Source organism: Physcomitrium patens, chromosome 9 (assembly GCF_059467195.1).
Source record: "Physcomitrium patens ecotype Gransden chromosome 9, ASM5946719v1, whole genome shotgun sequence".
Taxonomy (NCBI): domain Eukaryota; kingdom Viridiplantae; phylum Streptophyta; class Bryopsida; order Funariales; family Funariaceae; genus Physcomitrium; species Physcomitrium patens.
The window spans coordinates 17,671,866-17,789,926 of NC_143418.1; the positions used below are offsets into that span (position 1 = coordinate 17,671,866).

Genomic DNA, 118,061 nt, shown 5'->3' on the forward strand with positions numbered 1-118,061 from the left:
AGTAACCGCTGAAACTGGGGGATATACTTCTTGCACCCCAAAAAATAGGTCGTTTGTATTATCATCCAACGGTCCATCAGTCAATTTGCTAGAATGAACGGGGGATGGTTTTCCTGCCTGAAAACATTTGAGGACATTCAAATATCAGCAAATATCAAAACTTGCATCAAAACACGCGATGTGAACAGCATACAAAGAACTTACTGCTACGCATTAGCTTATTTAAACATTTACACAATTCTTGCAACTCTGTGGCAAGCGTCAAATAAACACTGGAAGTCGTGCGAATAAGTAAATGTCGTGATCACCTCAACCGATATAGTACCAGGTCAACCTAATTGTTAGAAGTACTGATCCCTCTTATGCAAGTAAGAGGCCATCTTCCAGCTTACTACTCCCACCATAAAAGAGATCTCAACAAAACAAAGGGGTAGAGATAAGATAACAAGACCTGTAAGGATAAATGATTTCCATTTGCTTCGACTTTCATTCCATGATTATCGGTTTTCTTACTATTAAACTCTGTTCCCAATAAGGAACCAATCCCTTCCACATCCTCTTGACCTGGAAGAATATGAGTAAACTTCCCTGAGGTACTCCGCATCCCACTTACTTCGAATTTCACATGTTCTTCAGTGTCACTGGGTGTTCTTTGAAGCACTACATTATGTACGGTCGGCTCTGAGGAATCCAAAACCCGTACACCTGCAGGAGGTCTAGTTAATGGGGTAGTTACCGTAGGAGGCAACCTTTTAGCAGTGCTGGGCATGTTCATTTCAATTAAGTCTTGATCATGACTCCCTGGTAATCGAGGAAAGTGCGCAATACCATGGCTTGGAATGCGAAGAGGAGCACGTGGACCAATGCTGTTGCTTTGACCACTGCTCGCCTCAGGACTCGCTGTTAGAGAATGGCCGTTTCCCTCATCCTAGTAATAATGACACGAGTTGCATTCTTAATGATAAACAACCACAATGAGAGGATTTCTTATCTGCATATTAATCAATGCTACAGGATACCCCCTAGGACTACTACCCCAGAAAAAGAGACAAATCAAGAACAAAACATACAAGTTCGTTGGCTAGAACATAAGAAAAGTCTGCATACTTACTGAGCCAGTCTCAAAAGAATCCCTGGTTGTGGGTCTAGCACTGGATACTGGTCCCGCATTTTGCTGTCTACTCTCCTCACTAGTGGCATCTTCTGTGGATGGAGTTTCTCGAGGAACAGTACTGCGTGGATCACCACCTTAGCTTCAGTGCAATATCACATGGTATGAAGAGACTTCATTATCCAGCCTTGCAAAAATATTATGGCTCGCCTTCCATAATTCATCAAATTGAAAAGAATTTCAATCTTATCAAGAAGCACTACAAAGATTGGAAGTGTACCTGATAATTTCATTTCGTTTCTCGCGCCTAGACTTTCGAATCCAAGCATGACTCAACAAAGTCTGTGCATCTGGTCGTCGTTTTGCATCCTAAACAAAAACATTCAGTGCATATAAATTGGGAGTTAAGTACTAAAATATTCCTCATCATTCAATTTGCGAGGCTATATTTTCTATTTTAAGCTGACATGCATTTTGTGCAAATGAGATGAATCATCCACATTCAAAGAGAGTGCGGCCATACCTTTTGAAAACACTGGCGAAGAAAATCGGTGATGACTTCAGATATATGTTCTGGTAAGGGCGGATGATCGTCCTACGAACACACAAGCACCTTTAGTACATCATTACACATATATAGAAAAAAGAGTCTGACAAAGCTAATAATAATAATCATATTAACCTTAAAATAGCCATTAATACCAAAATACCAAAAAACCAAACAACACTTACAGAATACACAGACCATGCTGGCTTCTCAACACTACATACAACGACATTTGCCTTCAATAATACCTGTACAATGCGAAAGAGAGCTGGCATGGGTTGCAATTCGTAGTATGGTGGGACGCATGTCAGCAGCTCAATCACTGTGCAGCCCACACTCCAGATATCCGACGCAGCACTGACTCCCGACATCTCAATGACCTGTCAGATAAACTATTCCGTTAATGATTCCCTGGGACACTTCTAGAATAAATTTGATGATAGAAGAATTACGACACTGGAATGAAAGTCCTTCCGTAAAGAGAAAACCAAAGCTGTTCAGAACACCACTGACCTCAGGAGCCATCCAATAAGGTGTACCAACAACAGAATGAGTGTTGATGTCAGCCTCGGTTAATTTGGTGGCAACTCCAAAATCTGCGAGTTTTACCTCTCCCTATTTGGACAATAACCAGCATTGAATTAGGTCTGAAGTTTCCCATATGGAAAACCCCTCAACATGTAAGTAGAGCTAGAGGACTAGTAACTCAGCTGGATAATTAAAAGAACGGAAACTTAGACAGCACAGCTCAGACCGTGAATAACCCACCTCCTTCGTGGTCAGTATGTTGGCACCCTTGATATCACGGTGAATGACACCCTGCTCGTGCAAGTAAACAAGACCTTCCAACACCTATAAATACGAGTCAAACGAATCACAACAATTAAAACGTAAATCCATGCTCCTGTTCGATCACCTCAACCAAGAACATAAGGATCTAAATAACAACAACCAATAGAATGTCAATGAATCTTGATGAAAAATCTACAATTTCCAAATCAACGACGTCAGTTATGTGTTCAAACCCAATTTGAGAGCGGCTTGGAGAGGAAAAGTTTAGAATAGAGATTGTATCCCCATTACCAAGATTATTAGCACCCATCATGAAGGAACAAAATAATTTTTCTGTCAAGAATATCCACCATCCTGTAACCTACATAACTAATTTTAAAACATTTATAGGAGACAGTCCAGTTAAACACTTACAATAAGTAGGCACGTCATATTTACAATGTCTGACATATCATTTCCGAACACGTTAAAAGTGTGTCTCTAGAACACTACATCACCAAGGTGAACCGAATAAATGTTATCGTGACACACCTGAGCAATGTAGCGTCCCACAACGTTTTCAGGAAGAGCCCCGAATTTGTTGGGCTTAATATTGTTAGCCAGAGAACCATTCTCAACAAATCTGGGTCACAATGCCAAAAATAAAATGCAAGATTTAGCCTTCGGAACCCTTGAAATGCAACAAAAGACTCCTATGATGAAGTGCAACAATAATTGTGTTTATAATGTTTTGTGCTGTTCAATAGAATTTCAACTAAAAAATTTAGAAACCGAACACACGCAATGCTGAAAAGCCACAGCTCTTTCAAATACAGATCGCCATTCATTTTGATGCGTGGTTCTATGAGGACAGCACAGAGAAGAACTAGACTTAAAGAAATCCGTAAGAAAGCTGTCACAACATACATTCTACACATAACACAACCATGACATAGCCACCAAAAAATCTGACTAAGAACTGCAACCCACTCAAGTATGATGTAAAGATGCGTTTTAGTCTTGAAAGAGCCTTGATACTTCACTATGTTTCTGTGGTTGAGATTCTGCAAACACAATCATAACAAACAACTATGAAAACTCATGAAACTGCAGCAATAGTCGTCCATAAACTTGAAGGCAACTGCACAATTATCATGATAAAACCTTGTGAGAATTCTTATAACTTTAACTGCCAAACTACAGTTCTGAACAGTACCTTTAAAAGGTCGATCTCCGACTGCATATTCAATCAACGCATGTCCAAGAAACCCCCATCAGAACACATACTTTAAAGAAGTGGCGCAAGTGACGCTTATTTTATTAGAACTGCCAGTTTTTCTATGAAACAACTAAGTAATCCAGTTTCAGACTTTATATAAGTATGTAAAGCGATGCCCTCAGCTAAGGCAACAACCATTAAGGAGGATAAAAAGAGAACAGCGAACATCTACAAATTGCTCAACGCTCGAGCGACACCACATCAACTTTGCCTACTTATAAGACATTGAGATAAAACTTGGGGAACTGGACAAACTAGTCCATTTGGAAAACCACCAAGCTTTTCAAAACAGTCACCAGCTTTTCAAAACGCCAATATATAAAGCCAACACAACAGCTTCCTGAATCTTGACTGCAAGATCCAAGGATAGACAATGGGTGCAGAGATTGCACAATGGACTGGAGGACGTTGAAGCACAAAAATTGTGCATGAATGTGCAGTAGAACCTGAACTGATCATGATAGTCCAAGTGTTTACCATAATGCTAGCGAGATCCTCTGGTGGAATATTCTCCAATGAGACCTGTTTAATGGCCACAAAGTCGCCATTCTCCAAGTCCAGCCCTTTGTACACTCGCCCATATGCACCTTTTCCAATTTCGTCACCAAGCATCTGCCAAATACAATTGGTCAAAGTCAAGACACTAGCAGAAAAGCTAAATTCTGACACATTGAGCCAAAGAATCTCAAAAACAAGCAGGAGAACATATCCCACATTGTAATTCTACTCATCAGCTTACATTTCTGCACAAGTGTTAGTTTTGCAACCGTCTCTAATTCAAAGTGGGACTCAACTGAAGAAAATCGATACTATGACAGTGGTCTTCCTACATGAAAGCCAACACTGATGTGCTACCAATCAAACCTCCGTGGTTCTGGTTAACAACTAAAATGAGTCTAAACTGTGTGCACAATTTTTGTGCAAAACCTTTAAAACTTCTTAAAACAGGAATGTTCTTCTGCTTGCACACTTGAATGAACATCACTGAGAAGAAGTATCGGTGCAATGAAAAAGGGATTCGTACGTATTTGTCATTGAGGGTTTTCGACTTGTGGAACGCCGAGCCCGAAGTATGGCGCGACATTGCATCCACCACTTGGATTTCTCCCAACGACAACTTCTCTCATTGTCACCTCAAAGAATACTGACGCCCAACTGGAAACTTGAACCGTAAGGTTGTGTCTCGATCATCTTCTGTTAGCTCAGCCATCTTGAGGCCACTGCCAGGTTGTGGCTTCTCCTTGAAATGCTTCCGGCTCGGATCCTTACAAACCACTTCACTCTTACTCGTCACGCACACAAGGCGGAAGAGCAAACTGTCTCTTAATTAAATAGCCACTCGTATCCTAAACTCCAAAACTCCGTCCCGACCCCAAGCATTGCGAATAGTCAAACAGAAGACATGAAATCCTAAGACCTGCACCAGAGCCCGTCACCCCAACTACCATTCAGAGGGTACGGAAGCACGAAATAAAATTTGAAAAAAGCCCTCTACTTCCAATCCTTGTGACTTGATCCAATTCCCAAGAATGACAGGGAAAGGTAGCTCCTCAGTACATGATCCTCAGCAACGCCACAAGCTGCTGGTTGAGCAACAAAGTCTGTTAAGGGACCACCACCAGTGTCTTCTGAATAACAGTCCCTTTTCCCATAAGCCAATGGCATCCTGGTTATAAACTATCCAGTAAAAAAGTGATGCAAGCAGTCGTGCGGTTAGAGAAACCAGAATCACTGTGATCACAGCTGATGATGAATAGGCAATGCATGAGAAAAGCCTCGGCCGTAACCCAATAGTCCCAGGGGCAAATGTGCAAACTACTGCAGCTAAAGAAAATCCCTTATTAATTGTTCGAACTTATTAGTCAACCATTGCGCGCCGCTTGCAGAGACTTGATGCCAGAGAGACCAAACACCATGTTCTCGTGAACTCGATTCCATTCCACTAAACTGCAATCCTCTTCTGCTCTTCTGAGCTTTCCATACTGCAACTTTGAACATTTGAACGTGTCATATAGTTCCAAATTTCGATTGTGGTCCTTCAAAATCTGCAGACCCGCGCAAACAAATCGAGACAGAGCTTCGTGCCCATTTTTCCTCCTTACTCGCAGCAATTCTGCGCTGCTCCACTGCAATACAGATTGATAAACTGAATCGCCCTGCCTCCTGCCGTGTGAACTCAAATCCTACAATCGATCCAATTCTTGAGTACAAACATAGGACTGAACTACTCAACCTACCTTCAACCTGGATAACCTCTTACAATACTCACAATCAATAATCTCTCTCTGCCACACACAGAGCTCATTCACCTAAAACCTACATTGTAAGTCCGCCACAAAGCAAACGATTTCTGTCGTTTCTGTAATCCATGCATTCTGATCTCTCATAATCTCTACCGCAACTTATATACGCCCACAAAAAAGAAATACCCACTTCAGCATCAACCCCGCCAAAAGAATCAAAAAAATAAAAATAAAAATAAATCACGCTAAACTTAACTTAACTAAACAAAAACAAAAATTCTTCACGTTGACAAACCCGTGCAAAACCCTCACCACCCGTCCTCTCAATCCTTTCTATCAAGCTTCTCAAAACCTCGACGCTTCAGAAACCCTCCTAACACGGCAAGCTAACCAACCCTACCCTCACACATCCCACCATGCGCAATGACGCCTGTAATCTCCAAAACAAGGCTCTCTCATCGCCTGAGAATGCAATCACTACACTCCGGTACACCGCCAAGCAACGTGGACACAGATCCAAACACTGAAGCCAAAGAAAGGCACAGAGAACGAACCACTGCGAAGAACTGACTCAAAACCCTCCTGCGTCAATGGGGCAGAAGCAGCAGCAGCAGCTGTGCAGATGTTGACGATGGAGGAAGAGTCGAGGCGAGCATCAGAACACGCACAAGTAGCAGGGAGAGTCGCCTGGGTGATTATGCACGACGAGATGCCTGTGATGGCATTGAAACACTTCCCCGCACGCTCTTCCACAGACGAACGAACGGACGAACGGGCGGACGGACGGACGAACAGAGGGGTGGGGGACAAACTGGTGGCCTGACTGACGGGCTCCAATGACCCTGTTTACTTGACGCCGCCAACGGCCGGCGTGTTCGCTTTTGGCACGAGCTGTCCCCGGCGACGACCGTCGACAATTGTAGTTGTGCAGCATGGGATCCTGTGCGCTGGGATAAGGAATGAATGTTCCCTTAGCGTTCCCATGCGAGTGGGTCGGTCGTTGCTCCTTCTGACCAGCTGGCTAGATGTCATTGGACGCAGCGTGAGCCTTGCACCGCGGTGTTGGGGGACCAATGAAAGGTAGTTTGTGCAGGGAATCCTACTGTGGATGGCATTCATCCATTCCTAAAGGGCGGGCAGCCTACCCCCGCTGCCCGACCGTTCATCTTGCGGGAAATATTTAATACTAGGTATTCTTCATGCTTTAAAAAGTATAGATATTTTTCATGTTTATATAGAATTTAGTTATATATTAAAAAAAATATGTTAACGTGGAAATCATCCAAGCAAGTAGATTTTTCAAAATGAGCACATATTGAATTACTATATTAGTTACAAAATTAATTATAAATTCCTTTTTCAAGAAAGAAAACAATGATGATTTAAGGAATAGAAATTACTCTTGTTGTTTAATTTTATTTTGAATGATTCTTTTCTCGTCAAGATATTTTTGTAAAAAATAGTACAAGATATTATGCCAAATAAAATGAGTGATGGAGAGATAGATACTTTAATATACATAGATGATATTTATTTATTCACAATAATTTTATAATAATAATAAATTAATTAATAATGAATTAATTCTAAATATAATATTTAATTTTTCATTAGATAAATTTACTACTACAAAATCTTTATAGGTATATATTTGTATTAAAGTATTAATAATCATATATATATATATATATATATATATATATTTTTCTAGGATGAGCCAAAAATCAGAAAAAAATATAATAATCTAATTTTCACTTAGTTTTTTTCGATATATATGATATTGTACCTAATCAACCAAGCATTATTATAGATTTAAGTTAATAGTACAAACCACTAACAAGGACAAAATAATTGTATTCAATTTTTTTTAATAGAAACTATTCTTCAAATCATGCTTGATCTTCTATTAACCTATTTAATAATTTTTTTAATAGAAAATATAATATTAGATATTATTATTACTAATATATTTACAACAAAGAAACATTAGTATTTTTTGTAGTTTAAAATAAATATAGCAAAATATCTAGAGATTTTACTTATAACTTATAATATCATAGAAATTAAAGCCACATAAATTTCTAATAAATGAATGTTTAAAAAATAATTTTACTTATACTATTACCATATTTATATATAAAAATATTTTATTAGAATATTGTGATACTATTGTACCATTCATTTTGATACTTACTCTGATAAACTTGGTTCTATTGCCTACTATAATTTTTATCTTAAAAAAACTTTAAAGCAAGTGAAAAATGAATTTTTATCAAAATGCTGATTTATAGAGGTGCTTATTAGGATTGAAAGGCATAGTGAAATAAATAGGATTTTATTGCCATAGTGTATCATATGGCTTAAAAGCACAACTTAGGCACCACCACAAAGTTGTTGTACATACATGGTAGTAGTAGCAAGAAAAATAAAATTAATATAAGGTCATTTAGAGCTTTTTTATGTTTTTTTAGGTTTTTAAATAAGATTATGGCAATTTCATCCTACACAAATTGTGTGTAAGACAAGAGCAATATCAAAAAAATAACTTTGACAAAAAAAAACAAGACACCTTAAACATAATTCTAATCTTATCTCTTAATTTATTAAATGAAATATAATATGTTGCATCACATGATTTATTCAAGCAACAAGGTCACTTCTATCCAAGTAAGTTAGTTCCTAAAAAATCCCTCTTAGTTTTTTTTTATTTTATTTTATTTTATAGCTACAAATATTTACTTCTCCAAACTTGGTAGCAAAAACTCTTAGTCGATTCTAAACTTATGATTTAGTAAATTAACAAACTTTGGTGCTTCCCTATTATTGCACATTTTAAGTATAGCAAACTAATACAATATGAAATCATTGGCTAGAAAGAAGATATCAAGAATATTAAAAAAATAACAAGTTTATTATAAAAAATAATAATTGGATGCAACTATTTATATTTAATAATTTCAATAGAAGAAGTCTTTTAATATGTTTTAATTTCTTTGCCTTCAAAAATATCTCTTAGCCTTTATATATTCTAGTTATAGAATCTATTATTTGATTCATATACAATATGAAATCCAAAAGACACATTATTTTCGGGCTTATTAAAGATTCTAACTTAAATTATAATAAAAAGTATTTTGGAAGAATATTGGATTGTGACATCTCAAAGCAAAAGTGGTCTTAACAAGATCCTCAAAGAAGGCTCTAATAAAAATCAAAATCAAAGAAGAATGCCTTACAAAATATGATTTTTATTCAATCCAATAATATTGTATAGAAATTTGATCTAAATGGTTTCATATTAGTAAAGCATTACCAAAGAAAGAAAGAAAAATAACATTTAAAGTAGTATGAAAAATATAGAAACAAACAAAAATTTCCAATCTTATTCCATATATACTGCTAATTACACAAATAAAGACTTTGAACTTGTCAATTCATACATTAACTTGTTTTCTTGATCTTAATAAGTTTCTACAAAATAATATAAGATAATTAAAAGAAGTTAAAATAAAAAAAATAAGCACATCTGAGTACTTCAATTAGAAGGAAAATATGATAATGTGATAAAAAATCATAATTATATCAAATTTTGATAAGTAGCCTTACAACAAAGAAGAATCAATCCAACCAATTTATTTATACCATATTTTGATCCATCAAATCTAAATTCATTTGCATCTTTTTAATATATTTAAAAGCTTGTATCTTTGATATTGCAATCTTATGCAACTAATATTTTGCTATCTAATGTTCAAGTTAGTCTAATAGTATTAATTAACCTCCATCATTATTTTATCATCCAATCTAATATTTCCAAATAGTCAATCTAAATTTTTGTGGACAATACCTTGGAATGCAAAAATATTTATATAATAGATAGATAGATAGATAGATAGATAGATATTTGAAGAATTAAACCTTAGAATAATATGCCAAATCTTCAAGAATTGTCTTTGATAACAAACGGCTATATAAAAATAATATGTCTCTAAAAAATTTGGTTATAAATTTAATGGATATTGGTACAAGGTTACTACCTTATGACTTAAGATTCTTTAAAGATAATATAACTCTTCTAAATAATATAATACTAAAAATTTGTTTTGACTATTGTGGCAAACTGTCACGAACATATGCATATAAGCCAATAATTACTTATATAAATAGGTAGAAATAAATAGAAGTAGGTAAAAGAAAGTTAATTCTATAATATCTTCTATGGAAGCTTCATAAATGTTGCTTTGACTTTATAGATTTCTCTAATTGACTTTTGGATTAGAAACATGGTCAACAAGTTGGCCATGTGCCAAACATGTTATTAGCTTGAAGACTAAGCTAACTATATGGCCCACACATAGAAAAATTTGCCTTGTAAGTCAAGGCATGTGTCCTACAAAATCAACACATGTAGGAGGTCCTATAGAATATTGCCACATAGCCCCTAGTTAGATAATATATATAGAAACAAGATTGAAGCCCTCTTCACTCTTGTCAACTCCTTTCTTGCTTCTAGTCTAGTTTCAAGAGTCTCAAGTTTTCTTGTCTTTTGGTAATAAGCCTTTTTAATTTCTTTTAATATTCGTACTTCCTTATTTCTATTTTGTCACTCTTTCTTTGACCCGGATTTCATTGGTTTATGTATCATCTTTTAGTTCATGTCCTTGACACACACACAATTGAATAAAATCAAGTGATATGGAGGTACAAGATTTTTTATTGGTCGTAAGACATGACTTCAATATTATCCTTAGACATTATAGTATTAATGAGATAAGATTATGATGTGATTGTGCACTATTTGACCACCTCTTCATTCAATTTCATTTATAATTTTTAAATCTAAATCATCAAATTTTAAAAACTTATTTTTTATTTATATGATCTTTGAATTTTTTAATGGATTAATAAAATTTAATCTCAATAAAATAATAGAATATTTTTTATCCACTATATGAGATTTTATTTTTTTATGACTCTTTTTGTAAAGAACTAGTATTCTTACATACAAGAAATTATATTTATTAAGTATAGTTTAATCTTTAAGAAAATCTTCAAGACATTAGTCCTTTAACTTGTTTTAATTCATGTTCTAATCTTTTAAAAAAGTTCAAGGATCTAAGGAGTTTAAAAAATCCACAACTATCATACTTAATAATAGTCTATCCAAGATCATTAAAAATATGAATAAGGACTTATCTAAGATATTTTATAAATATGAAATTAAAGAAGTTATTAAAGACAGGACTAAAAGCATAGTATCTAATTTCAAGAGACTTTAAAAAAAAAAAAAAAAAAAAAAAACTTTGAAAAATTTGGCTATGACAATTATTTTTTTCATATGACCAAAATTATTCTTTATAGCAAAAGCACAATAGTATATGTTGATAAGGTCTTTATAAAATTCTTCTAAATAGATAGAGGTGTAAGATAAGAATATCCTCTAACATCTTATTTCTTCATCTTGATTGTTGAACTTTTTAATATTATTAGTCAATATGTTTTTATATAATACTATTTACAAGGCGTTTTTATTCTCTTAAGTTCAAACCAAAAAGTTGTTAGTCAATATATTAATGATTCTATCATTTTTTTTAAAGGGAAAAAAATGTATTTGGTGAATATTATTGAGTAATTTAACTTAGTTCCAAGTTTGGAAATTAATTGGTCCAAATTTATAATGTATTGGTTATTTAAAAAATTAAATATGTTAGCTTAGATTAATAAATTTGGATGGACATAAATATCTACTACAAATATTAATAAATCCCTTAGATTCTCCTTCGATATATCTTTAAATACATCAAATTTTAATCAATATATTATCTATTGTATGGCATTAAAATTAGACTATTGATATTCTATCAAAATCAATGTATTAAGTAGAGCCATTATTATAAATAAAATTCTATTCTCCTTATTATATTTCTTCTTAGCTATATAGATTGGATGTATAAAAGGTATTTGAAATATTAAATCTATAGTTAAAATTTTTAATCGAAAAGTATAATTGCCTTAATATGGTCCAAAGTGGTATAGAATATTTAGAAGAATCATAAAGAAGAAGATATTGGCATCATTGATCCAAAAAAATCACCAAAGCCCTCTTGTCCAAATAGATGTTGGTGGAACTTCAATTAAGTCAAGAAAATATTCAATAATTAATTTAATTTAATTTAATAAATATTAAATCTATTATATATATGGCATAGATACTATATCTAGTTTAATCAATAATTTCAAAGCATAAATAGTGCATTGGGCCTAAAACATAGAATAGAATTGGAATAATTTAGATATATGTGGCTAGTTCTTTTGGCCCAATTCTCCTACTTCTTTCCATAATTTGTGCAAATATTTTTTATCTTAGAATCTTTAAATTCTTCTAATTTTTATTCTCTATAATTTCATAGAGCTACCATTTTATATTCAAATGGACTTGATTGTATCAAAAATATCTTTAAAGGGATATTGATTATTTTCACTATAAAAAAATTATATTATATTATATTATATTTATAGTTATATTTAGAATTTTTCATATTTTATTCTTTAAATTTTAGAAGAAAATTTTTTACTATAATAATATTCTTTTAAAATCTTAAGATTTTATTGGATAATATTTTAAAAATTATATTATTTTCTATAAGTAGTATTCTTTTTTTCTTTGAAATATATTGATATTGAAGAAAGCAAATGATTTGTCTTACATCTTTCAATAAAAATATATATATATATATATATATATATATATATATGGTCTTTTATTATATAATTTTTTGTTATGATAAAAATTTGATACTTAAACAAGTAATAGAAGATATTGAAAATCAAGTATCATGTTTTTATATATATATATAAATAGAATAGTTGTAAAAAATAAACCAAAAAGAAAATGATATTTTGGAGCTTATTTCTTCGATAGAAAATTCAAAAAATTGGTCTTTGACCTTATAACATATTCATGAATTATAAAAAAAAAAAAAAAAAAAAAAAAAAAAAAAAAAAAAAAACTCATGACATACACTACCAAACTTGGAAAAATAAATTTAAGGTAGTGGCTTAACTACTAATTTAGTAGCACATAATAGAGTTTTCTCTTTAGTGAAGACTATTATTTTAATTACAAAGATATTTGGTCTAATTTACATACTTTTAAAGAAGCTATGTTCATTTGGCTTATATAGCTTAAAGGTATAGTGATTTATACTTATAGGAGAAAAATGAGTTATAATATTAATGTTAATTGTATTATGTATAAATTCCAAATATCTAAATTTATTCTCCATTAGTTTTGAAATTATCAATAAGCTTATTATATTTGAGTTTAGGCCAACACTCCTATAAACAAATTAACATATAATTTTTAGAATTGATGTCCTTGCAAATCCTTTATTTTACAACAAATCTTTTTTGTTGAAATCTTTTCTTCTAGATCCAATTGTTTTTTGTAAGATCTACTCTATATTAAGAGGTCTTTGTCTATGAATGTCACGGCCATAATCATGTAAGCTAATAATTACATATAGAAATAGGTAGAAGTAAGTAAAAGTAGATAAAAGTAAGTTAATTCTATAATATTTAATATAGAAGCTTCCTAGAAACTTCCTAGACGCTGCTTTGACTTCATAGGTGTCTTTAATTGACTTTTTGGATTAGAAACGTGGTCAACAAGTTGGCCATGTGCCACACATGTTGTTAGCTTGAAGATCAAGCTAACTATGTGGCCCACACGTAGAAAAACTTGCCTTGTAAGTCAAGGCATGTGTCCTACAAAGTCAACACATATTGGAGGTCCTATAGAACGTCGCCACGTAGCCTCTAGTTAGATAGTATATATAGAGACAAGAGTGAAGGCTTCTTCACTCTTGTCAACTCCTTTCTTACTTCTAGTCCAGGTTCAAGAGTCTTTAGTTTCTTGTCTTGTAGCAATAGCCATTCCAGTTTCCTTTTAATATACCTACTTGTTTATATTTTGACTTATTATATCAAGATAGCCTTTTGGTGTATATTTTCCCTCATCGAGTCTTTGTCCTTGACAGATTGACAAGAGTATACTTACAATATCAGAGCTTTGTTTTTTCTTGAGTAAGAGTGGATTACCCCTTTCTTTTGACAAGACATAAGCGTATTAGAAGTTTGCGGATTACCCACTTCTAAACTGATATTGTTCTTAGTATCTTCTTTGTTATCAAGTCTTTCTTTTCTTTTGTCTTGAGCAATATCAAACAAATTTTTCTTCTTGTTGTTATTATGGCAGAGCTTGTTGAAATGAAGAGTGCAATGGCACAAATGCAAGAGCAAATGAGGGAGTTAATGCTTGCGATGCATCAACTCAATTCACCAACACAGGAAAGAACAAGAATAGCAGAAAGTGGAGATATAGAGATGATCGGAGCTGCATCAACATCTACAATAAATCACGTTCCTTCTCCAATTGTACAACACCCTATAAGCACTAGAGAACCAAGAATTGCCTTACCTGAGAAATTTGATGGTACGAGATCAAAGTTTCGAGGATTTATCAATCAAGTACAATTGGCAATTGAACTTCAACCGCAAAGCTATCCAACTCCAGGATCACAAGTCAGGTTTATTGGCACTCTACTTTCTGGTTCTGCATTATCATGGTTTTCGTCTTTTCTTGAACAACGAAATCCAATATTGGACAATTTGGAAGCTTTTTTGGTGGAGTTTCGATCTATGTATGGTGAATACGATGCAACTCATGTTGCAACAAATAAGATCCGAATTCTGCGACAAGGAAATCGCTCAGTAACAATATATGCTTCACAATTTCGACAACTTGCAATTGACATCAAGTGGGATGATGCTGCACTCATCAGTCAATTTCTTTATGGATTGCAATACGAAGTAAAGAAATTGATGCTCAACTTACCTGATCCTCAAACTTTGAGTCAAGCAATCGATTTTGCGGTAAAATGTGATAATCGACTTTTTGAATTTCGATCCGAGAATAATTCACGGGAACCTCAACATTATTACTCAATGGCAACATCAACATCTTTGCCAAACGTACATTCGAAAGTAGAAGACATGCAAATTGACGCGGTACGTTTTAAACCTCTAACTGAGCAAGAAAAGATTCGTCGTCGTCAAGAAAGATTATGTTTATATTGCGGAGAACCTAAGCACACTGCTCAACATTGTCCAAAGAAACGACGCAACTATAAAATGAGAGGTACAACGGTCAAAGAAGACAATATGTCGGAAAACGGATTCGTCCAGCTACAATAGGGACTGTGCAGCTGGAACCTTGTACAATTCCTAATGAAGGTCCTATCCTCTCCTCAGAACCCTCTCCTTGTTTTATAATAGTCTTATATTTAGGACCTAAGAATTACAAAGCCTCTGCTTTATTAGATTCGGGAGCCTCAGCATGTTTTTTAGATGAACAATTTGTTAAAAGTCGTCAAATACCCTTTGTACAGAAACCTAAACCAGTACATGTAGAAGTCATAGATGGTTGTCCCTTGTCTTCTGGAGATGTCACTCATGAAACTCATCCTATAAAAGTAACAATAGATGGTCATGATAGCTACATAGCTTTTAACATAATTAAATCCCCGTCCAATCCAGTTATTTTAGGTTTATCCTAGCTAGAAAAATATAACCCTCGAATAGATTGGAATTTGCGTAAACTTGACTTTTCCCAAAGCGTTATTAATAGTTCTACCAACCAAGTAAAAAATTATAAGTCCACTATAGTAAAACCCGTACTGTTAGGTGCAAAAGCATTTATACACGCAGCAAAAGAAGGATCAACTTTTGCTATTTATGCTGCACCTATTTCTGAAAACGTAAAGACTTCAATTGGCATTCCAAGTCAATATCAGGAGTATCAAGACGTTTTTGAGAAAAAGAATGCAGATATTCTTCCTGAGCATCGCCCATATGATTGTTCAATCGACCTCAAGGAAGGAACTCAGCCACCATTTGGACCAATTTACAGTTTATCGCAAGATGAGATGGCTGAACTCAAGACATATATTGACGAGAATTTAGCGAAGAATTTCATACGCCATTCAAAATCTCCAGCAGGAGCTCCAATTCTATTCGTAAAGAAAAAAGATGGATCTTTACGAATATGTGTTGACTATCGAGGACTCAACAAGATCACAATCAAGAACAGGTATCCATTACTTTTGATATCAGGACTCCTTGACCAGTTGAATCAAGCTAAGATCTATACAAAAATAGATCTAAGAGGAGCATATAATCTAGTACGGATCAAAGAAGGAGATGAATGGAAGACTGCGTTTCGAACCAGGTATGGACATTTCGAATATAATGTCATGCCCTTTGGACTCACGAATGCACCAGCTGCTTTTCAACATCTCATGAATGATGTATTTCGTGAATTCTTAGACAATTTTGTCGTCTGCTATCTAGACGATATCCTGATCTATTCTAAGAACGTCGAAGAACATGAAATACATGTTCGTCAAGTATTACAAAAACTTAGAGATGCAAGATTGTACGCCAAGATGGAAAAGTGTGTATTTCACACTACTCAAGTTGACTTTTTAAGATACATCATTTCAAATGATGGTCTCATGATGGATTCTAAGAAAGTCCAAACAATCATGGATTGGAAGATTCCAAGGACAGTAAGAGATGTCCAATGTTTCTTGGGATTTGCTAATTACTATCGGATCTTCATCAAAGATTTCTCACGAGTTGCAGCTTTACTTACACGCTTGACTAGTAAAGATAAATTCCAATGGAATCAAGAAGCGAAAGCAGCATTTGAAGCCTTGAAGACATCGTTTGTCTCTGCACCAGTCTTATATCGTGTTGATTTTTCCAAGGCATTTTTTATGGAAACAGATGCATCAGATTTTGCCTTGGGTGCAGTTTTATCACAAATGGGAACAGATGACAAACTTCATCTGATAGCTTTTCATTCAAGAAAATTCTCAGCAGCCGAGATCAATTATGAGATCCACGATAAAGAACTTCTTGCGATCATGGATTCCTTTCAAGAATGGCGTCATTATCTAGAAGGCGCTTCTAGTCCAGTCACTGTGTGTACAGATCACAAGAACCTCGAGTATTTCATGTCAGCACGCATGTTGAATCGTCGTCAAGCTCGTTGGAGTATGTCTTTGTCAAGATTCGAGTTCATTATCACTTATCGGCCAGAAAAACAACAAGGTTTGTCTGATGCCCTATCTAGACGTTCTTATTTTGCACCAAAAGAAGGAGATGCAGCTTTTGAGCAACAAAAAACGGTCCTCTTGAAATCGGAGCAATTTCATCTCCGAGCAATGAAATCAACATTGACTGTTGATTCAACTTTTCTCAAGTAAATCCAGTCCAGTATGTCCTCAGACCCTCTTGTTTATGATATCGAGAATAATTCTTCCAAGTCTCATGATCCTTCTAAGTTCGAGTTCAAAAATAATCTATTATATTTTGAAGGACGCCTATATGTTCCAGAAGGAGAAGCACGTTTACGTGTTCTTCAAGCACGTCATGACTTTCCAGCAGCAGGGCACTTTGGATATAATAAGACTTTGGAACTCATATCAAGAGATTTTTGGTGGCCACAAATGTGAAAGTCAGTCAAAGACTTTGTACAATCATGTGATATTTGTTCAAGATCAAAAATTCCTCGTCATCGACCTTACGGACTTCTTCAGCCATTACCTATACCAGAACAACCATGGTCTTCTGTTTCTATGGATTTCATCACAGATCTTCCAAGCTCAAGATCTTATGATTCTATATATGTGATAGTAGATCGTTTCACAAGGATGGCACATTTTGTGCCATGTACAAAATCTATCACAGGTGAAGAAACAGCTAAGCTTTTCATTGATAATATCTATCGCTATCATGGATTACCTAAAGATATCATATCAGATAGGGGAACTCAATTTGTGTCAAGATTTTGGAGGACCCTTTTCAAGATTTTAAAAGTGGACATAAAGCTATCTTCGGCTTTCCATCCTCAAACTGATGGACAAACAGAGCGCGTAAACCAAGTCTTGGAGCAATATTTAAGGTGTACTATCAATTACCAACAAGATGATTGGACAACCCTTCTGCCATTGGCAGAGTTTGCTTATAATAATACGGTACATTCTTCCACGCAACAAACACCTTTCTTTGCCAATTATGGCTATCATCCACGACTTGATACTTTTGATTTTTCAAAAGTTGAAAATCCTGCAGCAGAAGATATGGCAAATCGGTTGTCAGAGTTACATGCAATAATGAAGACGCAATTGAAAGAAGCTCAAGAACGATAAAAGATAAACGCAGATCTATATCGTAAGGAGCAACCACAAATCAACGTGGGTGATAAGGTATGGCTACTTCGTCACAATATCAAGACTACTCGACCTTGTGACAAGTTGGACTATCGTAGGCTTGGCCCCTTTTCTGTTTCTGAACAGATCAACCCAGTTGCATATCGGTTACATCTACCGGAGTCAATGAAGATCCATCCTGTATTCCACGTGTCTCTTCTTGAACCATATAAGACAGTGGATATACAAGGAAGAAGACAAATGCCACCGCCTCCTATAGAAGTAGATAATAATGAAGAATTTGAGGTGGAAGAGATATTAGACTCAAGGCGGCTCCAGAATAAGCTGGAATATCTTGTTCATTGGCGCGGATATGATATTAGTGAACGCACATGGGAGCCATCCAGGAATCTAGGAAATGCATCAGCTAAAATCAAAGTTTTTCATCAACGACATCCATCAAAACCAAGATGAAAATCTCTCTTATAAAAGAGACAAGATTGAGACAAGATAACATTCAATTTCCTATCCTTGTTTGTAACTTCTTTGCATTTGTGATGCTAATTAGATTGAGAGCCAACAACCAGCGGATTCAACTCAAGAACCTTCGTTTGCTGACTTGCCGGACGAGACATTACGATTGTCACAACCTTCAAGACGACGCAATTGAGATGAAGATCTTCAAGAATGACATGTTCTTCCTCGAACAGATGGTGAGATACAACGCGTTTGGTATCACGATTAGGGAAGGGACTCTCGATGTTTGGTGATTTTGCTAGAGGTAGGAACAACTCCTGATGGTATTCCGAATATTCTATTCGAAGGAAGTTACGAAGGCCTTAACAATGATCAAATAACTGGGTGGTCTTTCCGCCCTGGTATGGGACACTACCGATGGTTGAGAGGCCCTATCAATCATCTTCGAAGAGAACAGAGATGAGAGTATGTGGCGAATACAATTCGTCGCATCATAGATTTCCTCAACATATGATGACCGCTCCTCATGGAACTCGTCTCTAGAAGGGGGGGTAATGTCACGGCCATAATCATGTAAGCTAATAATTACATATAGAAATAGGTAGAAGTAAGTAAAAGTAGATAAAAGTAAGTTAATTCTATAATATTTAATATAGAAGCTTCCTAGAAACTTCCTAGATGCTGCTTTGACTTCATAGGTGTCTTTAATTGACTTTTTGGATTAGAAACGTGGTCAACAAGTTGGCCATGTGCCACACATGTTGTTAGCTTGAAGATCAAGCTAACTATGTGGCCCACACGTACAAAAAACTTGCCTTGTTAGTCAAGGCATGTGTCCTACAAAGTCAACACATATTGGAGGTCCTATAGAACGTCGCCACGTAGCCCCTAGTTAGATAGTATATATAGAGACAAGAGTGAAGGCTTCTTCACTCTTGTCAACTCCTTTCTTGCTTCTAGTCCAGGTTCAAGAGTCTTTAGTTTCTTGTCTTGTAGCAATAGCCATTCCAGTTTCCTTTTAATATACCTACTTGTTTATATTTTGACTTATTATATCAAGATAGCCTTTTGGTGTATATTTTCCCTCATCGAGTCTTTGTCCTTAACAATGAACTATTTGGATTCACAAAAAAATAAAAATAAAATCATCTTTAAAAATGAAGTATGGTATATATTCCAAGCTAAAAGCTTGATTTAAAAAGATTTTATTAAATATTGACAAATGTTTTGGAAATTTGTCAAAAAAAAATCAGCAAAAAATCTGCAACATAAGTCATTCTTTCTCAAGACATAGGATAAGTCATAGATGGATAAATACATATCAAGTTTTAGAAATAACAAAGTAATTACATGGAATTTTAGAATTCCTAAGTTTGGTGTGATTATACACAAAATTATTAACAAGCTCTATATAGTTGTTGTTTCATGTTCTCAGTACACTTAACTTTATATAAGGAATTGAGTAGTTTTTCATAATTCTTCCACTCTATCAATGCATTGAGTATACCCCATTTGTGTTTCAAAAAATTAAAAATTAAAATTAATGACAAACTTGCAAAAAAGTTTTTATACATACTAATCCACATATTTACAATTTTTATTATTTTGTTAAAATTGAAATATCACAAATTTTTGTAGTACTTATTAATCATAAGTTTAATTTTGTAAAACAAAAAATACTATAACTATGATTTATAATGGATCTAAATTTTTGTACCTCAATTTGCAATCCTTGTTTAGAATAAATTGCATTGATGGATAACTATGGCAATATAGATTAAAGGGATTGTAAATTTATAAATTTATTCTAAACAGGGATTGTAAATCTAAGAAGAAAAAAATATATAGTTCACCTTTGTAAAAGATAAAACAGATATTGCCCATGAAATTAAAAAAATGATTGAATAAAAAATCAATACTCTTAATAGAAATAGATTTCATTGTATTGAAGAAAATTGAATTTATTGGTTAATAATTTTAAAGCCAAAACAAGACTAAACATAACCTTCTGTTGCTTAACATGCCTACATTAATATTCTGTACAAATTATGTTCAATTTTCTTCTTTCATCCTTGATATGTTATATTCTTTGATAGATAACATGTAATTGGTGGCACTATGTCATTGGTCTCCTATTTCCTTTACTTATAAATAAATAAAGAAATAAATAAAATCACCCACAAATTCTCGTTGTATAAGATCTGCCAATGTGATGAAAAACACCCCAAGTAGCCCCGTGGATGTGCTCACTCACAACACTTGAGGATGCAGTTGACTTGAGCAGCTTTTATTGTTTCTGAATCTGGTTTGAAAATGGTCTTAGAACTACAAAATGCCAGAAGAGGAGGAAGTGTGTGCGTCAGAGTGTTCTCAAACAGGTGTTGCCGTCGTTATGAATTCCCATCAAGTCGACTTGCACTCCTATTGATTGATGATCCATCCATCCGCAACTGGTAATTTTCAACCTCGTTTTGGATTTCGGGATTTCACCTCCCTCTCCCTTGAGGTGTACACAGTGAGTGGTGCTGGCCTTGACTGGAATTCCTCTAGCTGCAGGCTCATCCATGTCCAGGAAGCGGCTCTGCAAAGACGACTGACTGGCATGGACCCCAATGCAGAGCAGCAGCCTCTGCCACACTCGATGGACACTCATTGGTTCGCGTCCTCCAAGGATGTTTGGTGTTGATCTTCTGCACCTTGACCCAATGATAATAAACAAAAAAACAGGGGGGAGGTGCCAGAAGACGAATCTTCAGAGGTTTCTCAGGCCTGGTCGTCACCACCCTTCGTTTCGACTTTCCTAAAATTAATGTTGCTTGGAATCCGTTGGGTTGAAATATTATTCTCATGGGCGTCGGACATCAACAGGAAATTCTTTCTGCCTGCTTTCGTTCCCTTGGACGGACCAGTCGTCTTTTCAATGTTTTCTGCTCTTTTCTGCCGAAGTGTCTCTGGTCCAGATCTCACCCCGTCCACCCAATGACGAGGGTCTAAACCACGGACAATGCAATGGAGTTGGAATTCTACGCTTCAGCGTCACTTGCAGTAAGTAGTGCTTGGTTGGACCCTGCGATTTGGATTAGCTTCCTCTCGGCATTATGGAGCTCCTTGCCCAGGTTGATTGAGTCTCCATTGGGTTGAAAATGTCTCCCTTTCATTTCAGTCAAATATATACACATCTTTCTCTTTTTCATTTCAGTCAAATATATACACACCTTTCTCTTTTTCATTTCAGTCAAATATATATACACCTTTCTCTTTTACACATGCAGTAATCTCTCTCTCTCTCTCTCTCTCTCTATATATATATATATATACTCTTGTCTTGTAGTAACAACCTTCATATGTTGTCTAATACTAATAGAAGTCATATATGTTTCTATTCTAGATTGATGTTGTGACTCATAATTGACAATACAAAGACGATGTAACCTAAACTAAGGTTGCCTTCATAATATCCAACACATTGTTGCTAAGATGAGCAATTTTCTCGTGGAGTACCAAAGGTAGTTATGTTATGTAAGGTAGGACCATTTGTTTGGCTCCAAAGGAATCAAAAGAGACAAAACACTACTTCAATTCTTTTATTTCTTGTTGGATTTGACAACATGGTATAATAGATTAAGAACACTATCTAATCTTGCTTTTACAAAAAAAATCCAAGATATGATCTTGTAAATGAGCATTATCTTGTAGATTATCATCTAATTGTCATATTTAGGCAAGGTTCATTATTCATTATTAGATACTATTATAGTATTTGATGAAGTAAGTATGATTCAAAGAATTCTGTGAAAGTAACAACAAATTCTCAACACTAAAAATATTTTTTATTCAAAAACTTATTATTCTTTCTTTATTGATTTATTTCATGGATGATGTATTACTTTAAAATAATGTATCTTCATTTGGATTCTTCATCTTTATTATCCTTGAATTATCAAAATAAACATGTATAAATCAGATGAAGATGAATGTCTCCCATATATATCCAACTTTTTCAAGTACCAATTTGGAAGTAGTTTCTTTTTGATTTATTAGCATCACATTATTTATTCTATTATTTACTTTGAAGTTCTTTGACATAACACAATAGTATCACCATATAAGATTTAAATCATCTATTACTTTTTTAAATTATTTATTGATAAGTATTTTAATATTATAATCTAAGAACTTATATTTGATAGATTTATTTTTTTTAAAATGATTTAAGATTTAAGATTTAAATTTATATATATATATATATATATATATATATATATATATTAAATTAGTTAATATATCAAGATAAGAAGAACACCTTGTTATTTTGTCATTGTCAAGTCTTTCATAACTTTCTTCAACCAAAATATTTTTAATACTATAAGAAGTCATTCCTACCTCTAATAAAATCATCAAACATTGAGAGTTTCCTCTAAGGTTGTGATATCAAATGCATTATATTTTGCCATCTAATTGAGGAAGCACATATCATTTTCGAAGGTCTTCATCTTGATTATCTCATCTTAATGTTGTGATAATCACAATGTCTCATCCAATAAGTTTGAAGATAAAGCTTCTTAGTTGAATTTGCTTGTTGTTGGCACTCTATCTCCTTAGTACCACAAATATATAGAAACTACAAACAAAGATAGAAGGTCAAATACAATCTTTCTTAAATTATAGTTCTTCTATAACAAAGATTTGATATCCTTCATCTTGGTTTTAATGGATGTTATCAATGAAAAATATCAACCTTATTTACTACATTTGTAAGATTTTTAGTTGAGTTCTGTGTAATTTTTCTAATATCACATCCATACCAATAAACAAGATATTTTAACCTATTTCAATGCTACCTTGGATCTGAAAGTTCTTTGACTTAATATTCTTGGTTATTATCTACTTCTATAAGAGGAAGTGGTATTTGTCATCCTCTTAACATATCTATTATCTTGTATGGCTAAAGAAGAGATACATGGAATACACAATGAAACTTCATAAGCTTTAATAGGTACAATTAGTAAGCAATTGGATTAATTTGTTCACAAATAAGAAATGGTTCAAATCTATGGTAATCCAACTTGTCATAAAAGTAAAGAGTCTTATTATTATGATAAAATAAACATGTTTTATTTACAATATAGAATTGAAGTCATTCTTTGTAATAAACATCTGAATTATTCTTTTATCATTTATTTTTAATTTGATTGTTGCATGTAGCTCTAATAAATGATTTCTTAAATCTTTTGCCATACGATTATCAATTTTTAAAAAGTCAAAAGTATGAAATCATGGATGATAATCATAATTGAATATATATATATATATATATATATATATATATATATGTTGAATAGAAGAATATATTGTATTATAATAAGCACACTTTGCCAATAGTAAAAGAGTTGTTTAATCATCTTCTTGATAATTGATGGTACACCTCAAATATTATTCCAAAACTTAATTCACTTGCTTTGCTTGGTTATTAATTTTAAAATAGAAAGCCAAAGATAGTTTTATATCTACCTTCAAAATCTTAATACAAATTATGTCCCCCTATTCAATATAATATCCTTTGGCAATCTATTATAGCAATAGATGTTGTTAAGAAAAAATTTAATTGTTTTTCTACCTATAATTGATTTTTTATATGGTACAAAATGTGTCATCTTAGTGAATCAATCTACTATCACAAATATACACTAAAAAAAACGTAAGACTAGAAGATTTTTATTAAAATTCATAGAAATAAAAAATCATAATTGTTCTAGAATAAGTAATAGCTAAAGAAGTCCATAAGATTAATGACAAGGAGTTTTTTTTATCATGAATAAACATCACATGATTTTATAAAATCTTTAATTATTTTTCACATTTATAGCCATCAAAAATTTCTAAATATTAGTTCTATGTTTAGTTGTATCCAAAATATCCAACTATTAGAAAGTTGTGAAGAGCTTGAAGAATACATAATTATACTTTACTTTATGAAATGTATTAGTGTTCTTCAAAATATAATAGATTATTTTTGAATTCAAACTTAGAAGTATCTTGAGACTTAGAAGAATTATTCTTAGTATTATAAATAAAAAGATCAAAAGATATATTCAATTGAACTTGGTTGAAAAAGTTTGAATCAAGAGTTAATGTTGATTTCATTGCTCAAAAATAAAAATGCTTCAGCTTCAAGAGAAGTATTTTTTTTTTCATCAAAAGATATATCTCTTTCTTTTATTGTAAGATAAGAACGTTTAGAAAAGATGTCTCACAAACCTTATTGTTTTTTAGATTAATAACTCATCTTGAAATCAAATCTTCATAAAGACATGCTCCAATTGACTTAGCAATGATTCAAAATACATATTGACAAGAAATACTCCAAGTTCTTGTAATATGTATATATAGTGATTAGACTAGAGCACCTTTTAGATAATAAAGCTATATTAAAATGAATCCATGATTGCAAGAAGCTTTTTTTTGTGGATATTGTAATTAATCTTGGTTGTTAAAAAAAATTTGGAATAGAAAGCTATGAAGTGGAGCATGTCATCTGCTTCCACTTGTAATACAATTGCATCCACAACAAAGTCTAATGCTTTTGTTTCCATAAAAAAATATCATAAAAAAATCAATACAATACAAGATAGGTGTAAAAATAAAGATTTTCTTCAAAGCTTCAAAAGATGCTTCAATTTCTTTAGTCTAATCAAGTTTGTCTTTACAAGTTAGATGTAAAGAAACAATCACAACTTGAGAAAAGTTATTTTTAAAGATTTCATAATAATTGCCAAATGTCAAAGATAAGAACATAATAAAGATAAATAAATAAGTGGGACTTCTTTCAAAGAAAGATGACAAAATAGAAATAACTTCATATGTATATTAAAAAAGAAACTAAAATGGCTATTACCAAAAGACAAGAAAATTAGAGACCCTTGAAACTAGACTAAAAACAAGAAAGGAGTTGACAAGAGTGAAGAAGGCTTCACTCTTATCTTTGTATATACTATCTAACTAGGGACTATGTGGCAACGTTCTACAGGACCTCCAAAATGTATTGACTTTGTATGACACATGCCTTGACTTACAAGGCAAGTTTGTCTACGTATGGGCCACATAGTTAGTTTCGTCTTCAAGCTACCAATATGTGTGGCACATGGCTAGCTTGTTGACCACAATTCTAATCTCAAAAAGTCAATTAAAGACACCTATAAAGTCAAAGTAGCATCCATAAAGCTTTTAGAAAGCTTCTAGACCAAATATTATAGACTTTACTAACTTTTACTTATTTTCACTTACTTCTACCTATTTATACATGTAAATATTGGCTTACATGTATATGTTCGTGATATTACATCCCTATGTGTATGTTCGTGATATTACCTTCTAGGGATGAGTTCCACAAGGAGCGGTAATCATATGTTGAGAAAATCTATGATGCGACGAATTATATTTGCCTCATACTCTGATCTTTATTTTCTTTGAAGATGATTGATAGGGCATCTCAACCATCGGTAGTGTTCCATACCAGGGCGGGAAGACCACCAAATTATTTGATCATTGTTGAGGCCTTCATAACTTCCTTTGAATAAAATGATTGAAACACCATCAGGAGTTCTTCCTAACTCTAGTAAAATCACCAAACATCGGGAGTCCCTTCCAAGGTCGTGATATCAAACACGTTGTATTTTGTCATCTATTCGAGGAAGAACATGTCATTCTTGAAGATCTTCATCTCGATTGCATCATCTTGAAGGTTGAGACAATCGTAATGTATTGTCTGGCATGTCAGCAAACGAAGGTTCTTCACTCGAATCTGTTGGTTGTTGGTTCTCCATCTCTTGAGCGTCACAACTACAAAGAAGCTACAAACAAGGATTAAAAGTAGAATGTTATCTTTCCTAGATCTTGTTTCTTTTATAAAGAAGGTTTTCATCTTGATTTTGATGGATGTCTTTGATGAAAAGCCTCCACCACCTTTGCTACATTTGCAAGATTTTTTACAGGCTCCCATGTGCATTCACTAATATTATATCCGTGCCAATGGACAAGATATTCCAATTTATTTTGGCACCGCCTTGAATCTAAGACTTCTTCCACTTCAAATTCTTCATTATTTTCCACTTCTATAAGAAGAGTGGAACTTGTCTTCTTCTTGGTATGTCCACTGTCTTATATGGTTCAAGAAAAGACACATGGAATACTGGATGGATTTTCATTAACTCCGGTAGATGTAAACGATATGCAATTGGATTGATTTGTGTACAAATATAAAATGGTCCAAGCCTTCGATAGTCCAACTTGTTATAAGGACGAGTGGTCTTGATATTGCAACAAAGTAACCATACCTTGTCACCCATGTAGAATGGTGGTTGTTCCTTTCGATAAACATCCCCATTGATCTTTTGTTGTTCTTGAGCTTCTATTAACGGCGCCTTTATTGTTGCATGTAGCTTTGACAAATAAATTACCAAATCTTTTGCCTCAAGATTATCAACTTATAAAAAGTCAAAAGTATCAAGTCGTGGATGATAACCATAATTAGCAAAAAAAGATGTTTGATTTGTAGAAGAATGTACCGTGTTATTGTAAGCAAACTCAATCAATAGCAAAAGTATCATCCAATCATCTTATTGGTAGTTAATGGTACATCTTAAATACTACTCCAAAACTTAATTAATATGCTCCATTTGTGTATCAGTTTGAGGATGGAATATCGAAGATAGTTTTATATCCACTTTTAGAATCTTGAAAAGAGTCCGTCAAAATCTTGATACAAATTAAGTTCCCCTATCTGATATAATATCCATGGATAATCCATGATAGTAATAGATATTGTTAAGAAAGAGCTTAGCTGTTTCTTCACATGTGATAGATTTTGTACATGGTACAAAATGTACCATCTTGGTAAAACGATCTACTATCACGAATATAGAGTCATAAGAATCTAAGATTAGAAGATCCGTGATGAAATCCATAGAAATAGAAGACCATGGTTGTTCCGGAATGGATAATGGCTAAAGAAGTCCGTAAGGTCAATGACGAGGAGTTTTTGATCTTGAAAAAACATCACAAGATTGTACAAAATTTTTGACTGCTTTCTATATTTGTGGCCACCAAAAGTCCCTAGATATTAGTTCTAAAGTTTTATTGTACCTAAAATGTCCTATTGTTGGAAAATCATGACGAGCTTGAAGAACACGTAATCGAGCTTTACCTTCTGGAACATATAGGTGTTCCTCAAAATATAGTAGATTCTTCTTGAATTCAAACTTGGAAGTATCATGAGATTTTGAAGGATTTTCCTTAATATCACGAATAAAAAGATCAAAAGACATACTTGACTGAACTTGCTTAATGAAAGTTGAATCAACAATTAGTATTGATTTTATTGCTCGAAGATGAAGATGATTTGGCTTCAAGAGAATTGTCAATTGTTGATCAAAAGTAGCATCTCTTTCCTTTGGTACAATGTAAGATCGTCTAGAGAATGCATCTTACAAACCTTGTTATTTTTTTGCTCCATAAGTAATCTTGAATTCGAATCATGACAAAGACATAGTCCAACGGCCTTGGCGACGATTCAAAACACGTATTGACATAAAATATTCAAGATTCTTGTAATTTGTATACACTGTGACCGGGTTAGAAGCACCTTTTAGATAATGGTGCCATTCTTGAAATGAATCCATGCTTGCAAGAAGTTTTTTGTCATGGATCTCGTAGTTGATCTCGATTGTTGAAAATTTTCAAGAATGAAAAGCTATTGGGTGAAGTTTATCATTTGTTTTCATTTGTGACAAAACGATATTCAAAGCAAAATCCAATGTGTTTGTTTCCATAAAAAATGGCTTAGAAAAATCATCGTGATACAAGATTGGTGAAAAAACAAAGGCTGTCTTCAAAGCTCCAAATGTTACTTTTGCTTCTTGATTCCATTGAAGTTTGTCTTTGCAAGTCAAACATGTAAGTAGAGCTGCAACTTGAGAGAAGTCTTTGATGAAGATCCGATAGTAGTTGGCAAATCCCAAAAAGCATTGGACATCTCTTACCGTTTTTGGGATCTTCCAATCCATAATAGTTTGAACTTTTTTAGGATCCATCACAAGTTCGTCATTTGAAATGATATATCCTAAAAAATCGACTTGAATAGTATGAAATACACACTTTTCTCTCTTGGCATAGAGTCTTATATCTTTTAATTTTTGTAATACTTGGCGAACATGAAGTTCATGTTCTTCTGAGTTCTTAGAATAGATTAAGTTGTCATCTAGATAACAGACAACAAAATCATCTAAAAACTCTCTAAAGACATCATTCATTAGATGTTGGAATGTTGCTAGTACATTTGTAAGTTCACAAGGCATGACGTTGTATTCGAAATGTCCATACTTTGTTCGCAACGAAGTCTTCCATTCATTTTCTTCTTTGATGCATACCAAATTGTATGCTCCCTGTAGATCTATTTTTCTATAGATCTTAGCTTGATTCAATTGATCAAGAAGTCTAGATATCAAAGGTAGCAGGTACCTATTTTTTATAGTAATTTTATTTAGACCTCGATAATCAACACACATCTGCAATGATCCATCTTTTTTCTTCACAAATAAAATTAGAGATCATGTTGGAGATTTGGAATGGCGAATGAAGTTCTTGGCAAAATTCTCTTCAATATCTTCCTTAAATTCATGCAACTTATTTTGAGATAAATTGTAGATTGGTCCAAATGGCGGTTGTGCTCCTTCTTGAAGGTCAATTGAGACATCATAGGGACAATGTTCTAGAAGAGTATCCACATTATTTTTTTCAAATACATCTTGAAAATCTTGATATTGGCTTAGAATGCCCCTTGAAGTCTTTCCACCAATAGAAACAAGTGTGGCATAAATGACACAAGATGATCCATCTTTTGCAGCATGCAAGAAAGCACTTGCACCTACAAATATAGATTTAATTATATTAGACTTATGACTTTCTACTTAATTAACTACACTCTTAGTTATACTTTCAGAAAATTCAAGACTACGAGAAGTCCAATCTATTTTAGAGTTATATTTTTTTAGTCATGGTAAATCTAAAATGATTGGATTAGAAGGAGATCTAATGATATTAATTTAACTTGCGATCTTGGAGTTGGATAGCTTTGGGGTTGAAGTTCAATCACAAGTTGTACTTGATTGATAAATCTTCTAAACTTTGATCTGGTGCCATCAAACTTCTCGGATATGACAATTTTTGGTTCACTAACAAAAGAAGGGCATTCCACTATAATAAGAGAGACATGATTTGGTGCAGATATTGAAGCAGCTCCAATTATTTCTATATCTTCACTTCATGCCAATCTTGTTGTTCCTTATAGTGGTAAATTGAGTTGATGCATCACAAGCATTAACTCACTCAATTGCTCTTGCATTTGTGCCATTGCATTCTTCATTTCAGCAAGTTCTGCCATAATAACACTTAGAAAAGAGAAGATGTCTAATATCGCTCAAGACAAAGAGAAGAGAGGACTTGAGAACAAAAAAAATACTAATGACAATACCAGTTTAGAAGAGGGTAATTGGCAACTTCTAATATACTTATGTCTTATCAAGAATAAGGGATAATCTACTCTTAATCAAGATTAGACAAAGCTCTGATATTGTAAGTGTATTCTTGTCAATCTGTCAAGGACAAGAACATAATAAAGACAAATAAATAAGTGAGATTTTTTTTATAGAAAGATGACAAAATAGAAATAACTTGATATGTATATTAAAAAAAAAAATGGAATAGCTATTACTAAAAGACAACAAAACTAGAGACCCTTAAAACTAGTCTGCAAGCAAGAAAGGAGTTGACAGTAGTGAAGAAGGCTTCACTCTTATCTCTATATATACTATCTAACTAGGGGCTACGTGGCGACATTCTATAGGACCTCCAATATATGTTGACTTTGTAGGACACATGCCTTAACTTATAAGGCAAGTTTTTCTACGTGTGGGCCCCATAGTTAGCTTGGTCTTCAAGCTAACAACATGTGTGGCACATGGCCTACTTGTTGACCATGTTTCTAATCTAAAAAATCAATTAAAGACACTTGTAAAGTCAAAGCAGCATCTATAAAGGTTCTAAGCAGCTTCTGTACCAAATACTATAGAATTAACTTATTTTTATGTACTTTTATTTACTTCTACCTATTTATACATGTAATTATTGGTTTACATGTGTATGTTTGTGATACAAAATCTCAAAAAATGTTATACATCTCTAAATATTTTTGAAATCTTCTAATCCATGATAGTTTGAATCTTCTTAAGATCCATGATTAGCCATCATTGGAAATGATGTATCTTAAAAAATCAACTTGACTAATATAAAATACACACTTTTCTATCATAGAATATAATCCTATATCTTTTAGTTTTTGTAATATATAACAAATAAGAACTTTATATTTTTTGTGTTTTTAAAATAGATTAAAATATAGTCCAAATAATAGATAACAAATTCATCAAGAAATTCATAAAAGACATCATTCATTAAATATTAAAAATTAGCTAATACATTTGTAAGTCCAAAACGCATGACATTACATTCAAAATATTCAAATCTCTTTTGAAATATAATTTTTTATTCATTTCTTTCTTTAATATATATTGGGTTATATTTTCTTCATAGATCTATTTTAATATAGATTTTTGTTTAATTGAATTGATCAAGAAGCCTTGAAATTAAAAATAGAAAATACTTATTTTTATGGTGATTTTATTGAATCGTCAATAGTCCATATACATCCCTAGAGATCTATCATTTTTCTTTACAAATAATTTAGGAGCTCCTATTAGAGATTTAAAATAACAAATGAAGTTTTTAATCAACTTCTTGTTAATATATTTCTTGAGTGTAGCTAATATTTTTTGTGATAGGCTATAAATTGGTCCAAAAAGTGGTTGAACTCCTTCTTAAAGATTGATGGAAAAATCATAAAGACAATATTTTGAAAGAATATGTACATTATTTTTTCAAAAATGTCTTAATAATCTTAGTATTTGTTTGGAATGGCACTTAAAAATTTTTCTTTATCAAAAATATGTATGGTATATAAAGCAAAAATTGACCTTTCTATTGAAGCATTCATAAAAGCTTTTGCATCTACCAATAAGAATTTGGATATATTGGACTTATAGATTTCTACTTAATTAACAAAATCTTGGATTAAACTGTAAAAAAAATCAATATTATAAAAAATCCAAATTATTTGGAAGTTATACTTTGGAACTTAGCTACAATAATTCTAAAATAATTATATTAAAAAGAGCTTTAATTACATTAAATAGTATTAAACTATTATGACCACTAGTTACTATATCTAAAGGAATAGTTTTATGTGTGATATCTCTAAAAGACAACAAATGATCATCAATTACTTTTACTTGCATAATTTTGGTTTTTTAAATTAAAAATATTTCTTATTTTTTGAGAAAGTTTTTTTTTATAAATTAAGATGAGGCTCTTAAATCTAATAAGGCTAAATTTTTGTGATTTTTGGTCTAAAAAATATTTCTATTATGAAACAAAGTAAAAGATCTAAAAAGAAGATATGACCTTTAGTAGGTGTTATAATGATTCCAATTACATAGTTCCTATTATAAGTAGAGAAATTACTTTTCCAACACATCATCTTTTTTGGTAACTATGCTTTTTATTTTGTAGTTGTGTTGCTTCTTCAGACAAGGTTAAGCAATAAGCGTAGATTTTCCATAATATAAGCATAATTTTAATTGATAATATTGAATTTTTTTTTTAGTAAGAAATTTGAAATGTATCATGTCAATTTGCATATATTTTAATCTTGATGATTAAGCTTCTGAGAATTTAGAAGTTGTCATCATAACTTGATTTATACCTCACCAACCAAGTCTTTGTTCTTGACATCTTTCAAAGAATTGATTGTTGTATACAATAGCTTAAACAATAAATTTTGCCAATGAGTCTATTCTTAATATTATTATCGATAAAGCATTGACATTATTTTTTAACCTATATTGAAATTCATTGATATGGGCCTTATCATTTCAATCCATGTCGCAAGCAAGATTTTGGAATTTAGTAGCATATGTGATAGCTAAATATATCCTTGTTTTAAAAATAAAAATTTGATCTTTACTTTTTTTAATTATTTTTTCTAAATATAGCTATGAAGACTTTTAAGAATAAATTTTAATCATAGAGTAGTCCTAAATCATTTTCTATTAAAAGTGCAAACCAAGAGAGAATACTTTTAGAAAGAACAAACTTATATAGACCTTTATATGCTGTAGAAATCCTTAAAACTTTGCTCTTGTACCATCAAACTTTTCTAACATGTTCATCCTTTCCTCCTTCATACTTATAGTAACAAAACCTATTGAATTCAGTTGTGAATTTGATCTACTTGCTTCTCTCAATTATATAACTTCTTAATGTAGACTTTAAACTTCATTATTGACTTCTTTCATAAGTGTTGGAATACTACTTCTATGGCTCATATTAGAAATACTTGAGATTTCCATCCTAAGACTATTGACAAGCTTATATAGATCTGCAATGATTACAAATCTATTCTCACTTTTTTTGAAAGTAGCATCCATAATTTTTTGGTCTATAAAAATTCAAAACAAATCTATAAGTCAAATTAAAGGAAGGTAATTTGCAACCTCTAATATCAAATGAAAATTTTTACATAGAAGGATAGTCCACTCTTTTCAAGAAAAATATCACTATTAAGAAACTAGAAGATTTGATTGAAAGTAGATAGTCCCTAATCTTTAAAACACAACAATAGAAGTAGAGTAGTACACTCACTTTTAAAAATAAGATGAGAACAATGAATTAGCCCTCTTGTCAAACTATCAAAAAGATGAATCTCAAAAAACTAAAACATCAATACACTCTTGTGTTACTCAAAAGAGCTAAAAAATCACTCAAAAATGATAGGATATTAAATTAGAATATTATTGCTAAAAATAAAAATCTTAAAAAATCTTAAAAAAATACTAAGGATTAAAAAGGAATTGACAAGAGTGAAAAAGGATTCATTCTTGTCTCCATATATAATATCTAACTAAGTTATGTAGAGAAATCCTATAGGATCTCTACCATGTATTGAATTTTTAAGACATTTATCTTAACTTGCAAAGCAAGTTTCTTATATGTGTGCCACATTGTTAGCTTGTACCATAAGCTATCAATATGTACAATACATAACTAACTTGTGGCCAAGTTTTTAACTTATCAATCACCTATAAACATAAATAAAGATAAAACTGCATCTATGAAGCTTCTAAAAAGCTTCTTTATAAGATATTATCAAATTAACTTATTTTTATTTATTCATAATATCTACATAACTATTACAATAAATACATATGTCTATGACATAATATCATTTGTAATTAAAAAAATTACTTGTTTATAGATCTATGCTAATTTATTTTAAGTTCTTTTTAAATTAGTTCATTTTATTTTATTTTATTACTTTTTATTATTTTTCTAAATTTATATATTAAAAATAAAATAATTTTCTTTATATTCTAGAAGCCAATCACACAATTCTAAACCTCGCTTATTTTAATTGATAAGCTCTATCAATTTTTGTAAAATCATTTTTAGAATAAATAATTATTTAATTTATAGAAATATTTGGCATGTTTTATTTTCTTCAATCATATCAAAGTCGGTATATCTAATCCTCCATATAACTAGTCTTACGTCAAATTTGAAGTAAATCAATCATATCCAAAGCAAAATTTTATTATAAACCATGCTATCATGTGTAATAAGGTAATTTAGAATAGCTTACTAAATGCTTTGAAATAACCCTATTTCAAATCTGAGCTAATAGTTCAACAATAATAATAATAATAATAATAATAATTAATTTTTTAATACTTAATTTTTTATTTTTCATTGAATTTTTTAAATTTTATGTTTTTATATATATATATATATATATATATATATAATAAAAGTAAATCAAATCAAATCAACTCAATTAAAAAATTTTAATTTTAATTTTTTTTAAATATAGATTAGATTTTTTGAGGTTAACATGAGGTATGTTTATTTGGTAATGCCTATTCATAACTCAAAAGAAGAACAAACCACAAGTTATGAAGATCAAAATAATTGTAAATTATTTTTGCTAAAAAATGTATTCAAGTTTATATGAAACAACATAGATAAAATTTATAATATTTATAATATAAAATTTATAAAAATTACATGTATGTGTGTATATATATATATATATATACACACACACACACATATATATATATATATATATATATATATATATACATACATATATTACCATAAAAATCCATAAAAAGAAGATTTTTTCAAGGTACTTGTCAATTAAAAATATTGAAAGAATTTTCACTCTTCTATGTGACAATCTGCTTTGTAGAAATTAATTACATGTAAACATAAGTCTATTCTATATGTAGTCTTCTGTTTGGATGTTTTATTTTTTGATTGTCTAAAATACAACTTTTAAATTTGGTTGCTTGACTATGTTCAATGATTACTTTAAATTTATTAGTCTTGCTTTGTGATTATTGAAGATTTACATAACCAACAATGAAGGTTTCATTTAGGATTATTTTTGCCTCTAATTTTAGTTTATTTTTTGAATCCTCTTTCAGGTACCCACAGTCAAAAAGATGCAGAAAGCTCTTCATTCTTGTACGGTATGATCATGAGAACAGTTGTGAATTGGTATATTCAACAGAGCCAATGTCAGGGCAGCTGGAACCCATTTCATGAACGATGCTTTCCTGGCTCAATGGCTCATTCATTAAATGGATATTTTCCCTGCAGGCCAAGGAGTGCGTGCTCGGGAGAGACTCCAAGTCACGTCTGAGTTCGCATCAAACCCGCTGGCCATGCACTTCAGGTGCATTGAATCGATGCATTCAACCGTGAGATTGCCGCCTTCAAAGGGAACAGACAGATCAAGGGCCATCCCTACGCATGCACTCAATACTCAAAGGTCATACCACCGAAACAGTGGCACGTTCAGCTGAAAAAAGTGGACAAAAGAAATAATGCGTTGCTCTGTAATCCACAAGCTTAATAGTTTCTCTGCAGTCTTGCTCGTACGGAGGGATCCGTGAAGCCAGCATCCAGCACGAAGCATCCAAATCGTTTCCTGCTCTGAGATGACTTCATGTCTGGACGTTATCAAGGAGAGAGAGGGAGAGAGAGAGAGAGAGAGAGAGCATGATAGTGGCGGACACAGCCAACACCACCAGGAGTTAAGCATTTGGGAAAAGATAGCAGCGGTTGAGTTGGGGAAGCATTCGGTTAGCAAGTAAGGAAAAATCTCCAGAGTGCGCACACCGGACGCATGATGCACAGAGTTAGGTCCCTTCACAACGCTCGTAGAAATATCTCATGCAGGCGGTGCTGCAAAAACCAGGAAGAGCCACCAGAATGGTGCTGGAAGCACTTCTCCGAGCAACCAACAGCGGCGCTTCGGTAAACAGCCAGTCCGGTGCTTCAAAGCGAGCACCAAGTATCTATCATCAGCACAAGCAAGCAATTGCATCCACGTCGGTGTTTAGGATCCTCTTATACGCATCGTTGCATGATTGGTCGAACGAATCCTTTTATCTAAAGTAAATGTAACTTTAAACATTGAAATAGCCTTGAAATAATCTCTATTTTCCACGAATTCACACAAATAAAATGTTTCAACAATTCCTACCCCGATTCTAGGATCATGAGTTCCGATACTCCCTCTCTCTCTTTGTGCCTCAAAGCTGACTGACTGGTCTCCGCCACGTACGCGAAGTTGGATCCCACGAACCAGTCCACGTCATCAGTGCCCAGTCAGACGAATGGATGAATATAGAGTCTAGATGAGGCACTAGACGACTGATTTTCATCCTCAAATGATGTCGGTTGGGTGGCACGGAGGCTGAGGTGGACAAGAGATGTTTGACCAGGGCCAAGAGGGGGCATCTTTTGTGAGCATCTACCTGGAATCTTCTTCCCCATCATCCTTCTTCTTCCCCAGCCACCTTTGTCCAGATTGGACGTGCTCACATGTCAGCCAATCCAATGCCAGATAAGCTCCACCCCAGGAAAAGCATACTATGTGGATGAACAATGTTGGATGAATTAACGATGGATGATACTTTGGTGCTTGAACCAGTCAAGCTCAGCTCGGCTGTCCGGTGGGTGGGTGCTTAGTCCTTCCTGGACCACCTCATCCTAATCCACGTAAGCATTGCTGGTTAATAAAAAAAAAGTATGAAATGGAATGATACATACATTTATACTGACGAATTTCAAAATGTTGTAAACTGGAAAACTAGCGTGGAAATTAGCTTACAGTCTAACAACTACGATTGGATCACTGTATCCTACATGAAAAACTAGAAAAAAAAAAACAAACAAACAAAACAAACAAACAAACAAAACAAAACAAACAAACAAACAAGAAAAATAAGTTATCCATTCATTCTTTTTATTTTTATTTGCAAACTTATCATTCTAAGTTTCAGATAGCTCTTATTTGTGTCTGAATAAGTCTTATCAACAAATCCAAAAATAGCCATAAAGACATAAGTATTTTTCTTTTTTTAAAAAAAATTTAGCAGGAACCAATATAAAAATAAAATGATATAAATACTCTTATTTCTAAATGTCAGCCAATCTAATCTGCACAAATGTCTAAAGATTGAAAATTTACTAAAATAAAAATAAAAAATATTAATTTATATATTTGCATGAATAAATTCCACTCCAAATTCTGACAAATGTATTTCAAAAACGTAATCATGTTTTACCGAGATTCAAATAATAATTAATCAATGTGAATTAAAGCAGTTATTTTTTATTTTATTTTATTTTTATTGAATTTCAACATTGATTTCAAACACTACCTTAGCTTTATCTCCTGTACTGTACATATATCTGTATGTTTCTATGTAGGTACATGTACACACAACAAATATAGATGGAGAGAGAACACCATTGACATTTTTTAAATGGATTTTAGTTTATTCTGTTTTTATGATTATTTTTAAATAATTTGAATTTATCATTATGGAATTTCGTACATCTAAATCAATCAATTAAAGTATTTTTCTTCAAATCAGTGGAGACATACATTGGTAGTTAAATATAACAACAGTGGTTAAATTGCATTGTATTAGGTTACAAGTATTTGGCAAACAAACAAACATAGCACAAAGAGATATCATTTGGAAAATGAACCCAAAAAGTAATTGATGCTTTTAAAATGTGTATCCTTTGGTTGTTAAATTTAAATCTATCATCATGATCAAAATATTTAATATGTATTAAGCTTGTATCATTAATACATTCAATTTATAATAGTAATATGACATTGGTTTGAGTTTTCTAGTGCCATTTGATTTGTAACAAATCACCATACATGTGTAAACTAATATATATATATATATATATATATATACAAATGCATGACCTATATTTTTATGCATGTTCAATATTATAAATATACACGAATTTATTTTCAAAAAATGAAACAAGAGAATATTTTTATTAATAAAAACACCACTCCCAAAGTTTTTAATATTTCTATTAATTAATTTAGAACACCTTTTTACTTTTGATTTGTATTAGGGTTTGATGCAGGTGTTGAGCAAGGGTTGTACTTATGAGCATAGTTTTATCAGGGTAATAATATTGAAATTTGCAGTTTTGCAGTACAGTTCTCTTATTTCCTACTTCTTCTTCTTCTCCTTCTTCTTTCCTTGTTATATACATTGGAGCTGATGTTGCTCTTGAATAACCCCCTTTTTCTTTTTAAACAATAGAGCATTGCAACAATTATAACCATACATGTACACAAAAAATCTCAAATTTTCCATGTGTATGTTTGAACTTCTGAGATTATCTTCTTAAATGATATCCATTATTATCTAATTGGCTATGTTGCTAGTATTATTGTTATTATTATGTGAGAAAGTGTAAACATGTGATTTTCAAAGAATTTGATAATTCATTTAAATTTAATGACGCACATCACAGTCTATTATTAAGTCTACTTTTTTATGTGGGATGTTCTTTTTACAATGAAACCTTTCATTTGTAGCTCATAAGGACACACTCACAAATTGAACCTTCCTAGATCATTTCAAGTAATGTTTTTTTTAATCTTTTTTTCTTTTCTGTTTACACCTGTGATATATACAAAGACGACTTTTCAATAAAAATATAATGAATTTGAATGTGACTTTGTTAATGTAAAGCATAGTGTGAAATTTTAAAGCCTAAATTACAAATTACATCGAAATGTAGGAGGAGGGAGGGGGTTGACTAAGGGAGTGGGAACATCAAAGTAGTGCTTTAACCCATTGCTTCTTCGCGAAATAAAGTTAAAGTGAAACCCTGCTCAACTCAAACAGGTCTATGAAATCACGTGATGACACCTACACGTGAAGAGCCAGGTGTACCCATCATTCCAAGTGGCATCGATCGGTGCGCCCAAGTGGAACCAACGTTGAACACGACAGCAGGGGATTCTCTGGTGTCGAATGAGAATCATTTCGAGGAAATTCTCTCGATCTACTGCCTATTGTCATTCATTCTCGAATGTTCCATTGTGCGCGGTCACGGGCGCTGGTAGGATAACAGTTTCTTATGAGCGGTGATAGGCGTCACTTTTGGTGGTTGATCCGTATCGTAGTTTCTCCAGGTAGGCAAAGATTTCTCCAACATTCATCTCTTTTTCAGCATTCATTTCCTTTTGAACCGAGAGAGTGTTAACAGAAATTAATACATGTACACGTTTGTTTTTATAAGTTTTATATTTTTTAAAAGTTGCGTTAAAAGCAACTTGCAACTTGAAACTTAGACCACACACTCTGTAGTCCCTAAGAAGCTTCCATAAAACCTTAATAGCTAGTATTTATAGATGCAATATTGAGATCATCTTCATCTCTTGTCAAAACCTTTTTTTGTGTTTCAATTTTAATTTATGACTCTTTAGATTCTGTATCATTTATAATATCTATTGTAGTTTTTTTCTATTTTACATCTACCTCTTATTTTTCTATTTTCTCTTTATTAGTGATATAAGGGTGTGTTAGTTTCTTAAAATTCTATTGTGGTTCATGCATTTAGCAATAATATTATTACTAATTTCATTCATGTGTAGGTTTATTATATTGATAGACAATTGTAATGGTTTACAAATAAGTAATATAGAAAAAACAAACAAAAAATCTATTCATTTATTAGTGTCTTCAATCTTAACATTTAACAAAAAAACCAAAATTGAAGAGAATAAATAAAACTATGCATATACGTATATATATATATATATACACATAACAGTTAATTAATGTAATTGATTTTGTAGTAGTTGTAGGATTCAAATTCAAATCCTGGTAGAATATATCAAAGATCACCTGACCAAGCTGCCATATTGAGACGTCTGCATCATTTCATTATTTCAATACAAATCATATATGTCATTTATATTTAACAAACATGTGTTTTTAGCACCATAATAAAGTAGATTGAAATACAATAAAATAAAATAAAAATACATACCAAATAATGCATGAATGCATTGCTGTCATTATGCCATTAAAACCCAAATTCAACCATAGAAGGATTCATTATTACAAGTTTCAAATAATTATAGTTTTTGATAATAATAATAAAAATAAACCTATGGGCTATTGTATGCATTTGAATCAATAGATTATTATTATTATTATTATTATCTACCATCTAGTGAATGAAATGGATTTAAGTATCAAAACATAAAAAATAAAAAATAAAAAACTTGTTTATTTTTTTTATAAATAATACAATTTATTTTAAATTTAATGAACAACCTTTAGCACTTGTTATTCTAAAATAACGCTGAAATTGGTATTCACAGTTATTTAGAATGTATATATATATATATATATAATTAAAATCATGAATATTTTTAACAACACATTTTTGTTTCTATTTGTAAAATTTTGATCTTATAATACATGTTTTGAATATATTAAATTCCTCAATATGTGAAAATGTATTTCAAAAAATGATTTATTAAAAAGCAATTTAGTAATTTCGGAAAAAAAAACCATGTTTTTTTGTATATTCAAATACTAATCTTGTATTTTGAAACCTCAATTGCTATTGTTGAAACAGACAACATTCCATTAAACCATATCATAGCCAACTGATATAACAAACATAGCTTGAAGACTACGTTAATATTCATAAAATGTTATAATTTTATATTAATACCTGTTCCTCACGAATTTATTAACTTTAGTGTGGTCTTTTTATTTGATTTTTTCTTTATAAACCTTTCATGCAACACAATTACACATGAGATTTGAACACAAAATTCACTACTAAGATTAAAAAAATCACAAAATTCCAACACTTTTTGGGTGAACTTAACATGAAACCTCCTCTTCTGTATGTACAACAGATACATAATTTTATTTATAATATTCTGTTTTTCAGAAATTGCAGCTGGTTAAAAAAAAGCTCACTGTTAAATACGAACTATTTGCTGGTAATTGTCAATCAAGATCTAAATCAGTGCTTAGAACGTTGCAAGGACGGTGGGAAAAGGGTGATAGCTTTGATGTCAAAAGATGGGTCATTCATTCACTGTGACCCAAAAATATTGAACAATGGGAGATATGCATTTCTGTTCCCCATGAGTTGTCATCTGTTATCATGGGTTCCCAAAATTGGGAACCCACTTGGGTGTGGAATCTGTCAAAGGCACCACCAATGGAGTCAATGCAGCTCATGAATGGCAAGCATGGCATGTCGTCTGCACAGAGGGCAGTTCCCATGATCACCACAAATGGGGCAGTTTCTATTCAAGCCGTAGCATTCCGCCACGAAAAGAATGATGCAAAATAAAACCCAAAAACCCTAAAAAGCAAACGAAAACAAAACAAACTACTAGCAACAACAAGCATTTATCACACAAGTAGAAGAAGAGAAAATTCACAAGCAGGCAAAAGGAAGGAGGGAAGCAAAAGAAGCCCACTAACGGCGATCACTGGCACTGCCACGCTGTCACTGTCTTGAGACGCATTCAATCCGAATGGGCCACTTGGGAACATTTCGCAGTCGCTTCCAACCAAAACGCTCCAGGTAGGATGCGATGGGGGCGGGAGCGGGGAGCGACTGGGGGTCGCAGATCTGGCTGGAGTGGGTGAATGGCACGATTTTAGGGCTGCAGGAGAGCCAGCCACCGCAAGCAGTGTTGCAGCGTGTTGAGCCATGGGCAGGTCGAAAGCAAGCACGCAGTGTCGAGGGACCATCGAGAAGGGAGGAAGGGCCTGGCGCCGCGATCATGGACGACGTCGCTGCTGCTGCCCACGGAAAACCAAGAATAGTAATATAACTTAATAATAAGAATAATAATACAAAGTATTGGTTTCCTATGCTTGCTGATTCCTGGAGGGGGAGATGTGCTGGCATACGTCTGCTCGTTAGCCTCCGACGTGGTGCCTGTATCCGCTTCTCGACCGAGGTCTGGATGTTGTTCTTGCTCATTTCAGCAGTTGAGCCAGCGTGGGTTCCTTGCTGCTGCTGCTCTAGAATCGCGTTCGTTCGTGCCTCGATTTGAAGGTGAGAAAGTGGACATTGAGTGTGTGAGTGAGTGAGTGAGCGAGCGAGAGCGAGATGATTAGTTGGTTGGTTGTAGGAATGGATACCTGTCACCAGGCTTGGTTTGGAGGTTTGGAGTGTCTGTGGCGAGTTGTGTGGACGAGGGTGGAGTAGGCGTTTTGTGTGTTCGATTTTGGTCAAGGACGGGGCAGTGCGGGAGAATTGGTGGACGTGTTTCGATTCGATCGAGAGGTTTTCAGATTTGTGGTAAGGAGATTTTGCTGGTAGTTTTGGAAGTGTTCCGTGGTTTGACTCAGTCTTGAAAGAAGTTTTTAGACGAGGAGGTTTGATTTAGACTCGATTGACCTAGTACTGATGCTTGGAGGGCGGAGGCGTTGTCTGGATGCGTGCCGAGCCAAACCGTTGTCATGTAAGCGGCACTCTGGCGTTCATGTTTATTTTTTTATTTTTATCTTCGTCTCACTTATCGGATTTCATGGAGGAGGTTCAGTCTGGAGGTTAGTGTCGTGGATTGATGCTTTTCGGCCAAGAAAATGTTGTATTTCGGACCGCAGACCTTTTCTCATGGACCAATTCTTCCCTTGCTGCTCTATCATTAGATGAGTGTTTCGTTCGGAAGATGTGTTCGAGCAACACTTTTGTTTAGTGTGTACGGTTTGACTGGTAGAAGTAGCTTGCCTTTTTAACGAGGATTACGTAGCAAGCAGTGCTTCCTTGAAACCTTTCTGTCGATTGTAAGCTTGTCAAAGCAAATATAGACTTCCCTTCTTCTGTGCATTGAGTAAACCCCGTTTTGTATTTCAGTTTCCGATGTAGATTTAAGCAACTCGTGGAGGACTAGCAGTGGTGCAAAATTGTGTTGCGAGTAATAGTCATTGGGTTTGCAGGTGGACTGAATCCTGGATTTCGGTGTAATGGCTGTGATTGCATAAAGTACAGCAGGGATGAAATGTTGGAGGCTGTAGTATGCAATATTTTATACAAATGTGAGCCGTTTAGCTGCATTGAAGTAGTGACTGAAAATGACCAGCGGAGCCAACAAATGTTTGTGATGTGTAACGTGTGTTGAGCACTTAAAAGTCATATTTGAGAATCTTTCGTACGTCAGCGTAAAAAAACCCTTTTGATGTACGAACAGAGTCGAAATTTCCAGCGAATTGATTAGAGCTTGAGTGGCAGTTCTAATACATATATACTCGCGTTTTTCATTTTTCACTTGCTCAACTGTCTAGGGTTTTCACAGATTAGCTAATCTATTAGTAATTAGTGCCAGAGATAGCCCAATCTCCAATCGATTAGCTTTTTTGATCTCTTAAACGGGATATCAACCACCCTAAGCTCTCAGTTGTACAATCTTGATACTGAAGAGCTTGAAATTCGTGGACCGTCAGACCTTCCGTCGTTCAAGTTCAGAAACTGTATGGGTAGAGAAGTATATCACTTTAATGGCAGCCGTTGAATTTGAGCTTGTGGTTTGATGAACATATGATTTTCTGAAACCAGTGAAGTTTTGTTTGAGTTGTGAATCCTGTGAAGTTGGTTTGTTTGTAATTCACTTTTGCAGTCTGGAGATCTGGGGTGAGGTCTGCAGTGTTTATTGCATCTAGGTCGTGGATTAAGGACTAAGCATCTTTCACAAGTAACTACCGTCTAATACATGTTGCTATTACGTCTGTTGTATTAGTGCGTTGCTTTCGAATCAACTGATGAATCGGTAGAAGAAGGTTTGTGTGAAGAGTAGCGAGCATACCGTGCACTGTGTGTGAGTTCTACTGATCTGGCGGTCATGGAATGAAATAAATGAATTTAGTATTGTCTGAACTTTTTTCACTTCCATGAAGGAGTGCAAGGAAATGTGTATTCAAGGTATTGAGCTGTAGATAATCTGGTTGGGAACATATGACCAAGTAAAGTCCTCTACTTACTTGGCTACTGTACGTTCTTCCTGCATGTACATTTATTTGGTATAGACCCCCCCCCATATGAAGAGTTTGCGCAAGAAATATCTGTCATTCAGTAGGGCAATAACTGTTTGGTGCGAACTTTTTTTTGTTTTTTTGTTTTTTTGTTTTTTTTCAGGAAATCACTTCCGAGATTCTTACGGTTTTTCGACTGTAGACCAAATCAACATGCAGACTTGGTCTAGGACCTTCGCAGCTTGTGAAAACTTGATTGTAAGTGGCAAGTGCTTCTCTTAGTGAAACAAGTGCGATTTGCAAATTTTTTCTCACCCAAATTGCACAACCACGAAGTTGATTTGACAGAGTGCATCTGTGAGTAGATTGTACGGTGTTCTGACTCATTAATAGAACGAAGACTTTTCCAACAGACGGGTATATTATATAGCCAAGATTCCGTTCTTGAACAGATTGGCAGCTGTAAACTCAAACATGGGCAACATGGTTGTGACTTATGGAGCATATCCAACATTGGGCAAAGTGACCACTGCATTCTGCCTGTAGCTTCGTCTGGTACTTAAATTGCAGACCTAGAACTCAAATCAAAAGCAGAGTTGGCTCTTTTTTTTTCACAGAGCTACTGCCTTGGTATAGAGTCCTGAGGATCATCACTGTGAAAAAGGACGAGGGTTGTGTAAGAACAACTTGTCGATACTTACCTCATGAGATATCAGATTGTTAGTAGATACTCTGGAATCAGTTGACATTGACAGCATCTTAGGATGCTACTCGGGAATGGTATTAACGAGCTTCCGTATTTATCTTGGTGATATCATACATCAGCGAACGTTCAGGCATGCTCTCAAGGTAGACGATGGGAAATTTGATTCAGCCTGCAATATAGAGAGGGATTGATGAAGGATGTGATGGCGGAAGGAGAGAAAGTCGCGGGGGAATCTGAGAAGCGCCCTTCGCTGTTCTCTCAGACAACAGAGGAAGAAGCAAGAATTGCCGTTGAGGCGGCAGCTGCTGTGAGACCTCGTCCTTCTATAGTTGTTTCAGCGAAGAATCAGCAAAGTTCTACCAGCTTTCTTAAACTCAAGAGGAGCTTTCAAAAAGCTATTAAATGGCCTAATAATCACAAAGATAGAACTCAGAGGAATCTGTTCAATCCAGAGGTGCTCACTCGTCAAAAGAGACAATGGAGTGAGTTACAATTGCAAGCATTGGTGAGTTCTGAATGCTCTTCAATGGTGAGGTCGCTCTTTCGATCTTACATGTACCTTTTAGGTTGAGAAGTCATTTTGGATAAATCGGAGCAGAGCGAATTATTCTTTGTTGATGACTAGACAGCAGTTCTGTTGCTGGCAGTGGTTAAATGTCACTTTTGAAGTAGACTTCAGTTGTGTTTTTGCCATTCTGTTTGAATCTTGTAGTTTCGTGCATACCCTTCCAATGAGATTGTGAAAGGAATGGTCTAATACTTGTTTTTGTGATTGAACTCTGTAAATTATTGATACTTGTTTAAGTGTATGTCATTCAAATGGTGTTTGGTGATTTTTACATTTGCAGGAAAGAAGGCATCAAAAGAAGGAATCTACGTCTTTCTTTGAGCATTTTGTAGTAGTCGGCTTGAGACCGCATTCTGATGTTCGAGCAATAGAGGCTGCGTTTGCTAGGAAAAAGTCATGGCAGCGAAATCCAGGAAAAGCAAGTTTAGAGTTCGTCAATCAAAAAGCTCCTACACTTGAACCGGAGGTTGTAGCAACTATGACATGTTGGAAACACACTTTAACATGTCTTCCTGAATATGTTTGGCTTTGACATACTAGCGTTGATGCTGAAACATCTCCCAGCATTAACGTAGTCTGCAATGATGATGTCTCTCAAATTTAGCCGGTCATTGACTGGGACGAAAGAGCTTCCAATAAATTTTGGTATCATATTCATTTATTTACGGTGTTTCTCTTTCAGGTCTTGTTTAAATATCCCCTTAGCAAGAGGCTTCCTTTGAAGAGCAGTGAGCTGCCCCACTTTTGCTTTCCTTCAGGAATTGAGGTGCGTACGTTACAGACTTCAAATGTCCATCACCCATGATGTTGCACTATTCCCGCCTGGATTGTTGGTTGCGTTACTGTACTGTGCTGTTATACGTTTGTTATATCTTGGTACAGTAGAAAAAAGGTTGATCCTCAGTTATTAAGTTTTGCAACGGGTGGTTGTGCGGAATACAGGCTCGAGTTTTGGAGCGGACTCCATCTATGAGTGAACTTAATGAGATTATGTATGGGCAGGTATGTAAAAAAATTGAAATTATAGACTATCCTTCTCAAAATAGTTGATTCATGATTTTATTTTTAGTCAGCAGCAAGGCTGAAATCTACGGAGTTTCTGGTCCTAGTTTTTGAATTATTTTTATCTGGTATTCTTAATGGACAAAGTCGAGCCTGTAATAGTTGTGATCTGATCCAGTAATAGTCTATTTTTGGATCCTAGCCGGAATTGATTATAAAGGTAAGCTATGCTGACAGGTTGAAATTCTTTTTCCGAAGTGAAATTGATTTAGTCTTATGTCCCATTTATTTTCCAGATTCATCAGAATCGAGACGATCATTCATTTGTTTTCCTTCTTAAGGTTAGCAGTAAATGTGCCTTCTCTCAGCTTCATGCCTTGGTTCTGTTGTTGTTGAAGTTCTTTTGACGGTCGTAGCTTGCTTGCGTCTTACTTTACCAGATGTTTCCATTAGAAATTAGGTTGGATTATGCGGACTGTTTTCTTCCTTTCTAATTAAGTTAATCTGTGCTTACCAGGTCGCAGATAACGCTACTTTGTATGGAGTGTGTGTATATGTTCCGGAAATGGTACAGAGGGCTCCAGCATTTTTCTCTATGAGTGCCGAGTTATCCCCGCAGCGGTCACCTCGTGGGCGTTTCTTAATTTCTGCCCCGCGTTGTTACTGCTTCCTCACTAACCTTCCTTACTTCGATCTACATTTTGAAGTGTTGAACAGGTAAATTCATGGTCAGCATCATAGTTCATACAGGACTTCCCTCTTGTAAAAACGTTAGAAGGGACTGTTTGAAGTACTTGGAGTTCTGGATATCCTTGTGGTGTTGATAAACATGCCTGCAGCTATGTAGGAATCACGCCATGCAGTTGGCATCCATTTGACCTTTTCGTTGATCTGACATTGACACTAGTCTTTTGTATTTTTTTTGTTTCGTTGTTTCAAAACTGATAATCCCGCTTACATTGTTATTGTTTGTTTTGCTTCATAGCATTATTGCACAAGAGCGACTGGATCGCATTACGGAGTGTGTTAATGAAATGAGTCTCGTAGAAGTGCCACCCATGGTGAAAGTGAGTAGTAAGAACCACGCTCGACAAAGTTCTCCTTCTGATGACCCTGACGGATGGATGGAGAGTGCGATACCTGTAGATAGTGTCTTTGGCGCCACGGCTGCTGCAGCAGGTCTAATTTCTGCCAGTGAGATGGACTCATTCGCATCCAGAGGTTCTGGTCACATGTCTCCTGACAGGACTTCAGAATGTGCATCATCGGAGTCTTTCTCTCCTCAAGCAGAACTTCAAGAGAGTGGACGTGCTGCGGATGCTGATAGTCTAGTGCTGGATTCTGGTCTGGACCTGGAAAATGGATTTAGAGGAGACATGGAGGTAACGTTTGCATGGCATTTTAAAAAACATTGGTGTTTTTCTTCCTCTTCGTGGAGAAGGGGATGAGGTTTAGGTTTGTAATTTTGATCCTGGCTTGGCCTTACTAGCTTGCAGCATGTGATACAATTTTGTAATTCTGCAGGTACACCCAGAAGAAATCTTAGAAAATACTGCAAAGCTTTCAAATGGTGATATGAAAACACCGCCTCCAAACGGAAAGTTAGAAAGCTTAGTGGATATGGGGTCCAACTCAAGTCTTGGCACCATACCACCTCGGTCTAGTAGAGGGCATGAGCGTGTTGACAGCTCTGAGTCAGCGTACAGGTATTTGTATTACGGATTCTGCCAGACTTCTTGCAAGTTTTAACATATGTCTCTACGGGAGGCGCAACAGCTTCATGAAATGTACGGGAGGCGAGAAGGATACTACTGATTTGATTTGGTCGTATATCTATTGCAGCTATGGTTTAAACGCTGACTCTCTGCGAAGTAATGATTCTGACGATGAATATGACGACGACGCCTCGGCTTCTGGACAGGAAGACATTTTCGGAGGTGAAGCAGTTCTTGCTTGGGCTGAGGTATGTGTATTTTATGGTTACTTTGGTTTACTCGTGAAATTTAAACGACCTTCGAGAGGAAGCCTAAATAGTCGCTTAATCTCGAATTGTATAATAACTAAATGAACAAACCAGCTAAACAATCATTAAAAGTAAAATAATCGTAAATATTATTTAGGACACACGCATACACACATGTATATGAGTTTGGATTTTGCTTTCGATTTGTAAAGGCTTTTAAAAGAAGATAAGTTTATCGGTTTAGGATGCATTTATCTCGATTTGATAACTGTCAAAATCTGTGTGTCAGGCCCATAAAAACGATTCCTTGCGCGTGGTTGTCGCTTATCATCGGCTTCCTGTTCCTGCGCGTGGCGAGACAGTTCAGTTTCAACCTCTAGAACACTTGTCACCAATATCTTTCACCAGAGGGGGCAAGGCAATTCCCAGCTTAGTGAATGAAGTGGTGGACTTGAAGGCTTGCAAAAGCAACTTGGAACTTGTAGAGGTTATCAGTTGCTACTTTACTATGTGTTGCAATATAGGGATGTGCAAGTGTTGTACGATCCTCATTATTCAGCCTTCATCTTATTCTATTTTCCAGAACAATAATTTGTGGTGACAACAAAAGTCCTAGTATTAAGTCTGTCTCATTTTAGCCGAAAAATATGCTGTACTTCTTGATGTGAATTTTGAGGTTTTGAGCTCTTCTAATAAGTATTTTGATGTCGTAAACAAAAAATTTCTTGACTTAAGTCTAACTTTCACATTCATAATCAGGTATTCAGAAACGTTTGTCAAACTTGTAGTCGCCTTCTGTCAGCTAGCAGCATGTTCATAGATGCAATTGAAGTTACTTTGGATGTTCTTTCATTGAATTTATTTCCGTCTGTACAAAAGGTCATGTTGTTGAAGGATGTGTTCTTGACTTCAGGCCCGAGCAGCAGCAATGGCTGCAGAAGAATCTGAAGAACTAGCTGTATGGTCAATCGCTGTAATTTGTAGAGAACTTTCTCTTCAGAATGTAAGGAGACTGTCTTACTCTTCCGTCATTAACTTTATGTGCTTGCTTTAACCGTTCTCTCAACTGTAAAGACTTTTCTAGGAGGTCGCGAGCATGCGAGAAGTTTATTTTTATTTTTATTTTTATGTATTTATTTATTTATTTCATATTACATTTGTGGATAATATGCCAGGTGCTGGCCATGTTTGCGTGTGCCTTGTTGGAGAAGCAAATGATGGTCATGTGCCCCAATCTGGTTAGTACAATTTATTCCCGTTTTGAGTTATTGTTGAGATCAGCAATGTCTGTTTCATGCCAAGGGGTATGGTTAGTAGAGCGGGTTACCGTGCCACCTGGGTTCAAGCTGTGAGGACAACCTTACTTCGTGGCGCACCAGTGTTCTATTTCGAATGTTTGGGAGAATTCGTAAACTAGCAATGTCATTTAATGTTGGTGACTGAAGATTAACCTTGTATGTCTTTCGCATCTATTTTCATGGCAGGGGGTCTTGTCAGCGGTGGTATTGGCGATGAAGCCTATGATTCGACCATATGAATGGCAGAGTCTACTTCTTCCTGTGAGTGAATTGTTGTCACCGAATATCTTACGGGTTGAGTACTTAAGAACAGATTTGGTGTCCTGTATTCTAGATCTTGTCTCCATTACTCCTTGAACCCCCCCACAGATGTGGTTTACTGAGGAGTGATATTTGAGCCAGGGGTTGGTGTTACAATAGTTTTATTGGTAACTATGTAGCCCGTCATACACGTCGATACTTTCTTCTTTTTTTTTAAGTTAGATATACTGTTGGGGCATGCTGGAGAATAAAAGTAGGAGAGAACTCCTTCTTGCTAGAGCATTCTCGTCTGAAAAATTCTATTCGTCATCTCAAAATTTTGATCTTGGTTAAAGTTCCTTTTGCATATATCGTTGTCCTCATCAGATCCTTCCAAACAATATGCTGGATTTTCTGGATGCTCCAGTACCCTTCATTGTAAGGATTCTGCTCTCTTGCTTATGTTTTTATTCAATTTCATGATTTGAAGTAGGAATCTCTGGTGCATCTAGTCTACAGTAGACACATTTTGCTGAATGAACACATTGGCTCTTTTCTGCTCTAGTTTACGTGCAGTGCTTGTGGCTGATCTTTCTGACATTCTTAATGCCGAGTTATGAGCACTGAATGAGTGTGCTAGTTGAAGATTCATGTGTAGGTGGATATGTTACGAGAGATAAATCTCATATCCTTGTTGCAGGTTGGCGTACAGCACAAGACCTCGGAACTGCAATCGAAGGTGTCACATCTTGTTCGTGTTAATGTGTCAAAGAACAAGGTGGCTTTCAAGAATAACTTGCTACCGTGAATTGTTTTTCTGGTGGTCGGTGTTCTTTTTGTCATTTTTTCCACGCTAAGTTGGTCTTAGTCCACTCTTGTTCTTGCGTTCCTTTCAGATTATAATAAGTGCTACTATCACATAATATTTTCTTGAAGGTAGACGGTTTTAGACAGTTTTTATGATTTTTCAGGTATCAATGTCTTCAAGCCCGCCCCTTCCTGAGTACAATAAACTGGTGTCTGAGTTAGAACCATTCCACTCACAACTAGCGTCAGAGAGTGCCTCAGCCAGAAGGCATCCAGTTCATCATACCAATGAAGCTCAGGTCTGCGCTCAATTTTTGCCTACTAACATGTTGATCATTCTAATCCTACAATGTCTTAAATCTTAAATTGATCGTAGTTATGCGTTTTACATGTGGGCAATTTAAAGAAGCCAATCAGTATCTGGCTACCTGTATTTTCATTTAATGGGCAGGAACGTACGAAGTTAATTCTAGCTGCTGATGTTGAATATGCTTTCCCAGACTAAGGCAGTGGAGGGGTTTCTTCAAGTATTACGAAAGTACTGTACAGAATCACTGTGCAAGAATTTGCGCGCTCACACTATTACTAACGTGCAATCTAATAACGATAAGGTAAAGTTTTCAATACTAGTTTCTCTTCATGCATTATTAACGAATGGTCGAGACATGCTAATCTATTACACTTTATCCTTCCTTAAACGTTTATCCGTGTGTAAAACAATTCATGATCATTCTGTTTAATTATTATTCTCAGCTTCTGTATTGGTTATTAGTTGTTTTATGAGAATGCTTCAGCACATTGCACAGCATCAAGGGGAGCTGTTCAATTTCACACGAGTATTTCACGCATTGTACCTTTATAGTTACTCTCTTCAACATTGTTAGTATCCCCTTCATCACGATGATTGAAGAAAGGAAATGAATATTACACTGCTACATAATGTTACTATTTAAAGCATGCTTTAATTCATGAAGGTGAAAGTGGAATATTTTAATGCGAAGTTGGAGTCCATCTCTGTAGTGTGTAAATGATGTCTTTCGTGACGTGGACAGGTTTCTTTGTTGCTGAAGGACAGTTTCATTGACTCATTTCCTTCACGTGAGCAAGCATTTATCAAGGTATTTGAATAAACAATGTATAGTTAATGTTTTACAGCCGATTTAAATAGTTTCACACTGCTTGACTTACAGCAGCTTCACCCCAAGTGCACTCATTTTCATCAGTGCTATCTGGGGAATCGTCATGGTTCACTCACAATATCCGGCTTGGTTGCAGTTTTTTGCAGATACACAATTATTTTCTGTATACACCGATGCCGTGCTGTCAAGCTTCCAGAATAGTTGATACTATTGTATACTAGCGCTTCTTCTTTCGCAGATCAGACATCGGAAAACTACTTATCACAAGAGGGGTTAGGCTATTTCCTTTTGACCTGCATAGGTATCTGTGTTAAGGAACGGCTGCGAATCTCAAATTGAGTGGCATAATTCATCCGTCAAGAGGTCGTGAGGATTTAATTAGTCTGAGAGAATGAAGTTGGAGGTGAAAAGCCCTGCTTCACAGCACGGCACTATTAATATCAGATTCTTGGTCATTCAGGAGTAGATCTTGAGACGCTGTGGAAATGCTTTTGTAGATAGAATGAGTGCAGTTGTGTCCATGTTTCTGCACTCTTTGGCATGCTAGTCTTACAGTTAACTCTTCGATGGCAAGCAATCTGGCTAACCGGATTAGTATCTGGTATTGTTTGGTTGCAACTGAAACCACTCTCGACTTCAATCTGTATGTCCTCTGGGAATTGACTCATTCGCATCATTGACAAGGCTAGTAAGCAAGTTGACTGCACTTGATTCACATATGTGAAGAGTTGCACTTGATTCGTATTTGTGAAGGGTAGATGAACCCAGCACATGAACACACCAGTTCCATCTACTCGGGGATTAAAAACTGCAATTTACGTTCTGTGTGTGATTGTACCTCCATGTGTTTCTAGTAGATTTCCTTCAATTCGAGGCATTCTGAGAACTTGGAATGGAAGGGAGGAGACGAGAGGTCGAATGCTAAGTGTGAATAATTTAGCAACTGAATAGTTGTCAGGGTTTGAGTTTAGCGGTTGTTGGTTACAAAATACCCTCCACATCACCCCACCAACCTTTCCACTTGTTCAATATTGCCGAATTTGCAATATTTATAAAAATGATTTTTTTGCAGTGTGCTGCGCTGCCCCAGTGTTGCAAACAGGCGTTGGGTTGGGTAGAACCTAGACTAGTACTTTAGGTGGATAAAATTTCATGGTGAAACCCCAATTTGGGGGTTGTTTTTATTGAAGCCCATTCAAATAATTATTGAGTGGGATTAAAAAAAAAAACTAATTGATGGATATCAAAGTCAATAGGAAATATTCAAGCATCAACATCATGCTTGAATTAATATTTTAGAATTCATAGTGTAAACAAGGATAAAATGTTAATTTTAATTATTTTTGCCTAAACTATTATTTACACAAACAGAATCAGAACTATAAAAAATAGACCACCTCAAAGTTTGGAATATTTATGTTAAAAACTTATGAGATAGTCTTATATTTCAAAATTTTAAATTCTAAACAATAAAATTCTAAAACTCAAATTTTAAGTTCTAAATTTTAAATTATAAAATTTAAATCTTAAAAAAATTAAAAATTAAAAATATAAGTTATTATTTTAATTTTAAAAATCTTACAACCAAAATCTCAATTCACACAAAATGATTATTAATACAATAAAATAGGTGCCATTGTAATAGATATTGTTGCAAAGTGATTTTGACATTTATCTTTATGCAATAATTATTTATTTTTAAATAAATAAATAAATAAATAAATAAAAAATATATATTTATATATAATGGTAAGCTAATATAATGTATATAAAAAATTACATCTGACTAAATAAATATATTATAATATTTATCATATAAAATAAAAAAATAATATTTCTAACTTCAAATATTGATATTAATCTCATAAATTATCTTTATTAAAAAAAATTGATGACTTGATCCAACTCAATTTTTTCAAGGTAATTCATATTTAAATTCAGAATTCTACTCTATTTCAAGTCTAATTTTTAAAGACTAAACTTTAAATTCTAACATACTTTTATTCAAAATTTTAATTTTAAAAAATAATATTATATCAAACTCTAATTATAATATAAAATGAAATTAAAACCACATAAATAATTTATTTTAGTAAGATTTTAATTCCAATTCGTAATTTTAATATAATTTTGAGTCAAACTCAAGTTTAAATTGAAAAGCCAAATCCGACGTGACATAAAATTAACTCTTATTTAATTTTAGATTAAGCAAGACTTAAAATAAAAATGTAGCAATATAGAAGTACATGTACAAAAAGAAGAGACTAATTTTTTTTTACAAGTATAGGACAATACAAGCTATTGTTAGTAAGGCAAGACTAGAAAAGATTTTGTGTACTTAGAACAAATCATGTTAAGAACATTAATAAGACAATTTTGTTGTCTTTATTCAAAAGGCAATTATTGTAAGGATATTGCAAAGGAAAGAGTTGTAGCATTACAAGATAAGTTTTACAGTTTGATGATTACAATATGATAAACATCTATTTAATCAATGCACAAGTTAAATTTCAATGATGTCTGCTATCAAACAATGGATAATATAGCAATTAGAAAACAAACACATGCTTAGTGTAAGAGAAAAGACTATTGTAAATTGGAGCATGGTATAAACAATCCTATAATATAATTTCAAATGTGTCATTATAATATATAAATACTTTGTTGAAGAAAAAGATAAAAAAAAATCAATAAATTTTAAAAATATGATCTATGAGTAATCTAACTTTGTTAAGACCAATAGTAGAAAGAAAAAAATATATGAAAAAGTCATATTTTAAAAAAGAAAAAAAAACAATCAAACAAACAATCATGAATTAAAATTATTCTAATCAGTACTTTAAATCATAGTAAAATAGAATAAAACTTAAGTTACAATATTTCTTTACAATTTTTATCAATATCTGGTTATTTATTCTCTATAATTTTCCAAAGAATAATGCATATTTGTATGTATATATATATATATATATATATTATATTATTCACAATAATAATCATAATAAATAATGAACACACTTTATTATATCAGTTTAAGTTAAATATATGTATCTTAAAAGTAAATTCATTAAGTTCCTTAAAATTATTCTCTTAGATAAGAGTTTTAAGATAAGATAAACTTATAGTATGATGTTTTGTTTTGTTTTGTTTTTATTTTTTATTTTTTTTTCTATTAAGACTGTTAATACAAATTTATTAAAAAAATCGTAGTAAATTTTCTACCTTGATTTGTTAAGTATTTGATTTTGATTAATTAATTAACTTATCAATAAGATGTTTATCTTAATTTTTATATATTTATAATGAAGTAAATATGAATGATAAGTAAATGTAGGAGAATGAATAACCTTTTTTGTAAATAGTTATGAGTGGTTAAAAACTACATAAAGATAAAATGTAGTAGATGATATAGTGGATTAGATTGTATGGTAGATAAGAGTGTTGAATTTTGGAGTATGGACAAAAGAACATCTTGATTTGGAAGGTAGATTTAAAGTGTGGAATAAGGACAAAAGACGGCCTTATTGTAGCAAGTAGAGTTATTGGCTTTTCATATTGATAGGTCAAACCAAATAGAACTATTGGTAGATAAAAGACATCTTATATACACTAATTACAAGATCATAGATTTACTAATGTAGGATCTTACAGGAACCAATTGTAAGGCTTATTAGGTTGTATCCTATACCTATAAGTAATAAGTTGCAAAAGTGAGAGACATCTTATTCTATATACTCTCTTATATTTGCATCATTTTATTTTGGTAGAATTTATGCTTCTAGCTTATTTGTTCTTTAATAATTTAGATATAATTTAATTAATTTTATTTATGAATGTATTTTCAAAAAGAATCACAAGAATGCATATAAATTCATTTAAATTTAAGTTAAAAAACACCAATCAAAATACCTATTTTCTAAATTTATTTAATAAAATTTGATTTAGAATTATAAATAAGTATAACTAAAATACACACTTGCTACAAATTTAATTATGAACTTGAAATAGTTTTTTTTTTTTTTTTTTTTTTTTTTTTTTTTTTCTTTCTTTTAAACAGATAGTTATGAGTATATAAATAATTAATATATATATATATATATATATTTAATATATTTTAATATTTTAAAGTATCTACATTAAATTTTATTTGAATTATAAATAAATTACTTTATATTAGATTTTAAATTATGTTATTTATTTGAAAAATATATAACTTAATTTTAAGGGTTCCTACCCAAAAATGTATAAAAATTAGTGATTTAAAGAAATACTTTAGAAATAAATTTTTTTAAATTAATGAAATAAAGGATATTTTTATCAAAATCAAAATTTACTTTTTTATAATTAAATATTTTATATTTATTAATAAAATAAAATTTCATAATAATAAAAAATAAAAATATATAAATTATTTTAATAAAAAATAGATATTTATTTTATATTTTTTTTAGTTTTAAATTAAGAAAATTTACATTTAAGAATTATTTGTAATTTATTAAATATTTTTAACATAAATATTGTTCTTAATCTTGAATATTTTAAGAATTTTTAAATAATGGAATATATATATATATATAAATAATTTATAAATAATTTATACTGAAATTAAAATAATTAAATAATAATACGATTTAGTATAAGATTCAAATAGAAAAAACAATTGAAATAGGCTAAAATTTTTGTTTAAAAAATTGACATGTTTTCTCTACAATAAATATTAAAGAAACAAGATATAAGAAATATTGATACTTAGCATTAATGAGGTTGTACACAAAAAAAGCATAGAGTAAGAAAATTCTGATTTTCAATACTCTTTACTTTTAAGATGGAAATTATATTTGATAAAAATGAACTTTATTCACAATCATCCTCATCCTAAATTACTTTGTTTAATCAAATCTTTGTTTTTTCTTAACATAGTTGCCACCTTAATAACTTATTTTAAGCCTTTATTATTTTTTGATTAATTCTATCTAAATAAGGCTAAATTCTTAGTGGTAATTCAACAAAGATTTATTGATCCTCAATCCTTTATTTTGCTATTAGTCAAAATCTTTCAATAAATATGTGGTATCTATTCTTTATTAATGTTTTTATTAGCACATCAAAAAATATTTTACTTATAGTACAACACTTTATAATTATAAGTCTATATGAAATCTTTTTTCTTATAAAACAATATTAGACATCAATATGCTTGATTCTTAAATAAAAGATATTTTTGATTGTCTGACATTATTGAAGTTGATTCCAATTGCACAAAAATTCAATAACTTATGATAGCTCTTTTATCCAAAATACTTCTATTACACAATAGATTCTCACTATATATTCAATTTCTATAATTAATCTTATAATTGATGATTATTTTTTGCAAATTTATGAAATAATTCCTATTTCAATAAAGAATTCATATTCTTTTATAGAGCTTCTATCATTTTTTTCTAGCTCAAACAACATTACAATAATCTCATAAATCAATTTTCTTACTAATTATACATAATTTAAGGTCTGTTGTGTCTTGTAAATACTTAATGAACTTCTTAATTCTTTTTCAATGTAAATTTTTAGTCTTAAACTTATTTTGAATCATAACACTCACAACAAATACAAGATCTATTCTTTTGACTACTATTGCATATATTAGTAACCATACTACTAAATTATATAGAATATATCACATCTCACCTTCAATTTGTCTAAATTCTTCATTTGTGTACTTTATCAACTTCAAGTTTGGCTCAAGAGATTTATATTGATTATACTTTTCCAAATTATATTATTTTAGTACCTCTTTAGTGTACTTGCTTTAAATTATTGTTATGGTGCAATTAATATAATCTTTCACAAATCGAACTCCAATGTAATAATGAAACTATTACCAAATCACACATCTTTTACTTTTTTATTAAAATAACCTTCATCTTAATTATCTTCTATATCTTGAAGACCAAAATGATTAAATCATCAATATAGAAGATTACAATTGCTATGAATTCTTTAGATTGCATTACTAATAAGAAATATTAAATCCTATGTCTCAAGAAGTCTTCATTGACAAAAAAATATGCAAATGCATTGATACGATACTCTTGGTGATTGTTTCAACTCATACAAAGATTCTTTCAACTTGAAATTAAGGTGCTCCTTATATACTTGTACAAATCCTTAGAGCAAGTCTATATAAATGTCTACTTTTAATTTTTTTATTCTAAAAGGTTGTTTTTACATCAATATATTTCAAAGTCTATTGTTACTCTAAATACAACAATAGTTCTAATAGTAGTGAATTTGATAATATATGCATATGTTTCATTGAAATTAATGCTCTTGACTTTGTAAATATAATTTGACAATTAATATTGCATTGTGTCTTAATATCACATCTATTGCATCTCCCTTAGTCCTAAACATCTACATACATCTAACATTAAATTGATTTGCTAAAAGAAATGTCAATTTCAATATACCATTGTCTATAAAAGTTTGATACTCTTTTTATGTGGCCTTTTTCTACTTGATTGTAATTTAAGAATTTAAAGCATCATACAAAGACAAAAAATTAATAAAATAAAATAAAAAATTATACATTCTTTACTTACTTGAAAAAATATGTGATTCATCTACCATTTATTTTATTTTATTTTTTAATTTTTTTCTTATAATTTTTTTTTATTGATAGATTAGTCTTCTTAGGCCATATTATCTCCAAGAAGTCTCTTCTTTTTCATATCTCCTATTATTTGAAAGTTGAACTCTAGATGCTACATCTTTTTTGATTTTTAATTCTTTCTTGCTAGTCTTTTAGATAAATGAAGCATTATTCTTAGAATTTTTAGGTTCTTCGTCTAATGTAGTTGTATCTTATATATGTATATATATATATATATATATATATATATATATGTATTTCATATTTTATATATTTTTTACTTTCTAATTTTTTTTTAAGGTTTGTTCAAAATTTTATATTTATTCTTACTTAGACATATCTTGAAGTACTTACATACAATCTTATATTCTAAAAATTCAAAATCACAACTTTTAATGATCTTCTTGCTATGCAAATACATTAGCCTATATCTTGCGGAATTTTCACAATAACTCTACAAGACACACTTTGTATCATTTTCTTCAAATTTTAATCTTATACAATTTGATATCTCACATATGTAATGTATCCAAAAGTCTTCATATATGAAATACAATATTATCTCCCACTTTAAGCTTGTCATATTATTGTTAATGCAAAATCACTTATTATACACCTATTCCTTGTATAAACAACATTTGTAATTTTTTTGATCTAAATCTCACAATTAAGATATCAAGTTTGAAGCATAATTCTTATCATTTCTATAATGATACAATTTACTCTTTTACCAATACGATTATGTTGTAGAATATATAGAATTGATCTACATCTAAAAATCTCTTTATTCTTAAAATAAAAATTAAAAGTTTTAGATATGTATTCATCTTAAATTTTTATATACAAAACCTTGAATTTAGATTCACAATTAACTTTTAGAACATAGATTCAAATCTTTTTTGATTAATTACTATTGAAAGTAAGGAAATATATTCTTCCTACTATGAATATAGATTTCATAGCACCACAAACATCAAAATACATAATTTTTAATATTTTGGTAGTAAATGTTAATAATTACTTTAATTTTTAATAGTTTGGTAGAAAATATGGACTTTTTTTTATTTTTCTTATATATGTATTTCAAATACTAGATTCATTGTACTTTGGCACATTTTTTCAAGATCCAAGCCACTTACAATAGATTCAATCTCCTTCACGCTCTTCTCATTTAATTAGCTAAAAAGACATTGCTATATATTAAATTTGTCTTAGTTTTATGTTGATTTTGTAAATGTAACTACTTTCACTTTATTCATCATCTTTTAATTAAGTTAGAATAAATCTCTCTATCTTAAAGCTTATAGTAACCATGCCTTTACTCAAGATTTTGACAAAACATCCATTCATATTGAATTAAACCATAAAACCTCCTATCACAAGTTTATTTATTAGAATAAGCTTTGCCTTTGTCTTGGACACATATAAATTATCTTTAAATCTAATCTTATTTATTTTTTCTTGTAAAATTATTTTAATTTTAATGAAACCAATTTTAATAGCTAGATATATGCCACTATCTTTCATAAAGATATTTGATATTACAATGGTTTCATAAAAGTCAAATAAACATTAATAAGGAGCCATATATGGCAATAATGCCAAAAGTTTTCTTTTTAGGAAAATTATATTTTTTCTTTATTCTAAAATCATATTTTTTTGATGGAACATCATGAATTTTAATAATTATGCTCTATGGATATAAATAAACCAATAAGAGCTCTATTTTGACCTTCCAATGGTAAAAATCCTTACCTCTAAATTTCTCCATGTTTTTCAAACCTTCACCCTAAATTGAAGTAATATAAAAAAATGAAAGCACTAATTAAATAACAAGAAGAGTGAAATGATTTTTAATTTTAAAAATATCATTGCATTAAGCATTTTATTTATTAAGTAGCCAAAACTCATTTTGTAATACAAAGTCTAAATATGTAAATATTTTTATTTTATTTTAAGTATTTAAAATTCTATTGATGTTTAAAACAAATATATCAATCATGCTATACGTAAAAAAAAGAATTTTTATGTAAGATCAATAATAGGTTGTATTATATACAAACATTTAAAAAAAAATTTAAAAATTTTATGTACATATTATTTTAAGTATTTTTAATACTATAGAACATGTATATATATATACACACACACACATCATAAATAATAAATTATTTGAGGTATATTTTTTTAAAATTGTAAAAAAAAAATATTGAATATAATGTGATTTATTTATTTTTTAATATTTCAAATTATATTTGATAATTTCTTAATATTAATACTGTATTATTTTAAAGTTTTTTTATTAATTTTATTATATATATATATTTTGGAAGTAGATTATGATAAGCTTGTTAAATTTTATTCTTTGTAAAAATATAATACTAATATCAATAACTAATTATTCCTTCATATCCTATAGCTTTGCCAATTGTTTAAAAAACACTTTCAAATTTTCAGTTTTAATACCCAAATTAGATGATTAGTTTTCAATTAGCTTACTAGTGGATTGTTAGGAAATTCATTATCACCAAATAGGTTGTGAAGGAATAATTAGTTATCGTAACTAAAAATCCTATACAATGAGGATTTTTTTAATAAATGACATTCTAGTAGGTAAGATGTTGCCAATCAAGAAAGGTTGGAAAATTGTTGAATAAAAAATATCTTTTCTTTAACAAAAAGTCTTTGTATTTACTTAAGTTTTCGTTATTGTCTAGGGAAGTTTATATTATGGTCTATGTTTAGTTGGTTGGCATCCTTACAGAAGATAACAGTTGCAGTAATTCTTAAGAAAACAAGATTGCCAAATTGAGAGAGAGAGAGGTCATCTTATTCATGTCATATTAGAGATAAGTTACTAATTGGAGTTAATATATGTTAGGTCCATCAAAGAGTGAGCACATCTTATTTTGGAAAGTCAATTATGATAGATCCAATTGGTATTTTGAAACACAAAAAGTGTTTGGCAAAATTAGTATTTGCCAAACTTTATTTGCAATTTAAACACTAATTGCTGAAAAATGGTACTCAATGCAAGAAGACAAAATTCCTAAGCTATAGTTAACACCAATTGATATGAGCAATAGGTTTTGAATTTAAAACACAAATTGCCAACTTCAAATTCATAGTTTAAATTGAGCTTATTCTTGATTTTTTGTATAGCAATCTATTTCTTTGTCTTTGAACCTTGCAAAAAAATTGGCTAAACCAAGTTGGTGAAAAAAGTTAATTCAATAATGTTCAATGTGTAAGAACTATTTGCAATATAGCTCACGTGTTTTCTTATTCTTATAATTGTTACTTTTTCTACCAAGAATTTGTGTTTTTTTTCTTATACATTGCATTTCTCTACTCTACACAAATAATTTATATATCACATTTTTATTTGTGATTATTTTTTTTAGAATTTTTCTTCTTTTATTCTTTAACAAAAAGAGTGCTATGATTATCATTATTATTATTATCATTTTTATCATCCTAATTTAAAATAGAAGTTATATTTTTACACATATTAATGATATTTTGTTTTTATTTTTATTTTTGAAATTTTATAAAAATATAGATAATTTGTAATTTTGATTATCATATTTCTTTCTAATATATATATATATATATATATATAATATCTTTGTTTAAAATGATAAAAAAATTGTAATTTTTTATTCTTTCTTTGATTTATTGATTTATTTATTTTAATTTGATGGTTTGGAACATATAGTTTTAAAATAATCTGTCAATTGTGCTTGCGATCAAATGGTAACCAATCACATACCAAAAAATGTTACAATATAATTTAGCAATAACATTGTATAATATAGCAATATAATTTTTTTTGTATATATGAACACCAAAAATTACATTCATTGTGTCATGTTATTGAATTTTTTATTAAATATATTAATGCTTTCTTTTGACAATTAGTTATATATAGAAATTAAATTTTTTCTAAACAAATATGTACGATCAATATTTGAAGCCTTTGAATTCTAGAGCTTGATCAGCATTTTATACACCACATTTAAGAACAATACTGGTACTTTTACATGACATTGCTCACAAAGTTACTTCAAATATCATTAAAAATTAGCATTCTTTGACAATCTCACATCAGAATTTATTATAACAAATATTTCCATCAGTCATCTATAAATAAACAACTAATTAAAAAATTCAGAAGAAATTGATCTTATTTGCTGATCTTGGACAATACATCAAGTATGGACTTTGAAGATCTTTTCATCGACATGTTACAACCATCAAAATTAAAATTTTAACAATCCTAGAAAAATTAGACAACTAATTTCATGAACTTGAATTTCAACCTTAAATCAATTTGCATAAAACAGACTGCTCACTGTAATCTGATATTGGAGTAGCTTTTTGTGTGAGATAAGTACTTATGTTTATAAAGTACAAGCCAAGTCATTAAATGGATTATTGGGCGTTGCTTGCTAGAAATCACATGCTCTTGATATTGGGTTTGTTAAATCCCACAAACTCCAATTGATCATTTGGAGTTGCGAGGGGGAAGTTGACTCAAAAAACTCTTCATTGCTACAGCTCTATACATGTGAAATGCTCACACTCATCTTGCGCAATCCAACCAGGATACAAGTCTAGTATAACTTATTCTGCGCGTGAATACAAACTGTTTGAATGAGGTTCAGTTCTGCATACCAAACTAGCTTGAGAGAGATGATTTTGAAATTGATCTGCATGGTTTTTTAATACAGAAAGATGTTGATGCAAATCTTGCAGCCGCAGTTCCGTCATGGCGATCTCTTCCTTAATGTAACGCACCCTTCTTTCCATCCACCCAAGCGTTTCATCCATTTCAGATCGCCCCCAACAACTCCCCGGGTTGATACCGTCGCTGACATGGTGTGCAATCGGCGCAGGTTTAATGCTTGGAGGCCAAATGAGTGTGACAATCATTCCAATCTGTCAAAACCACGCAAAAAACTGGATCAGACTACTATTTCCAATAACCGAGCCAACTCAAATGAAAATTTATGTCGCTATGTGCCGTTGATCACCAGGAAGTGGCATCAAATTCGAAAACAGTAAGAAGAAGCAGTGCGAGCTGCCTAGCAAAGAGCTTTGAAAAACAACAATTGGATATTGGACCAATCTCATATTTTAAGCCCTAATAATTTAATCTCAGGGACAGCACCTGCATAGAAAAAATAAGCACCGCGGCTAAGATGAACAAAACCAGTTTGATATGTTTTCTCCGATCTGAGGCAGCCAACATCTGCCACCCCCTTTGAGATATTTCAAGGGCATTCTGTATAGCAGAAGATGCTTTCATTGTCCACTTGAGCTGACTCCGCCAATCCAGCTCCTCCTGACTATCCGAGATGCGGTTGGCAGAACAGGTGTGTAGACTATCAGCATCATGTAGTTCCTGGTATGTTTCCGAGGGTCCATTAGCACGCTCCAAGGGTTCGTCGCTCCGGGAGCATTCCGCGGCAGGCACCTCATGCCCTGTGGCATGCAAACAATGTGAACGAAACAAGAAACCAATTATTTGTTTGTACCATTTCAGGAAATGGTATAAGAAGCTTGATGACCAAGCCCTTGCTAAAGGATCAAGAAGTAACTCCAACAGCTACTTCTGAGGCACTATGGAAAGCAAATACCTGTGATGGAATCTGTGGAATCAATACCTTGAAGATGCTTGGAAGTTGAAGACTTCATACCCCCTACAACGTCTCGCGCCTGACAGATATTGTTCGCAAATCATACATCAGGACAGTTTGAAATCAATTAAGCTTGTGCATTGAGTGGCAAAGTTCGTTTGAGGATCAACGAGGGAGATCATTGCATACCAGTTGAATCCACGTGGTGTATGCCTCCTTACTTTCATCGTAAGTTCCTTGCTCTATTTTGCCTGGCATCAAGCATAACAACTACCAGTCTCAAATGGGCTATAAGACATCAATTACACAATCTTCCACGTCCAATTGACATACAAAAGATTTTTAAAATAAAAAAAATAAAACCACAAATATTTTTAAGCTTAATCCAGCGTAAGACCCAATGATTCGTACCTACATGAGAGTTACGCAAGCGTTAGGCAGGAATAAGTGAAATTGGACAGCACTTACTTTTCCACATTGTCTTTTTAGAGAAAGTGACGTCGAGTGACACTCGAACTAAACTATGGAATTGTCCATTGTCAATAAACCGCTCCACATCCCACCTCACCTGCACTTACAAGAAAGCTAACCATGTTTAAGCTTCAATCATCACCCACGCTCAGATGAATGACTGCAACTTGTTCTGGATCATATTTCATCTCGATAACCAACTCCCTTCTCATGTCGCCCTTAAATGCACTGTGATAAAACATTAAAATAAACATCTCAACCACTTCGCTGTTCGAGTGCCAAGAATTGATTATTCTCTTTAGTCCCTTTAGGCTTTTTTAGGCTTCTTCAAACTTGAATTTGAGATTGTTCGCAACTCCAACATCATTATCGTACCCAAAACGCTCTTAAGATATACCTCTACTTTAAAATAGTCACCATAGGGTATGTCAGTCATCTGTTGTGAAGTCTCTAGAACCAGGTGACTGCCACACACACAACCAACACAGGATAGAGCATGAGAGAAGCTCCATACTTTCGGAACTTTAAAAAAGGCCTACGTCGGGCCTGCTCACAACAGACATCAAATATGACGGCCATTGGCAATAAAGGACAATTTGAACAAGCCATAAAGAACAGAGGGGAATAAAGAGGGTGCACAATACTTATTTCGATATACTCGAAAGCGCTGTGCTTCGTGACAATAAGTAGATTTTGGCCCTGCAAGCCCACCAAAGAGCAACTTTCTGTGATCAGTTCTGGAAACTTCCCAGCAGATGACTGAGACTTACAAATTAGATCAAGCAAAATGTAGATATAGCAATTAACCCATCTATGTACTTAAGTTTTTGAAGCACGACGTACCAAAATAAAAATTGATCGGATGTCGGAACGAGATGTCCCGTGCATGTCCAAAATGTCTATGCTTGGCCCACTGCGTACACCGAAAATCTGGAAACATAAAAAATCAGAGTTACTGTTGAACCGAAATCGTAATACTGGTTTGCAAAAGCCGATTCTAATGCCAAAGCAAGATAAATTTAAAATAGGTAAATTCAACGATAATTTCAAGTGACCACTTTTCGCATTCTGCCAAGTCCATTCTGTCGCCCCTGCCAGAGGTAATGTATTTGCACAACTTAAAACCAAGGGAGAGGACACACCATCATCACCACATTTGGTATGGAAGTCCTTTGCAAATCCTATGCCTTCATCTGAGAAGAATAGTTGAAAGAATTCCTCTACATCCACCTGAGCATGAAAGAAAGAAATATGAATACAAATACCAAAGCTTAACAAGTATCAGTAAACTATCCGACTCCAATCGACTCAAAGAGACAATGCATTCCTCACGAAAACAACAAAGGTTTCAGAAAAATGAAAGGGGGATATGCGAGAAGTAAGAAGCTAACATACCGGAAATTCAGATTCCACGACAGTTTTGTAACTATCTTTCACTGCATTTCTCCAACGTTGGATAAGGCAATTAAATGTATGTAAAAGCGGGAAGTGAGCAATGTATTTGCATTAGTCTTTAAGACACATTTTACTGCAAGATAGTAGTGACATAAGCTCAACCACATCAACCCTGCGTAGATACATTCATGAAAGTCAAAAGACTCCAAACGCTTCCACAATTTCCAACAACACTTATGAAGTTAATAATGCTAAGATTAAGGAGGACCATCTAGGAATGGGGAGCAACAAAACCCCCTCAATACAACAAAAGAACTTGACTACTTGCTCGAAATTAATTCATTCAAGACATAGAGCAAGAATTAAATCAACTGCAGTAGAGCTAATAATTCTAAAGTTGGCAATTGATAGCTTATCAAATGATGTAAGGTGACAAAGCCATAAAAGATAAAGAATGTCAGATTTTATACATGGTGGAGCTTCGCTATCGTCCACTTCCCAGACCGGAGATTGCTGCAGGCCAACACTGCCAGAACTGCTGGTGGTCCCCTCATCTTCAAGCAAATGATGCCCCTCGTCCTGCTCATTCATTGCGTTTGAAGGACCATGATCTATTATCTCCGCAGATGCAGCTATGTTTGCAGCCATCTCATTCACCCTGAACACACCCTCAAATTAGCATTCAGAGAATCTGTTGCTAAAGTAAACACAGAAGAGAAAACGAAAGCGTAAGGTTTAAGAGAAACTATAGATTGATGCCAGCTTGGTTTGACATTATTGCATCAAATGGAATATGTCAAGGCATCTAGAAATGCACAAGGACACAAGTAATGCACCTGCTCTCGTAGTTTCCTCCTACATCAATCCTCGTAATCAACAAAGGACTTTGCAAGGCATTTTGAGAAGCAGCTCCCCTTTCTGCTCCAGACGTCCTCACTTGTGGACTCTGCTCCCAAAAAAAAATCCATAAAATTTCTGCATTTCAACAGAAGCAATGCCGACATCTTTTTATCGACCGAAATTAACTTGGCAACATGCATTGTCTAGTAGGCTGGTCTTTGTACAATCAAACGTATAATAGTCCGACCACGTTACCGTTGCAAGTGTAGCCAGAGACCCTTGCGAATCGAGAAACAGCTTCGCATAGCTGCTATGCTGGACCCAGCCATCAATGATCAAGCGGAAAGCTTCATCACGAGAGAGAAAGGATGCAAAAAAGTGCTGCAAAAGGCAAAAACAAAACGATTACACTCTTCCAACATACAGCACTTGGAATTTCAGTATCGCCGCAAAGGATCTACAGCAGAGGACTCTTGACATCGTAAGGCGTGCAATGTAGAGATCGTGATATCAATAGAAACGACTTAAGGAACATGTATACACAACCATGCATAAACACTACAAAAAAAGGCACCATGGGTATGTGAATCAGTTGAAAGAGCATGAAGGGCATGAAGCAAGTAAAAATCTGACACAAAAATGACGTAGCCCCGTGTCCAGCTTAACCAATCAGTTGCACAATAGTACCTTTTTACCCCATGAGACTATCTCAATCGCATTAGGGAAGACGCTGACTGTCCTAGCCTTTCGCACACAAGTTACATCTTTGAGCGGAATTACTTTCTGTCACATGGAAGTTTGAGTTATTTTCAAAGAGAACCGGACAAGAGTTATAGAGCATCCGAATTCTTCCAATAAAGCTGTCAGGAAACAATAGAAAGTATTAACTCGATAAAAAGTCAAGTGAACCACTGAATGGTATCATCAGCAACAAGGTGAGTTCAGATAAGCTACATACCTTCTTTTCATAACCAAGAATGTTAGAGTAAAAGCACACGTAATGTTCAAAGAGGTACATATGACCCTGTTCATGAACAACCCCATCAATTTGCATAAGAACTATGAACTATGAACCTTCAAAACAATAATGCCCAGGCAACAAGAAAATGACAAAATCCCCACGTCCAGAAATTCACCCAGGCTATGTCACAATAAAAAATTAAAATCTTGATATCTTGAACTCCTGCCCGAGTTTCTTGTAAGCAGAACAAAACTATAGGGTATGCCGTGGTGCCCGTTGTGACTCTATGAAGATCATGACGGTTGAACTGTTAGACGCTCAGAAAGTACAAACCTGTAGTAGTATTTTCTTCTGAAGCGCACAATTGAAGTCCGCAATCAACAACTGTAAAACATGATTAAGCAAATGTGTCATTTATCCTTCGTTCTCGTCATTGTGTAGCACAGCTGCAAACATGCAGATGCAAGCATTTTATTTGAATTTTAATTTCCCAATTAAAACCCTGTGTGCAAAAACAGAAGGTGAGACTTGGATTAACGAACCTCTTCGGCAGGTAAATAAAACAATTTCCGATACTCCTCGCTCTTCAGGGTTTTCTGTTAACCACGCAATTTAATTAAGAAAACAACTAGAAACTTGCACCCCACCGTCAAAAAGACACGCAAATGAAAACTAGAAGGGAGAACTACAGATAAACATGGGAAACACGGGAATTAAAAGGCCTCAACCTTTGGTTAGGAGTTCTAAAGACATCTCTCCTCCCGTCATCGAAATCCAGTCAACCGACATGAAGCTGGAAATTTCCCGATCCGAAAACCCTAAACCTTGTCCTGAACTCACGCAAGACTAAATACGCAACACGCAAGGACCCATCCTGAATGTAATCCCGACCACGACGTACAGGATAGAAATCGCTGCACAAAGCCATGGGAAAAGGAGACTGTTTTCGAAATTCCAACACTCAAGCCGAATGGAATCGAAAGTCCATGAAACCAGACGTGAAATCGGCTTCCCTCCACGTCGAATAGTAATACTCTACAATTGCAACAGGAATTGGAACGGGTTCCCAGATACAATATGTAATTCGCTTATTGTAAACCTGATTAAACCCTCATAGACCAATAATCATCGTCACAATTCGCCATCTAAATGCACCAAAACCTCAAACATCAAGCTAACAGCTTCTACCACCCAACCGATCACTTAATTATGCTCCCTCCCCGACTGACAACCAAGATCACAGGCACGATTCTTCCGGGGCGTCGTCAGCAAACGACAACATCTCAGTGACCCAAGTACCGAAATCACTCAGAATGCAAAATTCTCGCAAAGTGACGCGAATCGCTTCAAAATCGAAGCATCCGCGAGCACCGATGAGGGCATCGGAAAGTGAAATAACAGAATGACCTGCCTGCAAAGCAACCTCATCTTCCAACAGCTGAGCGCCGTCCTTGGTGGTGGCCATGGCATGCAGACCCGTAATTGGGTATTCAAGGTTTGGGGATGATGTGAAAGCCCACTTTGCACAAGATTCGGCGTGCGCCAAGATACAAGATAAATAAGAGGAAAGATGGGCCTGCGTCGTCTTCGATGTTGTCGTCGTCGTCGTCGTCGTCGTCGTCACTCGGCGATGCGACCTTGTCGTGCCAAAACCCACTCTTCGTTCTACCAACACACTCTCTCTTATAATCCCCTTTCGCGCACTCCACGACTGGGGCCCAATCTCTCTGGCCGAGCCCCGCCGCGGTTCCCACGTCCCTGATCACGTTCTAGAGTTTTCGCTCCCGCTCCCGTGTTCCCATCCACGTTCAAGAGTTCTTCGTAATGTTCTCCACAGCTAGCAGCTTCACCTTCAAATCATAGTTCTATCTAATATATTCAAATCTTTGACAATTTTTTTGTGGTTAATATTAGAAACCAAGGGATTATAAATATTGGATTGATTAAAATTTTAAATTTTATGATATATTATAAGTTATAATGATAACTAATAAATATATATATATAAAAATAAAAGATAATAATATAAGGGATTTGTTAAAGCCGCACCTCCCAAACCATGTGATGATTAATTTTGGAGGATAGGGAACAAGAGACATTTATAGGGAACAAGGCACAAGGGTTCGGAATGAGAGATGGGGATTGGAAACGAGGACATAGATAAAGATGGATGGAATTGAGTATGAGATGGTAATATGAGGTGTGGCTTTAACAACTCCCTAATTTGATTAAAATTAAAATTAAAATTTTATAAAACATAATAAAACATATATATGTAGTTATGTTTATTAAAAATATATATATAATAATAATAAAATTTATCATTATAATTTTTGAATGAAATATTATTTATAAGTATATATACATATGTATTTTAATTTATTTTACTTATAAATTTGTCTTTTGATACTATTAAATATTATTTTAAAAATTAATCTTGCAAGATAATAATTTTATATAAATAAAATATAGAATTTATTTGGATAAAGATAGGAATATATATATATATATATATATATAATTTTATTTTTGAAAATAGTGCATAACTTTATATTCAAGAAAATTTAATATCTATATTTTTTTATAATCTTATTGATTCTTTACTAAATACTTTGGTAATTTATTTATTTATATTTTATTTCTAAATCTAAAATTATTTTTTTTTAGCTTTAAATCTTTTTAAAAAAACTTTGTTGTATAGAACTTAAAACGAAGTTACTTTAGAGGTGTCTTGTCTTGTTATTGATCTTAATATAAACAGAAAAAAAAAAAAAAAAAAAAAAAAAAAAACATGAATTTTCATTTTTATTTTTAATGTAAGCGTGCATTTACATTAAATTGATATCATAAGGTTTCAAACTTCATAAACATTCTTATGTAATAATTTCTATTTTTTGTAATAATTTAAGTTAATATAAAATAATAATTTAAAAATAAAATATTATTTAATATAATTTAAAATAAAATAAGTTCATATTCTTATGCTTCATGTTGTATAAATAAAAATCGTCATACATTATATACTGAGTACTAGAAATTATTATTAAGTATGTCTTTTAAATCAAATGAGAAATTATAATAAATATTTTCAAGAAAAGATGAAAAAACATAAATACAACTTAATCAAGCTATCTTCTACACTATAAAGAAGGAAGCTAAAAGTGCAAGTATATAAAAAAAATTCTAAACTTTTATTCAATGGCTAAATCACCATAACTTAACAAAATTTTATAACCATAAGCTTTATCTCTTAGAAATACTCACAAGACTTATCATAATAAAAATGCCAAGTCAAAGGGGCTTTTCCACCTAATTTCTCAAAATTTAGTTGATACTAACAATGTCAACTAATATATAATGCTAAGTAGATAAAAATCCACTAAATTATATTAGATTATATCTATCTAATGTGATTTTGTACCTAATGCCATATCACATAATAATTGTTGTATAAAATAAGATTGTCATATATAATTATATAAAGAAGTGAAAAAAATATCATTAAATTTCCAATCCAAATAAAATAAAAATACACAACAAACATGCTTTAAAGTGCCCTCTTTTCCTCTCTCTCTCCCTTCTCCTTCCTCCCTCTTCCATTCTTAATTAATTAAGAGTCCTACCAATTAACAAAGATAAGAAGACATACATAATTGAAGATGAATGCTATAATGATGTTACTACAAAACTATATGCATTCAAGTTCTTGCCATAGTAGCTAGACTACTATAATATGTGACAAAAACAATAAAACGAATTTTTAACCATTGTCAATAGATGAGATATAAGTAAAAGACTTTCTAGAACAATAACAAATTCAATCTCTTAAAGAAAGAATTGAAAGAAGTGGTGTTAAGTATGCCATATGATATGTATATTGATATGAGTTATATATAATAGCATAGTAGAAGCTCTTTTCTTCTCACCAAATACAAAATAAAATAAGCTATCTAGCATAATTATTGATTTATGATATATAAAATTATCAATAAAAAAAAATAACAAGAAACGTAATTTTTTGGATGCTTTCAACACTTATGTTTGTTTTTGTCATTAAGTAATAATATATCATTTGGAAACACATTCTTGACACAAAAAATTATATGCCTTATCTTAATATCTAATATTATAGGCATCTTTTATTACAAATACACATAATACTCTTTAAAAAATCTTTGTAATTGAGGTCAATAAGTTGTGCTACTCTCACAAATATATACCTATTCGTTACCTAGATAGATAGAATTAGATAAAAGTAGATTAATTTCATAATACCTTCTAGAGAAGCTTCTTAGAAGCTTTTTAGATATTGTTTTGACTTTACATATACTTATAGTTAATTGATAGGTTAGAAACTTGGTCAACAAGCTATCTATGTGCATCATATATTGATAGCTTATGGAACAAGCTAACTATGTAGTCACCATATAAAAAACTTGTCTTGCAAGTCAAGATACGTGTCATATAAAGTCAACATATTTTTAGAGATCTTATAGAACGTCGCCACATAGATCCTAGATAGATAGTATATATAGAGGCAAGAGTGAAGCCTTCTTTATTCTTGTCAACTCATTTCTTGTTTCTATTTTAGATTCAAGAGTCTTTAGTTTCCTTGTCTTTTGGCAATAGCCATTTCAGTTTCATTTTAATATACATACTACTTTATTTCTATTTTGTCACTTTTTTTTTTGACATAGATTTCTCAGATTTATGCATCTTCTTTTAATTCATGTCCTTGATTATTACAAATATAAGCATATTATGAAATAATTCAATATTAAAAAATAGCTATTTTTTTTATAGACATGGATATAGTCTTCTTAAAGAAAATTATTCAATCACATAGAAATTGAGCTTAAATATCACAATCATCTAAGTCCTCAATTGAGGCAAGCTTTTCATATACTATGCTTAATAGAATTGACTTTGGTCTATATGACAATGTAATAAGATGCCAAAACAACTTATTAAGAAAAGTAATAATTTATTACAATTTATGCAACATCAAGTTCTAATCATATTGGTTTCTATAAAATAATCTATAATTTTATAATCTATGCTTGACAATTTAACCAATGAATTTAGTAAAGCCATCTACTTCAAGATAATTCCTAAAAGTGGTGTAATAATCTATCAAAGCTTTAGTATACAAAGCCTTAAAAGCTTCAAAACATTCTCTCTCTTGATCTATTAAGACTTCCAAAAATGCTAGAAAATGTACCAACATATGATCAAAAAAAGCTATAGCTACCAACTTTGAAGAGTTTTGTAGCAAAGATATAAATTCAATTTATTTACTAAAATGCTCCACCATCACTAATATGCATTTAGCTCTACATGGAATAACAAAAAATAATTCATCAAAGTCTAAAGACCAATATTAGTCCAAATCTATGATATATAAAGGATTCAATTGAAATAATAAAGTCTTAAAACTTGACCTGATTTGATCATATTTTATACTAAAAAATATATGTAGCAACTTATTAATATATTTTAGTCGACCAATCTTAATTATACATATATAGAATATATCTTATACATTCCAAAATGTCTAAGCACCTCATGTACTTTTTGCATCAAGAAAAATTTCTAATTTGGATTTCAAACTATATGCCTAGCTCCATCAAATTACATACAAAATAAAAATTTATTCTTCTAACAAAACCTTTTTACTTTGTGATTAATCCTATCATATTCTATGGCAAAGATAGCTAAAAAAAAATGTCTTTTTTTTAAGCTTGTATAAGACCACAAGGTCCTTTCACATATTACTAACTACATAGATTCTATTAGATTTTTTATCTAAGTATTAATTAGGTACCACCTATGTAGAGTCTAATATCAAAGTAAGATATACTATTGCATTTCATCTAAAAATTAATTTTCTATTGCAATTTCCATGCCACCTAGCTCTAATTGTATCTTTTTTTAAAAAAAATAGATAACAAAAAAATTTATTTTCATCCAAATTGGTAGTGCTTTTTCAATGCACAAACTCAAATTCATACTCTCAAAGAAAAAAAATCTATCTAACAAGCTTACAAGTAAGTTTGTCTAATTTTATTAGTCACTTTTAAGATTATTAGTCAATTACCAGTGTGATAGAATTGATTCTTGTTATTTTTATCAACTCCTCAAGATATCATCTTTACCCTATCTTCAATAAGTAATAGTAATTAGTCATAATAAGATTGCAAGTCCAACCTTCTACTATCTACTTAGTGCTACCAACCTTCTATTATCACACTATATAACAATTCTATCTGCTACACCATAAAGTTAAAGAAGAAAGAACATTCTTGTTTAATAAAAGATAAAAAAAACTTAAATGCAACTTAGTCAAGTTATCACTCATATTAAGACTTGATTTGACACTCTTTTCAAGTGAAGATGGTTTTTTCATCTAAATTCTCAAAGCTTAATTGATACTAACAATGTCAACTAATATATAATGTTAAGTTGATGAAAATCCAATAAACTAAAGTAGAATACATCTATCTAATGTTGTTTGGCATCTAATACCCCATCACATGACATTTATGTTATCAACTTAGATTTCAATAAATATTTATTTTATAATCATTTCATAATTTATTTTATATATAATATTTATTTGAATATTTTAAAATATTATTGATAAAAAATTTATTTCAATAAATAAATTATTATAGTTATAATATTTTTTTAAATAATATAAAAATATAAGATATATAAATTAAAATATCATCTATAGATTTAATTAATTTTTTATATCAAATTAATGAATATTAATACTTAAAGATTTACAATACCTTACAATCTATATTATAAAAATTTCATACTTAGAGAGATATATATTTTATTAATAATTTTCTTATTAGAGATTTTTGTTACTTTTATGTAGGTTTAGATTTGAATCTCATATAAGATATAATTTTAAAACAATTGATAGATTGACCAGGTTTTTTATGGAATTGATTGTTGCATTTTATCAAGAGCATATCTATACATGTGTATGAGTTCAACCACCTTAAAAGGTACAAAGAACAAGTCAAAAAGTCTACTATTAATGTCTAATTTTTCAAAATAGATGATGTTATTGTTTTCTAACTAATTCAAGAGAGCTTTCCAAAGAACTATGTCTTTTAATTCTTCTTATTATAGGACATCTCAAAAGTCTTTATGTCCCTCCTAATGCATCTGTTGTCTAAGTTCAATTGCATCATCCTAGTATGAAAAATTTAGGGAGAGGCATCAACATCAAATAAGTTGTGATCTATATTAATTTTGTTGGTTGTTAAAGACCTTACTAATTGATAGACTCTTGCATCACTTGTTGGATTTTGATTTTAGTTTGTATTGACCACATAAGACATCTATATCTTGTTCTTTTTTTCTAATATATATTGTAGTTTGATTTGGAAGAAACACCCTTGTTCTCTAGACATAGTGACTTGCCTTGTATCATTTTTAGTATCCTTACCTTAATGAATGCAACAAAAAAAAAAAAAAAAAAAAATATACATAAGTTTTATATTGAAGAATATTTGGTTGTACAATTATTGAAGCATAAATCCATGATAAAAGATAAAATCTTTTAATTTGGTATCTTGTTCTTCTAATGTCACATAGATTTATAAAAATTATTATTAAGCAATAGTTTTGGATACCTACAAAAAGAAAATTAAATAAATAAAACAACATTGTAAGAAGAAGAAGAAGAAGAAAAAGAAGAAAAAGAAAAATAAGAAAAAAAAACAAAAACAAAAACAAAACAAAACAAAACCTTTGAATCCACGAACTTAATCTACACTAAATTGACATTCTTTGTATAGAAACAATTGTAAAAATAATCCGCAAGATCAATATAAGATTCTAAACCAAAACTAATGTGTAAGAACTATAAGATCAATACCTTAGTCTTCTAATCTACCACTCATCACTCAAAAGATCAAAAAACCAATTTTCAAATGTATCACTCTGAATTGCATTTTGTCTAGTGAAGCCATAAGCAATGTACCACTGCTCTCCTTTCTGTTGGTCACTATTGTACTTTCAAACAACTACTTCTATGAACATGTATTTTACAACAACTTGCATTGTATATAATTTGGAAATTATTTATTGACAATAGATCATTGAACACCAATATCTACTCACTTCTAGCAACAAAATAAGTCAAAATTTTAATTAAAAAAGAAAAAATTAAGTTGGTGTGGTGGTTGTCTTGTATAGTAAGTTGCCATTATGATTAAAATAATAAATTTTTTTTTTTAGTGAAAGAAAGAGAAAAAAGATGGATTTTGAGATTATTTATTTTAATCTTTTTTTATTTTTTAAATTTTGATTTTAATCGTTTTTATTCTTGGTGATGCTCTAGGAGCTTGAAAAATACAAATAATGGAGGTCTTATCTAGAAGGAAAAAGAAAGAAAAAAAAAAGACCAAGCTTCTTCCTTGTTAGACACATGTAGTTAGATAAGATGTAGATTGAATTAATATGGAGAACCAAACAAAACATGGATCTTAATTATAAAAATCTTAAATTTTTTTTAGTTTTTTAGTTTTTTTTTTTTTTAGTTTTTTTTTTTTTTTTGATAAAATTCATTAAAACTTGGTTGAATGTATTATAAAATCCCTATATCTAAACCAACGCCAATCACCAAATCCAAACAATTCCTTAAAAATTCTAGTTAACCTATTAATTTCCTAATTTTTAGTTAAAAATTTAATTCTTAATTTAGATATAAAGTTAGATTTTATATATAGATATGCATTAAGATATTAAAAACATTATTTTTAATAGAAATTCTGATTATTTATATAAGTAAAATATAAAATATAAAAAAGAAATAAACACCAAATTAAATTTAGATAAATTTGAAATAGATTACAATGGTATATTACATAGATATAATAATAACTTAAATCCTACTAATATCAAATGATATATATTACTTTAAAATTATTAAATTTTAATAAAAAATATTTTGGAAAATTTAGTGTTATTGATTAATTATAAAATCTTATATTTATTTGTAGAGTAGCTGCAATATGTTATTTATTTACCATATAACATGCCTTTAAGGAAGGAAAACCATTTATTTATATAAATTTTACATATTAAAAAATATATAATTTGATTTTTAGAAACTGATTTCAATGTAAGACTATAAATATAAAAAATTATATTGTTACAAGACTTGTGTTGGCAAATTTCAAGTGCTTCTTATCTTATGTCATTGTTTGTACTAAAACAACCAAGTCCTACATGAACTTTTAGACAAAATTCTAAGAACTATAAAATATTTAGAAGTCCAATTTTTTTTGTAAAATCTTCCAAAAATCTATAAAAGTTCCAAATAATAGTGGATTTCTATAAAAGCTTGTAAAAAATCATGAAATATCCTCAAAATCTTTTAGAATACCACAAAATATTTCAAATCTTTAGAAAAGATTATAAAAGATTCCTAAGAATATTTTAAGGTGTACTTTGTTGAATGTCCTTGACACTCCAACCAAATACAAATTTAAATCAAAGCACTATCTATAGTTAGACTAAGGTATAGGTTTAGATGAATATTGAAATACAAACCTAATTTTAGACTTGAATTTGGACAACAACTAATTTGAATGCCTCAAGCATGAATCCTAACCCAACAAAAAAACAACAACAACAAACAAACAAAACAAAAGAAAAAGAACTCCATGGAAAGAGAGACAAAGAAACATCAAATCCGAACTCTCTAAAGTAAGAAAAATTAAAGACAAAAAAAAATAGGCTATAACAGTAAAGGAGAAGGTTACTATTTGGTGTAAAGGATAAAAGGGGGGGGGGTGAAGAGATAGGTTTTCTTCTGAAATGGCTCTCGAGACGCCGCGCATGCATGCGATTCTGGGTGGCCCTCTGTGTGTATGTCTGTCTGTCTGTCTGACCTTGTTTTCACAAATGGAAAAGAAAGGTGAGTAGGGAGCGAGAGAGAGGGAAGGAATCATAGACAGATCTAGGCTATATATACCGTATGTACACTGCTGCATGCTTCAGGGGAGCGGCATCTCAGCCAATGTGGACGATAATGCCAATGCATCAGTGAAAGGTGCTCCTTATCCGGAGCAGTGTCGCCTGCGCCTTCCACTTGGATCAAGGAACTTGCAAACCTACTCCCCTCTCTGACCTCCTCCTCTTAACCCCCATTATCCCCGCTGGAAGAGGAAGAGCAGGAGCACTAGGACCAGGATAAGGCTCCCTGCTGCTATTGCCAATCCTCCACACCCCATCTACCACCCCTGGCTCTTCCCAACGCTGTCTTTCGTTGCTTCCTGGCACTCTAATCTTTGAGAGGATTCATTTTCGGTGAGTTTTCCTCTCCACATTGCGGTCTTGCTTGATCTCCCGTCAGAAAGATGCTGACTTGGGATTTGGGTTTGGGTTTGCCAAGTGGGAGGTTTGGTGGGTCTGAGAAGGAACGTGGGCTGGTTTCCTGGATTGACACTTGGGTCGCTGTGTTAGCTAGCTGCAAGTGGATGGCTATCTAGCTCTTGTGCGTCCCTGTCGGATCCGCGATTCTGTGTCTAGGGTTCCATTGCTTTTATTTTTTTGGCGAAGTGAGGAGGAGGTTTTGAACGAGATGGTGATAGTGCCTGCTACTGTGGTGAATGCGTTGTCTGGGTCTCGATGGTCGAGATCGGTGGTTTGGGCATTTGGGTCGTCCCGCAATTTAGATTCATGCTCAATTTGCACCGTAAGATCTGAGATTTTGGATATGGTAGCTTGTATGGGAGCGTATATCGTCGGAAGGTAGTTGAGGATGGATCCCAGACGCGGTAGCAGACATTATGCGATAAAAGTCGAGTCTAAGAATGTGTTGAGGTTTCTACAAGACTTAATTAGGAGAACTGGTTGATGAATCAGGGTGACTTTGTGAAGTCAGTCTGGCTACACAACAAATAGTAGCAGTAATGGCAGCGACGGCGATGGCCATGTCCACGCTCTCTACATCTCTCGTCGCTCCCACTGTGGCCGCGTCACAGTCCGCCTTCCAGGGTGCATCTGTGCGTATCAACCACATGCCTGCTTTGGGTATTGTCAAGAGCCGCCCCCTCACCATTGTGGCAGCTACCAAGAAAGCCGTGGCTGTGCTCAAGGGCAATGCCAGTGTTGAGGGCGTTGTAACTCTTCTCCAGGAGGATGATGGTGAATATTTCGAATCTGTCTTGAGCCATTTAATCGTTAATTTTTTTTACCCTTTATGGCTTAGATAGCCACTGTTACATTTAATTCAAGAGTTTGCAATGTTAACAAAATTGTGTCTGATACAAGGTGTAATCATCTACTATAGTCACAATGTAGCTGGTGCGTATGCAACCACAGGAAATTGAGTGAGAAAGGATCTCCAATCCTTTGATTGGCAGTATAGGTGAAATAGTGCTCCAGCAATGGGCGATGTTTGATTTAACATTTCATCACACTTCCGTGAACACTAATAATCGGAATCGTTCATGCAGGTCCCACAAAGGTCAATGTAAAGATCACTGGCTTGACTCCCGGCAAGCATGGATTCCATCTCGTACGTCTCCTTTCTCTGTAGGCTTGTTTGCACTGGGGTGTTTCCACTGTACCGCATGCTTCATAGAATCATTTCAGAGTGCACTCCTTGCGTTGGCGTAAATTTTTATAATTTCGGAGACCGGTTTCAGTAGAGTGGGCATAGTTTGACATGAACAAAATCTGTAGAGATGGTTGGCATAATCACTGTGCAATAGTTTTCCTTGCGAAGAGAGCGTCAGCTAGGCGGAATCTGATGAGGTCTATGATTTTGTCTTGATGTAGCATGAGTTTGGTGACACAACCAATGGCTGCATGTCTACTGGTGAGTTTACAAATGCTATTCGTGTTCTGTACATCTTAATTGGAATATCAGGACTCTTGATTTTGGTGGATATTGTTACTTCTAGTAGATTTTTTCGTTTAAAAATTCTTCGAATTCAAAATCTGCACTTTGTGCAAAATTGCTACCAAGTGTAAGAGTCCTCTTATTGGAGAGTCATTAGTAGGAATCTTACGAATTTTCATACGTAAAAAAGAGAAATTAGTCTGACTCTAGTCGGAATCTGTTGCGTAGAGAAGTCCTCTACATCTGATTTCGGGGCATATCCTTGCAGGTCCTCACTTTAACCCTGAGGGCAAGACTCACGGTGCCCCAGAAGACGATAATCGACATGCAGGAGACTTGGGCAACGTTATTGCTGGCAATGATGGTGAATTTCCAACTAAATTTGATTGTGGCATTAGCTGCTATAGACTCTGTTTGTTCTATTAAAACCTGAAGTGTGGATGTTGGTAGGTAAATCATCCACTGTCGTTGATTTCCTTACTTTTGGCCCGATTACAGGCGTCGTGGAGGTCACACTTGAGGACTCCCAGATTCCTCTATCCGGTCCACACTCCGTAGTTGGAAGGGCGTTCGTCATCCACGAAGCTGAAGACGATCTTGGAAAGGGTTAGTGGACATAAATCCAGCACTGCACTGCACTTTTGCCAATCAATAATATTAAAACCCACATTGTATGCATCTTAGAAAGATAGCAAAACCCATTACATGCGGCATAAGTTTCAAGCCTTACAGTACAAAGGCTAACAAATGTGTACCTTACAGGTGGCCACGAGCTCAGCTCTACAACCGGCAACGCAGGAGGACGACTTGCTTGCGGTAACACTTCCATGACCTCTGACAGTCTTCACTACCTTTATCACAAGCTAAATGTCATCTTTAGTTTTTAATTTTTTCTGAATCTTTTTTAGAGTTTAGGAATCTTGAGGTGGCGAAGTTGAGGGCAATAGGAAGGTGAGATAGCCAGAGTTTTCAATGTGCTCGACACCGATGAAAATATCTGAGCCTTTAATTCGTGATGATGTGTGCAGGTGTTGTGGGTCTAACACCTCTGTAATTGCTTAAGCCTGTTGTATACTAGGCTATGTTCAAAATGAAGCTTTTTTCTTTGTGGGAAGGGAGCCGCATCGTCGAACTTCCTGCACATTGTGGACAGTCTCGTGTGGAGTAAATAACGTCCACCTTTTTATCGGGATTTCTTAGTCTCGGGTATATATCCTTACTGTCTAGACAGCTAGGTGAGGGAGTTGCGGTGGACCTGCCTTGTGCTGTACTCTCAACGTGAACGTCAATATCATTCATTATCTCTCGGGGCAAATTGGCAGTGAATCTGTGAATGAAACGCTCAACCTGCGATGCCCTTATTCCTTTCTTGTATGTTTACTTGGAAGCATATTGGTCAGCGTTTTGTGCAAAGAGTTGCCATGAGTTTGGCCACGAAGTAAGAGGGTATGCTCACTGTGAAGGTCTTTTAATTAATTGTTCTTTCCATGCGTATGTGTTGTCAAACCTAAACTCTTAACGTGGAAGTTGAGTGTCAAACTGCCAGAGAATACAATAAAGAAAAATAAAATAAAATGTAGATGTCGATGTTGGATGCCCCTGGTGAAAAACTATTTAGAAATGTTTTACTCAGATAAGTTTTTTGAATTGAAATCTTCCAGAGTTAAAACTAACGTCAAGACTGAGCTACTTTTGCCTCTAATGTCTCTAATAGATGTAAAAAAAACCACCAATTAGTAGCCTTGGGAATTGCTTTATGACATCTCTGAATGCAAAGTTTATTTAACATGACATTTTAATCTCAATAAATTATATATATATATATATATATATAATTATTAAGGTGCTAATTTTTTTATTAAATTGTGCAAAGAAGTAATAGTAAATCTTGAATTTATTAATAAATTAAAGCCTAGAATAAATAATAATCATCATTACATCTTAAAAATAATCATCATATCTAAAAATATATATTTAATCTAAGAGTAAATTGGAAGTTTAACTACAATAAATTGGTTGGTCTTTCATAAGAAAGAAAAATAAATAAATGAATAAATAATAAAAAATTAAAGATTTTATTTATTTATTTTAATTGATTACATATATATATATATATATAGATAGGGAATGTTAAATAGACCAATGCTTTTACTAAATGAACCTACCTTTGATGAAGAATATAGTAATGACGATGATTTTGGTTGGTTTTTATTGGCTGTAGATCTAATAGTAGAAAATAAATTTTGAGATCATTATTTTTTTTCATGATGGTTAAGATGGATGGATCAATTTAGTAAAAACTTGGGTCTATTTAACATTCTCCCTAATATATGTATATTGTATTGTTGAGATAAAATAGTATTAAAAAATATTAATATACAACATTTAAAAAAAAAAGCAATGATTGCCTTGAATTCTTAGAATAATTTCTTCCAACCACAAAATCTTATCCAACTTGATTAACTTGTCTTATTAAAACTTTAAATTATATAAGTTGTTTTCAAAAATTAATTTGAGAGATACATAATAGAATGCTTCATAAATTTATTCAATGATTTTGTAAAAATATTAGAATAAATTTATATTTCTTAATTTTAAAAAGTCATAAAATGACTTATGTTAAAATGAAAAAAATTATCTTAAAATCAACTTATTCAACTCAACATTTATGATAAGAATTAAAAAAAATTAATTATATGATTATGATTTTTGATAAAATCACTCTTTGTAATTCTAACTAACATTTCTATTAAGAATTTGATTATTTTTCTTTAGAAGATATAAAGATTTGTAAATCATTCACATATTAACTCGTTTTTTTTTACTTTCTTTGCATTACATTTGTTTCAAAGCAATGGAAAGAACATGTTTGTAATATTTGTAATTAATGGCTTAAGAAAGAAGATTTTCTTAAAAAATAAGCTATAAATTTCTATAAAATTTATTATTAGTACTTTAAGCACTCTCTAAGTCTATAATATTATTTCTCTAATAATCTGTAATTATGTAACTTTGTAAATCAACCTTAAAATCTTCTTATTTTACTTTAAATTGTAGAGTGTAATAGATAGTTTAAATCATGAGTTTAGCTTTAATAATATTGTGACTTAAAGAACTTAGAAATTTCAAGATACTAAGATAGAATCTAGTGTTTTATTTTATTGTGGTAAAAATAAATTAATTCTTTTAGAAATTCTTACTATTTTTGATGAAATATAAAAATCCATCAAGTTGTATATTTAAGAAATCTGCACCACAATTAAAGAATGCAAAGGACGATTCTTTGATACACAATGCCAAGTAGAGAAAAACATACATGCTAGCCTAGATATAAAGCCAAAAATTTATATCTACCACTAGTAAGCACATTAATGGTGTACATTATGGGTCATTATGGATATTTTGCCCTTGGTAGAGCCATAGAGCATGAATTGCAACAAGCCACTAGCTTGAAGTACATATGAGATTGAATGGCGCACATTATGCGCTATGACAGGCATGTCACCCTTGGTGGAATTGTAGGGGCTTGAATCGTGGCAAGCCACTTGCTTGGGGGCATGTGGGAATACTTAGGACAATCACCATAAGCTTAGCACCAAAGTAGAGGGAGTCATATTTCCTAATTCAGATCCAAAAATTAGAAACCTAAATCTATTATTAGAAAATTATCAAAGGCCACATGTTGGAGAAGGAAATAATAGCTTATGTTTCCTTTGTGAGCTTGGTATTGCTTCAAAAAACTACACATAAGCATGCTGTTATATCTAGAGCTAGGTGTTGTATAGCCAAGTGGACTACATTTCCATTGAAGCAAAATCCACCTCCATCTTGGTTGTCATAGAAGAATGCCAAAGCCTCTAAGATTTATTTTGTAACTACCTCAAGTTAGTATACCATACATCCCCTAAGCATAAATCAATTGAAGTAACAAAAAGAAGGCAATGCATTTGCTAGTTGAGCTTCTTGCAACAACCAAAGATGATCACATTGTGTTCTACTACCACCAAAGTGATCTTCTTCATACCTCAATTGCAGAAGCAAAGATCCATCCTATGAGCATTTGATCAAACTCAATACAACTGCTTAGCATATTGAGCATTTAACTGGCAGCAAGGTGCACAACTTCTATTTGAAGGAATCAAGTGAGATTTACTTCTCTAATTCTTGACACCACAACGACAAGAACATGGAAGTCAAGGCAAGCTACAACAAATGAAAGAGAACAATACAATTATCAATTAACTAAGAAGTCGCTTAAGCTTACACAACATATAATAGAGTAGAAGCTACTAAAACTTCCACAATAGAAAATGGAGTGAGAAGAGAAAGCATTTGCCAAAGTTGACTGCCACCATCAATAGTGCTCTTGGTTGAGTATGTTGCTGACTTTTATTCAGTGGTGGTATAAGTCACTCAACTCATTACTTGATAAGGTGGCATAGCTTCACTTGTATTTATGAAACTACTTCCTACAATCTCACAATAACATGCTATTAATATTTACAAGACTAAATCTACTTATTGAAGTGTCTTTCTCATTAAAAAATAATAATTATAATTCCCATTTGTAATAAGCCTCCTAAATCTATGAAGTGTTGAAAAAAGACAAACAATCAAATTTGCACTTAGCTAGCCAAATGAGTATTACTTCTTACTATTACAAGGGATAATACAAATTTGTTTAATGTAAGAAACAGATGCGTTTTGGCCATGATTTGAAGTTTCATACAAACAGCCCCACTTCTTTTACTACCTTGTTTTCCTTTTGTCATATGGTTACTTCTGCATCTATAAGTAGCTTATTTTTTCTTAACTTTTGAGCAATGCAACGTAAGTCCTACCACAAAAATTCTAAAGTGTGATGGTATTTATTTTGAACATTCGTTTTTATTGAAAAACCTCGCCCATTTTATGAAAAATTTCATTGATTGAACAGAGTTTGGGTAATTGAATGGTAGGGAACATAGGATGCATCACAATGTATGCCAACAAAACTTATATTAACACTGAAATTATATTATTAAATTAATAACAATGGTATCTAGCAATCGAAGTGCTTTGCAATGCACTGCGATTTTAGCCACAGAAGTGGTGAGAGATATCAACTAAATGTGTGAGAGCAGTCAATAATTTGGATGTATATTAAACTCACACGTCAAGTTCCGATAGCTTCAGGTGAACTAATCTACGATGCACTGTGGCGTTTCTTCTTTTTTAAATATTATGTCAAAATTTGTTTCTCGTCTCTAAATTAACTTACAGGCGTTACATCCTAGCCTGATTCCGTTAGACACTTGCGCTTATCAGGTTTATTATCAGTTCTACTCAACCAAAGTAGGCGGAATTACCCATGGAGAAACCACTTACATACAGCATGTTTAGGCAGATCAAAAGCAGAAGTTAAGCGTCAAAGAAAAATCCTGGATCTTCTGAGCTTGTTACTTATCTAAAATAAAGAATAATGCTCCATCGATATATCATGCTTAAAAAAGTGAAGATAACTTTCGAGCGCAGAGAGGCACCTTCCATTCGATACACAAACGGTAGACATGCTATCTGACACAGATGCCACTAGTGGCATAAATTCGACAAATGATACAAAGATTACATACCCTAGAAATAACAAAACACCTGCAAAGACCTTCAAAAGAAAGGCCACAATCTGATAGCCTACTCCTAAGATCGCATCGTTCTCTAGGTCATCGCTCCAGGGAGGACACTGTAGACAAGTTTCCTGCTGATTGAGTCCCCCTTTTTGGACTAGCGTCAATGCGACCTACGTTCATAACAGTACAGCGAGCACAGGTGAATAGAAACCCTTAAAGCATATTGCACTTCTTTCGCATACAATTATCTTGCTTCGATGCAAGTATCAGGAGAAGTAGCGCTATATTTAGTGACATCGACAAAAAAAAGGACATGATTAACATGGCGGAACCGAAGTCAATGCAAGCGAAGACTTCTGCTCTGTACACTTCTAGACACAATCCGCTCATGCCACACATTCATGACTAAGAATGACGGACCGGGCCTCAAACGCATGAAAACTGCACGAAGGGCTCCCCTGGGTAACACTCATCTATCTCGCTCAATTCCCGAGACACTGCTAACTTCAATCCCAGGAGACGGTCTCACGTCATTCTCTATCCATCTTGACCCACCATAGAAGTGACGAAAATTATATCAGAGATCAAATGTGGCATCACTCTGCTGCAACAAGTTGAGGGGCATAGAGTAAGTACCTCAGTACACCTCGACGTGCCACTGCTTGTTCTTCTTCAGCTTAGCGAGCTTCTCTTCCCAATTCTCACCCCGAGCCTCTGCGACTCTCTTCAAGGTGTCCTGGATTCCGGGCATCATGCCCCTCAGACCGCAGAAGTAGATGTGCGCGCCCTTGTCCAGCAAATTGAACAGCTCCTCGCTGTACTCCTCGATCTTGTCCTGCACGTACATCTTTCCTCCCTTGCTGTTCTTCTCCTCACGGCTCAGCGCAGTGTCGTACCTGAAGTTCTCTGGGAAGGCCTCCTTGTACTTGGTGAACTCGTCGTGGTACAGAAGACTGTCCGAGTTCGCCACACCCAGGAACAGCCACGCAAGCCCGCCGAATTTGAACGTCGGCACGTCCTCCATGAACATACGCCTCAAAAATCCTCTGTAGGGGGCAATCCCGGTACCGGTGGCAACCATAATGTGGGTCGCGTTAGGGTCCGACTCGGGCAACAACATTACCTTTCCAGATGGTCCGGTGATCTGCACCTTGTCGCCGGGCTTGCAGTCGCACAAGAAGTTGCTGCAAATTCCCTTCTTGGCAGGGTCCTCGGCCTGCAATTCTGGGCACCAATACACAGCCCTGCGCACGCAAAGGCTGGCGGTCTTGCCGTCGAATTCATCACCGTACCTAGTTGATGCGATGGAGTATAACCGCACGGTGTTGGGCTGGCCGGGCTTCTTGGGGTTCTCGCCGGGGGGGATGATCCCGTAACTCTGCCCCTCCCAGTAGGGCATCTGGCCGCCGTGGTCGATCACGATGTGGCATGTCTCACCGGTGGCGTTGGGGCCAACAATGCGCTCCACGGACTTGACAGTGCCGATGAATGGCTCCTTGTTCTTAAACAAATGCATCGGAGGCTCGGGCTCGCCCTCGAGGTCGGCGGTCAAGGCCACCTTACTGGCTTGCTCGGTGAGAGCAGCAGTGAAAACACGGCGCTGCGAGAAAGCAGCGCGATGGGAGCTGGAGGAGCGGCATTGCAAAGCGGGGAGGCGGAGGCCGGAGAAGAAGACGGAGGTGTCGGAGGAGGAGGAGGAGGGGGCAGAGACGGCACGACTGACTGCTACGTGAGCAGCAGAGGAGGCCTGGAGGCATGCAGCAGCGTGCGCCATTGTGGCAGAGAGGATGGTTGTTGATGCCCCCGCGGCAACAATGCTAAGCAGCAGCGACGGAGGAGCACCAGCAGGGAGGAGAGGGGAATGGAATGGTGAAGCGCAGGGGTGGCGAAGGGGGTGCGGGAGTAGTAGGCGATGGGGAATAGGCTACTTTGAGAGATGGTGTGGACACAACGATACGCCCTGCTCTTGCAAGTGACGCTGATATGTGGCGCAGAGAACGATAGCCTCATCTCCTCCTTCCACCACTAGTCTCTGGACTCTTCTCCGCTCCTCTCCTGTCTCTTGCTCTCCCTCTCTCTCGCCTCACCTCGCTTCCCCTGCCCCTACCATTCGGCGCTTCCCCACCTCCCCTTTTACTTTTGTCTCCTGAGTTGGAAGTCATGGATGCTTTCATGCGCTTGTTGATGGGTGCCCCCACAACCCATTGCTGCAGCATTGCTTTGAAACTCCACCCTGCCATCCGAGCCCCCACTGTGCTCCATTCCAGCACCCAGGCTGTGTCCCCAAACAGTTCCCCAGGATTCCAAAAAGTTAACGTTGTTGCACACAATCTTAAAAGCAGGTTATGTTAACATACTCATAAGCTTGAAAAGATGGCGTGTTTTAAAAGAACATTAACAAAAATCGAATTTTGTACATGGGAAGAATCAACTGTAAAATATTAGAAGTATGGATTCACTGAAGTTACTTTCCCCAATTGAAAGGATGCGTCTGTAAATCCTCATTTATCTATAAATCATCTTCAAACAACCACATTGGGCCTTTCAAAATCTTTCTTAAAGAATACCAAAAAATCTATGAAGTGATCAAGATAAGCTTTAAGTATACTTTCGGGACTCCCTTTGATGAGGCATGACAAACCCACTTTGATTGTGCAATGTCCACCCTTGAAGAATGGGACAATGCTATCACAACCCATGTTCCTTGCAATGCAAAAGACTTGCACTATAGAGCACCCACAACCTTGGAGTAATGTGCTGGGATGAGTAAAACAGGACTAGAGAATAAGAAATTACTTTAAGTTTCATCTTGAGAATATTCTTAAACAGTACATTATTCTAGAGTGCTACAACGCAGCCTAAAGTTCTTTTTGGATTCCTTTGTAGTGCCAAGACTCTAGGATTATCCACAACACCACCTCAATCTATCAAGTTATTGAAACAAGGGCGACCTTCTTTCATACAAACATATATAAACAACTCACATATATATATATATATATATATATATATAAATAAAAGTATCCACTTGTGCAGTAACATTTGGTACTTCAGTATCATTTTTCTTTTAAGAATAAGTTTTTCTAATTAAATGCCTATAGCTTTGTATTGGATATATATATATAAGCAAAATATTAGTGAACTTCATTATGACTTATTCCAAGAATTATAAACAAAAAATAAAATAAAATAAATTTGAAGATGTAGACTATTTAGCCTTTATTTTTTATTTTTTTTTACACTTAATTCTTTAAGACCCATAATTTTTACCTGGGTTTCTTAATGGAAATAATACTTAGTATTACAGATTGCAAAGATTATACACTCTTCAATTTTTTCAATTTTTTCATTTTTACATTATGAGGTCCCACTTCTTGGTGTTATGTGTCTCCCTTATTGTTCAATATTAGCCACATGTAAAATAAAAATAAAAATAAAGAAAAAAAAAGAAAAGAGAGATGGGCAAGAACTCATGAAATCTTTGTATCTTTAAAATAATTTTGTATTCAATCTTGATGATACTTTGTTAATGCAAGCTTTTGCTTCTATTGATTGCAATAGGATAAGGATCAATGTTAAAAATAAAAAAAATTAACTTTTTAAAAACATTCCTACATTAACCATATAAAGTCATTTAATACAAATGATAAGAATTAATATGTTTTTTTGTGTTATGGTATTAAATAATTCTTGGTCTTTCTTTCCAAATCAAAATCCATATTAATTTTATTTATTTATTTATTTTTTAAACTAATAGTTTACTTTTTCCTAATACTTCAAATTAAAATAAAGTCAATGTATAAAAATAAATAAAATAAACTATAAAAATTCTTAAAAAACATCATTTTTAATGCATTGAATAGAAAAGTTATAATAGATAATATTGTGCTAGATTTATGTCATATTGAGAGAATAAGTTTTTATCTATTTTTTATAAAAATGAATCAAAGATAATAATAAGTAGATGCAATAAAACTTTATTTTATTTTACAATCAACAACATAATTTTTTAATATTAATTCTTGAATGATTGATTTAAAAATTACGTATATATCAATATATATATATATATATATATATAAGATAATATTAAATAAACCTATGCTTTTACTAAATAGACCCATCTTTTATAAAGAATATGGCATTCATGATGAATGTGATTGGTTTTTATTGGTTGTAGATCCAATAATAGAGAAATGAATCTAAAAATCATTACTTTTTTTTCATAATGGTTAGAATGAATGGGTCGATTTTTAAAAACCAAGACCTATTTAATATTCCTATATATATATATATATATATATATATATATTTAATCAATTATTTTTTGATAATAAATTATTTATGAAAAAAATACTTAATTGCAATAAGAATTGATAATGTTTATAGAAGCATTAAAAATAGTCATTCTTACAGTATAATAGTTTATTATTTAATTTATATTTTTTTATATTTAAATATTTTTGATTATTATTTAATAGTGTCTTTGTGAATTCTTATCATTTAAGTTAAAAACATGAATTCAATCATTTTTTTTTGTAGCTTCTTATTAAGATACACTAATATCAAATTATAAATTCTAATTTTTAAAATAATAACAAAAATTAATCAATTTTTTTGTAGCTTCTTATTAGGATTTTTTAAAGTTGAATAAACTGATTGTGTAACTAGTATTTTTAATTATTTATTTTGAAATGGTTATAAGAATTAATTTACTTCAATTAAATATTGTGTCATGAATAGATTACGTAAAAAATGTTTTTATTATCACTATAAAAAAAATAATTCAAATGTTTGATAATACAATGCTATTTTAAAATAGAAATTCCATGTTTATAAGAATATTAGTTAAGCCTTGGATTGCAGATCCTTTATTTGTAACTCTTTTATATAATTATCTATAAAAAGATTAAAATATGAAAATATGTTTTTGTAATATCATCTATAGCATTCAACATATTAATTGTATTATATGGATACACTTCAATCACAATATAAATACCAATATCTTTTATATATATATATATATTTTTTTTTTAATCTATTATATATACAATGAAGTTCCAAGATGCAATGAAGTAAGAGAAGGCCATAAAAGACGAGTTTAATCTCTTATGAATAATACTTTATGGAAATTGGATCTTTTTCTAACAAATTTATCTATTGCTAGTATTGATTTTAATGAGACTTTTGCACCTTTTGTTAAATTTACATGTATATTAATCATTATAACAACTATGGCATTAATAGGCTTCTAAATATACCAAGTGGATGTGAAGGTAATCTTTTTGAATAAAAAATCGCAAGAAGATAATTACTTAGATTAAATTTACTGATCTATATAATAAGGCAAAAAACACCTTGTGTACAAGTTTTAAAAATCTAAATAAAGGTTGAAACAATCACCAAAAGTATGATATAAACAAATTAATACATTCTTTGTCAATGAAGCATTTGTAAAGAGCAAGATTGATTATTCCTTATATGTGATGCAATCTAAAGAATTATTGTTAGTTGTAATATTTTATGTTGATAATTTAATCATCTTAGCCAACAATATAATGAAAATGGATTAAATAAATGCCATATTAGAAAAAAATAAAAATAAAATGAGTGATTGAGAAGAATTCTAGTATTACCTTGATATTGAATTTGTAAGAAATTGTAATAATTGTACCATCACAATGAGCCAAAGCAAGTACATTGATAAGATATTAAAATAATTTAATATGAAAGAACAAAAATTGATTGTGAGTTCTATTAATAGATATTAATTGGTAGATTTATTAAAAATATAGTTTTAAGTTATTTAATTAAATAATTACTAAGATAAAAGAGCTTTTTATTATTTATATATTTATTAAAATTTATGAATATTTATAAGTTACAACAGTCTTATTAAAAGAAAAATTAAAAAAATAGAATTTTAATAAATTTTAGATGCAATTATCTTATTTGATTTAATACTTTTACTTATTGTTAAGTATTAATAAATAATTATTAAGATCAATATTTGCATTGGTTTTATATCTATGTTTATTATTTATAAAAAAGCCAATTAATATTAGTTAATAGTTAAAAGAAGCATAAGAAAGAATTTCATGTTTTTTTTAGTTATTTATATGATAAATAGAATTTTCTATTGATTTAAATTAATTTTACTATTAAAAAAATTAAGATATGAAAATATAGTCTTAAATTTATATTAATATTATAAAAATAGTATAATAATTTTTTGAGTTTATTTGGAAATTATTTAAAATTTATTAGAAAATTTTAGAGGAGATTTCAAGACTTTGATAAAATTAAGTTCTAACACCTTAGAAGCTATTATGAAGAAATAGAGCAAGTTTTAAAGGCCATATAAGGTTTTTAAGCTAATTGGATGTTTTTAAATACCATATTGAAGTCAAAAATACAAAAAAGTAGTCCTACTAGAACAAAATAGGAAAATCAATAGCTAATATAATTTTTATAGAAAGAGAGGTGGATAAGTCTTATATGGATTATTATACCTTGGATGTAGTTAGAAGGATAAGACTAAGTCCTCAAGGCCACTTTAGAACATCCATATACACTACATGTGAGCCTTATTAGGCTGAAATTTTTGATCTATAAGCAAGTTACCTTTGAGCTAAAATATCTGTATTTATTTTTTTAATAATTTACTTGCCATCTTTAAATCTTTATCACTTATTTATAATAATTTGAATTTATATTTTTATTATGTTATTAAAGAATTTATTTTTATTTTTATTTTTATTTTCTATTAAATAAAAATCTAATAAAATTTTATAGTATATAATTGCTTGAATACAATCATTTCACTTATTTTGTGTTTATTTATTTGTTTTTCTTTTTCTTATTATTTTCTTGTTTCACTTTACATTGCTAATTAAAAATAATTCTTAATTGAAGCCATCTTATAATTTGGATTAGATTGAAATTTATCCTTTCATCAATTGCAACACCTCGTGAAGCAAATATGAAGTTAATAAAAGGTGTAAATGAAGAATTTGCACAAGTTGAAGGTAAGATGCATATTATTTTATATAAGGTAATATTATGCTTCTTAATATATGCAATAGTGGCCTCAAAAATAGATCTTGTATTTGATATGAGTATTTTAAGTTGTTACAAATATACATATTTATTCTAATAATTATCTATCTGATTAAGTAGAAATACATAAAAGTAGATTAATTTTTAATATCTTTTAAAAAAGCTTCCTAAAAGCTTCATAGATAGTGCTTTGACTTTAAATGTATTTATAATTGATTAATAGGTTAGAAACTTAGTCAATAAATAAGTTACATGTTATACATTGTCGGGGTAGAGAGAGTTTGTCTTAAGAAAGTGCTTGGCTTTTGGCTACCACTAAATACTCAATGAAGTCTAAGATATTAAAGTTCGAAGTTTATATATATATAATTTATATTTTTTAGGGCAATTACATCAAAATATAAGCTTAAGTACAAAAAAAAAAAAAAAAACTCAAATATATGATAAAATATCTTAAAACTTTATATACTCTTATTGAATTTTTTTTTTGAACTTCAAAATTTTATATCTCATGATCTAACCATCCAAAAAACTAAAATTTTACATGAAGTATTGATATACTTTCAAAAACTATTCAAACAAATTTCAACTGCAAATTCATTATAGATCTTGAAATATCACCAAAACCCTAATAGTTTCTTTAAATCCTTGCTTACATATATCGAAGTGCAATTTTCTTCATATCTCACAAACTAAATACTCAAATATTATGAAACTTTGATCTATAGCTTCTTAACGTAATAACATAGACATAGAAATTTTGAGCCAAAAATTTGTCTAGAAATTCAAGATATGGATCCAACCATTACTACCAACAAAATAATCCACTTATTTTCTTTGAATTACATGTGTTGTTTTCAATGCCTTATAACTCCTTTATCCATATTTAGAATTTATTAAACAGTATATGAAAAATATAATAAAAAAAAAGTTCTCTCCAACTCTAGTCACCGATTCTTTGTTACTCTCTATAAGCATATGTTATGCCCCAAAGAGTGAAAGTAGGTACAAATTTCACACCTTAATTTTGAACGCCTATAACTCCTTCATAAAAACTCCAAATCACAAAAAATTTACATCCAAACCCTATCCAAAAATCTAAACTTGCTGATCTTAGCCTCCAAAGCTCAAATGACCTCGGAAGAGAAATCCTAATCCCTAAGAAGGTCTTAAGCAGCCTCCTTGAAGTCCATTGGGTATGACATTTGACCAATAGGGATGAAGATCTTCACTCCTTACCTTTATTCAACCATACCTTGCTTTCATCCTTCCCAATAAGCCTCCTAATAGTTTAGACATTCATCTTTAGACTCCAACCTTCTTTTAAGTTTTATACTAAATATCTAAATCCTACATAATATAAATATTATAATCAAAATAGATAAACTTCCATATAAATTTTCTTATATCAACTCTCTTTAAATTTACTTATTAACCACTTTAATTGACATCAAGACTTACAAATATAATATATATTTTAATTAATGTTTTATACATTATAAGCAATTACGGTATGGCAATGTATTGATAGCTTGTAGAAGAAGCTAACTATGTAGTATACAAATAGATAATTTGCCTTACAAGATAAGATATATGTCTAGCAAAGTCAACATGTGTTAGAGGTCCTATAGAACATCACTACGTAGCTTTTAATTAGAGAATATATATAGAGCCAAGAGTAAAGTCTTTTTCACTCTTGTCAATGTTTTTTTAGTCCTTAGTCTTATTTCAAGACTTTCTACTCTTCTTGTCTTTAGCAATAGCCATTCTAGTTCAATATATTACTATCTTTGAGTGACTTTGTAATCTTTTTGAGTGACGTAAGAGTGCATTAAGTTTTTTATTGAGATTTCTATGCTTCTTAATTTGAGAAGAATGCTAACTTATTCTTCTTGTCTTGTTTTAGAAGTAAGTGGAATGTCTCACTTTTATTGTTGTGTTTTAAAAATTATAGATTATTCACTTTTAAACATATAATTTAATTTTCTAATATTAATTATTCTATAAAAAAATGCACATCATCCTTCTTTTTAGAAATTTTCAATTGAGATTAGAAGTTGTAGATTATTATCTTTTAATTTGACTTGTGAATTTATTAAGTTTTTAAAAATAGAAGAAAAAATTATAGATACTATACTTGAAGATATTATATTACATGAAGCCTTGTTTTAAAATGCACCAAGCACCTGGCTATGGAAGGTAGAAGGAATATTGCAACAACAAGTTTCTAATTCAAGTAGAATTCTAAATAGTCTCAATCAAACCTTAAAAATACTAACTAATCTTTAAAAAAATCCAAAAAAATCTTAAATAAATTATGAAAGAAGCATGAAAAAATCCTAAAGAAATTTAAAAAGAATATTAGAATAAAATATTAAATATATCTTAAATAAATTTCAATCAAATCTTAATTTAATTTTAATTAAAATTTTACTATTCTTTAATTAAATCCTAAGTCAAATCCTAAATAAATCCTAAATAAATCCTAAATAATCCTAAATCCTAAATAAATCTTAAATCCTAATCTATTTCTTAATCTTCAAAATTTTAATCAAATTATTCTAATTTTAAGTTAGTTTAGAACCTCAATATCTATTGATTCTACCATTGATCTTATTTAAGATTTTACACATCTCTCAAAAATTAATTTGGCAATAAGCATACACAATTTGAAAAAGATTGAACTTAATAAATAGAAGATTAATCCTAAATTCCACTTGGGTGTTGGCTAGCCTCCTAGTCCAATTTGAATGATAAAATTCTAATATCAATATCTCTTCTTTGAACCATTGAATTGCTCTAAAATTTCACCTAGATTTTTAAAAATTGAGTCTAATATCTATATAAATGTTTTTTATTTCAATCCAATTAACAAATTTCTAGAGATCTTAAAAATAATTATTGACCTTCAAACTCTAGTTTTTGAGACCTCAACGTATAAAAACCTTTATCTACTTTGATTTAATTATTTTATTGACCTCAAAATTTGTACACACACTAACAACTAAAATACAAACATATCCCTTGAAATTTACTTATACATATACTACAAAATTCAAGAGACCTTTAGTTTTCTAAATATAATTTTATTTTTCAAAATCTAATATAATTAAGAAAATTATTAATTTTAAGAATCTTTTAAAATTAAATATTAACTCAATTGATATAAAATCAATGCTAAAAAATTTCTTTGTAATTTTTTTTTCTAATTCTATTCTTTAATCTTTTAAAGAATCTTAGAATTGTCATAAATGCATGGTTTTATTTCTTAGAGTCTAATTTCAACCTAGGTTGACAACTAGTCTTCTTTAGGTATCAACATTTGTTAATTCAAGGAAACTTTTTCTTAAATATACTCCTTGAGTTTAGCCAATATATTCCTTAAGTTCAGCCAATATATTACTTTGAAAGATTTCTCTTAATATCAAGAAGAAGAGGATCATAAGATATACTTGATTGAACTTGCTTAATGAAAGTTGAATCAACAGTTAGTATTGATTTCATTACTCAAATATGAAGATGCTCTGGCTTGAAGAGAATTATTCAATGTTGATGAAAAGTAACATCTCTTTTCCTTGGTATAAGGTAAGACCATCTAGAGAGTGCATCTGACAAACCTTGTTGTTTTCCTGATCCATAAGTAATCTTGAATTCGAATCTTGACAAAGACATACTCCAACGGCCTTGGCGACGATTCAAAATACGTATTGATATAAAATATTCAAGGTTCTTGTGATCCGTATATATTATGACTGGGCTAGAAGCACCTTTTAGATAATGGCGCCATTATTGAAATGAATCCATGATTGTAAGAAGTTTTTTGTTGTGGATTTCGTAGTTGATCTCGGTTACTAAAATTTTTTTGGAATGAAATGCTATTGGATGAAGTTTATTAACTATTCCCATTTGTGACAATATGACACCCAAAGCAAAGTGTGATACATCTATTTCTATAAAAAATGGCTTAGAAAAATCATCGCAATACAAGATTGGTACAGAAATAAAGATTGTCTTTAAAGCTTCAAATGCTACTTTTGCTTCTTGATTCCATTGAAGTTTGTCTTTGCAAGTCAAACATGTAAGTGAAGCTGCAACTTGAGAGAAGTCTTTGATGAAGATTCGAAAGTAGTTGGCAAATCCCAAAAAGCATTGGACATCTCTTACCGTTTATGGGATCTTCTAATCTATAATAGTTTGAACTTTCTTAGGATCCACCATAAGTCCATCATTTGAAATGATGTATCCTAAGAAGTCGACTTGAATAATATGAAATACACACTTTTCTATCTTGGCATAGAGTCCTATATCTCTTAGTTTTTATAATACTTAGCGAACATGAAGTTCATGTTCTTCTGAGTTCTTAGAATAGATTAAGATGTCATCTAGGTAACAGACAACAAAATCACTTAAAAACTCCCAAAAGACATCATTCATTAGATATTAGAATGGTGCTAGTACATTTGTAAGTCCAAAAGGCATGACGTTGTATTCGAAATATCCTTATCTTGTTCGAAACACAATCTTCAATTCATCTCCTTCTTTATTGCGTACCAAATTGTATTCTCTCCGTAGATCTATTTTTGTATAGATCTTACTTTGATTCAACTGTTCAAGAAGTCCAGATATCAAAAGTAGCGGATACGTATTTTTTATAGTGATTTTTTTGAGTCCTCGATAATCAATACACATCCGCAATGATCCATCTTTTTTCTTCACAAATAAAATTAGAGCTCCTGTTGGAGATTTGGAATGGCGTATGAAGTTCTTGGCCAAATTCTCTTCAATATACTCCTTGAGTTCAGCCAACTCATTTTGAGATAAATTATAGATTGGTCCAAATAGTGGTGCTCCTTCTTGAAGGTCAATTGAGCAGTCATAGGGACAATGTTCTGGAAGAATATCTGCATTCTTTTTTTCAAATACATCTTGAAAATCTAGATATTGGCTTGGAATGCCACTTAAAGTCTTTTCACCAATAGAAATATGTGTGGATTAAAATAACACAAGATGATCCTTCTTTTGCAGCATACAAGAAAGCACTTGCACCTACAAATATAGGTTTAATTATATTAGACTTATAACTTTCTACTTGATTAACTATACTCTTAGTTATACTTTCAGAAAAGTCAAGACTACGAGAAGTTCAATCTATTTTAGGGTTATATTTTTTTTACCATGATAAACCTAAAATGACTGGATTAGAAGGAGATCTAATGATATTAAATATTACAAAGCTACTATGACTATTAGTTGTTATTTCTATAAGAAGGATTTCATGAGTAACATCTATTGAAGACAACAGACATCCATCTATGACTTCTACATGAACAGGTTTAGTTTTCTTTACTAAAAATATGTTATTTTTTTTAGTAAATTTTTTATTTAAGAAATATACTGAGGCTCCTGAATCTAGTAAGGTAGATGCTTTGAGATGTTTAGATTTTAGAATAACATTTATTGTAAAACATGGAGAGGATTCTGAGGAGAGGATAGGACCTTTACTAGGCATTGTATAAGATTCTAGCTGCACGATTCTTATTATAGCTAGACAAATTTATTTTCTGACATGTTATTTCTTTTGATCGCCGTACTTGTCATTTTGTGGTTGCGTCGCTTCTTTGGGCAATGTTGAGCAGTATTTTTAGATTTTTCATAATATAAGCACAATTCTTCTTGACAGTGATGAGTCTTTTCTTGTTTAGTAAGAGGTTTGAAATATACTGCATCAATTTGTATATCCTCTACTTCTGAATGTATGTGTTGAAGAGATGTTGGTGTTGCTATTGAATTATAATAACTTTGAGGTTCACTTGTATGGTTCTCAGATCGAAATTCAAAAAAGCGATTGTCGCACTTCATAGCAAAGTCAATTGCTTGACTCAATGTTTGAGGATCAAGTGAGTTGAGCATTAAGTTTTTTACTTCATATTGTAATCCGTAGAGAAATTGGCTAATAAGTGTAGCATCATTGTACTTGATATCATTTACAAGTTGTTAAAATTGTGAAGCATACAACGTTATTGATCGATTGCCTTGTCATAAAATATTGATCATATTGGTTGCAACACGAATTGCATCATGTTCTCTATACATAGATCGAAACTCTATCAAAAAAGCCTCTAGATTATTCAATATTGGATCTTGTCGTTCAAAAAAAGATAAAAACTATGATAATATTGAACCTAAAAGAAGCGTATCAATGAATCTAACTTGTAATCTTGGAGTTGGATAGCTTTGGGATTGAAGTTCAATCACAAGTTGTATTTGATTGATAAATCCTCTAAAATTTGATCTGGTATCATCAAACTTCTTGGGTAGGGCAATTTTTGGTTTTTTAATACTAGAAGGGCGCTCCACTATAGAAAAAGGGACATGATTTGGTGCAAATGTTGAAGCAGCTCCAATCATTTCTATATCTTCACTTCCTGTCAATCTTGTTGCTCTTTGTGGTGGTAAATTGAGTTGATGCATTGCAAGCATTAACTCCCTCAATTGCTCTTACATTCGTGCCATTGCATTCTTCATTTCAGCAAGTTTTGCCATAATATCACTTAGAAAAGAAAAGATGTCTAATATCACTCAAGAAAAATAGAAGAGAAGACTTGAAAATAAAGAAAATACTAACGACAATATGAGTTTAGAAGAGGGTAATCCGCAACTTCTAATATGCTTATGTCTTATCAAGAAAAAGGGATAATCCAGTCTTAATCAAGATTAGACAAAGCTTTGATATTGTAAGCGTCCTCTTGTCAATCTGTTAAGGACAAGAACATGATAAACACAAATAAACAAAAAAAGACTTCTCTCAAAGAAAGATGACAAAATAGAAATAACTTGATATGTATATTAAAAAAAAAAACTGGAATGGCTATTGCGAAAAGACAACAAAATTAGAGACCCTTGAAACTTGACTGAAAGTAAGAAAGGAGTTGACAAGAGGGAAGAAGGCTTCACTCTTGTCTCTATATATACTATCTAACTAGGGGCTATATGGCAACGTTCTATAAGACCTCTAATATGTATTGACTTTGTAGGGCATATGCCTTAACTTACAAAGCAAGTTTTTCTACGTGTGGGCCACATAGTTAGCTTGGTCTTCAAGCTAACATGTGTGGCACATGGCCAACTTGTTGACCACGTTTTTAATTCCAAAAAATCAATTAAAGACATCTATAAAGTCAAAACAATATCTATAAGCTTTTAGGAAGCTTCTATATCAAATACTATAGAATTAACTTGTTTTTACCTACTTTTACTTACTTCTACCTATTTATATATGTAATTATGGACTTACATGCATATATCCATGACATGTGTATTCTAAAGAACAGCTATAATTTAATGTAGATGACAAAGTATAATTACTTTATCACAATATTAAGAGTACATGTCCTTGCAACAAGTTGGACTATTGTAGGTTTAGACCTTTTCCTATTTATAAATAAAATAATCATATTATTTATTCATTACATCTACTAGAATCTATAAAGATCTATTTTATATTTTTAGTATCTATTTTTGAGCTATATAAGATATTAAATATCTCAAAAAGAAGATATATGCCACCTCCTCTTTTAGAAGTGGATAATAAATAAGAGTTTGAAGTGGAAGAAGTGTTGAATTGAACGCGACATCAAAATAGATTAAAATATATTATTCATTGATACAAATATGATATTAATAAATATACATGGAAGTTAGTAAAGAATCTTTTAAATATAATAAAGAAGATTAGAGCTTTTCATTGACAATATTGATCAAAATCAAGATGAAGAATAGCAAATCATTACTATAAAAAAAATAAGATCCAAAGAAGATTATTTTTTTTGTAACTTTTGTGTATTTGTCGCACTGAAGAGATGAAAAATTAATAACTAGGAGATTAAACTTAAGAGCTATTATTTACTAAATTAATAAATAAAATATTATAATTGCCACAATCCTCAAGCTGACATAATTGAGATAAAGATCATCAAGAATAACATATTCTTCTTTGAATAGATGGCAAGATACATTGTGTTTGATATCACAACTTTAGAAGAGATTCACAATGTTTGGTGATTTTATGAGAAGTAAAAATAATTCTTAATAATATTTCAAATGTTTTATTTGAAAGGAGTTATAAAAGCCTCAACAACGATTAAGTAATAAAGTAATCTTTTTGTTCTAATATGAGATACTATCAATAGTTGAGAGGACCTATCAATCATCTTTGAAGCAAACAATGATCAGAGTATGTTGCAAACACAATTTGCCACATCTTTGATTTCTATAATATATGATGAACACTCTTTGTAGAACTCATTCATAAAAGGAGAGGTAATTTCACAAACATACATATTTATTCCAATAATTATCTATATAATTAAATAGAAGTAGATAAAAATAAATTAATTTAATAATAATTTTTAGAAAAGCTTTCTAGAAGCTTTATAGATGATGCTTTGACTTTATATATGTTTGTAGTTAATTGATAGGTTAGGAACTTAGTCAATAAATTAGCCACGTATCACATGTATTGATAGTTTGTGGAATAAGCTATTTATGTGGCTCACATATAGATAATTTGTCTTACAAGATAAGACATATATCTAGCAAAGTCAACATGTATTGGAGATCTTATAAAACATTGCTACATAGCTTTTAGTTAGAGAGTATATATAGAGGCAAGAGTTAAGCCTTTTTTTTATTCTTGCCAATGCCTTTTTAATTCTTAGTCTTATTTCAAGACCTTTTAGTCTTTTTATCTTTGGTAATAGTCATCCTAGTTCAATATATTACCATATTTGAGTGACTTTTTAATCTTTTGAGTGACATAAGAGTGAATTGAATTTTCTTTTTTTGAAATTCATAACCTTGATATAAGTCAATACATGTCAAAAAACTAAAACTTTGCATTACATAACAATTAAGAGAATCATGAGATACTAAAAAAATACAAAAGACTTTACATTATGTCTTAGAATTAAAAACATTGATTTGTAAGGTTATTAAAATACAAATTAGATTAGAGATGCAACAACTAGCAGATCTAAAAAAATATGTATCTTTTTAATTAAAATCAAAGCCATATCATGTAAGTATAAGAAATATTCAATCATTATAAGATTATCCATAGTGGCTAAGTATATGGCAGCAAGTCAATGTGCAATAGAAGCAATTTGGATTAATTTTTTTTAAAATATTAAACTTGTATAATTAGAGACAATTCCAATTATGTATGACGATCAAGGATGTATTGCATTTGCTAAGAATCTAAAGTACCATTCAAAAACCAAACATATTGATATTCAACATCATTCATATAAAAAAGATTAACAGTAGAATAATAAATATGAAATATTATATTATACAAGACATGCTTTGTAATGTGCTTGTAAAAACATTAGAAAAAGATAATTACTAAAAATTAATAAAAAAATAGAATTGAAAGTCTTTCAATAAGTAATAAAGTAAGAGTGTTAAAGATCAACAAACCTATGATTAATTACTACCACTTAGAGCTTAATCTTACAAAATTGTTAATGGTAAAGAAGGCATAGAATAAGCTATTAAAGTTGCAACTAGATTATAGATGGCAATCCAATTAAAAAGAATTTTTAGTAAAGTTAGATAAAATAAAGTAGGATTAATATTATTGCAAATAAAATTTATTTACGTTAGGTATAATTTCCTTCCTATAAATAAATAATATTGAAAGTAAAAATCATTTTACTCCATATTTATCTTTGTGTACAATCTTGTTGATATTAAATGTTGAGACTTCTTATTTTTATTTTCTTCATTATCAACGACTTATTTATACTTTTTTGTTGTTATATTTATTTTTTAATTAATTTATTAATTAATTATTATTTCTTCTTCTATCTAATATCAATATTGATATAAATAAAGATATCAAAATCAAATAAACGTAATTAATATTATTTTGATAAATACTTTTTTATTTAAAAAAATATTTAAGTTATATATTTATTCATCAAAAATAATTTTTACATCATCTTGGCTTTAAAATATATATTATTTTTTGTCTTAAATATTCTATGTAAGAAATTATAATAAAATTTAAATTTAAAATTTAAATTAAAAAACTTAAAATTTAAGATGAAAAGGTAGAAAAAATAATAATAGATGAGAGGTGTAATTGGAGGTATTTTTAATAGAAGAGATAAAAGAAATTATTGTAATGGTCAAGTTAAAAATTAAAATACAAAGTATTCATAAACTCAAAAGATATGAGAATTTTTGTGGTTGCTTGCATCTCTTTAACAAGAAGAAAGCACTCACATTGAAAAACATTATGATTATTTTGTAGTTTCAACATTTATGGTTGCAAACTATATTATAATTTTTTTTGTCAAATTATTTGTTTTACACGACATAGGATATAGAAAATTGAATATAATTTTTTCATAATTATCTTTTTTTTATAAAATATTTTAAATATATTAAAATTTAAATTTCTATAATTTTTAATTAAAATATTTTTTATAAATTATATAAAATTTATTTAAGATAATAATACAAAAATAATTCAAGATTTTAAAAAAATATTAAAAAATTAATATACACATATAATATATTTTAATTTTTTTATTGAAAAATATTAAAATTATTTTTTGTTAAAAATATATAAAAATTATTCATTAAATAAGACTTATAATAGTTTTTTTGGTATTTAATTTTGTTATTTAATTATTTATTAGTGATTGATCAATAATTTTATATAAAAGCTATTTAATGGTAATGATTATATTTTAGATCACATAATTTAATTAGATTGATTTTAAATCTTACATAATTATTATGTAGTTTTATTAATTTATAATTTTTTTTAGTATAGATTGATTTGTACCAAGATAAGTTGTTTAAAAGAAATTTATAAGCTTTTTTAATTTTATTCAAATATATAATAATATTTTTAAATATTATGTAATTTTATAATTATTTTAGCTAATGCTTTAAGATTTCTAAGTAATCTATTGTTTCACTATATTATTTTATTCTTATAACACCTATTTTAATATATTTTTTATTACTACAAATCCTAGTTATCTATTAACAATAAAAAAATTCAATTAAAAAAAAACAATTATGTAATATACTTGTAAATAATGTAAATTATAAAATAAATTTAAAATAATTCAACACATTTTATTAAGGTGCTAAAAAGAATCTTTGAAGTTATAAAGTATTGGAAAATATAATATAAATCTAATATATATATATATATATATATATATATATATATATATATGTATGTGTGTGTGTGTGTGTGTGTCAATTTTGATAGATGCAAAGATTTTTAGCAATGGAGATGAAGCGTGATTGACTTCAAGTAATTAGAGATGTAAGATCAACTAATTCATTTGATAATAATATCAAGGTTGAGTATCACCATATATCAAAGATAGTCAAAGATGTGAAGTTGTTTAATTTATTTAGTAATAATGTCAAGTTTGTTCATCCTCATATTTTGAAGGTAGTCAAAGATGTGATGTTGCTTAATTTATTTGGTAATTATTTTAAGCTTAAGCACCATCTTATATCTAAGATAGTTAAAGATGTGACATTGCCTAATTCATTTGGTAATGATGTTAATCTATAAAAACCATCTATATTTAAACTTTTAAAATAATTTAAACTTTTTATTATCTTTGGCAAAGTTTCTAATTTCTTATAATTTTTCAAATTGATTTTTTTCAATGATTTCAAATACTTTATAGTATTTGATAATATCTCCAAATTTGAACATTCTTCTACATCAAGTTATAATAGTAAAGCTATTATAGAAAATGGCTTTAGAAATCTTTGTATGAAAGTACAATTCTTTAATTTCAAGACATGCAAAGTATTAAATCTCTTCCAAACATCTTTTTTATTTAGCATATATTTTTCATTATTAAATATATATTATTATAGATTATATATAGATAATATATTTAATAAAAAAAATAAGTTTAAAGATTCTTTTGCCAAATCAAAAAACATGACTAATTTTCTTATGTCATATGTTGATTATTAGATAATAATCATAGCTTAATAATCAAAATACCAAAAAATAAGTATTTTTAATTTTACCACACATGTTTTAAATTGTTATAAAATAACCCTTCTACTTATAAAAAAACATAATTCTAATACAAAATAAGTTTTAATCTTTTACACAAGTATAATAGTTTTTAAATATATAAAATCTTATAAAAATAAAAAGAAATATATTAATAAATAATTTAGTACCAAAACATTTTTAAAAAATATAATAATATGTAAATAATACTAATATATTGTATCTCCAAACTTTAAATATAAATCTTTATTATCATTATTAATTCCATTATTTTTATATGAATAATTATTAAATACATTATTTTTTAATAAAATTCTATGGAATAAAATAATAATTTACTTAATATTGAAATATGTTTGCAAGGCATATTGAAAGAAATAATGTACTTAAAGGAAAATTCTATGGAATACCTCTACATTCATGTATCTTTATATATTATTTTTGTTTCAAAAAGCTTTTTATTCATGTCTTATATTTAATCATGAATTCTTATAATTCTATCTTTATTTATTTTTACTAATGATTTATTTATTAATGTATTAAACATACATTCTATATCTTCTTTAAATACACTTTTTTCATTATTTGTCTATATTTTTAATTTTTTCTTTTAATATGCCTTATAAACACACATCATTAAAAAAAAACAACATATATTTAAAAATATGTTCTTATCTTCAACTTTCAAGTTGTCAAAACTTACTTTCAATGTATCCCAAATCTTATGTTTACTATTCTTTTCATCTCTATCCAACTCTCTCCTCCTTTTTAATCTTTGTAAAACTTTCTTCCAACATCTCAATCTTTGTTTTTTTCTTAAAAATGCATCCATAAATTTTAAATTCAATGATAGGTTACTACAAGTTTTTATAATTTTTTACTAAATTTAATAAGTTTATAAAGCAACTTGACTTATTTATTTATAAGTATAAGTGATCAGTAATCTTATATATGTTTCTTCATCAAGTTCTTTAATATTCACTTTACATATTTCTATTGCACAATGTTCCATAGCTTTTTGATTTCAAGTTATTACAATCAACATGCTACCACTGCTAGCAAATAACTCATCTATTAACATAACATCTTCATTTTTTCTTTAATTCTTATATTATTAAATACTATAATAATTTTATTTGGTCAATAGTATTTTCAACATTTCTTAAGCAACTTTCAAATCCTTGGGGGTTTTTTTTTTAGCTTCAAATTATTTTAAATTTTTTCAAGGAATTTTATAAAAATTACTACTATTTTCAATGCACTCAACAAAAAATGAGGCATTATACATATACTTCACACAATTTGATGTGGCTTTTGTAATTGTAGACTTGCATGTACCACCTACTCCAATAAAATACAATGCCTTCACATTACTTGAAATTAGTTGTCTTATTTATAATAAGCATTGTATTCTATCTAATATTTTTTTTAACTTTATCAATCTAAAATAAAAAAAATCATCCATTAATAAAATATATATATTATATTTCAATCTAATTTTATAAACTTATGCTTATATTTAAGTATCTAAAAATAGAAATATTATAAAAATATATGTATTAAAAGAACCATCAAATCAATCTACTCAATTTAATATATATAAACCGTACATTTTGATATAACACTTACTAATGGAAATCTATCATATAGTTGTTGTACTTCTATAATTTGATAAATTTTGTCTTTTGATGCACTAAAATTTAATGTCTTAGCTTGGACTATTTCAACTATAAACTTTCTCTTTAACTTAATTAATCTTTCATAAATATTTTCAAATTTTGGACAATGCAAAGGATTCAAGCTTCAACAGTCACTTATGGGTATAGTCAATTTATTAAAATTTAAAGATAAATTTGGCCTTTTATTATACTATATTTTTTTTAATATTTATTTTATCTTATAGAAATAATAAAATATATATTATTAGAGAGCACCTTAAAACATATTATTGCAAATGAATAAACATATGCTTCAAAAAAAAACACATTGTCATTATTTGAGATTTATTTTTTAATGCCTTAAGAGCCGTGTAGTTTGTACTACCATATATGTGCTTATTCTTTGTAGTTTTTGAATTGCTTCTAACTTCTTTCTTAGACATCCCAAAATCTATTAATTTTACAATAGCATATTGAACAATTTTACTTAAATTTTTTTTTTCTACATTAATAAAAATATTGTCAAGCTTCAAATCACAATGTACAATTTATATGTCTTGCAAATAACACATCACTCCTGAAATTTGATACATGTTATCAATAAGAAAATTTTAAGATACCTCTCCATTTTTTTCAACCATCTTACTTAAACTTATTTGCATCAATTCCATTCTCAAGTACAATTATTTTTATTTTTTTTGTTTTTATTTTCCAACATTCTCTACTTTAATTTGCATTATCTTTCATTGCAAAAAAATAAATAATCAAGTTCGGATAGCTTAGATTTGCTAGAATACTCACTTCTTTAATAAATAACTTATTATATCTAGCATCCATCTTTCTAACCACACAATCAAGTTTAAACTATTTTCACTTGTTAACTTCTCCAAAAGATCTTTTGTTTATATAATCTATAATTTTAAAACTTTTTATGTTTGATAATAGATTTAAAACATCAAATTTTCTACCTTCCATGCAACACAAGTCTTTTAGTCTTTACAATAAATATTGTACTAATCCATGTTCTTGAAAATGTTCTTCATTGACTAGAATCTACCTTTCATATAAATATTTTACATCACTTTCTATCACATCATAGATTTTAATATAAAAAGTACTACACATGTTGTTTTCAATTTTTTTGGATATTACTTTATAAAAATTTTACTTGCTATATTGCAATAATGTTTGAAATTTCAAAGTAATTTTCTAAATATTTTTTTATTCTTCATTTAAAATATAGCTTCTTTGTACCAATTTTTTTTTCACAATTCATTACTAGTAAATATGTTTTATTCAATATAAAAAAAATATATTTAATAAAAATATATACTAAAATTCATCATTAATATAAGTCAATAGGCAATCAAATAATTAATTCTAAAAGATTATACTATGAGGAGCCAATTCTTATTTCAATTTTATCTTATTACTATATATTTAAAATTTCACATTATATTTATTATATATTATAAAATTTTAATTTTATTTTTTTATTTATATTATTAAATTAGGCATATAATTTTAAATTTTATAAAATAAACTTGAATTCAAAAGACCAAACCTTTAAATTTTAATAATCTTACAACTTATACCTAATCCTTGCATATATTCTAACAATCTATTTCTAATTTACAATAATAAAAATAATTAATAAGCTTAAATAGAATTTCCAATTCTAGTTCACCTCAAAATCTAAATCATAGCCCTTAACCTTAAATGACCATCAACTCAAAACATTAACCACTAAATACTTTTCTACATAATTAAAACAATCAAATAATAAGAAATAAACATATTCTATAAGATTTACATGCATCATATTATTAAATTATTCATATTCACTTATCTTTTTTTTCTAAAATATAAATAAATAAATAATTAGAATTCTAAAATATATAAAAAAAGACTATAATATGTACAAACTTCTATTAATATAATATTAGTATATTAACTATTATTATATTCTTATGATTTTCAAATTTTTATAAGAAAATAGAAAAAAATAAAATGTTCAAAAGACATTGATATTTATATTAATTCTATACAAATATTAATCTTTAATTCTTCTATTAATACCTATGCACTATACTACAATATCCTATACATATCTCCTTTACACATACTTTTCTACTAATAAATATATGCAAGCTATATACAATACCTTGCATAAACTTATAATGCACCTTTAGTTATAAATCAATTATATTATTATTTAAAGATCATATTTTTTCTTCAAACCATCAACAAATAGCTCAATTTTATATATATATAGATTTAATATTTAATATATGATAATATCAAATATTCTAATAATATCTTTTATCACTACCAAAATTACATCAAGCCAAAGAACTAACAAATCAAAACAATCGTATTATATAAAAAACCACTCTTTTCTACTACAATACTTCCATCCTTCATAATAAATTTTATGTAATAATCCATAAGTCACATCCATAAAAGCTACTAAATTAATTACCATTTGTATAACTATCATCAAAATTACATAAGATTATTTTTTAATTTTTCTACTTTTACTTTTATATCTTATGTATCTATAATTAAATTATCACAATATATTTATAATTTTATACCATCCATCTTCTTTTGAAAGCTTCTAACTTTTATTTTTGCATTCTTTGTAGTTTGGTTGTTTAATTCTATTTTTATTTCTATGCATACTACCAATATTTAATCTCCTACTAAGATAAACCAATAAACTTGTTGCTCCTTGCTCTTGAATTTATATATCTATGGTTACAAAAATAGGTATATTATCTCAAAGAGTTACTATTGAGAAATTTTTTCGTCCTATCATATATTAGTCATGCCATCCAAGCTGCTTGAATTAATTTTATTAAATAATTTATTTATTTGCTATATGCAAGATCATGTTTAATTTTATCCATCTTTATGAAATAAATACAATGAATGCAAATAAGAATCATAAAATATTACAAAATTATAGTTGGTCTACTGACTCCATCTAAATCAATGTGTAAAACAAAATCTCCATCATAATAATTTTAAAACTCAAGTATTATTAAAATTTCTTAAATGATTATAAAAGTTAATCAATGAAAATAGCTAACACTTACTCTCATATTGGATTTGTAAGTCTATCAATATTCAACTTAATATTCTTTCTAAAAAATCACTTTAAAAGCTAGTTATTCAGTTGTGTAAGTACCAAAAAATATCAATTGTACTTTCACACTTTTGAACACTTTCATCAAAATAAACCTCACTACATATGCATGTTCAAATCCAAAAACTATAGAAATCAAATTACAAGTAGAAAAAATAAAAAAATAAACTTTGTAGATTAAGATTTACAAACAAATCTTCAAAAATAAAATGATGCTTTTATATTTTCTACCACCACCTAGTATGTCAATTGGGATCCAAACACAAGCGCAAAGTAAAGAATGCCAATAATTCTAAATATGCACCAAATTTATTTTTGAAAAATATTAATTATTTTCATGGAATATGATGGATTAAAAGAAACAAATTGAGAATGCAAGAAAGTAATAAATTTATAGAAGGAAGAACTAAATAGATGTGATTATTATTATAGCCAATTTAATATAACTAAAAATAGAAGTTGTCAATAGGCAATAGAATTGGCTCTATTAAAGATAGTCATGAGTTTTCAAATAAGACTCAATCTAACAATAGTGAAAGATGGCAATGAGATGAGATCCATCCAAATATAATATAAGCTCAATAGAAGTATCAAATAAACATGTACTCCAATACTAGCCAAGGTTGTCATACTAGCTTATTTTTATAATAAAATATTAAAAAGAATAATATTTCCATTATTCTAATAAATTAGATTTTTTTATAATTCTATTAATTAGCACATGATTCATGCTAAGTCCACTTCTTATCTCTATATATAGATAGATTCTTCTCTCTCCTTCTTCACTTTCCATGCCTTAAAAAAACTATAATATGGAAGTACCAATTGGACCTTGATTTTGTATATATTATAAGTCATTAAATCGATTCATTTGTTGTTTTAGAATAAAAAGATGTATTAAAAATCCATATGATAATTATTAAATAAAAGATAGTTTAAAGGATTCTAAATAAAAATAAATTAGTATTAATACAAGAAATTAAAAATTTTAGTAATCTAAAAGATATTTAAGCTCTAAAGGCTTAAAATTAATTTCTTTCTTATGAAAGAAGTACTACATTGGTATTATTTTTTAGTTCTTAGTTATTTATTTATTTTTATTTATTCTTTATTTCTTCTTTTTTCATTCTTCCATCTTCAATTGAATAGATTCAAGCTTGTATCCTCAAAAGAAAATACTAGCATTCTCTTAACTTCTTAAAATTTCTAAAATCTCTAAAGATTAGTAGAATCATAATTTTTCAAAATCCATGGTCTTTTAGAAAATTTCAAGTTTAACTTGGTGGCACAACCTCCACAAGTTCTTTAAAAAAATTGTAACACCAATTAGTGAGTAACTTTTGGCATTTAAATAGTCAATTAGTTTTGGTCATAATTCTTTAAAACTATATAAGTATTGCATTTTGGCATGGATTTGAGTAAGCAAAGAGACAATCTTGGAATAAAAAATATATTTTAAATACAATGGTAGCATTAGTTTTATCAATACCATCTTTATTAAATAGTCATAAGAGCTTCCAATCCTAAAATCGAATTTAAATTTAAAGAGCCTTGTAAACCATAGATCTTGATAAGGTTCACAAGATTTCAATAGTGCAAAGGTGGCTACTATTTTTAGGACTTCAAATACTTATATAAAAAGATTGAATAGACAAGTCCTCTCTTCTTCCTCTCTTCTTCTTCTTTCTTTTATTGATAGTCAAAGCCATGCCAGTTTTTTCCTAGGTTTTATAAGTGATTAACTGTTCTAATTTCATCTTTTTTAAGTTTTAGATTCAATTTTTGAAATTTTAGGCAGAAGTATAATTTTTTTATGCAGTTCTTTAGACATAAGAATCTTAGAATTTGGATTTTGTTTGAAGAAGAAATTTCTAATTTAGTAAAAGGTGATATTTTATCTTTATAGTTTGATAACTCTATTTTGGAAGATTCTTTGTTATTACTCACTAGCTATAAAGTAACAAGAGTTATTTTATTAGAAAATTTATGAATTTTAGTTTATAAAAAGCTAAAAATTGATTATACTGGAGCCGGAATATAATAGGAGTGTTGATTCTTGTGGCAGAGGAACTGCTACTTCTAAATTCAAGCAACTGATTGAATGCATAGCTATAAAAGACAAAATCAAGAAAATTAAGGTAGTTTAAGGACTCAACTTTTAAAAGAAAGTGCCATTTGGAGTTAGAATTCTAATAAGCTTAGGTATACTAAAGGGCAATCAAGGACCAAAATGTGGTGTTCAATTTTATAGAGGGGAGTCTACTACCTTGCTAAATTGAAGCATCAACTTTGAAAGGCAATTCTAGAGTCATACAATTGAAGTTGAAGGCATAAGTTTTAAAATAGATGCATCTTCAAGTCTCCTTTTAATAGGACCATTTGAATTCAATTTAAAGCTTGCAATCAATCACGGTATGTTCAATTGTAAAGGTAGATATAGCAATAGGTTTAGAAGTGTCAACCACCTTTGGTTCTTACTTGGATGATATTATAAGTCTATTAATTAGCTATTATAGATGAATCATTTGAATAGAATTTGAAGATGAAATATTGAATAGATAAAATTAAGTCAAATTAGATGAATTTTGGTGAATATTTTTTTAAGTGGATAAATTTTAATTTATACATGGAAAATTATTCTTAGATGAAAATTTAATTGCAGATGAAAAATTATTTTTGGATGAAGTTTTTAATTTTGGATGATATTTAATATTAAAAAAATAAAAATAAAAATCATATAAAAAATTTCTTCAAGTAAATGGTCTTTTGAATTATTTAAGTGGTTGTATTATAATGTTATCAATTTGAGAGTGTGCCATTTGATCAATTAGGAAGCTTAGTAATTTTTAAGTAAGAAATAAGCAGATTTTTTAGCTAACTAATTCACAAGTAAATAGTGGTTGTGAGCTAGAAAAAACTTCTTATTAGAAGATTTTATCTAACTCAAAAATGAAGAGTTATTGAAAGTATTGGACTTAAATCAAATACTTATAGGATTTTTTTAAAAAAACTTAGACAATTAAAATTGCTGTGAATTGGATTAGACTTCCAACTAGTGGGAGTTTATTTTAATTCACATATATTATATATCATGATCAACTAAATTGATGTTAGTAAGATCAAAGTGTAAATTGCAATGATTTAAGCCAAATTAATTGCTTCTATTTTAGATTCAATTGCCTGAAGAGAGAATTGGTATTTTTCTTCTTCAAAAGCAATGATATAATATAATCCTGTAAACTTGGTTTGAAATTTATTTTTCTTTTTGTATCACTTTTCTTTACAATACAAAGCAAAATCACTTACAAAGATTTCCTTTGTATATATTACTTCTTATAGTATTTATTCTTTTATAATTGTTGAATCTTCTTAATGCTATCATAGACATGTGTATGTAAATGGCTACAATGTTAAAGTAGCTCATTGAACCATGCATATAGGTCAGTCAATGTAAGTCATAAAATTAACTCATTTTTATATTTAGGATAAAAAAATGCACTTATTATACTTAAAATTATAAGTTTTGTGAATTGGTAGTGGAATCCTTAGATAAATAGAAAAAATTAGATTGCTAGTAGCAGATATACAACCTACGGTAGAATTTCTTAAACTGAAATTTTAAGATAAATATGTTTTCTTTAAATTATCTAAGCTTAGAAGAGAGTCCAAGGGTGGTAGTCTTGTTGTCATTGATTTTTTAATTAAATAGAAAGCTAAAGAAGCATGGTTGATTCAAACCTATTAAAAAAAAATAAAATGGTTAGTAGTCTATAGAAATAAAAAAAAAAAAAAACAACAAAAACAACAAAAACAACAACAACAACAAGAGAATGAAAGGAGGAGAGAAAGAAAAGCGGAAAAGAAAGAATAGAGGTGAGGAAAGAAAAAAGAAGAAAAATGAAAAGACAATACAAAAAACAGAAAAGAAAATGATTCCTCACCTTCCCGGATTTTTCGAAGGTGGAGGCTGATCCAATTCATTCAGGAAGAGCAGCCGGGGTCCGACGAAGTGCGACCCAGGCCTCATTTTTGCTCTCTCTCTCTCTCTCTCATCTTTTTTGTAGTGCGGTAGCTCCACATTTCCTGCGAGCTGCGGCTACAGCAGTTTTTTCACACTTGTGTTTTATGGTTTGATTTACGGTGTCGTCGACGGAGGTGGAGTGTGGATTCTTTCGTTCTCTGGTTGTGGCTGGTTAGTTATTCCTACTGGCAGAGGTACTATGCAACGGGTTTCGGCGGTTGGTCAAGTTCAGCGGCGTCGGGGTTATTGATTGTCTCTAGCGATTTGCAGTGGTACTGCAATCTGGTCATTGGAGCATACTAAACAAGCTTGTTGCTCTATAACAGATTAGGATTTAATTACCACTTGATGCCAATTCAGACCTGTGCACTTGAGGAACTATATTTTTCTTTTCCAAGCTTGGATCACGTCTCACCATCGCGCTCTCTGGATAAACTATATTACATACTCCGCACTGTCCAATATCGCTGTGCGTAAGTGTCATCACGGTGTCACTTCTTTCGACAATTGGGGCAAGTCATTGCTGAAATTTTCAGCAACAGAGGCTAATTCTTGAAGGTGCTGCTAGATTTGTAGAAAACGAGGGAGAGTACAAGGGAATTTGAAGTCACGATTGTCTCGGTGTGGCCGTGGGGGTTGAATTTTGTAATTTTCATAAAGCCGAAGCAGCTCATTAATTAAAAGAGGATCAAATTTAAATCCCGAGAGCACAAGATCAAGTTCCACTACTTTTAGATCGATCAATATTTGGAACCAAGTCAGCGAAAGGAAAGAAAAGCAAAGAACTTTCACGTTGTCGAGCACTGTAGCGGCCTAAACTTACATCAGAGTCTACACCAACTTGGAATTCCCTTGTTGCATGCTTCAGGGACTCGCAATTTCCACTTTTTGCAATGTGAAGTTGAATTCAGAATGAGGCGACAGCGCTTAGATTTAGATTTGCATGAAGTATCGACCATGGAGCTGCAACCTACTGCATCCGTCGCTTGAAGAGGTGTTGGAGTCGGTGGCAACAACGACAATCTGCATTCATCTACGATTCTTCTTCATAAGATCTCTAAAGTGAGTGAAGTTAATTTAGGATTCGATTGAATTAAGGTTTTGGATGAAAGTTTATTGGATGACGTTTTAATTAAGGACAAATTTAATTCATGGATAAAGTGTGCAAATGAAATGTCATTCAAAGATAAATAGTTATTCAAGGATGAATTTTTGTTGAAAGATGAATGTTAATTTGAAATTTTATTTTATTTATTTATTTATTATATATAATAATAATAAATAGAATAGAATAGAATAGAATAAAAATAGTAATAAAATTTTAAATGCATGGAATTCTTTGAATGTCTTATTATTGTAAGTATGGATTGATAGTAGAGATTTTTTTTTAGCTACTTGAGGTGATTTAAGGAGGTTAAAGAGTGATTTAATCTAGATTGAATAAGAGCTATAATTTCTAGAATTTGCATAGTTGATTCACTTGTTATGAATTAGAATAAACTTCCAATTAGTAGAGGTTTATTTTAGCTCACAACTGACTCTTGCATAGTTGAGGCCAAGTCTTGATACAATATGCAACTTTGGTTTACAACCGTAAAACAGCTCTAAGAAAGGAAAACTCGTATTGTAATATATGCTTGTGTAATTTGTAAAGATGATTGTTGATAACATGGTATGCCAATGTTTATTGTATTTGCCATCCTTCTCTATAAAGGAGCACAATGTGCAGTTGAATCTCTGTGCCAACTTATTTTATTGTAGGTAATAAGGAAATGTAGTTGTGTACTCTATCCATAGATAGATGACTAATATATCTATTAAGGTATTATAAAATTTATTACTATTATTTATTAAAATCTCCACAAGATTATTATGTCTCATTATGATTGAATCAAAGAAGAACTAGACAATTATTTTACAATCCTTTGACTCTAATGCTTGAACCTCCATGCACTTGGTAAAGTAGCATATGGCTATTATGATGTATCTATGACTAGTGGTAGTTGTTGTAAAAGGTTCTATAAGATCCATCTTTACTTGTGCAAATGGCTTTGAGATAGGAATAGAAGTTAGTACGACAATATAATATCTTTATTATAGTTATATTTTACTTAGCACACTTAGCATTGATAAACAAAATTAGTGATATCATATGCCATGTTGATTTAGTATTATGCTTTTTAAAGATGTTTGAATGTCCTACATACTCCAAAGTAGCTCAACATTCATGCCATATGAAAGAATTCCAGAATTTTGAGGAGGTTAAAGGCTTTGGATACTTATAAAATACAAACTCCCTTTGGAATTATCTTTTTGTAGAAGAAGGCACAATCTTCTATGAAATATTGAGAGAGATAGTATTTTATTCTTTTGGCCAAATTTTTGTCTAAATTGGTGGCAATTGAGTCACTTTGGCAAGCCTATATAAGTGCATCAAATAAAACTCCCTCCATAATGAATATTCTCATTATTTTTTAATAGCTCGTTGTTTTTGAAGGTTGGATTAAGAGTGCTTACATCTGTAAATTCCATCTTTAATCATCCATACCATCTTTTATAATAATAGAATTAATTTTGGTATAGTCATGATTTCAATAATTTTTAGAAGTAAAACATAGGTCTAATTTTGTATAGTGGTATTTATCTTTTAAAAATTCTATTTTGCATACAATAAATATGTGTACCAAAATATCTTCATGGCTACAATCTTCAAAACGTGATTAAAATAGATAATGGCTAAGTAAATCAATATAAAAAATAATATTCCTCCTTTTTTCTTCTTCTTCTCTTCTCCCCTCTCTTCTTTTCTTTCTTCCCTTTCTATCTTTGAAGAACGTGCATAATTAAGATAGAGGAATAAGGAACCACAATCCATCAACCATGAAAGCAATAGTGAAATACTAAAGTTGATAGATAGAATTGAGGTCTTCAAAGTTTATATAAGATTTGAGTTCTATGGACTTGGTTCATGTTAAGGCGTTCATATTAGCATATAGATAATCAAGCTTGTAAATAATAGTACAATTGTATAATTACAAAATCAAGGTCCAATATATCAAATGCCTCGTCAAGTCATGTGAATACATGAAGATCTGTAAAGAGACATATTTGGTCTTGATGACAAATTGTCAACCATGAAGGTATGATAAAAAATGCTTGATAGCAAAGATAATAATAAAGTCCTATTTTTTACTGATAGCATAGTTTTTCTCTGCTTTTGAAAGATGTCATGAGGTATATGCAACCATTAGTTTATAGCCATCAATAGTTTGATTAAGGATAGTACCTGATGTATCTCAAGTAGCATCAATTTGCAAGGCAAAGGATAAGTAGAAATGTGGATAGATGAGAAGGGAAGCAATATACAAGCTAATATTGAATTTTTTAAAAGCAGCTTATTCAATATGGCTTCAAAAAAAGGCTACTCTTTTCTTCATCAAGTAGTAGAAGAATATGCCAATTATTACAAAGTCTTTTATAAATTGATAATAATGGTTGATCAATCCAATAAAAGATTTGGTACATTTAAAATTTATAAGAATAGGGAATTAAAAACTGCTTATGTAATCTTGCCAAAAACATGATGTGATTAAAGTATGTAAACTTTGGCAAACCAATGATGAATTTCTTGGCTTTAAACTTTAGTCCAGTGCTCCAAATGCGAGTAAAAATCTTCAAAAGATTGATGAAGTAGAAATCAAAGTTTGTAGGATATATGTTGGCATTATCAACATATATTAAGATACATTTCAACAAAGTTTTTCTAACACTATATTCATAAGATGCTGAAAGATGTCCATTATATTATATAGATCCATAAACACAATATTGAATTGAAGGATACATTGTTGACAAATAAAGGTAGTTTTTTCTTTGGCATTATTCAAAAGCAAGACTTGCTAAAATCCATGGACCAAGTCAATTTACAAGAAGATTGTAATTACTTGTAATTCATCTAATATATCATCAATATGTAAAAAGAAATATGTATTTTTTTTTGTGATTAAAATTTAGGAATTAATAGTTGATACAAAAATAAGTGATATTGTCTTTTTTTCAACTAATATCACTAGTGAGGGTCGTAGAGTGAAGGACTAGGTAGCTACCTCAAAGTTAAGCAGCTTTTAGACTTCAACTTTGATAATTTTTTGTTTATTTATACTTTCTTAATATGCCATAAGTTGTATACTTTCTTAATAGGCCATTAGCTTCAATAACAATGTCGTGAGTAATGAAAGCGGTATTGCTAAGATCAGTAGGATCAATACTAAAAATATCAAAATTTTCATAGATGAGATAATTGATATGGTGGTGTTGCTCTATTATAAGATTGATATCCAACTATATGTCTTGCATGGTAGTAAGAAATTTTTTGTGGCCTACTTTTTTTACAAGTATGGATTCAAATTTTGTGTTGGCTAAAAGAAGGATTATATATGGCTAGGGTGTTTCTTCTATGTCAATGTCTATATTGAAGGTATTTAAAAGCTAATTAGCAATGTTAAAAGAAAATATAATGAAATAAGTTAAAATGTAATTGGCTTGGATGTGCATTGGATTAGCCAAAGGATTGGCCATCATGACAGTGATTTTGCTATGATATTGTCAATCATAAACAATATGAGCCACCAAAGTACAGCTTTACTTGGAAAAGCACTGCTATGGTTAAAACTCAAGGTAATTTTGAGGAAGATATGTCATAGCT

The 118,061-nt window shown here is 31.2% G+C and overlaps 5 protein-coding genes across 22 annotated transcripts in view; 2 read left to right on the forward strand and 3 right to left on the reverse strand.

Moving 5' to 3' along the window:
- Positions 1-6,644, reverse strand: part of LOC112286726 (MAP3K epsilon protein kinase 1) — a 13,231-nt gene extending 6,587 nt beyond the window's left edge. For 2 of the 3 annotated variants that reach the window (XR_012218194.2, XM_090253341.1), the window contains exons 1-14: positions 6,506-6,643; positions 4,733-5,891; positions 4,186-4,320; positions 3,646-3,666; positions 3,420-3,493; positions 2,982-3,072; positions 2,427-2,510; positions 2,172-2,273; positions 1,907-2,038; positions 1,635-1,706; positions 1,392-1,480; positions 1,112-1,232; positions 452-928; positions 1-117 (exon numbers count right to left, since the gene is read on the reverse strand). The exon at positions 1-117 is cut by the window's left edge and continues 174 nt beyond it. Coding sequence is in view for 2 of the 3 variants with exons in the window: in XM_090253341.1 (XP_090109467.1) it covers positions 1-117; positions 452-928; positions 1,112-1,232; positions 1,392-1,480; positions 1,635-1,706; positions 1,907-2,038; positions 2,172-2,273; positions 2,427-2,510; positions 2,982-3,072; positions 3,420-3,493; positions 3,646-3,666; positions 4,186-4,320; positions 4,733-4,792 (1,575 nt within the window). In the remaining variant the exon portion in view is untranslated. Of the gene's footprint in view, positions 118-451; positions 929-1,111; positions 1,233-1,391; positions 1,481-1,634; positions 1,707-1,906; positions 2,039-2,171; positions 2,274-2,426; positions 2,511-2,981; positions 3,073-3,419; positions 3,494-3,645; positions 3,667-4,185; positions 4,321-4,732; positions 5,892-6,505 lie in introns of all 3 variants that reach the window. The other variant, XM_024528906.3, reaches the window with a different exon arrangement.
- Positions 6,645-42,138: 35,494 nt separating this feature from the next.
- On the forward strand, positions 42,139-52,658 carry LOC112287105 (uncharacterized). Of its 16 annotated transcripts, none has more exons than XM_090253345.1 (22): positions 42,139-42,559; positions 44,393-44,487; positions 44,682-44,784; positions 45,055-45,440; positions 45,784-45,969; positions 46,186-46,269; positions 46,446-46,505; positions 46,802-46,846; positions 47,023-47,222; positions 47,491-47,887; positions 48,030-48,211; positions 48,348-48,468; positions 48,758-48,955; positions 49,382-49,471; positions 49,644-49,706; positions 49,953-50,027; positions 50,394-50,444; positions 50,707-50,784; positions 50,978-51,112; positions 51,314-51,424; positions 51,866-51,931; positions 52,089-52,658. In XM_090253345.1, the coding sequence occupies exons 4-22, from the start codon at positions 45,126-45,128 to the stop codon at positions 52,155-52,157; spliced, it is 2,526 nt and encodes an 841-aa protein (XP_090109471.1). In that variant the 5' UTR covers positions 42,139-42,559; positions 44,393-44,487; positions 44,682-44,784; positions 45,055-45,125; the 3' UTR covers positions 52,158-52,658. The 16 variants fall into 16 exon arrangements, 15 of the variants coding, with proteins under 15 accessions (XP_090109471.1, XP_090109470.1, XP_024385557.2 ...); XM_090253351.1 differs by having other exon boundaries at positions 42,175-42,313; positions 44,643-44,784; XM_090253347.1 differs by having other exon boundaries at positions 42,175-42,313.
- Positions 52,659-63,052: 10,394 nt separating this feature from the next.
- On the reverse strand, positions 63,053-69,619 carry LOC112286953 (protein VASCULAR ASSOCIATED DEATH 1, chloroplastic). Its single transcript, XM_024529433.3, has 18 exons — positions 69,325-69,619; positions 68,456-68,509; positions 68,247-68,297; positions 67,911-67,976; positions 67,640-67,735; positions 67,208-67,333; positions 66,949-67,058; positions 66,583-66,770; positions 66,113-66,153; positions 65,860-65,947; positions 65,561-65,647; positions 65,362-65,416; positions 65,115-65,181; positions 64,715-64,814; positions 64,436-64,497; positions 64,247-64,325; positions 63,778-64,091; positions 63,053-63,545 (listed from the first exon to the last, which is right to left on the reverse strand). The coding sequence occupies exons 1-18, from the start codon at positions 69,376-69,378 to the stop codon at positions 63,231-63,233; spliced, it is 1,953 nt and encodes a 650-aa protein (XP_024385201.1). The 5' UTR covers positions 69,379-69,619; the 3' UTR covers positions 63,053-63,230.
- Positions 69,620-78,122: 8,503 nt separating this feature from the next.
- LOC112287048 (superoxide dismutase [Cu-Zn], chloroplastic) lies at positions 78,123-81,103 on the forward strand. The gene is made up of 8 exons (XM_024529660.3): positions 78,123-78,248; positions 78,807-79,088; positions 79,400-79,461; positions 79,725-79,764; positions 80,057-80,152; positions 80,287-80,394; positions 80,551-80,604; positions 80,817-81,103. The coding sequence occupies exons 2-8, from the start codon at positions 78,854-78,856 to the stop codon at positions 80,840-80,842; spliced, it is 621 nt and encodes a 206-aa protein (XP_024385428.1). The 5' UTR covers positions 78,123-78,248; positions 78,807-78,853; the 3' UTR covers positions 80,843-81,103.
- Positions 81,104-85,280: 4,177 nt separating this feature from the next.
- Positions 85,281-87,260, reverse strand: LOC112286645 (ferredoxin--NADP reductase, embryo isozyme, chloroplastic). Its single transcript, XM_024528727.3, has 2 exons — positions 86,031-87,260; positions 85,281-85,564 (listed from the first exon to the last, which is right to left on the reverse strand). Exon 1 carries the CDS (start codon positions 87,166-87,168, stop codon positions 86,032-86,034), a length of 1,137 nt encoding a protein of 378 aa, XP_024384495.1. The 5' UTR covers positions 87,169-87,260; the 3' UTR covers positions 85,281-85,564; position 86,031.
- Positions 87,261-118,061: the final 30,801 nt, after the last annotated feature.

What these genes read in the sequence shown, in the direction of transcription:
- LOC112287105 (XM_090253342.1), top strand. Translation starts at nt 45,126, where the DNA reads ATGAAGGATGTGATGGCGGAAGGAGAGAAAGTCGCGGGGGAATCTGAG. An exon ending in CTCCTACACTTGAACCGGAG is followed by an intron (nt 45,970 to 46,185) that starts GTTGTAGCAACT and finishes TTTCTCTTTCAG; the next exon opens with GTCTTGTTTAAATATCCCCT. An exon ending in TGGTCATGTGCCCCAATCTG is followed by an intron (nt 49,707 to 49,952) that starts GTTAGTACAATT and finishes TTTTCATGGCAG; the next exon opens with GGGGTCTTGTCAGCGGTGGT.
- LOC112287048 (XM_024529660.3), top strand. Translation starts at nt 78,854, where the DNA reads ATGGCAGCGACGGCGATGGCCATGTCCACGCTCTCTACATCTCTCGTC. An exon ending in TCTTCTCCAGGAGGATGATG is followed by an intron (nt 79,089 to 79,399) that starts GTGAATATTTCG and finishes TCGTTCATGCAG; the next exon opens with GTCCCACAAAGGTCAATGTA. An exon ending in TGAAGACGATCTTGGAAAGG is followed by an intron (nt 80,395 to 80,550) that starts GTTAGTGGACAT and finishes TGTACCTTACAG; the next exon opens with GTGGCCACGAGCTCAGCTCT.
- LOC112286953 (XM_024529433.3), bottom strand. Translation starts at nt 69,378, where the DNA reads ATGGCCACCACCAAGGACGGCGCTCAGCTGTTGGAAGATGAGGTTGCT. An exon ending in TCCGATCAATTTTTATTTTG is followed by an intron (nt 65,417 to 65,560) that starts GTACGTCGTGCT and finishes GTGGGCTTGCAG; the next exon opens with GGCCAAAATCTACTTATTGT. An exon ending in TTTCGAGTATATCGAAATAA is followed by an intron (nt 65,182 to 65,361) that starts GTATTGTGCACC and finishes TGTGTGTGGCAG; the next exon opens with TCACCTGGTTCTAGAGACTT.
- LOC112286645 (XM_024528727.3), bottom strand. Translation starts at nt 87,168, where the DNA reads ATGGCGCACGCTGCTGCATGCCTCCAGGCCTCCTCTGCTGCTCACGTA.